Here is a 102698-nt window from a genome sequence, read left to right as displayed (position 1 = left end):
GCCATCGTGCCTGAGCCGCCTCCGCAGCCGTGTGTGACACGGTGTCCGAGTCCATGTCTGACGCCGTGTCCGCGGCCGCATCGGACGCCGTGTCCGAGGCCGTGGCTGACACCGTGTCCGCGGCCGTGTGTGACACGGTGTCCGAGTCAATGTCCTGTCTCCACGTCCGCGGCCGTGTCTGACACCGTGACCGAGTCCTTGTCCACGGCTTCCAGTCGTTATGCCAGACGCTCTGTCCGCTGTGTGTGTCCGTTGCCTCGCCCGCTGACGTGTCCTCCGCGGCGTCTGACGACGCGGCCGTGGCTGTCTGCAGAGCTGCTGCTGGAGGCGGTGCACCGGCGCCGGCAGAGGATCGCCTCCCAGCGCTCGGACCCCAGCCAGGCGGGGCATTCACCGGCGCCGACGGTCGCCGCGCCTGTCGAGCCGAGACGCGACCCTCGGCCGCCGACCAAAGCCAAGCGCGGCCGCGACAAGCTCTCGGCCAAGCCGGAGAAGGCGGCCAAGGGGAGCAAGGGGCGCGCCAAGTCGCGCAGCATGGAGAGCAGCCAGAATGGCGCGGCGGCGAAACGCGACTCGACCGCCTCGTCCATGTCCGTGCCCGTGATCCGCATCAGCAAGGAGGACTCGGTCGAGCTGGCCGACGAGCCGATTCCGCAGGACTCGCTGCGCAGGGCCGAGCCCCAGGAGGCGCCTGCCAAAGCCAGAGCCGGCCAGGTCAGTTGCCGCCGCCGGCGCGGACTTTGGGCCGACGGAGGAGCGCGCTATCAGGCGATCCTTGGGCGGGGATTGAGATAGAAGGGAGAGGGTGGGGTCTTGTCCGCCGAATGCGACTTAGCACGCCATTGATGTCGGATGGTTGACCTACATCTAAGTGTCGGGGAAAAAACGGACGGCGGGTGACGTAGCACGGCAAGTACTTCGGGACTTTTCGTGCTATCGTCAGGTTTTACTTAACGTTTGGTGCTGCGGAGCTTCCAACTCCTGATGATGTGAGGGATGGATGCTTAAAATGGTCTAGGAGATGATGGTCTACATTCTCAGTCTATCGTGGGCCGCCCAGAGCTCTCAGAATTATAATGAAATGAAGTGCAAGAATATAGTGGCGTCCACATTGCGCGTGCCCACCCCACAAGATCATGACGTAATTTTAAGATATGTGATTTTGTTTCGAGTGGCGAATTTCTTCCGTCTTCTGACGAGAAATTCCAGGCATTACGTCTTGTTATTGTTGTGCTGTAAAACATGTGCTGAGGGTGATGTTGACCTTTTCAGGACAAGAAGAGAAGCAGCGACAAATAATAGGTGTATGCATTAGATACATGCACCATTTTCGCCTTGTTTTATACATCACTGCTTCTGGGCTGTGGTATCGGCTTTTTAGCGAGACGTCTTCCATCCGTAGTGCACGAACTTAGCTTTTCTCCCATACCAATATTCACAGGATGGACACCCAAGTCCATACCGTCACATTCTGCGCTAGCCGTAAGAATATACGCTTCATTGTTAGGGTATATGACGTCGATAACACAGGCAGCAAATTTTCACGTTGCGTACAGTTAGAGTTATAGGATGGGTACGTAACAGGTACAAAGCATACCAGGCTGCCAACTGGCATTTGCCCGCTACTTGCATGCACTTTGATACGGCATCGGGTCGCCAGATCGGCCTGTATTTAAACGCATAGTTTGTCTCGTTCTTCAGCAGCATTTGGAAGTAGTTAATTTGGTATCGTCCTGTGAAATCGAGCAAATGCATGCACTTCTGTCACTAAAGGTTCGGGCCGCCTCATCCTTTTCTTCCAACCCAGGTTAACGAACCTCCTCTACTTTTGCTGCGTACATGACGTGTAAAATGTCAGTTGCAGCCTTTTGAAATTTAACCACAAGCAATAAGTCATTCCCGTCCTCAATATCCTAAGGCAAAACTACGGAGCCATACGCACTGTCGACTATCACCGTGTGGGCCAAGTATCAGAACAGACTTAATTCATTGGCTGGGCGTATCCATGAAGGGCTTTCGAACCGAAGGCGCGTCAGATTGACCTTTTTCCATCTCGTGTTGCCGATGCGGCGTGAATAGAAGTGTCTGGGTCCATAGCATCGCTTAGTGCAACCAGGCGCCAACTGTGTCTGGCGGTTTCGTTTCACCCGATTGTGTTTGAAAGATTGAAGGTTGTTGCGCACTTCATTTCTTGAATGGTATGAATATGCATTTCATCAAATATGTTATCCACTTAACCGATGCGTCCTAGCCTGTACATACAGCCATTGAACACCGGTGCAAATAAAGAATGTTTTTGGCACATCCTAAAATCACAGTTATATTTGGTCATTACAGAATGTCATTTCCTGTAACATCCATAACTTGATGCCGGCATACCAGTTCTAATTAGTTTGCCAAGCCTATCGCTGAAAAACGTGCCACGCCACCAAATGAAGTCGCCCGCGGTGGTTTTGTGTCCGTGCAAAAACCCGCCCCGTCCGCCACCGTCGCCTCACGGGCGGCGGAACGCGTTCCAGGGGCGGCAGGCCGACGCCTCTTCGCGGCCAGTGACCCCGGCCAGCCTGCTCGGCCGACCTTGTCTGTCGCACATCGACTCGGAGGGGTCCGACTCGTGTGACTCGTCCCCCATCAGCTCACTGGGCTCACTCGACTACTGATCACGTGACGCCCAGCACGGCCACGCCGGTCGCCGCCGACGCAGTCACGTGGTGCAGGACCGCACACCCAAGGCCGTGCGTTCGCACGATTTTCGACCGCGTCCAGAGCGTTGGTGGGCGATCAGACGCGCTCGCCTCTCGACGGGGCGGAATCGGTGGACTCTGCGCGTCCCTTCTGGCGTGTTTCGGTCGCGGAATCCTTGAGGGACGTCATGCTCTCGCTGTTGTAAGTGTTCAGCTTCAGTTAGTGCAAGCTGCGGTCATCTCTCGCTTCTGGCATGCGTGGTGTTACGTCCTGCGGCGGGAGGATGCGGAAGACACGTTGTGTTTGACCTCCCCGCTGATCTGATGTGGTTCTCATTACGGCGTTTACTGTATTTAGCTAACGGTTATCTCGCCAGCTAGCTGTCACCAGTTGGGCAATACGTAAGCCAAGCACGGCGCCAAACAAACGATCATCCTTGGATGACAAAATTACAGAAGAACGGAAGCAATATGTGAGTTGTTCGTTTTGCCCTTATCATGTCATCAAATTGGATACAACCTCTGCTACAAGTGACAATAAAGCTTGATGTCAGTTGACATGTCGCCTGTGACTCGCACGTTATCACTCGCGCGTAGGGTTGCATCTGAAACGTTTGAGAGTAATGCGCGACGTGCCACAACGCATATTTCGCAGTTCAAACAAAGCCGACTTCGCGTGTTACACGGCTTTGCAAGAATAGCAAGTGACGTGTATTCCGCCAGTGCTGCTGGTGGAAAATTTTCGAAAAGTGGTGGCATGCGACGATGAAAGGCCGTAACATGCACGACAAATTACCGTAACACCGAAGACGCCGGCAAAGGTAAGATTGCCGGTACCTGCGTTTGATATCTCTTGTCATCATCTTTCGATTTTTGAGCGAAACAAATGTGCAGGTTTATCAACGTTTACGACGATGCTGGCCGTGCTATGTTGTGTTAAGCGGAATAGTATACATGTGACTAATGTGCCACCAGTATGATGCATCGTATCCCACATGCATCAGTATGATAATGTCAGCGTATACATCGTCATGGCATCAGCCGCTATCGTGACTTATCAAAGATCGGCTTGGAGTTCTCCGAAGAGCAGATTTTGCCCTTCGGCCGGCTTCCTGACTGACGGACGATGCCATGAAGTCCAGTTGGATCCGTCGCATTTGATGTACGACACTATTTTCCAAATCGGCCACTTAATCTGGCTGACAACGCACTTAGTTTTGAAGATATGTTTAGTAAAACAGGAAAGGAGTAATTTTGAAGGCAAGAAATCCCCTGTCATATGCATGTTTCCGAATATAGGCATTTGGAAAACGTAGCGGATGCATAAGATATGTAGTAGAATATCGTTTTATTGACTTTGGCGCATGGATGTGCTTCATCGCATACATATCGCCACTTTTCGTACGTGTCTCTACCCCGAGCCATGCCGTAATCTTGTTGCTTCCCCTCCCCCTTTAACGTTACAATATTTCACAATGCTTGAGGAGCCCGGCGCCCCTGGCCTGCCATAACATATTGTCTATGACTCATATATGTCGTTGTTGGTTGGCAAGGAGGCGTTTAATTCCCAATTATTCTCTCCGGGAACCATTTTCTGGTTTCTGGTTCCGGAAGCAAAGAGAGCCCAGAAACCAATTCGATTCAAACGTATCATCCAGCAAGAGCCATGATCATGGACTGAAGTGTGCTATGAGTGCTAATGAGAGCCAAAATCCGGTTTGAAACAAAGCTGAGGAATCCAGCAAGAACCAAGCTTGGCATGGCTTGGCATGTGCATGAGAATCCAACAAGAAAAAACCAAGATCCAGCCTAAAGCATGGTCAGAGATCCAGCAACAACCCAGATCCAGCCTGCTATTATGCCATGGAACCAGCAAAAAGCTTGGTCCAGCATGATGTCAAGCGAATCAGCCAGAACCGGGATCCGGGAATTATTGTCAAAAACTAGTGTGTGTTCACACGGTACGCATATATCATGCACTTGGCACAAGTATATATAAAAAACACATCCAGGATAACTTTTTTCCAGCGACATACTTTCAGTTGCACCCGCCCTTCTTTCCTCACTCTCGTTTCACCCTGCATCTTTGATTCGCGCTGTGTACCCGGGGCAGGCCACTTGCATCAGCCACGAATGGGCGTAACTACCTCTGGCGAGAGCTTCGTCTGAGCACCGAACACACACTCCGTCCGAGTCTCGAACACACACTCCGTCCGAGCGGTGAACACACACTCTGTCCGAGCGCCGAACACACACTCCGTCCGAACAGTAAACACACACTCCGTCCGGGCGTCGAACGCACACTCCGTCCGAGCGGTGAACACACACTCCGTCCGAGCGCCGAACACACACTCCGTACGAGCGGTGAACACACACTCCGTCCGGGCGCCGAACACACACTCTGTCCGAGCGCCGAACACACGTTCCGCACGAGCGCCGAGCACACACTCCGTCCGATCGGTGAACACACAATCTGGCCGAGCGGTGAACCCACACGTCGTCCGAGCGGTGAACACACACCCCATCCGAGCGCCGAGCACACACTCCGTCCGATCGGTGAACACACAATCCGGCCGAGCGGTGAACCCACACGTCGTCCGAGCGGTGAACACACACCCCATCCGAGCGCCGAGCACACACTCCGTCCGATCGGTGAACACACAATCCGGCCGAGCGGTGAACCCACACGTCGTCCGAGCGGTGAACACACACCCCATCCGAGCGCCGAACACACACTCCTCCCGGGCGCCGAATACACACTCTGTCCGAGCGCCGAACACACACCCCGTACGAGCGCTGAACACACACGCCGTCCGAGCGGTGAACACACACTCCGTCCGAGCGCCAAACACACTTCCGAGCGCCAAACACACACTTCGTCCGAACACCGAACACACACTCCCAGGTACACACAGTCTCGCATCTGCCTCCAGTCATCCCAAGGCCCTGAAACAGCCATTATTGGCCGAAAGGGCTCTTACACATACAGTTACGCACACATACCAAAACTAAAAGCCTTTAATTGCACATGGCTACATAATGGTATGTGCGAATGAGCCAGTGAATGGGAGGAACCGGGTTCTGACGTTTTGTGAATGAGCCAATGGGAGCACGAAACCAGGGTGTAGTGTTTTTGAGGAATCATTGGGAACTAGGATCCAAGTCCTGGTCGTTTTGAAGTAATCAGCAGGAATCTGGGACCAGGGCCTAGTGTTTGTGAAGGAAACACTGAGCCCACGAAAATACCAGTCATCACGCACACCACCAACACTCCACCATCCAACATGTGCACGGACAATTACTAGGAGTCAGGCTCCTGCGTTTTCAAAACAACCCATTGAGTGCAGGAACCAGGGACAGGAGTTAATGAAAGAACCGGGCTGAACCGGGGTCAAATATCACGTTTGCATGTGCCAACGTTTACAAGTGTGAACCGATCACATATCTGTTGACTGTTGATTTGCATTGAACTATGCTCCCATGTAGATTGAAATCGAGTCAGGTCTGCGCGAATGCATCGAAAGAGGACAAAAGCCGCTTCTTATGTTTAAATTTCCTATATTTCTGACCTGAACAGTAACATCGCAACGCGTAACGGCACGCCGGGGACTACAAACAAGTCCCGCGTCATTGGCAACAGGAACCGGTTGCGGACCGGCGAACCAGGTCAGCGGGTGGTGGGCGCGGTCAGTCGCAGTCCGGCGTCGGCCACCCGGCTGACCGCCAGCACTCCAACACCCGCCACGCGGCAGGGCACACGGCTGCTTGTTACGACACACCAGCGTCCGGGACCGCGCGCTGAAGCTGAAGCGGGGCACTCCGCCCGACCGACCTCCCCAGCCGCGCTGCCGCGACGGCGTCTGCCGGCCAGCAGAGCGTCCCCAGTTCGATCACTCGTCAAAGCTGCGCGCGCGGTGAGATTCGAACCGCGGACGGCGCGCGAGCCTGTCTGGTCGGATCGGCTCGCCCTGGACGCTCAGGGCACCTGCGTCGGCAGAGCGCACGGCCGGGTGGACGGCCAGTGCCGTCGCTGGAGCGCGCAGGTCTCGGGTGAAGCGCGTGCCTTGACGCCGCGCCCGACTGTCATGCGTCTGGCGGCGCTGGTGCTGCGGGCGCTGGTGCTGGAGGTGCTGGCGCTGGCCGCAGCGGGTCCTGCGTCTCGCGGCCGTACCTTCCCAGGCCTGCCGGTGGTGCTGCAGCCGTTTATCGACTTTTACGAGACGCAGCTCGAGCCGGAAGCGCTCATAGAGCTGACAGGCGTGAGTACAGGAGTCACAGCGAGGGAGCGAACGCAGCCGTCGCTGGCTGGTCAGTTGGCTTTCGTTGCATTTCTTTATGCCAAGTTGCCCAGCGAGACGAGCGGGGGGTGAGCGGAGGTATCATGGCTGGGTAAGACCTCCGCCACTTTCGTGAAATGAAGTAACGTGTACCAGAGGTAGAGGCTTGCATTAACAGTTCCATGTTTCAACAAACAATGTAATAGTATAAGTACCAATAAAATGCTGAAACGTCTATTGCTGACAAAGTGTGATCTACGCGGGCCTAATGCAGAAGCTAACTCTCAGAATACAACGCAGCATCAGCATTGAGCGGTATTTGGCAACAGCCTCGTATCAGCGTTTTACATGCCCCCAGCACCGCAAGTGATGTGGTTGCGTTTGCTTTACATTACATCGCACAGCATGCACGAATATTCGACCCTCTGTTTCTTCGCGCAGGCGGCGGGGGACTGGGCCTTCGTCGTGTTCGTCACACTCCTGCTGTTGGCTAATCTGGGATACCTGCCGATTAGCCCGGAGCCTGAAGGTGTGGAAGATGCCGCCTCCCTTGCCGAGCTTGCAGACAGTGAGCGGCGTCGCTGGACCCGCTCCTTGGAAGACCAGGTGAGCCCTGGATCACTACAGAGATATAACAAGCCGGGCGAAATGCGACCCAGTAGCCGTATTTATCAAGGATGGCGGTGCGAAACCCAAAAAAGATGTGTTTCACCGCGCATTTTTGAATGACGCAGTCTTTAGCAACGATTTCGGCTGCAATCATTTTACAGTCATTTAAAACATGGTTGTAAAAATGCATTTTTTTCAATAAATTGCTGTTGGCTGGCTATAAGCAAGATCCTTATTTTATGGGCTGGTGTGATGACAGTCTCTAGCTAGGAAAAGTTTTCCAGGCTTTCTTAAAACAGTCGGTGGCATGTCTGACGCAAACGTGGCAAAACAAACTTATTTGCCCTAGCCGTGCTCCTGTTTATAGGCATGCAGTGCTTACAGATCTTTCATACCTAAATGTGAAATGGAACGCGATATATGATCCTTGTATAAAATGCTCGTTAAATCCGTTCTGATCCACAAAACACCGATGCAAACGATGATGTGCAGCCAAGGTCAAACGCCCTCAACCGATCCATAAAGCTGATTTCCAGGCCTGATAGCCTCCTAAATTTTGGGTGCACTAAATGAATGGACTGAAGAGAAAGTATATGAGGCTTCTTGTTTCATATCATAAGCATGTTTTAGTGGATACACGTGGCCTATACGCCACGTCTACCATAGCCATAGCTATGAAGGTCAATAAAATTGCATCGATACGACCGTTTCCTAAGCAGCGCATTTAGTATTTACTGGGGCTCCAAACAAAAAACATTACAGAAGCTTTATGCAACTTTTCAATGCATTGATCTGCCGTGAGAACGGCTGTAGTAGGCTGTGACGGGGTAAGCCGAGAATTCATCGGTTTTACGTTCATCTACATGCGGTCGCCGGTCCAGAGACGTTCTCTCTGAAACATTCATGCTGCACGCATTATTAATAGCTAACTGAATCGAGAGCCGGGGCCGCATGAACTAACTTACTGCACAGCAACCATCTCTGTATAGGCTTGGTGACTGCCTCTGCCTCAGACTGTGGAGCTGATGGGGTGTCTTCCGCTGCTCCTCTGCACGCTGGAAGGGCCCGAGTCTGCTGAGGGTGACCCCACGCACCCGGCAGATGCGCCACGATGGTCAGTACTCACACAGCGATGGTCAGTACTCACACAGCGATGGTCAGTACTCACGTCACGATGGTCAGTACTCACACAGCGATGGTCAGTACTTACGTCACGATGGTCAGTACTCACACAGCGATGGTCAGTACTCACGCAGCGATGGTCAGTACTCACGTCACGATGGTCAGTACTCACACAGTGATGGTCAGTACTCACACAGCGATGGTCAGTACTCACGCAGCGATGGTCAGTACTCACGCAGCGATGGTCAGTACTCACGTCACGATGGTCAGTACTCACACAGCGATGGTCAGTACTCACACAGCGATGGTCAGTACTCACGCAGCGATGGTCAGTACTCACGTCACGATGGTCAGTACTCACACAGTGATGGTCAGTACTCACGTCACGATGGTCAGTACTCACACAGCGATGGTCAGTACTCACGCAGCGATGGTCAGTACTCACGTCACGATGGTCAGTACTCACACAGTGATGGTCAGTACTCACGCAGCGATGGTCAGTACTCACGTCACGATGGTCAGTACTCACCACAGCGATGGTCAGTACTCACGCCGCGATGGTCAGTACTCACGTCCACGATGGTCAGTACTCACACAGTGATGGTCAGTACTCACGCAGCGATGGTCAGTACTCACGTCACGATGGTCAGTACTCACACAGCGATGGTCAGTACTCACGCAGCGATGGTCAGTACTCACGTCACGATGGTCAGTACTCACACAGTGATGGTCAGTACTCACGCAGCGATGGTCAGTACTCACGTCACGATGGTCAATACTCACACAGCGATGGTCAGTACTCACGTCACGATGGTCAGTACTCACGTCACGATGGTCAGTACTCATGCAACGATGGTCAGTACTCACGTCACGATGGTCAGTACTCACGTCACGATGGTCAGTACTCACGTCACGGTGGTCAGTACTCACGTCACGATGGTCAGTGCTCATGCAACGATGGTCAGTACTCACGTCACGATGGTCAGTTCTCACAAAGCGATGGTCAGTGCTCACGCAGCGATGGCTCCCGTACAAGCCATTGATTCCATTCCCCGTTTTACTAGAGCGGCCTTTCGGTTTCTCTGCGTGGTGCGCCAGCGATCTCAGTGGTCTTGTAGGCATTCAGAGCGATCTCAATTGTATTGTGGGCATTCAGAGCGTAAGTAGCTCCAGCCTTAAGGTAATGTCCGGTTCCCACTAGGAACTTCGCAACGGTGACAACCGAGCCCGTCGCGCCGCGCCAAACCCCGATTATCGGGGGTCAGCTGGCATTTCAGCTGTTCTGGAATTTCGGTCACGTCGTACTGGCTTGGCCAGAGTCTGTACCGCTTTAGCAGGGACTTTAGCTTAGTTGTGTAACCACATCACTCTGCTTGGCAGAAAGCGATCCTTAACGTATCAAAGCAGGCCTGAGAGTCAGCTATATCTGGTCACCTGACAGATGGGTTATAATTTCCGAAACTGATCCCGTTTTTCTATCTGGCATTTCTGATTCGCGCCGATACAAGCCCGGATTGATGTAGTCCGTTAAAGCGCGCATATTTTTATTTTTAACGTTTTCATTTAATTTGGTCCGAGGTAGAAGCTAACGACGTTTAATGCATCTGTTCTTCCCGAGGTCTCAGTTGACCAGAGACCCAGCTTCTCGGTCCACCCACCCGTAGTGGGGCGGGTTCGAGTCGCTACAGGCGCTCATTATTTGGCCTTGACAGGTATGGCCTCTGGTCGGTGGCAGCGGTCGCGCTTTAGGTCAGGTGATGTCAAAAGGCAGAACGGACTGTGCCTGGCATGGCGACATGATAAAATTTTGCCGTGAAATTTTGCCGTTGACCTGGAATTTCATGATCGGAGGGCAGAGGCCAGGGCTCACAACAACAAGTACTGCTTATTGCAAGCTTTTGTCCCAAGAATCCATCGATTCAGGAAGTTCAAGAAGCTTTATCAAAATAGTGTGTGTATTCTAAAAATGGAGAGGCTAAACGTGAAGGAAGCTACGCTGTGTAACTCATGTACAGATTCTCAGTAAGATACCGCGGGTCACGTCCGTGACAACAGCCAGTTTGTTCGATTGTCATGACCAGAGAAATGTTCTAAAAGATGGAAGCAAAACGTCTTTGAACGTAAATATAATGAAAGTGTGATCGGAAGATTAACGTTGAACAATGCGAAAAAGTGGTACCCGGTGGCATACTGAGCTACTTGTTTTCAACGTATTCACACACTTTGATCTCAACAAGCAATTTGATGGCGTCATGTGACTCTTATGAATACGATCTCCCGTGTTTTTTTTTTAGGTCAGCGTGGCAAAGGACAGACAAACTGGCATTCCGAAGCCACCAAAACGTTGTGCACGGACGAAAATGCAGACAAGACAGCTCAAAAATGAACTGTCCGGGAGCGTGGCTGAAACTGCTGCCGCGGACCACGGAGCATCTCGAAGTGGTGTCTCGACTCCTGTCAAGAGGGCGTAGAACCTTTAATAACGCACTGGGTTTCTCTGAGAACGATGTGTAGGGAAAGACCAAATGTCTGAGTGCATGATGTTTGAAATGAATTTGACGTTCGAATGGTCAAGGCAGCAATCGTAGACAAACGCTCACGATTTTCGGTGGCATTACAGATATGTTCTCACGGTTTTGTTCATGGGTAAAGTTGGGCATTTTGACAAGCCATTCACTGTGCGCATGTTTCAATGATGCCAATGTCTGCCATATTTTAAGGTGTACTGAGATAAGTGTCAGATTCATTGTGCTAAGTATTCTCGTAATATAATTCATTCTCGTAAGTGTTATGCTACCCAGCCTTGCACGCGTCTGCTGTGTTATAAAGTGGAAGCATTTTTTTTGCCCCCACGTTCGAAACAATACAGTGTACCCCTATATCGAACCCTTCTGTTTGAAATCTCAAGAGGAGCCCGTCTTTCGGGCTCTAACAAACCAGCAATACAGCTGTAGTGTTTCCCCTTCCAGCTTCACATCTGCCCATGCCCCAGCCAAACGCAGCAGCTTGACAGGCGCAACAAATATCAGCAAAAACACAAGATGACTTGAAAGGCTATCTCGCCCCACCCCGGCTCTCGGTCCCCACATGACTCGCCCCAGCCCGGCCAGCGCACCCCGACCCGCTGGTGGCCTTTGCGCTGGCGGCCGCTCATTGGTTAGCGTGGCCATGATCCCCTTTCAGCACGCTGCGCCGCCGATCATGCCTGCATGCTGCGGCCGCGTGTCGTGGAGCATGGTACAGCCTCCATACGCCCACGGTACTCCGTACAGTCTCGACACTACCACAGCAAATGACTAAACCCCAATAACTTGTAAATCCATTTTTCCGTTTTCGAAGTAAACACATGCGTTGGCTGCGTTTTGCGCGTATGAATACGATCAAGTTCACCCAATACATATGCTCGGGGTTTCAGGGTGTTGTAGGCAGAGTGACTGAGGACCGTCGGGCACAGCCTCGGCACTAGCTGACAGCCGCATTCAACTGTTTCACATGCTTTCCGCCTCTGCCGATGTATTTATTTACTTCTGTCGTAAAAGCATCTCGTGTAGCTGTGGCACCAACAGGGGCGGCAGTCGTAAGTCTCTATAAGCCATCCAAGCGCGTGTCCACCACGACGCCAAGACCTAAAGTTGCAGACGACGTGACAGGAGTGGTTGCTCTCTCCACGGTGCATAAAATAAGCTTTGTCGTCTACTTTTGCGCTCAGTCTGGACTGAAAGCGAAGTCATATCAGTCTGTGCAGTTCAGCTCGCAGCCGTCAGACACCCTGACCGACACAAGACAAACGAGTTGTCTGGGCCGCCAGACACCGCTCCTTTTGCCGCCCGTCACGGTCACTTCGCCACCGGCCAAGGCAAGCTGTCATGGAACTGTCATGTTACGGCATGACGGATGACATGTTAAAAACTTTCGGCACGAATGCCTGCCTGCCTGTTTCCAGATACTTTAATTTGAGGAAGACTTGACCTGGCGAATACTTCACCTGACGGATACTTAACCTGACGGATACCTGACCTGACGGATGCTTAGAACAATATAACCGTAAAGCCACGGGTTTGTCGTATAACGGTTGTGTGCAGGGTAAGTGGGTGCATGCATTGATTTTGATCCGGATATGATGCTGACGTTAGATGACCTTTGCAGAGGTCATAGTCGCTGACGGTGTTAATGGTTCATTACACTTCCATATCGTACGTGGAGAATCACGACACAAGACCAGACAGCGTACCAAATACCAAGAAAGGTTCGGTGAACGGGGGCGTTCGCCCGCTTTTATGCCGTACGGCCCTTTGAGAACAAACGCCGTACGACAGCCACCGGTAGTGTGGTGGGAAGCTGAGGCTTATAGATCAGCTGTAAAAAGGTCTTAAACTGAGGCTGCCCAACTCGCGTTGCGATTTGCCGAGAATGCACACGTTCGGAAAACCCAGGTAGCGTGTCATCGCCGACGGCGCAGCTTAATCAGTGTGAGCTCCCACAGTGGACGAAGGGTGACATCAGGTGCGAGAGATCAGCGCACTGCAACAGTCGCAATGTGTAGTCTGTGTGTGACTGTCATTGATCGGTGCCAAGAAACGCGATCAGACGAGCCGTGACGGCGCAGCACACACAATCCAGCTGAAAGCGCAGAACGGAGCTCGCTTTCAGATATTGCGCAAACGGCACTTGAACGGCGCATCTTCGCGCAAAGACTTGATGAAAGGGAGACCAAATATATCATCAGATTACCATTGAATAGGCCGGTTTGTCCAGCACTGCAGTCTGTATGTGACCAGAACCAGACCTGACACTTCACAAGTTGCCACTGACAATGATGAAGAGGACAGAGCTCGTGTTGAAAACTGTCACGATGGAAAGGACACCCCTTTGAACTGAAGTGAGACCATTGATTGAAAATAACTACCAGACATCTCCACCCTTGAAAAAACATGGAGCCCCTTTGCTCCGGGCTAATTATTTCCTGTTTTCAAACATGTTTCTGTCAGCATGTAGGTAATAAGAGATAGCATTTGAGCAAGGAAGCGGCACCCTTGATGTAAAATGAGGGATAGATGAAGCGTCCGGTACATTGAGCAGAGATTTATGACCAGAACGGTGACCTCTCCTGATGATTATCCTGACTTACACACGGGGTTGGTGGAATGTGGGTCGCTGGGCCGTCGCATGCTTTTTATTTCATCGACAATATGTCCCAACTTAGGTCATAAACTTAATTCAATTTTGCTACCATCATGACGTCCTAAAATAATTAAGACAGTGTGCAATGCCCAGAAACCGTTTCAGGCATCATTTATGGGATGCATGTCTGGATTAATTTCGGTTTTTAGCAGCATGCACTGGAAGATTACCTGACACCAGATGATATTTGATACTTTGTTTGAAAAAGAAAATATTAATCAGCCAGTTTGTCGATACAGCAAGTCGCATACATTCATATTTTATACATATATGCGCATTTTTTTTGTGCCAGGTGTAGCGTTCTGTATCGTATTTTGCACACTTTTGGCGCATATTCTGTATTATTTCGTAAGATTGTGCACATCAGAATGGCCTAGCTTAGATGTGGCCCAACTGGCCGGTCAGCTGGACAAGCAAAGATTCGGCAGGGCGAGGTCAGCCGTTTCGTGTCTGGAACCCCTGGGGGGTAATTCGGGGCTGGCCTGAGACTTTTGCAGATTACATCTATATTACTGTTCGGTCATCGCTTCTTTATAGTTGAACGTCTGATGATGAGGTACTTTTGATATGGCAGTAGCTACTTTGGTCCACAGAAAATGATGTGACAGACAGCTCCTTGTGAGCGTGTTTCACTTTTACACGCGCAAGGGTGGCCGGTTGAACATGATGCGCTCGGGTGGTGACGGTCAGGTTGTCCCCCCCCCCTGGGATATCAAAATCTCAGACAGGTTAAGGCACTAACATCAGATAGTGCATAAAGAAAATAATCTGGGTGAATTTTTTACAGCCTGGATTGTGACCTTCGGGTCAAATAAGGTCAAGCAAGATAAAACCCAAGGACTTTGTCTGAAGGGTCCTCAGACTTCCTCATGCAATCCTCTTAAAACTACATATCGGATCTAAGTGACTGTATTTGACCTCTACCATGTCAAAACGACAGATGCCTTAAGTCCATACAAAGTCAGTAACTGTATTTGATAGTCATCAGGCCAAAGGGACAAGCGAACGTGGAGATCATTTCTGAATTCAACATCCGCATCACTTCTGTAAGCAGCTCATGTCCCAAAGGTAACGGTTGTGACGTAAGTCGGACCAATACACCTACGACACCAGTTCCAGGTTTCAGGTCAGTACAGCTACGCATACCTCCAGGTTTCACCTGTGACTCAAGTTGGCTCACGGCTCGATCATATCACCAAATACAACTATCTCAAATAGTTCCTTCGCAGTAAACGTTTCGTCATTACTTGTAAAGCGCTGGGAATCCCGCACAAAAGCATTTGGTCCGCAATATCTAGAGCAATGCTGATGGCAGACCCTATAGAGTTTATATTTTCTAAATGGGCATGGTGAGAGGAAGGTTTATGCATCATGGTGATACAGACTACAGCATTGTTCGTGGTGCGACGTGAGCAAACCTTCTTGCATGACCGACGTTATAACTTGCGAGCGACCAGGCGGTATTACCTCTCCGTCTTTTGAGCCCAAGGGATGCCTGTGATCCACACCGTTGATTGTAGGGATAAATCGGGCTATCTAGTGTCACTCATGACACATGATGAAGAGTGGAAATTTGCAAGCATCATTTTTTGTGAGATGACCTATTTTCAACATTAGACGGTCGGTTCCAAGGGTTTCCCAGTATCTTTGCGCTACGTCGGTCGGTTCCGTGTCATTCGCCGATAAACAGAGCAGCAAAAAGGGCCACTGTCGGGTGCCAAGCCACTGCGAATTTGTCAGGTACGAAGAGACGGATAAAGTGAAACCCAGAAGCCACTACTGAAACCCACAAAACAAACTGAGTGGCGTTTCTAAAAATAGGCTGATTAGTGATTGTTTATTGATGACACTACAATTATATCATATGTTTATATACGTTGTATGAACGACGCATTACTCGGGTGCCAGACTGTCCAAAATTCCACATTCTAGCTAAGCACCGCTACATAGCACGTGATGCAATCTGGCAAGTCTTTGGTGTGCACGCGGACCAGCAGAACTGCCCTTCCTTACCTGCGCCGCCCGCTGGGGCCTCCCTTAAATCTTTTCTCCTTGAAGAATATCTCTATGGCAACCAGACACAGCAAAAGGCAGCAGCCACCCAAGCCCTAAGGCAACTCAGCCAACTTTTCGTCGCCATGCATAATACAGGCAAAACAGGAAAAATCAGGAGTACCTTTAATACCAGTCAGATGTCATATCATCTATCTACCTATCTATCTATCTATCAGTTATATCGTTTATCATTGATGCAAAATTAAACCGCTGGGCTGGAACTTGTGGCACTGAACCGGTGTCCATGCCAATAAGTTGTGTACCTACAACCGACTGTCTTCTCACTGCCATTTGATTGCATGATGTATTAGACTAAATAATGCATTTTTTATCTAACCCATAGCAAACATCTTTGATTTTTCCATACACCCTTCTGTAGTTGCCTACTCAACTACGAACGAGGGGAAAAATAAAATGTGGTATATCCGGGCAAGTTGCGCAAAAGAAATGCGAAAGCTTGATGTGTACAAGTGCGTCCGTGATGGCGCACAGTCGATGAAACGGCGAATCGAAGAGATGTCTGCAGCCGATCCCGCGTCAACACTCCCGGGTCTGCCCGACAGCAAAAACTCTGACCGGCAGATGAGCATACTGATCGGACGAGGACCGTCATCTGCCCTCTCCCATGTGGCAGCGTCCATCCTCTGCATCGCAATAGGGTGCACGCTAGGTCATATAAGACCCGGTCCCCCCTGGCACCGATTCAGTCGTGCGGGGCAGGTGCAGCTCGCCGTCACCAGGTGACACGGGCGAAATGCACGCAATTCGACTCGCGGTGAGTGTGCTCACTTCTCGGCTGTACGTGCATTATATTGATGCTAGCCGACTGTAGCGCCTCCAACAACGCTAGCAAATAAACGCGTCAATGGATAGCCTATTGTTGGCCGCATCATACCTCACCTGAGCTTCCGGCAGGGGGTTAGATGGCCCGTGTAGCTGGGATTTATTGTTATCTTGGATGTGGCATGCGCGATAGAACTAGCACCACGCGCATTTAAGCTAAACCAACGAGTGTGTTTTTATTTCAGGACGGATGCTCAATAACTCATCTGTATTTCCATCTTTTTATAGTTAAAACTGTACACCCTAATAAGCGTAGCGTCCACACTGAGTCAAAAGATCCGCAAAGTGATGTGCCAAAACGTAGAGCCTTTGTAAAGTATAGTTATTCCCCACAGGTAGGGGTGTAAAATACCCATACCTTTTTGGGTCACGTCCCAACAGTATATAGCCATGTCACATGACTGGCTTGGCAATGCATTGGATTAGACTCACTGTGGATGCCATCTGCGTTGAAATGAAAACTCAACATTTTTATAATACACGCGGATATATTTGAACAGCCTAAGGCAAATTGGGAAAATATCATGCTGTCTTCCATGCATAAGGAGGGCTTGTCTATCTATGCCCATTCTTGCATGAATGTGCGATTAAGCGGATTCAGGATTTTTGAAAAGCATCGCTTCCGGCTGAAGAATGTTCAACTAATTAAACGCAAATACATTATGAACACAGCTTGCTTGTTTCGCAAAGCCGGTTGATGAAAGGAGATGGCTCATAATCCGAAATTGACTACAGGTGTGTTTATTGATGTATCATGGAAGCCTTTATTGCATTCAATACACATTTCAAGGGCAAATAGGCATAGAACAATGCTTGCTTGATATATAAGTCAGTTAAGGATCTAGCTGCAATTCTACTGCGTGCGGTACGCCTAGGGAGCGTTTGCGACAATTGAACGTTTGAACGCCTAATGTCATTCGTACATGATTCATGATCACCAGATCATGAACATGCAATGTGTATAACTGCCCGCATATACGATTTCCGCTAGATATGTATATAAACTTTGCATGCTTCAGTCAACAGCAAGCAAGTAACGTTTTGAAAATCTTCGACCGTCCAAAGCCGGGAGATTAAATTAGTCTCATGTGTAGGGTATGGTTGTTCCCATCAGAGTAAGATATTTTAACCGTAAAGAAGTCGTCATGTACAAACAGTATTCCTCATGCCAAAAAGACCAGGAGTTGTCTTCAGAGACCATTTTACTGCAAGCCGCGTACGCATGCTGTTTGTTATGCGTGTGTTTCGTCATTTCGCTTGTTCTAATGTTTCGTCCATTGCGTCCATGGTATTCGATGAATTTGCTTCATCCATTTTACTAATGATTTCGCTAACTTCGTGTAACGTAAGACAGGTTGATGCATGCTCGTGAAGCTAAACAAGGCCCTTAAAATGTTGTTACTCTTTCTCATCGTGTAACAGCACTCTTCAACGTTAAAAACTGTTCAAAAATATTCATAGTTGTTCAATGTTCATTTATTGTCCAAAAGGTTCATTGCTTACTAGCTAAACAAATGCGCACAGCTGCGATAGAGCACTGGCTTGGGTTGATCAAAGCCCTAACCCATGAATGTGCTGTCGCAGCGCTCCCGCCAGTGACCACGTGATTTGGTGACCACTATACTCATCAAACTGGAGAACTCAAGCTAAAAGAGACTCGGCTGCGCATGCGCGATGCACCTCAGGCATGCGTTGAACTCGGTCCATATTTGTTTACCCGTTGACTATTAACAGCGCCGGCTAGACCGAATTAGTTACAAATAATGCGGGAAAGCGGTACAGAAGAGAGTGTAGGCCTTAGATCGGCATATTTCAAGAAAATATTCAATGTCAATTTCGAAAAATTTATTTGGAGTCAATATACTCGAATAAAAAGAGCAATTCGGCTCTTAGAAGAAAACATGACAAACTAATCCTTTTTTGAGTGCGTGCGTCCGCAAGCATGACATTTCCGATGACTTCTGTTGACTTACTCTGCCGTGTTCTAAAGTTCTTACGGATCCTAGTTCTCTGAAGCTTTTACGGATAAGCATCGGTGCAAACCGAGGAACGTCACGACACTGTCGGGGTTGGAGGATATCAAAGGATGTACACCACTGCATCCTTGTGTCAAACTCAGTGCACCCTGGAAACAGTATCACGATTACAACCGAACCTTGACATCATAATGCGATTAGATGGGGCCTATGACATCATTATAAGCTCAGAGCTCTTACTCAGACAGTTATTGACCTTTAATGCACCGGGAGGTACCAGTAAAACGACGCCATCAAGCAAAGACTGGTTGAATCGTGAAGTCCAATGCTCGTCGTTTCTACCATGTATATGAAACCTTCCTTGATAATGTTGTTTCACGTAGACCTTTTGGTATATTTAGGGTCGGCAATTGTCAGCACAATAATTATGGGCTCATGGTGTCGAAAAATTAGGTGATCAGGGCCTTTCTTGTTCATGCCATGCGCAGGCCATCTCAAACCACTAAACAGCGAGGCAATCACTTGAACCAAAATGTGGCGACTTACCAGCAGCTGATCCCCCAAGCCACGCGCACCCTGGAATAACCTTTTCGTCAGAATTGCGTTGTTATAAATGGTCGAAATAATAAGTGAAATAATAAGCTTTGGTCCGGTACGCTTCCACAAAGAAATCCTCGCTCATCGTTTTCAACTAAATTTTCGAATTATTCCTCCGACCAGTTGCATTTTCAGTCATGTCATTAAGAACACGAAGTTAATGGTAACAGGTACCCTTAGATAAGCAAGCATCCAATCTGGAACGGCTGGTATGGTAAATGGAGCCCAGAGATTTCACACAGTATGCTCAACAATGTTTTCGGCAACCATTGAGAATGCGCCACAAGTTCGATAAGCTAAACGTGATTGCCAATTTCGATTAAGACTACATATCTGCCTCGAATTTGTCAACCAGTCAAAAAAATCAAGATTGCGCTCGCAACATGAGGACGGGGATTTTACTTCATGCCTTTTCAAATCTTGTTACATACTCATATCGATACAACTGTTGATATGAAAGGGAAGGAATAGCCCACGGCATTCTATACCACAAAATATCTTAATTTAAAAGCTTGAAGATTACGGGGAATGATTGCTATCATCCCCAAAGTTCCTTTACTTTCTAGCAACATCTATAGAAGATTCCGCTCAGGGATAACTCGCTGGCGAATAGCCTATTGTCTAATGTTGCTGTCACCTTCCAAACCTCTGTGATTGGGCGGTCCGGTTCCGAGGAGGGATGACGTCACACGTGCGGGTGGCGGCCGGCGTTGCATTGTTTCTGCGGTGGGTCGGTCGTACCCGGCGGCGTGGGCTGAGGGCTGGTCGGCTGGCCTTATTCCTGTGGTGGGTCGGTCGTACCCGGCGGTGTGGACTCAGGACTGGTCGACTGCCCTTGTTTCTGCGGCGGGTCGGTCGTACCCGGTGGTGTAGACTCAGGGCTGGTCGGCTGCCCTTGTTTCTGCGGCGGGCAGAGGGCAGACCGAGAGAGGTGTTCCGAGATAACCTTTGGACAACATGTAGGCATGTCTGTTCATTCTGTTCACATACCATCTGTAACCTCTATGGTAAACTCAGAAACATTTTATCACAGCATAAACATGTCACCTCCCAAATAAAAACTAAGGGCATGAGAAGTTGGACCTCTGTAGTTGAAAATCACCCTGTTATAGGTCTCGCGGACCTTGAAGGCTTTAATTGCACCTTGAGCATATTCTTGCCCGATTAGATGGGCTTGGCCCGTAAAAAACAAGGCTGAAGTGCCAATGTAGCAAATTTCGTATCGTCCCCTTGTCACCATACCGTTCTGCTCTCAGCTGTTGCTTCTCTCATCGTCATGTTTTTGCAAAGCTTGTCTTTTCACCTGACCGTGTGAGAGGCCGTCCGCCAGAAGCGAAGACACCGTCACGGCTCAGCTTACGTGGCGCAGCTCTGCGGAGCGAGTCCGAAGGTCCGGGGTCCGAACGGGCTTCTGGGTAACGCTATCTCGCCGGGCAACTGCATTGGTTTGGGTGGAAGAGCCTTTTCGGATCTCAGGTTTCTTCTGCTTCCGTAAGGCATACTTTAAACATTTGTTACAGTAGAGCCGATCGTTTATATTTCCAATGCATGGACCATTCTGGCAATCAATAAGGGGGTTTCAGGATATATTTTCTATCCAATTAAAGGCGCTACTTAAAGGCTGGAGAGAAGGGGGGTGAAAAAGCTTCAATACACTGAGGAAAAAGTTTGTCAACTTTTTTTGGTTTCAGGTTTGGGACATAACTTCCACGCACACCTGAATCGATTGAGTAAGACTGCATCCGCTTGTTATCATTAAGTACACGCCTCAGCACGATCCGTGGAGTCAAGCCCCCCCCCCCGCACCATCAGACATCCAGTGCTGGTCTCCGTCCCGTGTCCTCCCGCAGCGGTAGCCTGATCACCAGATCGCTCTGCTCCGTCGCAGGTCGTCCTAGTGGCGGCGGCGGTGCGGGTGACCTCGGATGACCCGAGTGACCCGGCGGCCGGGCACCAGGCGTCGCCGCCCTCCGCCCAGCCGGCGGCCGCCCACAAGGCGGACGGCAAGCTGTTCTTCCCGTTCGTGTACTCCAGCACGCTGACCGTGTTCAGCGTGCAGTCCGTGACGAGCACGGTGCCCTTGACCTGCTTCAAGTGTGAGTGACGAACCGTTCACCTGTTTCAAGTGTGAGTGACGAGTCGTTCACCTGTTTCAAGCATGAGGGACGAACCGTTCACCTGTTTCAAGTGAGAGTGGTGAACGTAATGAGGAGACAGCTGGCGCTTGCCCCCTAGGCAGTAGTGTCCCACCATGGGGCAGGCCTGTGGAGCACTTGCCTCAGCAATCTTAAAATGTAGGCCACACTTTTGGTGCTCCATTGAAAGAACTAACCTGACTTGCCCTCCCCCCAAATAGCCAGTCGGCGACGATACCCCCTGCAGTACTGTCTCGTCTACGGGCGCTCCGGCGGCCCGGAAAGAAAGGATCCCTGTACCAGATTGCTGTTTATCTTTGATTAAAAACGTTTTTTAGTTCACGGTAATTATTTCAAATTCAGCGTCTGAGCCATTGCTTGTGCTTGTAGATCTATCCAACAGATTGTGAAACCTGCCGCAGCTTATCAGCTACATGCCATATCTGTGCCTCTACCCGGTGTCACATCCCTACAATAAGAGCAGCGCATATCTGGAGTGAATGATATGGTTTTATGACGTGTTCGTCTTATTGCTTCCGTGAATTCAGCCTTAATACTCTCGTTATCCGTGTGTAATAACTTCGCTACAGCATGACTTGTTGAAGCTATTGGGCTGTCCCGTCTCATTCCGACCTCCCCATGTTCCGACCCATGGTGCTCCTGCCTGCAGTCAACGCATGTCTATCTTTCTCGCCCTCGTGACCCACCTCCCGGCCGTCCCGTGCCTCAGGGAGCCCTCGTGGCCCGCCTGTCCCGTGCCTCGGTGACCCCTTGTGACCCGCCTCCCGGCTGTCCAATGCCCCGGTGACCCCTCGTAGCCCACCTCCCGGCGGTCCCGTGCCTCGGTGACCCCTCGTGACCCGCCTCCCGGCCGTCCCGTGCCCCGGTGACCCCTCGTGACCCGCCTCCCGGCCGGCAGCGCTGACGGGTACAGCCACCGCCTGCACGGGGCGGCGCCGGCGGCGGCGCGGCGCGCGGCTGGCCCGACCCCGCGGCCTGGCCGCGCCCCAGCTCAGCTCGTCCGTGCCGGAGCTGAGGCCCTCCGTCAGCGGCGGCGACACCATCCCAGCCGGCCAACAGTCAGTGCTGCTCAAGTTTGCTGGTGACCAGTGGTGACCAAATACGGCAACAGTGCATACGTTCGTCGCTGTAACCGTGCTGACAGCAGCAATGTTTTTGTTCGCGGGAAGTCGTGATACGGTAAAAATTCACAAGACGTTCGTGACAGATTTCGTGAACATTTGTTGCATAACTCATTGGTCCCGTTGCTATCACCGATGATCAGCGCGCCCCTGGTGCTTCGTTGCAGAGCTTCCCGGCTGGTGCTGACCTCGTGGATCACAGTGGTGTCATCGGTCACCAGCGTTTCGACGGTGACGACGTTCGGCACGACCGTGTCGCTGGACCTGCTCTGTTCCATCGGCGGCACCACCTTCCTGCCCTTCTGCGGCGGCCGATGAGCCGGCTGGCTTGGTCCCACATTCCCAGCCGTTGTGCCGAGCTCTGAGTGGAATGGATTGTCGGCTCAGGCTGCAGGGGTCAAACAGGCCAGGAGAAGGACTGATTGGCAGTCCCGCCGCCTTTCGGGGCGTTATCCGGCGAGATAAAGGGTGACGTTTAAACTCACTCTGGCACAGGGGATGGGTTAGACAATGTGAAGTTGTTACGTGCGTGTCGTTAAGTTTGCCGGCGCATAAAACGTTGCCGAGATATTTTCAAGATTCATGCCAAATAAAGTGAGGCAGAAAGGCATCATGAGTATCTCACAAATGAAGTAAATGGTGTTGATCACTCTTTAGACACTTCTAAATTTCCATCGGTTCCAAAACTTGTTTTCAGAAGCAGGAACGAAGCACCTGAAACAATGAAACCCATTATCCAGATCACACTGATCCAAGGGCAGTCAAAGATGCTCTCGCGTGAATCGCACTAGACGGCGTTCACGTCAACCAGGTACCCGGCAAGCGTCGGCAGTATACTGTCATTGGCCTTCCCAGCTGACGCGGTCCAGCGTCAACCGAATGAACAGCTTCTTCAGTCGACACCTCGACCGGCAGCGCGTCGGGGCAGCGGCATTGACAGGACGGTTTTCACCCATCGCAGAGTTGTGCGGCCGCACAACCGGGGTGAACGAGCCGCTGAGCAGAGCCAGGGGACGGTCCAGCCGCTCAGCAAAGCAGAGGTCTCCGTGGAGCTAAAACGACAGCCGGCCTCCGGGTCAGAGCCGCCGCGATGATGGTCTCCATGCCAACACACCGGTTCAGCCGGGCATGGAAGGGTGGAGACGTGGGGGCGCACCGCACAGCGCCAGTGTGACGATGACCCAAAGACTCCATCTCGGTGTGCGTGAGCTCTCACAGCTCAGTCCCGAGTCCACGTAGAAGTGGAACTTGATGCAGTTGGGATCATTGTTATGATTAATTTGATCTTTAACTACTGACTCAAGCGACACAATAGGCGCGATAAATGAATCGGACTCAGACTCACGAATCAAACAGCAGCAAGAGCTTGCTCCATCTGCAACTCAACGTCACGAATCTATTATGTAGCCCACTAGCTGAGCTCTACATTCTATGCCATCGTTAGACTGCATACATAACGTCGGAAGTTATTGTGCGGAGTGGGTGCGCTAGATAACAACGGACGTGAAAGTTGTACGTTGTCTCCATATTTTGAGATGAAAAACTGAGCTAATACGACCAGACATCTTCGACAACCTGTCCAAACACAGTTCACACAATGCACACGGTACGGCAAGGTGTAGTGTGATGGAGATTTGGCCTGGTTTTCACCAGAGCTTGGCAAGAGGAGCAGGGCGTCACTTTATATACTTTCGGGGGCTTCACCCTTCCTCCCAGCTTAAGTCCCCCAATGTTTCTCTGAGCCTCCTCACAGAACATGAGTAGAGTGAATGCTAGGTCAAAGAAATACAGAAAAAATATTAACCACTGATGCGTTACGTGAAGGGACTCGTTACCATTAGCATCATGTTCAGTTCGTACCAAATAGCCTCCTGTAGCTATCCCAATGTTTGCCATGTTAGCTTCTTCATGTGTCAGGCCAATAACGACATGCTAGACAAGTTTTCCGCATGGTTAGGGCTGGATTGGGATAAGGAAAAATTGACTGCGATATGCGGCAACTTTTAAAAGTGCGGGATATCCCAGATAACATTTAGCCCATGCTTCCCCCAACAGTGACAATAAAATGCGTTGAATAATCGCGACTTTGGTGGTATTTGAACGCTAACTACATGGCAAAGCTCGGTCAGCGACAGTGCCAGTCATCAGTGATTGCACACCCGTCAAATCATGACATAAAAGGTGCTCCAGATGGATCTTCCGTCAGTCCAAAAAGCGGAGCAGCGGACCCTCCTGCAGGTAGTCGATTGCAAGGTAAATTGCATACGGTGATGCGCCCCATCGAAAGCCTGGGGGTAACACTGAGCTTTTGTGGGTTTGTCGGCTTGTCCACGCGGGCGTATCCTTGAGTTTATTCCACAGCATGTCGTCCGGGGCGACAAGTCAGGCGGGTGAGAAGCCACAGCGCGGGGGATTAAGCTGGACTGGCTGAATCGGGGCTGACTGAAGGTCACTGAGGGGACAGGATGAGTTCAAGCGTAGTCTGGCGGTGTATCTTAAACGTGGTTGTTTCACCAAACGGTGCCGAGGAGAAGAACGAACACATTTTGTGGGGCGTGTCCCAGAGTGGAAGGAATGGTGTTGAGGTGCTGTTGATCGACTTTTACGAATAAATCTGACCGTTGCAGTCGCACAGCTGTCCCCGATACATAACCAACACTTTTGGATGACGCCGTTCAACCACTACTTACTGGTATACTGAAGGACAATTATTTTCCACATGAGGAAACCCAACTAATCCCACAGCAATAGCCAAATTCCATAACTTGTTTGCTTATATCAACTTCAAACACGTGTCCCAGCTTGGTCATGCCATTTTGTAAAAAGAGCCACTCTAGAGACCTGTTCCGTTACCAGTCTTTACCTGCTCTGTTCTTCCAGCCACCGGCATGCCTGTTGGGAAGGTCATGCAAGTTCGGTTTTCCTTTAACTAATAAGCGCATTGCGGCAGTTAACTCAAAATTTGTATCATACGTTCTCGACCGTGCGTGTCAGGCCACGCTATTTTGCAAGGAACCGTTTTTTTGGGGTCTCGGGCCAACTTCCATGAACGCTGAGCGATGTCTATTTTCGTCGATAGCAAGGTCCCCAATTACTGAGATGTTTTCCCTTTGATTTATATCCTATTCGTAACTTTTACAACATGCAGCTTCACAACGCCTTAACATTGGATGTCGTTCCTCTAAAGCAAAACAATTGGGACTCCACAAAGCATAGCATTGAAGTGACCGAGATCTGGGGGAGAGATCAGGTTTTGGGGGTGGATTGGGCCAATTTGTATTGCCTCCGCCTCCAACCGAGTTTAGAAGCAGCAACCTTGAGGCGGGGTCATTTGACTTATAACTCGGATACTATTTAACGAATAACATCACTTCAAAAAAGGCTGGCGGTGGGTTTGGCCGGGTCTGACCAGGTTTGGTCCTATTAAAGGCATGGCATGAACACCGTGCAGCAACACCGGTCACGACTGGTGGCTCAATAGTGCCTGGCAAACATCACGTGTTCAAAGACATCGCACAGAACCATTTCCCTAGCGCTGACGCCATTTAGTCGTTAAGCGCTCTATGCAAGGAATAGAATTTTGGGCGGGTCATTACATTCTGATTATTCTGTCGCTTTAGAAACGGGGGCAGGTGAACGCCTAACCGCCCACTTTTCGCAAAAGTTTGGAATCTACCGCATGAGACAGCTGCGGCCTAATAATGGCAAAGTATGCAAACAAATAGTCCATGATATCGATGAAATGGTAATCAAAACAATATTTTTCAGCCGTTTTTTGACATTGGTCACAACTAACAGGGCTAAAAGATTGAGAACTGCACATTCCCATCGTCTCAATTCAGGCCGCATCATATCGCGTTCGATTCAAGTTAGGAAATGATAACACTGATTGTTTTTCGGTAGAATACTGGCCGACTTGTAGGTCCTTCATGTTTCATATCTGTTTGGTGAGTTGAAGCTGATACATCAGTGTGCACCATGCAGTAGCCGAAATCATTGCTTTATCTGCTCTGGCTGCTGCAATTCAACATAAATCAATACAAACGCCCCAGATGAGCGGATCCGCGACAGCGCATGACAGCGCGTGGCCGTCTGCGAACATCGGCTCACGCTTTGCCAGTACCTTCGTCCGTTTTCTCCTCCGTCAGAAGCTCTGTTACTCTCATGTCACTTGAGCTCGTTTGCATGGGTGCAAACTGCATGAGCCAGCGATTGGCACCCTGTTGGCGTCTGGGAGGCGCGACGGCCGGACCGGGCAGGGCTGGGGCCGGCCCAGCCCCTCCGGACCGGCCGCCCACGGGGCCGGATCACACGCCCAACGTTGAAAAATGCATCGTAGTTTAAGATAGACTCCCTCGGCCTGCAGCATTGCGGGCAATAAAATAAACGTAAAGGGTATTTATTTATAACCGATGATTTACAAACTAGCACTGAAAGCTATAGCAATACGCAGCAGTGTATCATAAGGCATCTTTGAAAGGACAGGGGGGGGGGGGAATCTTGGCGCCTAGGCTAAGAGGAGCTAGCCCACAACAGTTACGGTATGGTTTTCATGGTCTGATTTTCTGTGAGATGCCTGCTTCTAACGTTATTATGCACGAAACTATATGACATTTCGCAAATCCACACTTACATAGAGTGTGAAATTGGTTGGTACAGACTCGTTTTCAGGCTCAAGACGTGTGACCCAGAAATGGACGGAATCTCCAGACAGACGTGGACTCGAACTCATGTAAGTAGAACCTATCGCCTTTGACCCCGTTCACTTTCAGTGTGCCCTGTCATCAGTAAACTCTGCCTCTGCCTCGCGTGATGCAGCAGGTGTAATCTGAGCCTGAAGCACCGTGACTGCAGACACCATCACCCGTGAGCTCAGCCTCTCGTTACTGTGGGCCTGGCTTGGACCCGGACTTGGTTTTTGTCGCGCTTTGATCGACGCCTGGCTGCTGATGCCGTAGCCTGACTAGTCACGGTTACCCGCTTCTGTCGGCTATCTGTGGGGCAAATGTCAGCTCTGACTTCAGGGGTGTTAACGCCCTACTCGGCAATGGCCGCTCTCAGGTCCTGGCATTGACGGCACGACGCGAACACCATACAGCAATGCTGGTCACGACTGGTGTCTCAACCCTGCCTGGCAAACGTCACGTGCTCGTAGACATCGCGCGGACGTCACGAAGACGTCCTAGCTTTTTGTGCCATAAAAAGAGTTTTTCATTCAAGGAGAGTCCTGACATTCTTTTGCTGTTACAGAAACGGGGGTGGGAGAATGCATAACCACCCAACTTTCGCGAAAGTTGTGCAATTGCCGCTGGAGATTGCTGCGGTCTAATAATGACGAATGTTAGGAACAAATGGCTGGAAACGGTCCAAAATGTTTTCAATTTTGAGAAGATGAAGTTGCCTAAATATCTCGAAGCACCCCTTCTTCAGGACTTTTCTGACATGTTTATACCACTGGGTAGTATAATGTCCCTGATGGTTAGCATTTCAGAGGGCAGCATTTTCCATGCCACATGTCTCAACATTTGCAACACTATTATGTATTAGCGCATCGACATGTTCAATGAGCTGTTTAGAACGCTTCATTTCGGCCTCAGGGTCAAAACAGCTGGCGCTGCTGAGCTTGGACGCAATCCCTCCGCCCGCCGCCAGCATCTACAACGCCAGATCTGCTAGCCTTTTCGGCATAGTCGAGTTCGGCATAAAACAGCATCGAAGCGGTCCTTATTTGGTGCATGGAGCATGAGCTATCTGTGTGTCCTTGTCAGTCGCTATATCTCCGCTGTATCCGTTTAGTCATGCCTTCATTTATCATGTCATTGCACACGTCCTTATGTAAGCTGGAATGTAGGTAACATGCACGGGGTTCAGTTTATGGACGATATCGAAATGCCTTTAGCAAATGCCATGACCTATCCGAAGCTAACTGAGGGTTGCCTTTCAAACCCAAAATTGAACGCCCTCATGAATTCCGTCACTTTTCTGCTGGTTAATGTATGATACAGATACATTTGCTCATCAGCATGTTTGAACTAGCAACACACCTAGCCGGCTCGTCCTCTCGATGTACGTTACCGAGCAAGACATCCATAAACAGACGTATGATTCGTGGTCCCGTGAGCATGCGACCTCTGACCTCTGGGCTGGACGGAGACAGTCTCGATGCGCCGCTCCTAGCGACACGAACTGCACAGTAGCACGTGTCCGGGCCTCCCGCGAGGTGCAGACACAGGACAAACTGTTTATGTCGCCCAGCTGATGGTAGCGGGCGACCTTCCTCATTCCGCCATGCGCATATTCGTCTCAAAAAAGCGATTGTTTACCCGTGTGACCTGGGCGTCAGGCAGTGGCTGCTGGGGGTGAGGGGCGACTGGTGACACTGAACGGCGGCGGCGGCGGCAGGGACGCAGCGCCACAGGTGAGGTCCTGAACAGCTGTCCATGCAGCTCAACAGCGTTCAGATGTGGGAAGAAGTCGATGAAAGTAAACAGATGCCTTTAGTATTTGCGTTTATGCTGTTCTATATCATGATTATCGAGCTGCTGAAAAGCAATTATTTTTAATACCGTGTCTCGCAGAAATGTAAATGTTTCAAACATCCCCTTTTCGAGGAGTGTGGTTTTACAAACATACCAGATACGAACGTTGTTAGCGTTTGTATTTCATGCGCACAGGTCAGCCTAAAACAATTAAATACTCGTCGGTTCAAGGTTTATGTCATAAGTTAGTGGAAAGAGTGCGCAAAGAAACTTTGCATAAATAAGTCAGGTGCGGATCCAGAGAGGGCACGGGGCCATGCTACTTCCCCTCTGGTCTGAAGAGGCCATAGCCAGCCGAACAGACACAGTTTTTACACCAATTATTTCAACAGTGGACGCCTTTGTGCTTCCATGCGATCAGGAACAGTCGCAAGCAAAAGTGAAGGGCCCATAGGTAAAAAAATAATATTAAATTATTGAGAGGGTGGTGATTGGAAGGATGTATGGCCCATTACGCTGTCCAGAGGCTCCACGCTGTTTCCGAGGGCCCAATATGCCTACATGCAGGGTCAATCCGATCGTTTAGGAGCCTTCTACGTCCCCCTGCTTTCTTTGCATTCGCTCGGAGGACCCTATGCTGTTGCTGGGCCCTTCTTGCGAGCATGCCGGGGTACTCCTGTCAATCAGGGGCCTTCCTGCAAGCATGCCGGGGCAGTCCTGTCAATCAGGGGCCTTCCACTGATTCTTTCGATTCACCCGAAACGCTCTATACGCTATAGCCGGGAGCTCCATATGCTAACCTGCTGGGGTATTCTCGGTTGCTCAGGCGCCCTTCACGTTGGTTTCGGTTCACTTACCAACACACTCACAATACGCCCATGGGTCTCCACATTGGTCTAGCGCCTTTCCAATTCTTTGTCGCTCGCTTAGGGCACTACGCTCTTTTCGGGGGCCTTTCTCTTAGACTGCCGGGCACACTGGATTGTTCGGGAGCCCTGCACATTGGGTTTTGGTATTTAAATGTAGGGCCAGACGCTCCTTCAGGGGTAATCTGATGGCCTGTTTGCGTACACTTGACCTTAAGAGCCCCCCCCCCCCCACACTTGATCTCGGGTACTTTTTATTTGAATGGAGGGCCCAACGCTCTCGTCGAGGGCCCCTTTTGATAAACTGCTCAGGCACACTTGATCGTTCGGGGGCCTTCTAAAATGAGCCTCTTAGGTACTTCCTATTTGGATGGAGGGCTCTGTGCTCTTATCAGGGGCCCTATCTGTTAACTTACTCCGGCCCACTTAATCGCTCGGGGACCCTCTACATTGTGTCGTTGGTATTGATATATATATATATATATATATATATATATATATATATATGTATGTATATACATATATATATATATATATATATATATACATTCATTTCTTTGAATATTTCTCTGTTCCTTCGGGGCCCCATCGATCACGCTGCTTGGGCTACTGGCGGATCCAGAGGTAGGGGGGGGGGCACAGAACCATACCCCCTCGTGCCCCAAGGGAGACACATAGGCTCCTGAACGTGACCGGCTGAAACGTGACGTGACCGGCTGAAAAGATGCAGTTTTTAACAAAACCATACCAAAATTGAACGTCTTTGGGCCTCCAGACGCCGAAGAGCAGTCCCAAGCGGAAGAGAAAAGCCCGTGAGCAGGTAAAGTTAATTCTTCGATGACTGAGCGGGTGGTGATGTGGGAGACATTTTGAGGCTCATCACGCTGTCCACAGGCGTTACGCTGTTGCCGGGGCCCTATCTCCACTTGTCGGGTCAATTCTACCGCTAAGAAGCCTTCCATGTTGTTGTTGGTCTCTCAGCATTTTCTTGTAGGGCTCTTCGCTGCTGTTGTGGCACTATCTGCTAACATGCCTGGGCACTCCTGATCCGTCAACAGCCCTCCACAGATTCTTCCCATTCGCCCGAAAGGCTCTGTGCGCTTTACGCCCCACCGTACTGCACTGCCGCGGCGATCTGTGCCCACCTGCCCGCGCTTCCACCTGTGCCAAGCCTCTGGGACAGCGGCACCCGTCCCCCACAAACCTGCACCTTGCGTCGTCTGGTGAGGATGACGTCATCGGCGGCTGTCGGCGATCAAAGTCCCCCGTTATCGGACGCTCGGCTGATGCCCGGACTCTCACGCTGCCGGTGCCGCGGCGCACCAACGGCCGGGTCTTGTGAGTACATCGGGGTCGCGAGAACGTGCGCAGCTGGGGCAGGCCGCTGTGCAGGCGTGAGCCGGCTGGCGGACAGGATCGGCCACAATGGCGTCCAGGTGAGAGCAGCGATCGTCGGTGCCACCGGAAGAGGCAGCGTCGTGAAGGAGGCGACGCACGGTCGTTAAAGGACGATACACAGCCCCTGCGGCACGTGTGTTGGTAGTGTGGCAGAAACCTAGAAGGGATGCATGAGTGTTTTGTTTCCCTCCGGTAGCAAATGGAGGTCAAACCTGCAGTAATTGTAGAGGTTTGTGAAAGTTGGGTCAATAAACGTCGCCACGTCTTCCGAGAGTCGGCAAGCTTGTGCATATGGAACCACGGAATACAATATCAGAACGGAGATCTCTATCTGTCGCCCTGTAAAGTAGCCCTGTGGGGTTTCCCGTCAGCTGGGCCCCTTCGAGTTCGTGTTCGCAACTGCTCTGTGAGAAGCGGCCTTCTCACTGCAGGACGTGACCCGCTCCTGGAAGGATGTGGCCCGCCCCGTGACACGTGACCCGGTCTCTGTAAGACATGACCCGACCCTTGCAGAACATAACCCGGCCCCTGCAAGACGTGACTCGGTCCGAAAATACGCCACCCGGTCCCTTCAAAACATGACCTAGTTCATGGGACGGTCCCTGTGGGACATGGCACGCCCTTTCAGCAGGCGGCCAGGTCCCTGAAACACTTGCTTTGGCGCCAGCGGAACGCGATTCGGTCCCTTTATCAGTAGCGTCGAATGATCTGGGGCGTGGGGACGTGGCGGGGAAGAGGGTAGGGCGGTCACGTTTAGGAAGGAACTAGATGAAATCCGTATATGATGTGTTCTAGGGAAACGTTAAACCATTTTCCACCGGGTACGAAACAGGGGTGGGGGGGGGGGGAAGGAGGAGGGCTGAGCCATTACGCCCCGAAAGTTTATAATTTGCCGTAGGGGCGTTGACTCGATAGAAATGGTAAAAGACGGCAGTTGCTAGCGGTGTGCCGAGGATCTCACGATGGTTAGGGATGGGGGTGACGAGGCACACCCAAGCAAATCTCTATGAAAACCGAATTAAACGCATTCTGTTTTTAATTTTACGCAATTCGCTGTGAATTTAGCGCAATGTCTTGCAAGTCTTAAATGAAAATCGCCTGTAACCGATCTGCTCATTGTTTGGGGTCTTCTTAGAAATGTTAACTATTAATGTATGACACTCAATTATGTATACATGCCATAGCGTGAAAGGGGTCTCATTTTCCCAGTATTTTTCCCCCTCAACCTTCAACTTATTTCTCAAAACCACGCACTCTGTTGTTTTCACGCTCTGATCGTAGGTTCAAGTGGTTAGCATAGTTCTGTGTCATGAATATGAGGACATATTTCAGCTGTTGGATCTCATTTCAAAATTTCAACGAAGTTTCATGGGTGATGAATGACAGTAGTGCTCACCGTAAACAGCCCGTTTTCCATTTTCTCTCACAACCTCAGATAAAGCATTGACAATTTGGTTACATCATTTCTTCTTGTCAGCCTTCGCTGTGACTACAATTCTGGCGTAGTACAGGCATTCATGCGCTATGGTTGAAATTGGGTTGCGGGCCTCGGGCCCAATCCGTGGGTGCAGAACCCGTGGGAGGGTTTGTGAGTCAGAGGGGGTGCCCGGAAGTGAGCTGTTAGTATTTGGTCGTAGCAAATGTGGCAGCGGTCATCATCGCTCATCCGCACAGCATATTGCATAGATAGATACGCGTAAAGGTTTGTGATTTTCCTTTTCGGAATAGAAGTTGAGTGCCCGATTTAAGTACACCATTTTAATAGTCCATGAAGGAGTATTCATACATGTAGTTCCTATTCAGTAGGGGGCTCTAGTCCCCAACTTGGGCATCAGCCCCCGGTTTGGGAGAAAAGTGGAGAAGGCAGGAGGGAAACAAGTTTCTTTCCTACTCTTGGGGGTAGGTGTGTCGTTTTTCACTGCACAGCCCCCACACACCCAACTCGTTCAATATCCCGCACATCCCACACCCCATCCCATGCACAGTTCATCTAGCTATGCCCCTGGGTTGATGTGACCATGGCTGATGTACTAGTAAGGTTTGGGGGCAGACAGAATGGTGCCAAAAACAGAACAGTAAGCTGCCTCATTCATTGCAGATTTTGTTTACCTCACTCCTCTGAAACCTGGCGTGCCATCAGATTTGGTCATTGTTATCTGACTAGTTTTATATTGTAAACACATGATATCCTTCAGTGGCCAAATTCAATCATTTCTGCCTAAAAAATTATGAGCTGCCCCAGCCTGAAGTTTATGCTCCACCTCTGTCTTAATGGCATGTAGTGAAAGGCTTACATTTAGAGATTTGACCATGCCCATAAGGCACACATATGTGTAAGAGTATGTTGTGCTTTTTCTTTTTAAAAGGAATAATTAAATTTGTTGAAGTAGTGCATGCATGAATCATTAGTATCAATTTTTATAACCTAATGTTTATGTATGAAGAACTTAGATATGTTATTGGATAAACATAGCATGTGTTACTGATGTTTATAAGTAAATAGAGCTTTGGCATCAGGCCAGACATGCAAAGTATGTGATATTGTGTTGTTTTTGTGTTTATGATCCCTTAAAGTGTCATGTTCAGCATGGCAATCTGCTGTTCATTTTAGGTTGGGGTTAACTTTATCAAAGGTGAGATCAAACTTCTGCTACCTCTGCTGGACAAGATGTATTCCCTCCACCCACCCATCTCCTCCCAAAAATATAGCAGGATTCATGCATGCAATTTGGCCAAAGTATGGATGATTTTTTTGATTGAAGGGTGCATTTTTATTGTTCAGAAGATGTTGGCACTACCAGATAAGACATGTTACTAGAGAAATGATTGTGGTTAATGCACCATATGTCACCATAGCACCAGGAAAGTGCATTTATGTGTGTGTGCAGGGGGGAGGATGGTATGACATGCACACATTCCTGATTTCTACTGCTATATATGTATGGATTATTTGTAATGGCTTGAGTAAAGTAAGCAGCTGAGTAATAAGGCATGAAGATTGAATCTGTTTTTTCTACATCTTTTGATTATGGTCTTATAACTGCAATAAGAAGTGCTTTTTGGAGCAAAGCATTCCAAGTTGCAAAATATAAAGGAAGATGGTGTTCACAGCTTTCTAATACCCTTGTAAAATAAGCCTATTAGGCCATCAGTCTGAAGCCTATTAGCCTAAGCCTATAGCCTAATAAGCCTAATAGCCTATAAGCCTGTTAGGCCACCTCTATCTGAATCTGGTGACCTAATGATACATCAACTTTTTGTGGAATGGTGATGGTTTTCTGTGCTATGACACTGTACATGTGTTTATGCAAGATCCAAGCAGGCTGTTTGGGGCAATACTTCCCCACTGTTTTATGTCATTCTTTGTTTGTTTGTGATCACTGATGTAATCTATCACCCCCCATGCTTTTGTATGATATCCTATGTGTTTGATTAGCAGATGCTGATGATTGTTTTATAAATGTGATCATCCTTTTTTGGCTTATTTATCTTTTTCAGCTAATGGTTATGCTTTTTCCAGAGCATATGCTGCAATGGCTTGGACACTGAGCTCCCTGAAGACACTATCATTGCTACAGCTTTGCCTGGCTGTCACATTCTTTTTGTCTGGCTTGTGCATCAACTTGATCCAGCTGATCCTCTATGTGACCATCAATCCATTCAGTGATAGGCTTTTCAAGAAGATCAATTATTATTTGCATTATGTCATCTGCTCTGGTAAGTATGGCAGTACTGGCAGGGTGATGATCTTTATGTTAGGATCAGAATGTTTCATGTCCAGACTGCAGCATTGCTTGATTGGTTATTCAAGTCTTTGCTGCTTATTTGTGACAATGTGTACAGTACAGATTTACAGTATTTTTTAAATAGTTGTATTTATGAATTCATGTGTAAGTTCTAACCATGCCATCTCTCTGAAGCAAAAGAGATTAACATAAAAACACTGCAAACTTACGGCAGTGCTCCTCCCATGCCGTCAGCACGGACGGCGCCCTCCCCCTCCCCTTCCCCAGTTTCTGTGAATCTCCTGTTTTCCAATCCTCTGCCAGTAATGCTAGTTTGAAAGAGGAGATCATCATCCGCGTCCCGTGAACTCCGCTAATCAATTCACCATCTGTGTGATGTGCATTTGTACTCACATGAATGTCTTTCCTGACATGAACGTAACTTCCCAAGCCCGTCAATACGGAAGGGAATGATGCGGACTCAGGAAGAGAGAACTCTAAAGTGGAGGAGGCTGTCAGCCCCGGGGTGACCCAAGTGACCCGTGACCGCAGAGCTGCTCTTCCTGGCCGAGTGGTGGTCGGGTTCAGACTGCCGCTGCCACGTCGACAAGGACGCGATGAAGTACTTCGGCCACGAGCACGCGCTGCTCATCATGAACCACACCTACGAGGTGGACTGGCTCATGGGCTGGATCGTAGCCGACAGGTGCAGCGTTCTGGGCGTGAGTTGGCGGCGGCGCCCGCCGGCGGCGGCTGCCCGCGTGTGCTGTGGCCAGCGCCCTGGGCCGCCGTGTGCGCGCTCCCACGACCGGCTCCTGAGGCTTTCGAACAGTGTGTTTTACTGGGATGAGAGGCTTTCCGCTCTCACGGTGTGCTCTGATGTGATCAAAGGGGGTTTCATAGTTGCATTAACATTAGCGTTGATGTTTTGTGGTGACAGTGGGAATGCTAAATGACCGTACAGTGTGGGATGTCTGGCGCACAGTGCTGATGGTTAGAATCAGTCAGACTTCGAGCGATCTTTGCAGCAAATAAATAGGAAATGGTCAATATGATCATGCTATGGCCATTATAAATAATACGTGGAAATACCAAATGCAGCCAACTCGATGTCAGTATTGATGTTGATTGAGCTGACACGCCCGACCGATGGAACACTAGCCGTAGCCATCGGCCGCGCGAACGCCGACGCTCGCTCGGAGCGGGCCGTCTGCGGTCGACGCGGTCGTAAGCACCACCTATCGTGCGGTGCGGTGTCGTCCAGCCGCGTGACCTCGGGGCGCGGCTGCTGACCGCGCCGCCGGCCTTACCCGTCCGCAGAGCGCCAAGGTGTACGTGAAGGACATGCTCCGATACGTGCCCATCATCGGCTGGTCGTGGGTGTTCTCCAGCATCATCTTCCTGCGCCGCAAGTGGGATGACGACAAGGAGCACATTGATCGGCAGCTGGCCGTGCTGGCCGACTACCCGGACCCCGTCTGGGTGAGCGGCGGGCCCGCTGGCGCAGAGGCGCCCCAGGAGTGGTCCAGGCTGGCGTCCCTGAGCGGGACGGAGTGTGGTCCTGAGGGGATGGGACGCCACGGCTTGACTCTTCAGGCCGTAGGGCTCAAATCTAGCCAGTGTCCGAGCTGCGATGCTGTTTCGAGAGTAGCGTTCCGCCATCAAAGGCTGGGGTTTTCCACCACTGAAGCTTGATTCAGTTATGGAGTAAAACATTTTCAGCATTCTATGTTAGACAGGAGCTTGCTACCTTGAATGTCAGAAGTCCCTCGCCCATACCACTCCTGGCCCGCTCCTTGCAGTGCCGTGATCTCCCTCCCTGCTCCACTGCGACCCCGTCTCGCTCGCCGCTCGCATGTCATCAGCTGACGGGCTCACTGCCTTTGCCACCGCCAGCTGCTCATCTTCTGCGAGGGCACACGCTTCACGCGCGCCAAGCATGAGGCCAGCATGGAGGTGGCCCGCAAGAAGGGCCTGCCCGAGCTGCGCAACCTGCTGCTGCCGCGCACCAAGGGCTTCACCTACTCCGCGTCGCGACTGCGCGGAAAGTTCGCCGCCGTCTACAACCTTACCGTCTGCTTCGACACGTGAGTACACTCTCGCTGCTGCTTTGACCTGTGGAGTATGTCACCGTCGACTTCAATGTGTGGAGTACATCACCGTCGGCTTCGGGTACGCCACTGTTTGCTTCCACATTTGAGTGCGACATCACTGTTGGCTTTCACACCGAGGTGTACCTTCACGGTCATCTTCCACACTTGGGCATAGGCTTACAGTCGGCTTTGGAACAAATTACATCGCCGGTAGCCTTTTCACACGCTGTTATGACATTCTCGCCGTTGGCTTTTCACGTGCTGTTATGACATTCTCGCTGTTGGCTTTTCACGTGCTGGTATGACATTCTCGCTGTCGGCTTTTCATGCGCTGGTAGGACATTCTCGCTGTTGGCTTTTCATGCGCTGGTAGGACATTCTCGCTGTTGGCTTTTCACGCACTGGTATGACATTCTCGCTGTTGGCTTTTCACGTACTGGTATGACATTCTCGCTGTTGGCTTTTCACGTGCTGGTATGACATTCTCGCTGTTGGCTTTTCACGCACTGGTATGACATTCTCGCTGTTGGCTTTTCATGCGCTGGTAGGACATTCTCGCTGTTGGCTTTTCACGCTCTGGTATTACATTCTCGCTGTTGGCTTTTCATGCGCTGGTATGACATTCTCGCTGTTGGCTTTTCACGCGCTGGTATGACATTCTAGCGGCTGGCTTTTCACGCGCTGGTAGGACATTCTCACCATTTCCTTCCACTCGCGTGCACAATCTCAGCCCTTTGTCCTTGCCCTTTGACCCGCGGGTACAACCTCGCGCTCGCCACTGGCCGGGTGACCTTTTGGCCCTTCTCGTGACATGTGGGGTGGTCACAAGGCGTCCCGTCATCTGATTTCGTTGTCTCATGGGTGCAGTTGGGGTGTTCTCAAGTTATACATGCCCTTTGCGCTTGTTGTGATGCCGACTTCTTTGCCTGCACAAGCTCTCCCGCCTCTTGCAGTTGTTACACACTCAGAAAATGCTGCCAGATTTTTTTTGCGGCAGCGGTGACCACCTTCCAAGGGAGATTTGGACTGTCCCCCAGTGGAGCCCCGAAATGGATGGGGGGTTCCGGTGCCGAATGCTGAGCTTACATCGCATGGCAACACGAATAACCAAAAAGACCTGCCCCTGAAGGGGAACGGACCGTCGTTGAGTCCGGCTGCAGCGGTTCTGCCTCTGCCCCACGGATCTGGGTTCTTTACAGCTATGAAAGAGCTCTTTCGTCCCTTTCTCCGTTTGAGCGTCGAAGTGGATGTGACTGTTTCGGCGCTGTGGTACGATGTGATTAACTTCGGGATGGCAGTGTAGAGGTGGGATTTAGCAACGGAGAGGATGCAAAGCGAGCGATGGTTGCTACACGTTTCGTGTGCAGTGTGCGGTACGCAGAGGGCAAGCGAGACGTATCGCTCGCTCTGATAGAGATGCGCACAACAAAACAATCTGCCTAGGGAATCGTCAGCTGTTTTGACCTAAAGGGTGCGAGTGAAGACGAGATTGTAGAAGGGTTGGCCGAGTTTGGGGTTACTGACGCCCGTCGGATTAAGGTGGGACGTGGTGCGGACCTGATTCCTACGACCAATATCGTCCTCACCTTTGAAAGACCTGACCAACCGCAGGACATCAGAGTGGGCTATGTGATTGTAAAAGTGCGCCGTTTTATCCCCAATCCGATCAGATGCTTCGGTTGTCAGCGATTTGGACACACGAGGACCACTTGTCACAATCAGGCTGTTTGTGGCAAGTGTTCGTCATTAGACCATACAACGGACCACTGTACCGCAGACCAGCCGTGGTGTGCGCATTGTGGTAGAGAGCAGCTCGTTCGCTACACGTTCGATACGTCTTATCCAGCTGATGCCAGGAGAAGGGGATAGTCACGCTCAAATTCTGAAAACAAATATATTCCGGGAAGCAAGAGAGTTACGCGAGGAGAGCCGTCCGAAGGTCAGTTATACCTCACAAGACGTCCGGTCCGTCTGTAGTGCCATCGGCTTCCGCCCCGCACTCGACTTTCACTCCGGACACCGCGGCATGGCTTGCGGAATCGCCGTCTCTGTCTGCGGCCGGCTCCGCTGCGGCCGCGGTGGCCCGGTGCCCGCCGTGCTGCCGACCTCCGCGGCACCGTCGGATGCGCCGACGAAGGGGGGGGGGGGGGGGGGTGGATGGTGGTTCGGCGCGGCCGAGCCTCGCGACCTCACCGGCCTCGCGGTCCGGCAGCCAGCTGCCGTCGTTCTCCGCGACGCCTGCTGCGAGCGCTTCTAGACGAGCGCGTGAGACCCTGGAGCGGCACGAGGCGGACAGGCGTGCCTGTGAGGCAAAGCGGGCACGCCTGGCTGAGCAGGAGCCGGCCATAGCTCGTGTCCGTCGCGGTAGTGAGTGGACCCGTCACCCGATCATTTGCGCTGCCAAACCGCGCGTCGGTACTCACCTCTGAACTGGTGGCTATTATTAAAGCGCTGTGTCGCATTGAAGTTGGGGAGAAGTCCTTGCACCTCATTTTATCAGATTCTTTGAGCGCCCTCTTGACGTTGAGAACTTATAACCCATCATGTCCTCTTTTACAGGACATTTTGGACCGTTTCACTGCATTGGAAGGAGTTGGAAAAGGTGACGCTTTGCTGGATTCCTACTCATGCCGGTATCCTTGGATACGAGCTCGATGACTCAGCCGCAAAAGGCGCATCACATGCACCATTTACACGCGGATCGTCTCTTCCAGCTCGAAAATTGCGTCCAGCCAGTTACCATTCTTACAACGCAAGTGGCAGTCCTGTTTGGATAGTTAATCAAACAACAAATTGAAATATGTAAAACCCGATTTGGCCCTATGGTTTTCCAGCTCAATGAGGCGGGGCGAAAGCAAGTTGTGCTCCACAGGTTGCGTGTTGGCCACACGTGCCAGACTCACCACTACTTGCTGTGTGGTGGTGACGGACCTTGATATCCATGCTGCGTTCCGTACCATGTATCACGTGGTTAAATTGTGTCCACAATTCGTCCGGGAGCATACGCGCTACTTTTGGCGAAATGGTACGTCCCGTACGCTAAGGTATATTCCTGGTGATCACCCGCAACTGATTGATGGTGGCCATCTCTTTTCATTCCTTGCAGAAATTGCGTTTTGCTGTATATATTCACCTTGTTGATAAAATAGCTATGGCATGGGCGCCGTATGACCTGCAATGGGCGCACTGTGAAACTCTTGCTAACAACAACAAAGGTTCATGGATTGGCGCGGTCTCGGTCTAGTGACCTGTCATGGAACGGTGCCGAGTCTGGAAAAGAAGGCATTTGTGCTAAATGTAGGCATAGCGTTGACGCTGAACGAATCGCGCAGTGATTTTTCCATGGCAGGGATTGAAGCTGGATGGATTGGATCTGAAGCTGGCGGCTAGAACATTTACGAATGGGATAGCGAATGCGGTGATTTCAGGCGACTGGAAAGCTAATGCTGCCGAGTCGGGCGTTTGAAGCGTTCGTCAGCGGCTCACCGATCGCATCATGGCACAGTTTGTAAGCACGAATGCAAAGACCATCAGCACGGCAGGCTGACGTGTTACGCATGCCACTCATCGCGTATTTCAGGGCCATAGTCAACAGTCGAAACGGCAAAGGCTCACCAGCCAATACGGTCAGCCTGCAAAAATGCGCGGCCCTGCTAGCTGTTCGGCCATGTGGCGTGCAAATCGCCGTGCTACCACCATGAAAGTTCATCAGCGTCGCGCACAGCCGTGATTCGTGTTGTCTAGCCGCCGCGGACAGCCTGGCGGATATTTTGATAAACGAATGACGGAGCCTGCCTGCTCGACAACACGGGACAACGCGCCGTCCCATGTCCTCTCGCAAGCCGCGGCCTATCGCGCATCTCATGGGTTAGCATGTGATAATCCTCCGCATTGCCGCCGGCTTGGCGAGCGCCACGAACCTCGCTCCACCGACACACCAGGTCGCGAGCTGCAGCGGGCGCTGGGAGTCCGCGGTAATTTGCAGGTCGGCTGATGATCCTCCAGCTGGCTGGCGATCTTCAGGCGAGCTCGAGCTCGCAGACTGGGGTGCCACTGCGGCTGACTCTGTCCTGGTGGCCCCTGGCTGTTGCGATCTGTCCAGGCGTGGTCAGCGCTGCTGTGAAGGCTGTCTCTCCCTGGAGCCGATTGGGCGCGACTGCCGCGACTGAATCTGCGGCTGTTGTGTGCTGCTGGTTGCTGGGGGGATCGCTGTGGACTGCGACTGGCACGTGCTGATGACCGAGAGCTGTCTGAGCGTGGTCAGCATCTGTCATCCGCCGGACTGCTGGCCACTGGCTGCGGGCTACCGGCTGTTGTAGGCCGACTGCTGCGGACAGGGCAGCCGCCTGGTTTCCCCCCGAGCTCGACCGGGCCTCGTGGATCGGTCGGCTCGGTTCATAAGGTCGGAGTCGTGTCGGTCGGCTGTACGATGAGTGGCAGTTTGCAGCTGTTGTGAGGCGCGTGTTTGTGTTAAGATAAGTGTCCGGTCTGGTTACCGACTGGCTGTTGGGCCGCAGGGTCAAGCTGTTTGGTGGATAGATTAGCGTTCGTTTATCAACTGACGGCTTAGGAGCTGTTGTCATGGAGGTGTGTGTCCTCAGGTGTGTGTTTGTTGATTCATGGAAGTGATGAATGATGTGGATTGCCTATGCCTTGCACGTACTTGTTACATATGTATGTTTATGCGCGTGGACGCAACAGTGGTGAAATTACAGCTTGACCAATTTATCAGTGGGAATATTGGCGTTAGTAAGCAAGTATGGCTTTGCTGCTAAAGCAGGCTTTACTGTGTGACCCCCGGGGTTCAGAGGTGATTCATCTTTCAAATTTTTGTTGGAGATACCAATATATTAACTTTACCTCTGGTGTGGGACGAGGATGAACGGAAAGTCGTGATGACCGGCGTCTTCTGGGCATTGGCCACGATGTCTTTGCTGACCTTTGTGCTGACTCGAGGGCCTCGCTTGATCTCCCTCTGTGTAGAATAGAGCCGTCGTTCTCAGGGTTCACCAACATGACCACACGGCGCCGATGGCCCCGAAATATGACCAAAGGCTGCCTCACGGCGTTATTTTGAATCCAGTTGAGGAAGCGGGTGTCTTGTATTTGCCCCGGCCAGGCTCGGGCCGGCCTTTTTTCAGTCATGTTCAGGTGTCGTTGACCGAGTACTTCCGTGTGCAGGAAGTGCAGTGTGCAGGTGTGTGCAGGGTGCAGGGTGTGTTGGGTGCCGGTAGTGTAGTGGTTGACGCGCCTGCGTTAACCACTACGCTTCTGGGAAACGAGAGGTACGGGGTTTGATTTCCCGCGTTGCCCGCCCGCCCTTCCCGCCAGGGTGAGAGGCAGGCGACGCCATGTCGCCTCCGCAGCTGGGTGCGTCGTAAAGCCTCAATGACGCACATACTTCCGTGTGCCGTTGTTCGCTGACGGCGGCGCGCCCCTTGCTGCTGCGGTCCGTGTCAGAGTTCGCCGCCTCGTCAGTGCCCTTCGCTGGAGGACGGCCGCGCTGCGTCAGCTGATCGCGCGCCGGGAGACTGCTGCCCAGCTGCAGCGCAGGATCCAGCAACCGAGCGGCTGGCGTCCGAGAGCTCACGATCGGCCTCGCAGATGACAGATGATCGTGTCCGTTTGATCCCGGGGATGGCGCTGGCGGCGGGTCTCCGCCGCGCCGCAGTGTTGATGCTGAGGAAGGCGGCCCGAGCGCCGGGAGTGGCGGCGAGGCTGTAGCGTTTTCGCTGGCGATCTTAGGAGTTTCGTTCGTTCCCACGTGTCCGGCGAGACTGAGCTCTGATCCGGTCGTCAAGACATTGCTGTTACTGCCATTGGGCGTTCTGGGTGTTGTCCACCGTTGTTGCCTGTTCGCCGACGGACAACGGTGGCTCGGGACGGGCGCGGCCTCCCCGAGACGCTGAGAGGCCGGCCTTCGGAGTGGGCTGTTTCGCCGTGCGTCCGGCCCCGGGACCGAGTGAATCGCCGCATGTGTGGCGATTTATTATCTGTATGTGTGTGTGTGTGTGTGTGTGTGTGTGTGTGTGTGTGTGTGTGTGTGTGTGTGTGTGTGTGTGTGTGTGCGTGCGTGCGTGCGTGCGTGCGTGCGTGCGTGCGTGCGTGCGTGCGTGCGTGCGTGCGTGTGTGCGTGCGTGCGTGCGTGCGTGGTCGGCACCCTCGGCTCAGGCCCTGCACGAATGGTTGCACACACAGTGCCTGAAGCCGCGGTAACCGAACAGCTCCGTCGCAAGGTGGTGTGGGATCCACGCTAGCCGCGGCTCGTTTGCGGTGATCGTCTGTCGGGACGATTTCCGAGTTCTTCGATGATGGAGTGGGTTCAAATACGAAGACTATTGGTCGTCTTAGCCTATTGCGGGCGCGATGCAAACAAAATCAGATGTCTTCGTGTACTTGAGTACATTGTCCGTTTGTACCGCAACACGCACAACAAATTAGAACAGGAGTACGGAAAGTGCATTTCACAAATCCATATATCGGACATATTCTGCCCGGGTCCCTGACGACCAGCGGGCGTCCGTTTCAGGGAGAACTACGCCGAGCCGACGCTGACCAACATGGTGCGCGGCAAGAAGATCCTGGGCGACATGTACATCGAGCGGATACCGATGGACGAGGTGCCTGAGGACGAGAGCGAGGCGGCCGAGTTCCTGCACAAGCTGTACCGGCAGAAGGTGCGACCGCGGGCCGGTCCGCCGCCTCGCCCGGGGTGTAGGTGCAGATCGGGGTGGGCACGGGGCGACTCCTCGTAGCGCTGGGTTAGGTGATCAACTGGGGGTCGGATGAGGAAATGTAGAATGACTGGTTGTCTACCTGTGACGAGACATCTAACGTCACTCCCCGCACTACTCGTGCGACAGTCTGACGACATCGCTCCCTGTGCTCCTCACGCGACAGTATGTTGACGTCACTCCGTGCTCCTCACGCGACAGTTTGCTGACGTCACGCCCTGTGCTCCTCACGTGATAGTTTGCTGACGTCGCGCCCTGTGCTCCTCACGCGACAGTCGGATAACGTCACTCCCTGTGCTCCTCCCGCGACAGTTTGCTGACGCTCCTCCCTGTCGCTGCCTTGGGATAGGCTGATGACAGGTATCCCCAAGTTTGCGACCTGCTGCGAGACACGGTTTCCCCACCCGTTTCCTACACTCCCTTCACGACCGTTTGACGTCGCGCTTCTCGCCGCTCCGCAGGACAAGATGCTGACGTCATACCACGAGACGGGCAGCTTCACCCAGCTGTCGGGCGCGCGTGAGCTGACGACGGTGCGCCTGCCGCGGCGCTTCTTCTCGCTACTCAACACGACGGCGTGGGCGGCGCTGGTGCTGACGCCGCTGGTGCGCTCGCTGCTGGCACTCCTGCTGTCCGGCTCCACCGTGCAGGTCGTCTCCGGCCTGCTCGTCGTGGCTCTGTGTGAGTGGCCCGGCGGGGAGAAGGGGCGAGGTGGGGTGAGGTGCGTGCTGGGGGCGACTGGAGGGAGGGGATATGGGTGTGGTAGGCGGCAGGAGGCGGGGGAGAGGACCGCTTCCCACGGCAGGGTCGGTGGAGGTGGAGGGGTGCTGGCTGACGGGTGGCCGGTGTGATGGTGAGAGGGATGATGAGGGGGCGTAGGTGGGCGTCTTTGTCGGGCAGAGTATGACACTGAGCGGAGCGGCTGGACCTGGCGGACGAGGTGGAGGGAGCTCATCACTATCAGAGGTGGGGCTGAGACGACAGAGGGAAGTCCTTAGTGATTTAGTAGAATGATGGGCGGAGCCTTTTTCCGGTGTCTTTGTTCGTGAGCGATGATGCTCCAGACAATTGTGTCGTTTTGATTGATTTGGTAAGATCAGAAAAATGCAATGCGACCGGGATAATGCGAGGGGTACTCAAGAACACGCGATGTTGGTTTGCTGTGTCAGTATGCTTGGTTCAAGTCTGGGCCTGTTTACTCTACTAAGTGGTTCATTTGTTCTGCCCTCCGTTGTGCTGTTTTGTCTCAGGTGTCGTTTTGTCTAAAGCACGTTTGTCTTGTATTTTTGCCGTTCGCGGGTCTCAGACGAGTTCTGAATGCTGGCATTTGTCGCTCACAAAATGTTGTGTTTACTGAAGGCTTGCAAATGCTAGATACTGCTGTCTTGGCCGTTAGCGTACTCCGGGCAGTTCTTTCGCCGTTGATGTGATAAGCTGTTCACCTTGATGCAATTGGTGATTTTGGCACCAATGGTGTTGCATATCGGTCATTATCATATCCATTAGTTTTGGCGTATTTCTCGCCTTGGCGTCCGGCGACTCGGAGCCGCCGCGGCGCGTCGACAGCTGACGCCGTTGTGGCGTACCCTGACGGGTCGCTCCGTTCGCAGTGTTCTTCAGCATGTACAAGATGATCGGTCTCACCAAGATCAGCAGGTCGTCGTCTTACGGGCAGACCAGCCGGAAGCGGGAGTAGGCCGACCGTCCGCGGAGTCTCGCCGCCGTCCGGAGCGCACGCGCCGTGTGTCCGCCCCAGGGGTCCCGCCGGGCCGTACCTGCCTCGGGGGTCCCGCCCAGGGCGTACCTGCCGCGGGGTGTCCCGCCCGGGGTACACTCGCTCGGGCTGTGGTCCCTTGGGGTGCGCCCCGCCCAGGGTACACCCGCTCGGGCTGTGGTCCCTTGGGGTGCGCCCCGCTCAGGGTACACCCGCTCGGGCTGTGGTCTCTTGGGGCGTACCCTGTCGGGGTACACTCGCTCGGGCTGTGGTCTCTTGGGGCGCACCCTGTCGGGGTACACTCGCCCGGGTCGTGGTCTCACGAGGTGCCCCTGTGACGGAGGTACGGTCCGTGGCGCTGAAACATACCAGGTCGACGCCGCCCGGCGACTGTATGCTCAACGCGTAGCGTCCCCGTGTCTTTGGGCCAGTTTGCGGTGGCGGCGCTGGACCGCGATCCGCGCAGCGACAGGGCGGGTGTTCCGCGCGTCGCCAGCCGCAGCAGCGGAGTGGCCGCGCTTGTATCAGGTGTCGAGGTTAGTGTTCGCGCACCCGCACGCACGCGTGCGTGCGTGCGTGCGTGCGTGCGTGCGTGCGTACGTGCGTGCGTGTGTGTGTGTGTGTGTGTGTGGTCCGGGTGCCTGACCCGGCGCTGACCCGGTCAGCATCCGCAGCCGAGAGTAGGGTCGTAGGTCCGCAGTGTGACCTGGGTGAAGTGTTCGCCCGCCTCGGTAGTGGCCGCGGGTCGGGGAGCAATAGATGGGCGTCCCCGTGCGGACCGGCCCGGGTCTAGTCCGCCGTCGCCCCTACTCGGAAGGCGCGAGTCACCCATTATACGCGGTAGTCCACGGGTGTTACTTAACAAGTCAGCGGCGCCGGTCGCGGCAGGCGCGTCAGTTTCTCGTTACTTGCTCAGCAGTCCGCTCACTGCCTCTGTGCGCGGTGGGAGCGGAGCATCGCGCCGCCCAAAATGTGTGTAAATATATGTAGGAACACTGAGGCAGCATTATGTTAGACGGCGATCGAGCAAGGTTTCGAGAGTTTTCGCCGGCTGTGGTGTTAAACCCACAAGCGACAGTAGATGTACTGGCGGAGCGGCGCGCGACCACTGCTGTCTGGAACGACGCCGGGCGGGCATTACACGGCCGGCACCGGGCCCCGCACGAGCTTATTGTTATACTACAAATACATGCGTGATGCCTGTCATCCCCGGCGTGATCCGCGTCTTTTTCTGCCGGTGCGATAGGCACTCGTTACCACGTTTTGTCGTTCGTTCGTGCCTCATTTCCACTTTGTCCCATTCTTGTCGCCTGGTTTAACGCGTCGGCTGGTGTGGTGCCCGTCGCATGGAACGTGACCTGTTGCATCATTGCAGGTGTCGCGAGCGAACAGGTAGTTTCCCAGCTTCGAGACATGAGCACTGCAGCTCATTATAACCACCAATGCAAGGATGCGTTGAAACAAAATATGCTTTGGTTGTACAACTGGCTGAAAGTGGCGGTGATAACACTGAAGGGTTCATCATGAACAAAGGAATTCGGGAAAGGTGCGAAAGGAACAACGGGCGGTAACAAAATCTAGATACACAAATACATTTAACGAATACAGTCACCTGGCAGAATTAGGCGGACCAGTCAGCACGCCGCCATTGTCTTCATGAAAGAATCAACGATGCAATGCAAGTGCACACCGCGGGAACGACACATCCCGGGTTTAAACTGGGGCTCGTTTCCAAAGCTTTGGGAGTTGTGTGTCGTAAGCAGCCACAACAGACACAAACAGGTATGGATGCTGTGCACATTGACTGCATATTGAAGGCGGGCATCACTGCAGTCATTATGCACGAACGTTACCGCAGCCACTGTATTCACTGTACACGAGCGCCACTGCGTTCGCTGTACACGGGCGTCACTGCGGTCACTGTGCGCGAGTATCGCAGTGGCCTTCGCTTCGAGCCGCCGTGCTAATCGCTACTGCCACCGGACCTCGCTGGAATGCACTGTGTGTGCACCTTTCATCATACGTCGGTTTTTCAGCGCCTGTGATCATTAACCCAACGATCTCACGTGCCCTGCGTAGCAAAGCCCTTCCAGGTTCGGTGAAATTGGGACAAGAGATAATTAAGCGCCATGTCGCCGTTTATAGCCACGGGTAGGAAGCGGCTTGCCAAGTCCTCGGCCTTGCCCAAGTAAATGAGCTCACCCAGGATTGGACTGAGTACCTTCAGATGAGATGCGTTGTGCTGCGGTCTAGAAAGACGGCGTGGGCGAACTTTGGTTCCAGTGCACGGCCTCGAGCAGGAATCTTGAGACACTGCCTTTGAAAGCATGCATTTAGTATACAGTTCGCATGAATTTATGCAAGCATGTTTGACATGCTATATATTTTGGACATACGTATACGTTGTGTATGTATGCTTTTGATATGCATACTTTGTGCGCACATACTTTGAGTACGCATACTTTATATGCATTTGCATATACATGCGTGTATGCAGTATACTGTATGCCGTCCAGATCAATGCAAGGGGTTCCCAATCCCGGCCCTTAATTCTGACTTGGCGAAAACGTCGCGTCGCATCGCAGACATCTGGAAAATATCCAGCCCACCGCTGAAGGCACGCTGCATGTTGCTGTCAATTATTTCGTCATATTGCTCACACTTTACAGCAAAACTGCTTTGAGCCCACAGCATAATCGTCGCAGCCACTGTGATGGTCTGTGGTAATATACGTAACAAAAGCGGTAATTCAGCCAGTGTCGTAATATAATATATACATCGTATGTGATCATATGCTGGGCAGGTTTACACGCCGGTACATGTAGCGCGTCGCAGAGAGCGGTTAGCCAGCGCACACACATCTGAGCCCGCAGGGTCGAACATTGGTAACCCCCATCGTTTCTATCGATCAGAAACCATGTGTGAAAACGTTTTCGTTAACAACAATTCGTGATTACTCTCCTAAAAAGCGTTCAGTCCTCCAGATTGTGAAGTGTGTGAGCGGTTAACATCAAAGTTGTGGCAGATTTACTCGAACGTGCGGACAAGATTGCCGGGAGCATTGGGATGATACGGTCCATTCATACGCAGGAGCCCTGGCTGACGCACGACAAAATGCTATCTGACGTTGCTACACGCTTGTTGGTCAAGGTTGGATGATTGCACATCTGACATTCACTACATGGGTATACATTTCTTACAGCAAAGTATTCCAGTGGCCATACAGTCACCCCTTGACAGCCACTGTCCGCTCTGTCCGGCCAGCCCCACATTGCGGTACATAACTCGCCGAGACAAGGTGCTGCTAGGTGCCTTGAAGACACGACTTTGGGCCGAGCACCTCCGCTGACCAGCGCCGCCTTAAGTTCAGCCTTTCTTCACGTCGGATACTAGGCAGCAGCGGTGTCTCCCTTCTCCCCTCCGCCGGCGTGCAGATCGGGGTGACAACGGCGTCTCACCAGATCCGGACCCGGTGGTCCTCCGCCCCCTCATCCTCCTCCGGCTCGGTGACCAGGCTGACCAGGATGGCGATAAGCACAAAGCCGGCAGCCGTGCAGGCGAAGCGCGCCATGGCGTGACCCTGACGGCTGCGTTCGCGCGTCAGCACCTCCATGAAGCAGACGTACATGAGCGTGCCGGACGCCAGCGTCTGCATCACCATCAGCGACACGTCGTGCGCCAGGCCTGTCACTTCCAGCTGCAGTACGCCGATACCGATGCCGATGCCGAGCATGGTGGCGACGGTGAACACAAGCACGCAGGCGACCTGTGCCACCGGCCGCAGCGAAGACGTCAGCATCTCCAGGCCGAGGATGAACACCAGGATGAACTTGTGGCTGCTGACGGCGGCTAGCATGAGGTAGACGTTGGAGGTATTCTCCTCTGCGCCAACGGCAATACCTTCGAGGACTGCGTGGAAGGAGAGCGCCACCAGCAGCAGCATCGTGACCAGCGTGCCGCCATGCGCGCTGGCGATGGCGGCGCCGTGCGAGTGCCCCTCGTCGCCTCCAGTGCCGTGCACGTGGTCCTCACCGGAGCCAGCGTGGCCGTCGTGGCCGTGCTGCACCTCTAGTGCTCCGGCGTCCAGTCCGCCGTCACCGGGATCAGCCAGCTTCGCTGGCGTCGACACCAGCGCCACGTCCGGCTGCACGCGCGCGGCCGCGCGCGGCTGCGCGCCGTGCAGCAGCTTATGCGCCACCTCCTCCAGCAGGTACACCAGGAAGAAGCCGACGCCGATGAGGATGCTGGGCAGCGGCACGTCGTTGGCGACCACGGAATCGTTGCTTTGGATGTCGCTCCAGCTTTCCAGGCTCTCGGGCACCATGTGGCAGAGCAGCGTCGACAGCAGCACGCCGGCGCCGAAGCAGAGGAAGAACGAGAAGATGGGGTGGTCGGGGGAGACCCGAAGCGCCGCCTGGTGGCCGCGCTTGCCACGCCGTAGCACGGCCAGCGCCGTCATCGGCAGGCAGCCGGCCAGCAGCGATCCCAGGCCCAGCACGGCCAGCGCCACCAGCTTGGCCTTCAGCACGTCATCCATGGCGTCAGACTGCGCTGCGCAGGCACGGCGACGACGGGCAACCGCGGCAGGGAGGCTTCGGACGTGGGGAGTCTGTGGTGAACTCTTGGCGGCGGCGGCGGTACGCAAAGGTGCTGTGGGCATGAGCAGGTCGGCACAGACTCTCGGGCGTAGTGGACATGCGAGGATGCTGGGACTGGCGGACGTGGACGACGCCGGCAGAGCTGTAGCCGTGGTGGTCAGAGCTAGTGCCACCTGAGGCTAATGGCAAATACCCTCCGCTATTTGACAAGGGGGCAAACATGTTTTTAGGCTCATCGAAAGGAGGACCCATTCTGCTCCCAGAAATCCGAGATAGCCAAAACGGAACATTCTACCACATCAAAAGAAGGGCGCTTATGAGTGCACACGCGCACGTCGGTTGCGCCGACCTGACCTGGGGGGTCATCGTATTGACAGACGTATCAACAAGAAGGCACTGAAGCCCGTCACGCCTGCATGTCACGCCGGCCAGTCACGCTAGTCGAGCCAGTCGCACCCACCAGTCACGCCGTCCGAGCCAGTCACACCCGCTAGTCACGCCGGTTGTGCCAGTCATCCCTGCCAGCCACGCCGGTCGAGCCGGCGCACAGCACAGATCCCGCGTTTGCCGAGGATTCAACGGACTGGGTACGCACTTCCGTGCGGAGGTGCAATGGCGTACCTCCAGGCCAGAACGCCAGCTGGCGTACAGATGGCGCACTCAACTGGACGCCATAAATCGAAAGCGTCGAGGGCACGCCTCCAAGCGGCACGCGTGGCCACAACACATCCGCTACTTTGCTACAACCGGGACCAAGGATTTCAAGATTTATTACAGCACAATTTGCTGTAATCTCCCTGACACCGCCGGCACCAAAGAATTGTCGTGCAAATGGGCACAACATTTACCTACAGATTGAAAGCAAAATTTGTTCGACTCCTACGCTCCAAAAATATGTTCGACAGGGTAGAATATATTCATAATGCGAATAAAGGCAAGCAAAGCTTAATCCCAATTCAATTTAAAGCGGGGCTGAAAATTGAACTTGAATGCGCATATGATCTGGGCGTAGCTGCGATGAACCTGATTCAGAATCCGGAACATTTATCCGCAATCCAGAATTTTGGTCAGAAGTCTAGCCGTAAATAACTAAAAGTGCAGCTATAGGTTTTGGCAATTTCAATCTCATAACACGACGCTCTAAATCCCCGGCGAGACACTTTTCAAATTATCATGGTTTATTTAATGTGTTTTCCCCCATAATAGCTGGGTGACTCACACTGGGCAGTGTGAAATGAACCATATAAAAACCCGCTATTGTGGTTGGATCATTTTTGAGCTAGGTTTCTTTAAACATTATCTAGTCGGCTTTGGCTCTTCCCAAGCCCATGAACACAAAGTTTTAGGCTTATTCAGCTGGATAACCAGTGGAGGTAACCATCCAATCAAATTCTAGCAAAATCGGCTCGATTTTGGAAGCGGCTTCGATTCCGTTCACGTGAAGCGTATGTGTGCTTGGAAGAACATCAACGCTAGCTGACCGATGGAGGGGGTCACGGTATCTGTCAGAGAAGGTGCATAATTGGCGGAGATGTCGTGGGCTATGTGAGGTTACGCACCCTCTCTGACACACCCGCGACTTCCTCACCAATCAGACCCCCCCCCCCCCCCTGACGGAGCACTTGACTTGTCCACCAACCACACACACTCCCTGACAGACCCCGCTACCTCTCCTTCAATCACACTTCCTCCTTGACAAAGACGCTGAACAAACATCACCGACCTTGCCGGGCGGAGCACGCGACTCGACCGCTCACTCCACCGCTGTCTGCCTGCTCGCCGGCGTGGGTGGCTGCTGGGGTGTAGCCGGCACCGGCGCTGCTCCCTGGTTGGGATGGGTCGCCACTGGGGTGCAGTCGGCACTAGCGCTGCTCCTCCGCACCGGCGGTATGTCATGGACGCGGTAATCCCGACTTATCTATCGCGGCTCACGCGCCCGTCAGCCGGGAGATGCGGAGGCCTCGCTCGGTATCGCTCTCGAGATCGCAGACCTGGACCGTATCGGGTAAGCCGCGCGATGATGGGCCTCCACTAGACACTTCACCCTCGTGCTATCGCGACAGCGCTTGTTGAACAAGGGGGATAGGGGGGGATAGGAGTAGTGGGAGTTAGCCAGCTCACTCAGTATCAGGCGAGCTGCGACGTTAAAAGCTTTCGAGCACTGATAAATCGTCCCCGTTCAAATACGTGGGACGTAAACTTGCCATGTCATGAAAGCCTTTCAGCGCCGCCCTCTTACGCATAAGACCGCGATAGCGTATTGGCACCGGGCCACAGCGCTCTCGCTCGCTGCGCAATAATATTATCCACCCAGCAGGATGCTGTGCCCTTACCGACCTGGCCTTGCAGTTGGCAGCGTTGAAAATGACAGCAGCATGGCAGCGTTTCGCTGACAATGCCAGCAGGAAGCTCCGACGTCCGCTGTCGCCCCGCTGGTCTCGACGCCAGACAAGCGTCTCGCTGGTAAATATCAGCATGTTCTCTTTAACTGAGCAAACGCAAGTGGCGCGCGTTTTTCTACATGGATCCGACACGAGGAAGTGCGTTGTTTACATGCTTCGTGCAATCGGTGCCTCCGTACAGGAGCACCGTGTACACGCGCCGCAGATGGTCCTCTGCCAATGGCGTAAATCGCGAACCTTGACCACGTCCGCCTGCACTCCTGACACGTAAACATCGGGTTCGACTCCATAAGACCCAGACACGCTGGGTGTTTTTATTAGATTCAGGTAAAAAGATGATACACGCACACGCACACCTGAACAACGAATGCAACGACAAGATGGCGGCGCAATGAGAACGGAGACGGGTAGTATTGCACAGCAATTAGAACAACACTGTGAACAATGAATGAACATCTGGCCGAGGCGCGCGCTCGCCCCCCTCCGCCCGGCCCCCGGCCCCGCAGAGCCCGGCGCCCACCCGAACCCGTCTTTGTACTCGTCGCCCACGGCTCGGCCGGCCCCCGCGGCGTCGCTGGGGGCGGCCGCGCCCCTCCGCCACCGACGCCGCCGGAGGCAGCGCCCGCAGGTCCGGCCGGCACACCGCGGCCCCGCGCCCGGCACCAGCGCCACCGCAAGCACACGCAAGACCAAAGGCGAGACCACAGTGGAAAGCCTGTAAAACGGGCGCACCACTGGCGGGCGCCGCGAATAGACGTACAAAACCGGGAGCAGGCCCCCCAGCCATCGGCCGCCTGAAGCGCGTCAGCCGCGACGGCCCCGTAAATGCCCCGCGGCGAGCTTGAAAGAGCGGACCGGCGCGCAGTGGCGGTCACTTCTGAATACAAAATAAGCGATGACTGTCCATAATGTAGCATACTTGCGCACGATCGCATGAGAATAGAATATGTACAGTGAGATGGCCATGAGCCAAACAAAGATAAAATTTGTCCAAATCGATAAACTGACCAGAGATGCGATGTGCAATCATCATCGGACACGCCGGGTCTGGAGCCTTCAAAACTATGGACTTCCAGCAGCAATCAACTCAAAGCATCCCATAATTCCTAAAACAACGATCAAAACAATAGGTCAGACTAGCAAACAACTCAGGCACTGTTAACGAAGCCCTAGACAGAATGCGCGCAACCACACGCCACAACCCAAGCGCTTCACCGAGTTCTTAGAGCTTTTCAAACCCGCAAACATTCATTCGCCCCGTAGCACGTCCGTCGACATTCTGCCAACATACGCATTTGACATAAGACAATGCAACGAATCATTCACCCACACTGAAGCACAAAGCCATCGTAGCGAAATCCCAGGTAGCCATCAACGCTAGACAAGATTTTGTGACGAGCACACTGCCGAGTTCGCACGGAAAATGGCAGCGGAGCAAACGCTTCAATGAACGTTAGAAGGCCACTCAAGCCTAGCGCAGGCTTCGTCAAAGCGCACTTTTGGGAGCCCCATGAAAAACCCAGCTCGCGCCAGGCCAGGATACTCAACACACTCTTTTCCGGCATCATACAGAGGGATGCCTGCGCTGAGCACGACCGTAACAGGCGAGGCGGCCCGGCGTATCTCAGCAACGCGAGGCAAGGAGGTGCGGAACGGAGCTGATCGAAGTGTAGCCCCACAGCCATCGGGACTTGGCCGCGATGTCGCCCGCTCAGCTGCCGGAAGCCACTAGGGTGCTCACTTATCAGCCAGGCGCCGAGAGCGGGGTCATCGTTTTAGAAGTCCCATAATGATGTCACCGACGGTCCCATTGCAAACCCATCCCTTTATCATTTGCACGGATGTGAGCGCCAGTGGGGATCCTCCGGTGGCTGCAGCGCTACCCGCGTGTTACGCGTCCGAAGCACCATCGAACGGCAGCTGTCAGACAATGACTGACCACCCACCATCTTCTACCTACATCCTCGCCAACGACCATACATGACTTTTGGACATTGCTTGAGCCGCTCCCGCGTAATGGGTGTGCCGGCCAGTCCGCGGGCGTTCCGCATTTTAAATGGCATATCAACGAGATCTCGTAGTTATATTGCATGCCCCGCTATTGCAAAGGTGCCTTACTTTATCTTGACAAACTGCCCGGGCGGTCCGATCCACAAAAATATTAGCTATATGCTCCTGGTGACTGGCATGAGCTATGACATAACAACGTGACATTAACAAATTACGGAACAAAACCTCTGAAATTAAAGACACCTCAAATCTATCCCGACAGCAGCTTTGTTTAAGAGTTTGTAAAACTATCTATCAAGGAAGGGCGCAGCATAACAACACGTAGAAGAATCGACAATTTGAGCTAGATTCTTCCCAACATAAGTTAATGCCTACAACCGGCGTCCACGCGTCCCGGGTCTTCCAGGTGAAATAGCAAAGGTCAACTGCTCGAAGTAGCACCCCGAGACGCAGTTCGCCACTGTTCATCCATAGCACCCACCCCGCCTTCAGTTCTAAAAGACCCTCTTTCCCGTCCCATCGGGCCCCCTCTCCTCACCGCCGCCTCGCCCGCCGCTCCCTCCCACCTCCTCCCCCTCACCACAGTCCAGCCGGCCCCAGCGGCCTCACCGGGACCTGCTCATTTCCGCCTCAGCAAGCCTTCCCCGCCCAGGCCTGGCCGGCGCCCACACGGCCGAATCCCGCCCGACGCCCAGGAGCCAGCTGTCCGCCGGCGGCGGCAGCCGCTCAGCCACCGTTCCCCACCCCACACCGGACCGGCACGCGGCCGGCGGCTCGCGCCCACACGGCGGCCGGCGAGCCGGCAGTGTGGACCCATGCGCAGCGGGAGGGAAGCGCCGCACACGACCGAGACACGACCAGCGGGTCGGCTGACAGCACATCCCTTGTACGCCAATGTGCGTGCGTGTACACGTTGAACTGTAGCAAAATATGTTGGCGGCATGCCAAGCGTACGCGGGAGCCTGTGCAGTGGAGACGCCTCGGGACCGCATTGGCTATTGGCGCGGGGTGTGATTAACATGCAGATTACGTCTGGCGCATGTACAGCGCACGCGTAAGAGCGGCGCTGCCGGCGCAGGGCACACGTTGACAACACCAAGCTTGGCCACAGCCAGAAGACCCGCAAGGATGAGCACTGCCGGGTGGGCCGCGACGCCCCGGCGGCCTCAGAGCCACCCCGCGCCGGCGGCGACACCAAGCCCGCGGCCACAACGGGCGGACACTCCGGCCGACGCGCCAGCTTCGGCGCCGGCCGCCAACCACGGCGGGACGGCCGGCGCGCGGGCAGACGAGGGGCCGGCCCACTCCGGCACGGACTCGAACCTCACGACGCGGCGGCCGACCTGGCGTCCCGCCGAAGAATCACACACAGAGACGCGGACACGCGAGCGGCGCCGGCCTCCCGCCACTGGCCTCGCCCCTGCCGAGCGCCCGGCCGGCGGCGGCGGCCGCGGCGGGCAGCCTGCCGGCGGGGCGGCGGCGGCGGGACGGCCTCGACACGCCTGATATGCGGACGCGGAGCTCCGCTCGCAGCATCGCCTACTGGCCCAGCGACTCCATACGGAAGCAGTGCTCGGCGCTGGGGTCGATCACCTCCTCCTCCTGGTTGGTGAGCATGTGCAGCCCGTCCAGGTCCAGCTCCCCCAGCGCCTCTGGTGGCGGACGCGGCGGTCAGCGGCCGCGGTCGGCTGGGTCGGCCGCTGAACGGTCCCACCCCACGCCGGGATGGGACGGCACGGGTCAGGCAACGAGCGCGAAGACGCCTCGCGACGGGCGGTAGCACGCGCCAGGATGTACCGGTGCGATATAGAGCGGGAGGGACTGCGCATATCGTGAGGTAAGACCTGACTGCGTACGGCGAAAGAGGCGCGAGGATCGCTGCTAGCGACGACTAGACCTTTCAGCTGTTCTCAGCTGTCGCTGCACGATAAGACCAGGACCCATTTCATGCTGTGGTGTCAAATGGAAAACCCGAGTAAGCGCGAGCGACGGAGGAAGATCACTTATCATATCACGACCGGTTTGTTGTGGCGACAAAGCAACACGTGAGCACACTTAAGCGGAAACCAGCATGCCAATTAAAGAAGCGCAATGCGACCAACTGACATCAGTCAATAGCACCACAATCTATGTCATTGTTCTAGATTTGTCAGCAATGTAGAGCACCCTTCACAAAAATACCGCGACAAAACATTCCCAAGAAGTGTTCCTTTTGAACGCCACGTTGCACCTGAAACGAGCATACACTGACTGGCGTGGAATCCGCCCTGGTGCTCGGTGGCTGGCAGCCCTGGGATCTCTCCCCAGCACCTCAGTGACACCCCACCCCACTGGGCCAGAGGGTCCCGCGCGGCGCGGCGGCGGGCGCCGCTCGGGCGCGCCACACACCTGCCTCCCTGAAGTCGTCCTCGTGACCCTGCAGCAGGTCGCTGGCGTCGCGCAGGTCGCGTGGCAGCTCCTGCAGCTGAAACGCCGCCGACGACGACGACGAGAAGTCTGCCGGCAGCCGGGCTCAGTGGTAGCGCGCCGGGCGCGGCGGGGAGAGGCTCTCCGTCCGGCACGCGTTACCGGCTGCCTCGATAGGTTCACCCGACGCGCGGGATCGCGACGCTTCACACAACAGTGCCTGTGCGGTGTCAGCACAACTGAGCGGTCCCTGCCTCACAACTACATCACAACCGAGCGATGAGGACAAGCACCACGGAAACAACACGAGGTGCACTTCACGGCTCAGTCCAAACGTGATGTCTGAATGGGGCTTACACCGCATCATTACCCTCAGCAGTGCTCCTCAGTGACCGCCATGCACCCCAAGCCGCCTGGACAGGGTGCGGCCGGCGCCGGCGCCTCACCGGACAGCGTGATCTCCGGTATGCTGTTTGTGGGCGTCTGCGGCGTAGTGCGCTGCGACGGCCCGGCCGAGCCCAGCATCGTCTGCTGCGTGGCCGGCGCGCCGCCCGGACACATGCCCTGCGGCAGGGTGGGGCGGGGAGGCCCGCGTCAGGCGCCGCCCGGACACATGCCCTGCGGCGGGGTGGGGCGGGGAGGCCCGCGTCAGGCGCCGCCCGGACACATGCCCTGCGGCGGGGTCGGGCGGGCAGGCCCGCGTCAGGCGCCGACCGCCGACGCTGTCCTGCGCTGCGTAGACCGCTGACGATTGGGTAATGAGCAGCAGCGATCGCATCACGCGGCGGAACGCAAATCGAGTTACTTATTATGCGAGGCGCCCGCCTCGGCGGCATGGAATTGGAGACTGTGAACGCAGCGGCCGCAGCTGGCACTGGGATAGAAGCGGCCGCCCGTCGACGCCGCGGCCGGCCGGCGACACCGCCGCACTCACCACGCTGAACTGCTCGAACTGCTTCTGCATCTGCTGCGTCTGCGGCGACATGTAGAAGCCGTTGTTGCCGGCCGGCGAGGGCGGCCCGACGGGCGACGGCGGCGCCGATGGGAAGCCGTCCAGCGAGCTCGGGCTCCGGTAGCCAGTCTGGAAGGCGGCCGGCCGTCAGCACCCGCCAGCCACCGGCGACGGCAGCGGCGCCGCCCCAGCCGGCAGCCGAACCGCTCGATCGATGCGCCGCTGGCAAACGCTACTGGCCCGATTCCTCTGAGCTTTGTGGGTGGGTTGGTGCTCGGGTATCTGTCGTGTGTTTGTGCGTGTGTTTGTATGTGTGTGTGTGTTTGTGTGCGTGTTTGTGTGTGGACGGATGACTGCATGAAGTTCGCAGTGGAGCTGGACGCGCACAGCGACACGATATCCGCCGGGAGATGCCTTGCTTCTCGGAATGTGTCATTTCTGATGGAAGCGTGCTTTCATAAGACGTGGTCGGTGGAACGCCAGGGTTTCCAGGTTCTGTGAATGCATTGTCTCCGCTATACCAGTACCGGGAACACGTCTTCATAAGCGGGGTCGGTGGAACAAAGCAGTAAATGCTACAGAGAAGAGCGTGCGCATGCGGGATCTATCAGATTGGGTAGCTAACTACACAAAACAATACAGACAACCAACACATACGTGCAGGTGTTCGCTCCTGCGACGCTGCTACTTACTGGCAGGCACCGCTAAATCAGCTCCTACACGGTATCCACTTCGCTTGGTCGGCACAAGGCAAGTGATGAACAGCTGACGCAACGCGTAACACGGAGTGGGTCAACACGGGCTTGTCCCACGAAACGCGCCTCTGTTCGCTACATCCAGTCTTTCCCAGCGCATCCGCTCGCCTTTTTTGTTGTCACGCTATGATTGTCCCGGACGTTTCCCGTAAATCCCCGGACAAACGCATCCAAACGGCACGGACCCGCGTGACCGCCAGCGGACGGAGCGCTCCACTCCCGGCATCCCGTGCACGGGCGCCAGGCGACGCCACAGCATGCGGTGCCAAGAGCCCGTCACCCAGCAGCAACAAGCCCACCACCAGTCTCGCGGCTCGCCTCCCAGAGCGGGATGCGAGACGATGGCGTAGCCCGGCGCGGCGGACGGCGCGAGTGCACCACCGGCCGCGGCCAGGTGTCGAGACGGCGACGGCAGCAGCTCGCCTCACGGATCGATCGCTCGCCGGCCCCGGCGACGGCCGAATTAGCGGTGACGCCGCCGCCGCCGCCGCCGCCGCCGCCGCCGGTTGGCCAGCGCACCGGACGGCCGGCAGCGCGCCGGGCCGCGCCGCGCCGGCGGCGGCGGGCGGGGCTCAGCGCGGTGCTGGACAGCCGTCCGCAGGCGGGCGCGGCAGGACGCCGCCTGTGCTGGACGAGGAGGTGAGGCACCGAAGCCGCGTGGTGTCTGGCCCCAGGCGGGAGGACGGGATGTCGGAACAGTCCGCTGCTGGGCCCAGGAGAGGCGCGGCACGGCAGACGCTCGACGGGGAGTCTGGACGGACGGCAGCCGCGACACGGCAGCGGACGCGCGCGAGGCAGTGGCCACGGACGAAGCGACCGTCGGTGGCTGGCGCGGCGGCGGGGCACGGACACCGTACCTGGATGAACGGCAGCGGCGACACGCTGCGAGGGCTCAGCTGGGGGCTCCTATAGGCGTTCATCAGATCGGGCCTGGAGTCCTGTCGAGAGGCCGGCCCCACACTCAGACAGCAGCAGCAGCGATAGCGGCGGAGGCGGAGGCGGAGGCGGAGAGGTAACGGCGCCGGGGAGGCAGCGGCGCGTGGCCGCCGGGCCGCGACACGCATGCGGCGTACGCTACGCGGTGCACTATGAGCCCGGCCAGAACAGCGCCAACACAGGGAGCCGGGAGCGACACACCCAACAACCGTGCCTGTCTGGCTAATAGAGGTGACAACTTAGAGCCAGGGATGAAACACGCATGCTAGGCTCAAATAAAATGACAACACCCAGCTAATCAGCTGCACTCATCTTCCAAACGAAACACCGATAGAGTGAGGCGACAACAGCCAACCCTCGTCGACGCCACGATAATCCATTACCACACGGCACACGCAGGTATTGCCCCATATTGAATCATACCCTGCCACCAGGACATGCCTTAGGCCCTCGTCTGCGACCACTCGCACCGCATTTTCGCCAGCGCCGATGACGAGCGAGATCGGCACGTGCGCGCCACCTGCGTCCGGTCCGTCCGTGAAAGGGAGGCCCGCCGCCGGCAGCCGGGCGGACGCCTCGGAACGCTGGCGAGGCGGCCCCCCACAGCTGGCGCCGGGCGCGCGCAGCCGACACCGCACAGAACAGCGCCTGTCACTCCACGCACAGCTGTCCGCCCGCGTCAAAACGACACGCTACCGCCGGTGACGCGCGCCTAGGATCTGGGAGTTCGCTCGGTCGGTAAAGCGCATGACGAGGGTACGTCGGCGGCCAGTGCTTTGCCGCCAGGTTCGTGCGAACGCACGTCCGCACGTTGCACTCACCGGTGACATGGGGGACTGCTGCTGCTGTTGCTGCTGTTGCTGCTGTTGCTGCTGTTGCTGCTGCTGCTGCTGTTGCTGTTGATGCTGCTGCTGTTGGTGTTGCTGCTGTTGATGCTGTTGCTGATGTGGATGTTGTTGCTGCTGCTGATGATGATGCTGTTGTTGCTGTTGATGTTGCTGGTGTGGTTGTTGGTGTTGTTGTTGTGCTTGATTGCCATAATTGACTTGATTGTACTTTCTTGGGACTCCCTGTGTTTGATTCTCGACCGTAACCCCCTGCGAAAGCGATGAAAAGGCTGTAAACATCTCACTCACTTATCTCAAGCCCGCAGGCGCAACAGCAAAAAAGGATGGAACCAAATCGATTAGAGATCAGCTGACGACAGCACAGCCCATGCCAAGAGAACCGGCATTCAGGCTTCAATGTCAAGCGAAAAACTACAGCACGAACACGGAGCAGACACGAGACGAAAACACAGAGCGCGAGACGAGAACAAAGCCCCTATTCACAGCATGATACAAGGATGGAGAACGTCTGCAACTAATATAGACTAGAAGCCATGACGTGACAATGCAGCTGCTACAAACTGTCAAACGCAGCTGAAAAAGCCGCTAAAGCCTGCGCCTTTCTAGACAACATCTGGAAGTTGAGTGAAACTGAAGGACCGAGGATGCAGTACTCCTGCCAATCGGCGCTCCTCGTCAGAGCAGCCCAACCCGGTGCATCCGTGTGCGAGTAGCGCAGGAACATCTTGTCTGTCCACACTTCCCGCATGGAAATACTATTATCGAGTTCACTCGATTACATTGCTGAGAGTGATGCCTTACCTGTTGGATGAACGATCACTAAACGGAAGCGCAAGCTCTTGCTGCCGCAACAGCCAGTGATCCACCAGCTTACGTCACGGATTTGCACACTTCAAAAGCCAAACCAGACAGGGCGAATGCAAAAGCCCACACGTTAATGCTCCCACCTCCGCCTAATCCGCGGCCCAGCATGACTATGACTGGACTGGGTCCACGCCCACCACAGGGTGACCACGTAGCCAGCTTGTCTGTTCCGGTCGGCGTCAGCCGCCTGCGGCCCGCGATCTGTGTCCAAACGGGGCCCCCGTGAACCCCACTGATGAATGAACGGCGGACACCGGACCCACCCACGGCTCCCGATCTGTGTCCAAACGGGCCCCCATGACCCCCACTGATGACTGAGCGGCGGACGCCGGACCCACCCACGGCCCCCGATCTGTGTCCAAACGGGGCCCCGTGACCACCACTGATGACTGAACGGCGGACGCCGGACCCACCCACGGCCCCCGATCTGTGTCCAAACGGGGCCCCGTGACCACCACTGATGACTGAACGGAGGACGCCGGACCCACCCATGGCCCCCGATCTGTGTCCAAACGGGCCCCCGTGACCCCCACTGACGACTGAACGGCGGACGCCGGACCCACCCACGGCCCCCTATCTGTGTTCAAACGGGCCCCCGTGACCCCCACTGATGACTGAGCGGCGGACGCCGGACGCGCGCCGGGCCCACATACCTTACAGGTGTGCAGGTAATTGGCCGACACGCTGGACAGCGGGACAGTTAGGTGGTTCTGCGAATGCACACCAAACACAGATAAGAAGCCGGCGGCGGGCGGTCGGGGCGAGGCACCCACTTGGCGCCACGGCCGCCAAGCACCACACGTCATGCAGACGCCAGTGGAGCCCAGCCCGGCGCCGCGCCACCGGCGCGGAACGGGGGGAGGGAGGAGGGGACACTGGCCGGCTACAGCGGACCATGCGTGGCGACGGCAAGCAGACGGTTCCCAGCGGACGGCGGGGCGGGGCTCATTACGCAGAGGCGTTCGAGATTCTTTTAGCAGCTATTGGGCATCGTGAGCCGGAAAGTGAAGGCCGCCTCCACACCGGGCGTGACTATCAAAGCTGACCCTGTCAGCAGACCTCATCTCAGTGAGCAGCGCCGACAAGACCCCGGCTCTGATTCGATTAAGAGACAAAGTTCGGGAGCGCAGGAGAACTGACACCGAAGCTAACTTGTGCCCACCCGGACAATGATGTCACGGGCGCTCGAACTTCCCCACAGCGGGCCGACACGGACTGCCAGGCTGTCCGCGCGCTCCGCGGGAAGTCCATGGTCCCACGTCAGGGCACGTCGGCGCCGGTTGTCGCGCCACAGAACTGTGTCGAGTGGAAACCCCACTCCAATGGCGTATCTAACTGCGCGTCGCAAAAAAACGCCGGGCGAATCCTCCCGATACACCGCCATGCAGAGAATGAAGGCACACTTAATGCATCGCAACTGAAGCATGCGTTACAGCCGAGCAGAGCACTGCTACCTACACATGTAAAACCATTCACATAACCCGAGGCAAACAGAAACAAAGAAAAAGCACGTAGCTGAGACATTCACACAACGCCACCTCCGAAAATGGCTACCAAAGGGCTTCGTGAGCTGGGTCTGAACATACACGTGAGCGCGGAGGCGGGCACCTCCCGTGGCCTGGGGCCCGTCGTTGTGTGGGGAGGACGAGGGAGGGGAGCCGGGGAGGGGCTGACCTGGCTGCCGGCGTGTGGCGGAATGTGCGGCGGCGGCGGCCGCGGGTGTCGCAGCGGCGCCGGTCCCACCGGCGACGGCGGGCCCGGATAGGACGGCGACATGCCGCCGGGCGACATACCGCCGGGCGACTGCAACGGAGCGGGCCCGGTGACGCGGCGGCGGCGGTGGCGGCCGTCCGGTGGCGCTCCGGCGCCGGGCCCGCGGGAGGCACCACGCGCCGCCAACGGCGCCATGAATATAGAACACCGGGCGGCAGCAGGTCACGCTACAGGCCACCACAACGCGAGGCAACAAACGAGCAAAATCAATACGGTAGCAAGGGCAGCAGCAGCACCTGTTCATTTCTCGACAGCGTGAAAGTTTTATTCAATTTGTGCCACGTGAGCCTCTACCAATTTCATGCAGTAGTCGAGCTCTCGTCCACGGCCGGCGCAAACACCACCCGGGCGCAAACGCTGTCGCGGAGAGGCTGATTCAGTCTCCACCGCCGGCGCCCGACCCGCCGCGATTTTGGCTTCTGTTTTGGCCCCGGCCCCGGCCCCGGCCCCGGCCCCGGCCCCGGCCCCGGCTCCGGTGCTCTCCAGCGACACTCACGCAACAGTAGGGCGGCGTGCCGCTGTCGTCGCCGTCGATGGGCTGCTGCACCGGCGATGGGAAGTTGAGCGAGCTGAGGTCGGGCAGCGAGCCCGAGTTGTTGATGGACGGCGGCGGCGGCCCGTTCCGCTGGTCGGCCCCGTCCGGGTACATGTTGTAGTTGCTGCGCGGTGGGTGCGCGGGGTTAACGGCGAGCAGAGAGCGATACGGGCTGCCAGCGAGGCCCCATCCCGCTGCCAGCTGATTGGGCCAACCCATTGAGAGGGCTGGCTCGGCCAGCTCCGCTGAGCGACAACAGCGTACACCAGAGCTGCGCATCACTAACCCAACCCCGCCCCGGCGCCGGCGGTACTCGGGGAGCCTGCTCCATGGTCTATCAGAGGGTCATCATCGAAGCCCTTTTCGGCCGTCCACGGTATGCATAGTCAGCGTTTCCAGATAGCAAAACTATCACGGCAAAGCGAACGGTGAACAGGCTTCCCCCGCTGCCAAACAGCTGAGCCGTCGTACTACCGCCGGTAAATCGCCACCACGCCTCCGTCCAGCGCGGCTGACAGCAGCCTGCCCCGCGCTAGACCGTGCCACCGCCAGCAGCACTCACTAGATGCCCGGCACGCGCTGCTCGGCGGCCGGGCCGGTGCGCTGTCCGGGCGCCGGGACGCCGAGCGGGCTCAGCTTGGGGTCGAACGGCGACCAGTGGCCGGGCGGCGCGGCCGGGCTGGAGCCGCCGCTGCTGCCCGGATCCGGCACGCCCACGCCGGCCAGCTCTGCCAGAGCACACGCCGTTAGCCGCGCGGACACGGCTTTGAACCAAGCAGACATGAGGCGGGACCGAGCAGACGCGAGCGGACACGAGGGGCAGGACCGACCGGACACGAGGGGCAGGACCGAGCGGACACGAGCAGACACGAGGGGCGAGACCGAGCGGACACGAGGGGCAAGACCAAGCGGACACGAGGGCTGGGGCAGAACGGACTCAGGCCGATGCCGGCAGAGGTGTCGCGTCACTGAGCGCAAGCGGCGTCATTCGAAACGCTCACAGGAGGGGGCGAACAGCCCAGGCACACGGCAAAAAAGTCACTCCGGCTAAGTCTGCTTCCCAGCGGCACACCATGCAGTCATAATCTGCACACCACAGGTCTTTGGGTACGTATCCTGCCCAGTCTGCTATCCACCATGGCAAAGCTCCGGTAATGCCGGATTGGCAGAGTCCCGAGCGTCATCCCCCCCCCCCCCCCCACGGACAAACGTGCCGCGGCCTCCCAGCACACGATCAGATCCAACTCCTCCTAAGCTTCCGCCGATACGAATAATGCGTTGCACAATATGACCAGCCCCCAGTCCGCCGCCCGAGCCCCGACCCGCGCACCCTCGCACGTGACCCTCAGCCTTGGTGATCTGGTGACCTGACCTCTCCGCTGCGGGACGGGCGAGTAGCGCGGCGGTGGCGGCTGGGCGGCGCCGGGAGCGCCGGCCTCGCCAGGCTGCCGGCTCTGGTGTAGCGCCGAGTCCGAGTGCGTGCGCCGCCAGCTGCCGTCCGCCGGCGGCGACAGGTAGTGCGGCGCGTGGGGACTGTGCGCCAGCGACGGACACCGGTCAGCGGCCGCGTGCCAGACGGCCAGGGAATCCGCTCTCGTGTGGTAGGTATGGCGCGAGTTGGAGTGTGGGCACAAGACACGGGAGCATTACGGCCAATTAAGAACAGGGCTTGTCTGACGATATTTGGTGCGCAGTATTCAGTACTGCGTGTGTGGCTAACAGCCTGGAAGCACAGCCACCACAGCCGACAGACATGAACAAGTAGAGAGCTCAATAAAAAGGAGTAAACACGAACCAAATAAACCTAAAATCAGCAAAGGTGACTGGCGGTATGCACAGAACCCCGCGTCAACATCGCGAAAAGGTCGGAACCAAATAGAACAAAACATACTGACCTGACTGACCTATAGGGTGACGTGTCGCGCCGGTGCTCGCACGTGACGCGCGAGCTGCGGTGGGGCCCGATGCCCGAACTGCGCTGGTCCGCCGCGTAAACGTGCGGCCCGCGGTACATGTCCTGGAGAACAGCCGCGACGGCCATCAGCGGGCGGTCCAGCCGCGCGGACACGCGCACCAGGTACAGCGCAGAACACGGCAACAGCTCAAACGACCACCAAACGCACCGACCGCATGGCACGAGCGTCGAAACGGTTCAGATGTGACCACGAGCACGGAAACTTGGTCGGACGGTGCGGCTCTGGCAGAGATGCAGAAAGCTCTAGTCCGGAAACAGCAAACCTCACCTCTATCCGACAATGGGACCTAACCGGCACCAGCACCTGGTTGAGACTCAGCTGAAACCAGTCACATTCTCACATACGCAAAAACAGACGCGCCCGCAATCCGCGCACGTAAATGGAGCGCAAATCACGCGAGCAGCCTACCACGTCCCGTCCAGATTCCCCGCGTCATCCCTCCAGCTGACAGCGCTCGCCAGCGCGCGCGCGCCGGTGTATACGCCAGGGCCCACCTGGTGGACGGCGTGCGGGTGGCCGGGCGGGTAGCCGGCCATCTGGTTGACGTTGGGCAGCGAGCCGCCGCAGCCGCGGTGGAACGGCTGCAGGTGGCTCTGGTGGATGAACACCGGCTGCGAGGGCGACGGCGGCATGACGGGCGAGCCCTGCCGGCCGCACACCACCGCCCGGTGAGCGCACGGGCCGTGCTGACGGCTCGGCGCCGCACCAACGCACCCGCTGGAGGCGCCGGACACGGCGTCGCGGGGGCACGCGGCAGCATGACAGGGGCATGCGGTGCCTCCGGGACTGGCGAACGTGACAGGTGTTTGCCAGAGCCCAGGCGAGGCTACGAGGAGCACACAGGAAAACAGCCGACACGCGCTGTCGGTGTTGGAGGCGCCGCACCCCGGCCAACGCATCGAGTTGCCCCGAAGCACAGGGCTATTACCTGATAAGCACGGGGAGCACTGTCGTGGCTCACCATCAGGGAAAGGGCCATGATCCCGCTCAGAACTTGAGGTGCACTTTGGATGCCTGATCACTATGTGGCAAAGCCAGCAGTGAGGTTTCACAAAATGACTTAGGGTGCTGAACAGTGAAACATGGCAGAACCTGCCCCCAAACTATGCAAACCATTTTTTTCTGGATTTGGCCTAATTTCTTCTTGCACTTTTGAGGAGGTTAAGACCCACATTTTGGATGGATACATATGAAGCTTGACATGAGGTTCACATGTCTGGCATGTCTGTTCAAGTATGACAGATGCTGGTGAAACATTTGAAAAAAGAATACACAGTACTGGGCATGCACTGGCACCAATCATGTCTAGGTCGCTCCTGTGGCAGAGCACAGCAAACATGTGGTGCAAGGGACTGTCAACATGTAGGGCAGTGCTTATTTGATGTCTTTTACCTTGTGTGCTAACACAAAATTTCATCCTGATCAGAGAGCAGTGCAACAACTGAATAAAGCAAGACAATGGGGTTAGAACTGAACAAGAATCAGTGAAACCAAAAAAATCCTAACAATTTTGCATACCAGAAATAACAAATAAGTTATCATCCATGTGATAACTGCATTCAGGTGCTTATGTATTAGATCTGTCCAAACAGTAAATGTCCACATAGGTCAGTCAGACAGCTCCCAATTTGGATGGGGTTGCAAGAAGAGGACACCAAGTGGTAAATTATACCATCTAGCCCATGACAGCCTTGGTCTTGGTTGATTGGTCCAGTCATTTTTGACTGTTTGAAGCACAGACTGCATGCCTTTCAAGGTTGATCACTCAGACCTATCTTTGATGGAGCAAGCATAGCAAGACATAGGAACTTTACAAGCGGCATATACCAGCATGACATGATAAAATGATCCATGGGAGATGCACATTGCATATTTATCACACAAATCCACTACCAACAAGTATTACAGGCTTTAGTTCACAAGTAAGCATGAGCAGAGCCTAAGCTTCCAGTCCTTGGGGATTCTCTGCAGAGGTGAGATTGCATTCACTGTGACTAGATATACAGACAATTCTCACTGACTGCAGTGGTCTGATAAACCATTCAGCTGCATAAGCATCATAGAGGGAGGCTTCTCAGCTTCAAAGGTGATATACATATGTGAAAACTGCAGATATGCTCCACAGAACAAAGCTCCAAAAGATATGCTTCACAAAGTCTGAAGCCAGTGCCAGAGCCAGAGCCAGAGCCAGAGACATATCATTTATATCTTAAACATTGCATATTTTTAAGGCATTGTATCAATTCTAACTAGTTAACTTTGCTTTTAACTTTGCATGTTAACTTTGCACACATTAATCTATCATTATGCAACAAGATGGTGACAGCATAACATCATGCCACATTGTTCTGTAATAGGATCAATTTGATAGGACTAAGAATAGGCTATATCTTAGTATGATGATAAGTTGGGTTTCAGGATTGGGATTATCTTTTGAGTAGCAATTGTGAAATGGTACACAATAGAAAATACTTAGCTTCCCCACTTGCGGTCCAGTGTTCTATGTGCATGGGAATCTAGCACTTTGAATAATCCTCATGTATATATCCCCAGGGCAATTCTTAGACCAGGTTTCTAAATGCTTTGCTCAGCTCTTCCTGTACTTCTTTGATACACAGCAGAAAGCAGCATGGAAAACAGAATACACTTCCACAACCCTAATTTTGTAATGCCCCAAACAGCTTTGAGGTGACACTTAGCACAAAATCTATGAGATAAAGCAGCCAGTAAGGCACCAAAGTGACAATCTCCAAAGTATGGGTTCTTTCACTGTTTATTTTTATTTGAACTCAGTTAATACACAGAAGAATCATGCTGAATTTGGTGATGATGATCCATGTAGTATCCTATCAAATGGAAGGCATGTTAGCCACATAAATATGAGACGCATCATATAAGTTGGGAGCAACCTGGACATGACATGCTGTAATCAGGTAATATGCTACAACAGCTCTGTTGGGTTCCAATGCCACATCAAAATATAGTGTAATGGGAAAATATATCGAAAGACCAAGAAACTCAGGAGGCAATAATAGTGATATGGTATTGACAGAACCTCATCAACTGTGCTACTGCATGAAATAACCACACTACCCCTGAATTGACCATTAGTTTATGGATCAAAAACAGTGACACACTCGTGCTTAACAACGTCAAATACAGAACCATCAAATCATTTCGCCTGAGCAAAAAACAGCCGCATCATACCTTTGGTGTCTTAGTATTGCCAACTTCACGCATTATCTGCTCAAATGCTGCAGTCTCCTCCGCCTGCTTTTGAGCATGTAGAGCTATCTTTTCACTAAATTTACGTGGATTCGCCATCTCAGATTTCACTGAGACACCACTTGAAAAGAAAAACAGCACGATGACTAGACATCGGGGGAGAAGGCTAAAATCGAGGTGTTGTGACTGGAAAACAAAACATCGCCATAAATTCCCAAGAGCAACTCTCAACCTGCGCCAGATTAGCCGAGGTGTGATACCAAACTTACTGAAGCTGACGAGATAGTAGGTAAACAAATACACATACTAGATATGACGGTAGGCTATGGTATAATTATTTTGTGAGGCCACATACGTTTTTTGTTTTGGATATGTCTTGCGGAGAGGAATGCCATGCAGATGACCATGCCAATCAAAATCTTACTGGCTAAGCTATGAGAAGCGACTCGGGAAATTCAAGTATACCTTGAGAGTAAATGCGGCTTTTTGGAACCATTTCCGCCACTTCAAAGCAGCCGCATATCAAACACACGTTGGGTGTATTTCTGCTTTTGGTTCCTTCCCCTTCTTTCGCCCCTGGTTGTGCCATGGCTCGAAATTCGGGAAACGCCTTGCAAAATAACATTTTGCGACACTATAAACTACCGTTATATACTAATTTGGCAGCCATATAAGCCCCTTCGCCTGCCATCTCTTGGCATAATTTGAAAGCTTGAGACGCAGTGCAACAGGGAGGAAGCGATCGTTCGCCTTCGTGGCCTTGGCGGCATCGCTAAGTCAAGGCCAGTTGCAGGTCGGCGTCAAAACAGCCTCATAAACATGCAGGGTATTAGCCAAATGCAAAACACTGAGCAATCCTATCAGCGGAGCGGAGCAGTCTTCAGAGCGTCTGCCGCAATGCTGAAACTTGCAATCGGGGCCGAGAACCAGTAATCAACGGGCTTACGAAACAACGCCCGAGTTGCATATGCTCTGAAAGCTCTATCGCAAGACCACATCTGACAGCAGTTGCGCGCAGAAAATCGAGCAGCCAAACCGGCAGCACACATTACACGAATAAGCGCTACGAATGCACGTTTGGATGCAAGCGCCTCACGGCACGGCACAAGTCCTTTTGCCGTACGTGAAGGGGAGACAGCGGATTGTGGCAAAGAAAATCCCCCTCAAGCAGCCTCGGGAAGACAAACGGAGCCTGCGAGATAACGAGTTGCAGGAAGCGATCAGCAACATTCGATTTGGGCGCCAAACATACACGGCCGGTCATGATAACCGTCTCCGCTTCCGGTCGGGTGTTCCGCGGCTCTCGTGCAGTCGGCCGTCCACATACATGATCGTGCCCCTGGTGGCCACACATAACGCCTTCGACATTCGCAGGCGAACTCCGGCATGTCAAGCCGCGCCCCTGCCCGGCGAGCGGCAAATCAGAAGCGATCGTGAGATGTCTGCACCGGCCTCGCCAGCATTATCAGGAGCATTTGAGTTGTTCTGGGTGCGGGTCCGACGCCATCAGATAGCGCCGTCGGGCACAGGCTGATGTCAGGGCAGTGAAGCCCGAAATGCCCCACTGGTGTTCACTCGTTTGTTCACACCTCCCACTGCGCTGACGCGATATTTGCCAGTCCGCTCGTCCACGGACGGGCCCGATGGCTTCTTCGCAGTGGGGGAGGGGGGGGGGGGGGGGTATGTATCAAGTGTCGCTCCTGGCGCACCAGGCCCGACCTGGTCCGTTCAGCATGGCTTTGGTTCCACTCACGCCATACAACTGACCCCAATGCACGCGGTCGCCTGGTCACGCAACGCCGTCTCCTGTGCATGATACTCGTTCGACACACGCCGTAAACACCACAGCTGCTAAAACAGTGGCGCATTTATTCAGCGGCCTCTCGACCCACGGCATGCGCCAGCCTCTCCTGTCCCGGCAGGCCCAAAATGGCGCGACGGAATGCATTCGTATTGGCACAACGCGGACGGACTCGTTGCGCCGGCTGGCGGCGGTGACATGTAAAACACTTGAGAGCTTGTCTGACAATGGACGGAGTGGTTGCCATGAGCCCTGTCGAGCGGGCGGGGGGCGGCACCGACCGCTCGCCCGACCTGCCACGACCATACACGGGCACACAAACACTGTAAAACGAGCTGATAAAGTACATTTTGAACGATAGGACAATCGCTGGCTCGAACGGAGCCGCCACTATCAAAACTATGGCGCTTCATACAAATTTGTTTTCAATCACAGTCGGCGGCATAATGCTCCGAAATCCGGACCAAATTCCATATGCTAGTGGGAGACACCACTGGCAATACGAATGCCCCTAGATTAGCACCTAACACGACAAAACTGGTCAAAATACCAGACTCGAGACCCTTAACGCGATTCCATCTGACAAAATAATTCTGCCATCTCCCTCGCTCCTTACACCGCTCCCTCCCCGACTCAGCGCCAGCCCAGCCCAGCCCAGCCCGCTGCCCCTCCCTCCCAACTCCCCGCTGGCCGGGGGGTCGGCGCCGCTCAGATCAGGGTCGTCTCGTCCGGGTGCGGGCGGCGCGCCTCGGAGCGGGCGCTGAACAGCTCGCGGATCAAGCTCGTCTTCTCACGCTCCAGGGCCGTGATGCGCTCCGACCGTTGCGCCACCTCCTGGCGGACGGGGGAGGGCGGCGCGTCAGGTCGGCGGGCTGAGGGTGGCGCTGGTGGTGAGAGGTGGGGTCGGTGACGGCAGATGGTGAGAGCGGCGCTGGAAATGGCAGTGCTGCATAGTGGTGAGGACGGCATTGAAAGGTGGTGGGAGAGGCATTGGGTCGTGATGTGGCCAGCATTGGCAGTGTGTGTGTGTGTGGGGGGGGGGGGGGGGGGGGGGGCAGCATGGGAAGGTGGTCAAGCAGGCGTCTGGAGGTGGTAGGCGGCGTCCGAAGGTGGTGGGGCGGCGTCCAAAAGTGGTGGGGGGGGGGGGGCGTCCTGAGGTGATGGGGCAGCGTCTGGAGGTGGTGGAGGGGAGGGGGGGGGGACAGCGTCCTGAGGTGGTAGGGCGGCGTCCGGATGTGATAGGGCGACGTCCTGAGGTGGTAGGGCGGCGTCCGGAGGTGGTGGGGCGACGCTGGCGGGTAACGGGATTACCCAAGGCGATGAGACCGGCGCTGGCGGCGGCGTCGAGAGGTAGAGGCGACATCACCAGGATACGACTGGTGCCAGGACGGACGCCACGTCTCCCCGAGCCACGGGGTGATCAAAAGGGGGACGGGAGACAGCGGAGCCCCAACACTGCCACTCATCCGCTTCACAGCCCAGAACGGACAACCTGTTCCGTCCATTAATTGAGAGAAGCCCTCCAAACGATTTCCCACTCCGCCCAGAGCATCCCGTGCCCTCACCTCCGTCAGCTGCGCGTTCTGCGCCTTCAGTCGGCGCACGGTGCGCTCGGTGGTGGGCGAGGCCGCGCCGCCGCCGCCGCCGCCGCCGCCGCCGCCGCCGCCGCCGCCGCCGCCCGCGCCGGCGCCTCCTCCTCCGCCGCCGCGACCCGGACTCAGCGCCAGGTTCATGTGCAGCGGGAAGCCACGCCGCGACGAGTCCACCAGCGCGTACAGGTGCTGGTTCACCTCGTGGATGCGCGCCGTCTGGAAGCTCAGTCGCTCCTCGTTGGCGTCGGTCGTGTGCTCCTGAGGCGGCGGCAGCGCTGGTCAGAGACGCTGTTCAGGTATCGACAAGACAGGCCGGGCGGACGCGCACCATTTGTCACTGATTGCCGGGCGCGCGACTGACGTCACCGCCGCACGCCGGGAGGAAAAAGGTGCACGGCTCCACCGGAGAGGCCGACCGGGAAGGAGGGCGCGTGCAGCAGACGTGTGTCACACGTGCAGCACCCAGTTGCAAGTTACGCGGCCGCGACACCTGATGGCATGTCTTGTTGCAAGCATGCCACTAAGCAATGCAAAAAATGACTCCACCGCCACGATGAGGAAAACCGCAATAGCCCATGATCAGGCAAGCAAACTGATAAGTTAGGCCCATGTAAGAAGCAGGCAACGGCATCACTCGCATACTGGTCCCGCACTATTCAATGAAAATTCCCAACCATCTAGCTATGACCGGGCTCGAAGTCCCCAATCAATGACTGGGTCGACGCGCGGCGCTGCTTACGCTCTGCGGTGGCGCGCGACCCAGACCCAGGTATTTCATCTTCTCGTTGACGGCGGCCACCTGCTGGAGGTACCAGTCGCGCGCGCGCTCCACCATCTGCAGGCCCTGACTGAGCGTGTCCCGCTCCTGCTCGATCTGCTTCATCCGCTTCATCTGGGAGGCCAGGAGGACCGGCTCAGCGGCGCGGCACGGTATCCGCGTGTGGGGGCAAAGGTAAGAGCGCGGGCGCCAGGACCGGCTCAGCGGCGCGGCACGGCGTCCGCGAGCGGGGGCAGGGGTCAGAGCGCTGCCGCGGTGTCCACGTGCGGGGGCAAGGGTCAGAGCGCGGGCGCCAGGAGGACCGGCTCAGCGACGCGGCACGGCGTCCGCGAGCGGGGGCAGGGGTCAGAGCGCTGCCGCGGTGTCCACGTGCGGGGGCAAGGGTCAGAGCGCGGGCACCAGGACCGGCTCAGCGACGCTGCACGGCGTCCGCGAGCGGGGGCTGGGGTCAGACTAGCGCGGGCGCCGGGTAATGGCCACCTGGGATAGCAAACGATGATGAGAGACGCTCGAGCGGCGTCGCCGTACGGGGACAGCCTGGTCGTACACGACTGGCGGTGCAGTGGTGCGCGACCGCATGCACAGTGAATGTACCATTCAGAATTTGTATTACGATTGACATGGAGTGTAACTTCACTGTGGGTGAAGTTATGCTTTGGTTAATGGTGACTGTTATGCAGTCTGATGATGATGACTGCTGTCGCCACTTATAAACATTATCTTGATGTCCTTGTCCCATCTTCCCTGTCACTGATATTAATATCCAAGTGCACCCACATCACAAATATTAATGGCCTGCATTAAACGTTCCTGGAAGCAAATATTTCCGACCTGGGCTTCATGTAGTGTTGCATGATGGCACATATTTCCAGCTGTACTTACTTAACAAGATAAAGTGTCAAAACTAGTGTCAAATTCCAACCACTAGATCATGGTGATCTAAGTCATGATTTTTCATGATGATCATTCAACCACTAGATCACTGATGATCCCCATCACCATCCGCGCCGACCGGTATCCCACCACCTGTAACGACTAGCCTCCGCAGCCGCGGTCCCGCTCACCATGTTGTAGTCGATGCCGTTCTGCAGGGTGTGCCGGCGAGGCTCACGCTTCCTCTGCGCCGCCTTCCTGGTCGGGTTGGCCGCCACCGTCGCCGCCGTCGGGGGCGGCGCCGGGCCGGCTGCGCCCGCCGTCTCCAGCTCGGCCTCGGAGCTGGAGACGGTGTCCGGCGGCGGCAGCACGTCCTTGCCGTCGCCGCGGCCGCGCTCCACGCGCTCCTTGTGCCAGCGCTGCAGCGCCGTCAGGATCTGCGTGCGGCTGAGCGCGGCGGCCGCCGGCGGCGGCGCATCACGGCTGCGGTCGCGAGGCGGCTTGGGCGGCGGCGGCGGCTGTTCGCCGGCCGCGGCGCTCAGCTGCGGCATGCTCAGAGTTCGCTGCTGCCCGATCACCGAGTGCGGCCGGACGGCGGGCGGAGCAGGCGCGGCGGCTGCCGCCGGCTCCAGGGTGGGCGCCGACGGCGGACGAGGCTGCCGCTGCTGATGCTGCTGATGCTGCTGCTGCTGCTGCCACTGACTTCTGGCCTCAGCACGGCTGCGCAGTAGGCAGATCTTGAGGCCGGCAACGAATCGCTCGAAGGACAGCAGGCCGCTGGCCGGCGTCACCTTCCGCAGGCACTCCAGGACGCCCTTGGGAACGTTGCCGCCCTCCTCCTCCCGCCAGCGCTCTTCAATGTCTGATAAAGTGACAAGACCACATTACACACAATGGGCTATTGGATGGGCACCAATGAAATAATCTTTTGTTGTGATGTGGCAATGCTATCTGTTGAAAGAAATTACAAGGCAAACACAACCAAAATTGCTGAAAAGAAAATCCTTCTTACCCATACCATCATAGGCTGACACCAAGCAAATGTTTCCAGCCACTCACAGTGCTTAACATCAAGAACATTCTAATCAAAACTCTGAAATATTTCTACAACCAAATTGCAGCACTTTTACAAAATTCATGCCTACATCTGCATTTTACAGATCTTTCGAGTGCACACTTATCTCAGTAATTTCTTAGAAACTGCACAAGCTTATTTGCACAGCAGTCAATGCCAAATTTATTATTCAAACTGTTTCTACCTTCAAACCAATGAGGAGCTACTGCCACATGCACAATGCATTACAAGTCTGTGATTACCTGAGTAATGAACATATCCAGTGCACTTGTCATCCATTATGTCAAAGAGGGTCCTCATTGAGTCAATGAACACCTTTGGTAAGGCATCCAGAGGTCTTGAATTTGATTGACCTCCCTCACCACTGCTTACAGACATCATGCTGAGGACAGAATACCAAAATTAGCACACTGATAAAAAAACACCATACACTGTCAGAAACAATATCTGCAATAAAAAGCAACAGACAAGCACATTGGATTTAAAATACCGACAAGCCAAGAGCCAATGACACAAAATCCCAACACAACTGTGCTAGCTATGCCACCTTGCACAAATGTAGGTACCTTTCATGATGTCAAGTCAAAAGTAGCATTTTTCCTGGGCCTACACATGCTCTATCATTGATTTACTGAGGATCAATTAAGTGTGGGCACCAGAAACTCCTCAAGCTGGACCGGGGCTGATAATCACTACAAATACCAATATTTTGGGAAGATGGGGGGGGGGGGGGGGTCAGGCTTGCCCAGCCCCATGCATTTCCACACTCCTGCTGATGAATGTATGTGTACCATACATTATACAAAACACATTGCTCTTAAAAGCATCTTGAAATCACTGAACAGATATATCAACAATGCTTTCAAGAAGCCAGGATGACAAAAGCAGTTTAAACTTGTTAAAGAGATGCTCTTTTAAATTATATATTGTTGGTTGGACAACCATTTACACAAACAAACCATTCATGGTTGGACATGAGCATTCATACATTCTCCAGAAGTAACAATGCAGAACTTTCACTATTCCACATTGTCAGACTTGTTTGGACCTCTTTTTCTGCATCTTTTTTCACTATGTTGTGTTTTTAAAGCTGTGACAAAAATTTATTGACAAAACAAGTATGATACAAATGTCAGAATTTGTTCAGACTCAATGCCTTCCTGTATGTTCAGTGTCAAACTTTGGCTAAAATGTCTCACTTGATAAAGCTACAAGAGACAACAAAATCTTGGATGGCCTTTCATGGCTTGTCCCCATGGAACATTGCACACAGGGAGCAAAATTATTTAATGGAGCATGACAGATTGTAACAGGGAAGGGGAGATGTCAGAGTGCAAGCTTGAACTTAAGCATGGCTGCCAATCATGCTAAAATCATATACAAATTTAAACACAAAAGGAGGTGAAGATTGGTTCCATCTAATGAAAAAAAATGTGTCAATTAGTTTGTCAACATCTTGAACTGAATTAGGGGCCCATTGGACATTAATGTTTAGGGGCATTACACTTAAAGCATCCTAACCAGACCATAGGGGTTTCCTAGGTGCACCAAGTGCATATCAAGGTGGAAAAATGTTTTAAATGTCAAAAAAATGTTCAGTAAATAACAGACGGCACTGAAGTGCACTAAACCACACCTTCATAGCTCTGGCCTACTCAGCTTGCCATGGCATGCATGTTGGAAAAAAAACTGTGATTCTGCCCCCCAAAAAAAATGACAGCCCACAAACTTAACACCCAAAGTCTTTGCCTGGAATAACCAGAAATATGTGCCCCAAACACAACTATACATTATGTTTATATTTCTGCAGAGTATTTGGGGCAATGTTGAAAAGCTGTGAAGAAGGCAATACCCAGCCTTATTCAAGACTTCTCGGGGTTGAAAACTTAATTTGAGAACATGGAATGTTCAACTCACTCCAGGGCAAACACAATGAGTTGCAGGGAAGCCTTCTTTGTTGGATAAGCAAGCACAATCTCTTACAACACGCCAGTTTAAAATTGAGCGTTTTTTAACTCACAACTGTCCTGGTGGAAGACGTTCCTAAAATGCAATGTGTGTTTCCATGGCGGCCGAAAGGGCTTCACTTCATTTTGTTTCGTCTCAGAGCTAAAGTAATCCGACCTATTTACATACAAAATCATGTACTTTAACTCTGCACGCCTTTGTTACATTTAAAAAACCTTCGGGCACGCATCGGTGAAATACGCTACGATACTAGCGAACCTAGCGGTTAGAATCCTAAATATTGTGAATAAACGTTAACGTAACGATTACGTTTGCGTCGTCGTCTTTAGCATTTCTGAACGGAAAGGTAAAGATCAAGCACTTAAATGAAAAAGTCAAATAAAATGCACATAAAAGTCAAAGGACAAAGTCACTATGTTTAATGATGCAATCGCAAACTTGAATGCCCAAATGTCAGAATGGATAAATCGACTGGGATTAAAATGAGATCACAAACGTCGTGGAACGACGGAGGTTCGGCTCAAGTCAGCAGAGATAAAAGTCAACTTTCAAGAACCCACCAACAAAAAAACTAAAGAAACGAAACGCAGAGTGGATTAAGCTCGAATCGGAAAAGTCGACGGTCACAGGAGTCCATAGGGTTAAAAGTGAGATTGACAAACAATTGTAAGGCATTGTACCCGCAGCGGTGCGAGCCTCGCTGCTGCTTAGCAGTCTGCATTGTGCGCAATGCACACAATGCGCGCAATACCAGCTGCTAAGAATGCGCAAAACGAATGCGCAATACGCAAGCGGAAAGGGCCACGGGCGCCGTCCCCGGTGTGTGGCACGAGCTCGGTTGCTCCCAACGCCACGAGGTAGTTGATTCGAAAACGTGTCGCCAGGCGGCGGACACCTGGACTGTCGGCTACGCAGGCACTGGGGCCGACGACGGCCGCTAGGTGGCAGGAACGGCCGTACCAGGCAAGCGCCGCAGCCGGGTTACGCACATGCGTATGGAACCGAGCGCTCCATCCCATGATAAGTAATATGTATACCAAGGAGAGCGGGACACTCACCACTGTGGCCTCCCTGGGGTAGATCCTGGGATCAGGAATAGGCCAAAACAAGGTGGGACTCTGCGGCCTTTCTGGGTGTGTTTTCATCTTCGATTTAGATGATGGCACAGTGCGTCCAACTTGGTTTGTATTATGTGAATTTGTCATCGCTCGCTTTGGGCATCTGACGTCAAACGTGTAACTTTGTTCTGGAGCTTAAAACATCTTAACACCGATTGAAGAAGGTGAACAAGCAGGGGTGTGGCTTCCTATTCGGTTGAGAGGGTTTCAACCCTCCCCCTTCAACTTGGACTTACGCGTCCAACGTTGCGAAGAAATTGGGCAAAAGCCGGGGAGAAATCTATTTGTTGGCACATTGCGGGGGTAGGTTGAGTCATTTTTTCAGCCACCCTCCCCGCACTCATTTTGCGAAACTATGCCCGTGTGGACAAGGTGATTACGGGTGCAATGTTGTGAGCCCATGTTCCCTTCCTGGTGCACTGTGCTGAGGATGCTCTGCGATTAATCCTGAACGAACTGCACCGGGACCGCACACCCAATCCGTGCTGCAGGCAGCCCAAGCGAATGTAAATATGAACCATCGATTCAGCTGCATTGGCATGGCCAGCCAGTGGAAAATGCCGTTTACCGGTGGCGGCTGGCACGGCGCGCTGTCCGACGGCGTGAGATCAGTGTGGACGAACGGCGACGTAAGAATTTCACAGACAAAAAATCGACGTGGATAAAGGTCTATCGAGACTGGAGTCTGCGAGCAGGTCGTCAAGCGGATTTAAGACAGGAGAGTCTTCATGATTTGACATTTGGTATGAGAGCAGATGCTAACGACTGCTCGAGCGTGTGCTCGTGGATTCAATGTGTGACACTACCTTGCACTCCGGGTCCTCTTATTTAGACCCACCCGTGCTCACCTGGCATACGCCCCGGCACGAAGCGCAATCTTTCAGCTTTACAAATGAACCCCGCGCAAGGCGCTTTGAGGCTTCAAGGTGGGCGATCTGCAATGGTTACCCCGCTAGCCTCTATCTATGTCTTTAAAGTTCTCTCTCTCTCTCTCTCTCTCTCCTCTCTCTCTCATCTCTCTCTCTCTCTCTCTCTCTATCTCTCTCGCTCTCTCTCTCTCTCTCTCTCTCTCTCTACTCTCTCTCTCTCTCTCTCTCTCTCTCTCTCTCTCCTTCTCTCTCTCTCTCTCTCTCTCTCGTCTCTCTCTCTCTCTCTCTCTCTCTCTCTCTCTCTCTCTCTCTCTCTCTCTCTCTCTCTCTCTCTCTCTCTCTCCTCTCTCTGTCTCTAGCCATTTTCTGGGAGAGTCGCGCCTAACACCGGTATCCACGGCAGCAGGCGGCGCACAACGGCTGCGAGCGTCTCCTTGTTTCATTAGGGCCAGGGGTGGTTAGTGCACTGTGCTGAGGATGCTCTGCGATTAATTCTGAACGAACTGCACCGGCACCGCACACCCAACATTTGCTTTCGCACTCGACTTGTATCTCCGTTGGCTTTTTGTCCTTTGGTTTTTCTCCAATCCAAATTTTTGCCAGCGATTTTAATCCTTTTTGGCCCTTTGCCCTTCGACTTTACTGCAATGACTGTTATCTCTGTCCACTCTTTTCGCTCGAACTTTCCAATAGACTTTTTGCCTTGACAGCACCGCAGTCTTAATGGCGGCGCCTTCCTCTTGCACATGCAGAAGAGAAGATATCGCGGGGAATCGAACCCGCACGCGTGCCTCTGACTTCCCAGACGCGGCCTGAGCACGACGTTACCGGCCCTCAATCGCCTGTCATATGACATCCTCCATTCCTGGCTGTCGCGCCGATCGGTCATGTTCGGTACCATCCGTCACGCCTACACCCGATGCTCCTTTGCCTTCGATAACAGTCTAGGAGTGATGCGGTCATGTTCACCTCTGCCACCTGAAGGTTCGCAACAAGAGCTGTGCGGAAATGAACAACAGGTGGTAGCTCTGCTGTTAATAGCAGTTTTTGCGTTGATTTTAAGTGGGGCGTTTCCCGCTATCTCAGAAGGCTCACCTGTCAGATTAGATCGACAAAATCAACTTCGCAATGTGGAGAGGTTCTAGTTATGTGATGAGTAAAGAGGGAGGGAGGGGAGACAAATCTTCAAAGTGACTCCATGTATGTTTAGGAATGCGAAAGAAAGTGTCTGTGTTAGTGCTTTGAACGGGGGATAAGTCGCGTATTATGCCTAGCGGCAAGCGGTGTCTGTAAAAGTATGCTGCTACATGCTGGCGCCTTTTGCCAGTCAACATAGCCTCTGAACGTGTTGGACCTCGTGGAGAAAACGGATGTGCTTAGGTAACAGAAGGTTATCGCTTTAACGCCAGCAGCTAGCTAATAAAAAACTCGATCAAATACTTATTTTGCTGAACGTACAGTTACCTGTACAAGCCGAAAGCCCACTCATACGTGTGTAAGATTAGCATGCATGCAGTCCAGTGTCCATCACAGTGGTGTATCCGAAACAGAACTAAATCATTCACAGAGTAGTATTGATGTGCAATATATTCGGTAATTGGGACGAACCGGTACTACTGTGACGCCCAAGCATCGTGTCTGCGTTACGTACGACATCATCACACCACGCGCAGGCTGTGATTCGGAGGTATCACTTTATGTACATTCATGGGGCCCGGACACGAACATTTCAACGTTATGCATGTGGGAGTGCATGGAAAGAATGTTATGAAAAAGTTAAAGACAATGGAGTCACAGTCTGATCATCTTCGAAGAATCGCCTGTGCTGTGCGCGCGCTCGCTGATGATCCTGCGTATTTGGACAGCACGGGAAGACACATCCGTGGTGTCTGCCGTGTCCTAGAGCCCTCAGTAAGCGGCGGCTGCGGTCTAGCGGGCCCAGTAGCGGACCCTGTACGGCCGCGGCGTTGTCTGCTTGGGCCACGGGTCGTCGAGGTGCGGCTGCTGGCAGCAGACGCCGTCTCCCCTGCTGCCGTCCTGCAGCCGGTAGCAGCGCAGCAGTGCCACGGTCGGCTGTAGGGACCGGGCGGCCGGCTCCAGCCGCAGGCCGCCGCGCACGAAGCCCGTGTACGGATTGCACTCGGCCGGCGGCACGCAGAGGAGCGAGGCGGCACACGAGCCGACGACACCGCCCAGCGGCCCGGCGACGCCGCCGCCCGGGTTGTGGTTCACCTCCCGTACAGGGTCGGGGTGCGGAGCCGGCGGCGCGGGTCGGCCGTACGCGCCGGCCGGCGGCTGACGTGGGAGCAGGACCGACCGAGCGCCGGCCACCAGCAGGGCGAGGAGCAGCAGCTACATGTCGTCCGATCCCAGATGCGTCCGCTTCAGTGTGCAGACCCAGCGGGTGTGATGTCTTTTAAGCGGCGGGACACGTGGTGAGCGCACCGTCCCCCGCGGCGGCGTGCCGCTTCCTGAGTCACTGCACGTGTGTGCTCCTCCGGTCTGCGGTCCCCGTACTAAGATGACGCGTCCCCCTCCCCCTCCCGCTCCGTCTCGGAGCCGAGCGTCGCTTGTCACGCGTACCGCCTCTGAAATTGGCAGGTGTGTGTAGTCGTGCCGATGTCGAATGTACCCACCGGGAAATCGCGAAAGAGGAAGCTTATTTGCATTTCCACAGAGGAGCACCGCTAGCTACGTGCGCAGTGCTAGAATCTAATCCCAGCGATGCGGTTTTGACCCCAACTCAAAGCTCACGAGGCCCGTTCCGAATAAAATCGTAGCAACGGTTGCAGGTCAACTTGCGGTCATGTCGCAAGTGCCTTTGCGTTTTCGATTTTCGTGCGTTTTGTCAGATGTGAAAAAACAAATGTTTGCTGCCGCCTGGTTGAAAAAGGAAACGCTGAAAGGCGATATCCATATTAACGACACGCCTTTTTCACGACGCCGAAGTTTTCGGAGTGGAAATAGAATAAGATAGCAATTAGTTGAAAAAACACGTTCATTTAAACGCATCTCGGCTCTTTGTACGTATACTCCTAGCAGCAAAGTACAAGTTTTTTGTTGGGACAGATTTAGTTAGACCGAAAGAGCTTAATTACAGACTTGACTTCGGCGACGTCGATTCCGGTGATAAATGGTGTCAAGCATGGGCGAATGACTGAAGAATAGTTAAAGAAGTTAGTGTGCTACTCAACATTACGACAGGAAGTATTCGAATTAATAGTCGTCAGGTTATTAGTATTGACCTAAGAAATCTACATTTTTGCGTGAACTAAGGAACCCTCCAGTAACAAGGGCCAGAGCAAAGGGAATGTTCCACCGTTAAATATATCGAAGCAAGCATCAGATATCATGAAACGAGCTTACTAATGGCTGTTGATAATGTTTTAAGTGAAAATAATGCTGTAGACAACACAATTTCTTCTTTTTTTTAATATCTTCTTCAATACGTTTGTGCTTCATTGCTTTCCCGTGCCGTGCGCAACACTCATTGAGAGTCAAATGACAGCCGTTGTGTGCCAGATATGAGCGACTCGACATTATCGAGTCGACAGTTATGTTTATTTTGGCATTGATCGCCGCATAACCAATGGAATAGTGAGATTCGATTGACGTTGCTATGACGTCATGGACGCATGGGTAACATGAACAAGTGTGCACAACGTAGTCTGCACATCTTCGCGGGCGTGCAGCTCAGAAACTGGAGTGATGTAGGTAAGAGGAAAAGGCTGCGAACTGCACCAAGTGGTCTTCAAGATTGATTTTTCAGTTCAAAACGCCATACAAATGTGGAAAACCTCCGATAAGGGGCATTCCGGCAATTTAGCAAGAACATTTCAGCGATTTGCGTTCGGCTGCAGACTATTTCGAAAAGTGATCATTGGATAGAACATTAAGTTGGTATTCGGCAAACATCCATCTCGAATAATCACCAACTCGCCAACTTTGCATGTCAGCAAATTGCCATTTAGCTTTCAGCATTTCGTCTTTTTGACACGGCGGCGGAAAACCAGCTCTGATATAGCATTTGAATAAGTGCTTTTGACAAAATGCGTTTAGCAAAACACATTCCGACAACTTGTGTGTAATCCAAGTTTTTGTTAAGACAGGTTTACTCAGATTCAAGGAGATGTGATTCAATTCCAAACGAGACTCTGGTGACGTCGGTTCCGGCTATAAATGGTGAAAACCGTGGACGAATTCACACCCGAGATATGGCTTAGAGTCGCTTCTGTCTTGGATTTTTTCTATAAGGTGAAAACACAAACTAATTAAATTTACGCGAAAGTTACTGAGATTCGGGCTCTTCGATCGCCAGTGTTGATGATGTCCAGGGTAACAGCCATTTTGGAGAAAAAAACGCCATGGCTATATTGGCCACGTGCGAATGTTAAGGCCGAAAATCGCATGTGCAGGCTGCCACCCAGTATTCTTGTGATAGAACGAAGGAAGGGGGAGGATCTTGAAAATCGCTCTAGGAATATTCAGGACTGTCAAACGAATTTTTCGATGTCATTTTAAATACGAAGTCGCCTAGCTAGTCTATAAAACTAGTCTATAAGTAAAAACATATTATTATTTGGCGGTGTTCTTCCGATCAAAATCCCCTCCGAACATTCCTCACCTGGCGGAGCAGGAGAGGAACTCAATGCACTATAAGCTCAGAAATGAAAATACCAAAAAACAAGAATTCCAGGTATTTATTACTTCTCTATGTATTGCATAAACTTTGCGCGGGCACTGGAAGAACGCTGTCGTAGTTCGCAGTTCAACGCTACTTAGCTATGCAAACGCGATTAGACACCTCCTCTCGTTGAACGTGCAACTGTGCATACAAATAGCGAACTCACCAATATTTATGGATTGTCGATTGTTCATAAAAGTAGAAAACCGTCTATACGCCGTGCTTGCACACTGTGTCTACCTCAGCCATATATCTGAAGCAGAAAAATGATCATCCATCAATCAGTACTGCTGCGCAACATCCTGGAGACCTTTCGACAAGCTGGTATTGCTTAAGACGGCCAAGGATCTAAGTCCCGAACGCAGTCGTCACACGGCACGCAGGTTGTGGTTCCAATGTATCAATGAAATACGCTCTGGGGCTCGGACACCAAATAACGTGATATTTTAGCATTGTGCATTGGCAATGCATGGGAAGCACGATATGAAAAAGTCAGATTTATCTTAGTCACATTCCGATCATCTTCCAAGAATCGCCCGTACTGTGCGCACGCTCGCCGATGATCCTGCGTATATGGACAGCACAGAAAGACACAGCAGCGTTGTCTGTCGTGTCCAGGAGCCGTTATTGAGCGGCGGTCGCAGTCTAGCGGGCCGCGTAGCGGACGCCGTAGGGCCGCGGCGTGGTCTGCTTGGGCCACGGGTCGTCGAGGTGCGGCTGCTGGCAGCACACGCCGTCTCCCCTGCTGCCGTCCTGAAGCCGGTAGCAGCGCAGCAGCGCCACGGTCGGCTGCAAGGACCGGGCGGCCGGCTCTAGCCGCAGACCGCCGCGCACGAAGCCCGTGTACGGGTTGCACTCGGCCGGCGGCACGCAGACGAGAGAGGCGGCACACGAGCCCACTACGCCGCCCAGCGGACCGGCGACGCCGCCGCCCGGGTTGTGGTTCACCTCCCGTACAGGGTCGGGGTGCGGCGCCGGCGGCGCGGGGCGGCCGTACGTGCCGGCCGGCGGCTGATGGGAGAGCAGGGCCGACCGAGCGCCGGCTACCAGCAGGGCGAGGAGCAGCAGCTGCATGTCGTCCGACCTCAGATGCGTCCGCTTCAGTGTGCAGACCCGGCGGGCGTGACGTCTTTTAAGCGGCGGAACACGTGGTGAGCGTGCGGTCCCCCGCGGCGGTGTGCCGCTTCCCGAGTCGCGACACGTGTGTGCTCCTCCGGTGTGCGGTCGCCGCGCTAAGATGGCCCTCCCCCACCCCCTCCCGCTCGGCCTCGGAGTTGAGCGTCGCTCGTCACTCGTACCGCCTTTGAAATTGGCACGTGTATGTAGTCGTGGTCATATCGGTCCCGACTGCCGGGAAATCCCCAAGTAGGGAGCTTTTTACATTTCCATAAATGGCAGGCGTTAGTTGCCAGCACTGTGTGTGAATCTGACTCCAGTGGAATCGGTTCTCACTCACCTCACGGGGTTTGTTCCGAGCGGAAGTCCTAGCAGCGGTTGCATGACAACTTGTGGCTATGCTCCCATGTCATGGATGCCATGTCGCCAGATGTGAAAAACCACTGTTTTTTGCCGCCTTGGTGAAAATATAATTGACTAAAAGGAGACATTCATATGAACGACTTTTCCTTTTGACGACATTCATATGAACGACTTTTCCTTTTTACATTTCCATAAATGGCAGGCGTTAGTTGCCAGCACTGTGTGTGAATCTGACTCCAGTGGAATCGGTTCTCACCCACCTCACGGGGTTTGTTCCGAGCGGAAGTCCTAGCAGCGGTTGCATGACAACTTGTGGCTATGCTCCCATGTCATGGATGCTATGTCGCCAGATGTGAAAAACCACTGTTTTTTGCCGCCTTGGTGAAAATATAATTGACTAAAAGGAGACATTCATATGAACGACTTTTCCTTTTGACGACACTCAAATTTCAGAGCTGGAAACGGAGCAATGAGCAATCGAAAACCGAGCGGCTGAGGTTTTCATGAGCCAAATGTCGATATGCCGAAATGAGATGTAGGCGAATTGCGATTAGACAATGGAATATTCTGGATGGTCAGTTAAATGAATTTATCTTTGCCGACATCTGAATTTGACGCACAACAATCGACCAAATATAAGTTCCTCAAACATTCGGTTAGTCAAACTTATGCAGTAGAGATGCACATTGGTTGCCTCAGAATTTCCTGAAGCGATAGTTCCTACTGGCCGTATGGGGCTCTCCATCAATCACATTAAGCGCTTTATAGGAGGAACTATTGAAACATCACTATAAATTGATAAGGACATGGAGTGATCGTGACAAACAGCGTAAAAAGAAAATGGGCGTTTGGAAGTTTATCAAGCATGCAAAGCGTTTTTCATGAAACTGCTGCAAAGGTTTCTACCAGCGGCTGAACTGAAGGGGGTTGTAAGAGACCCCTCACTATCTGGCCCGAATGGAGATAGCAAAACTGCACACAAAAAAACTATCGATAGTCTTGGACCTAACAAACACAATGACATCTGCTTTGACCCCAGCAAGGCACCAATAACACTGCAGTTGGGATGACTATTTTGGCATGCTTGGAAACGATTTTTCTGGTGGAACAGTATGTTTGAAGCAAGTGAACAAGCAAGCTTACATTTCGACGCAGAAGCATTCGACTGAAGAATATTCGGTTAATTCGCATACGACCAAGGAACAGCAAGGAAAATTAACATTCGATTAAATGATATTTGAGAAGTTAGGAAGTGGCTAAAGAACATTTTGGTAGCTAGAGTTTGAACTAAGGTCATTTTCGGCTCATTTGTATTCGACTGAAGTTTACAAAGTTGCATTTTTATTTTTTTAAAAAAACCTTCGGTAACTAGTATTCGATTAAGGAACGTTTCGGAATATCAGCGTGTGATTGAGGAACATTTCAGCAGTTGGTGTTTGACTGGAGACCATTTCAACAGCTTGTCTTTGGTAAGACATTATCATAGTCATGGACGCTCTATGATCATTTGCAGCCGACACGCACCAAAACACCGAACATAGATGAGACAGCAGTAATTGCTTTATTTCTCGGAGAAAAACCTGGAGAATACATATATAGATGAATTGATGTTTCGGCAACATGCCTGTATCGAAACAACGGCAGAAGTTCCGCATTGAGTCATATCTCCTCGGGTCTAACTAAATGTGTTTCAACAAGAAACTTGTGCTACGCTGCTGGGAGTATACGCACGAATAGCCAAAATGCGTTTAGCTGAACGTCTTTTGGCAAATGCAATTATTCGAACACTTTTTCGTTGCTGCTTTTTTCGCCGCCATGTCAGAAAGGCAAAGTGAGAAAAGTGAAACGATGTTAGCCGCAATGTTCTTAGTTCGAACACTAGCTGACGAAGTGTTCTTAAGCCAGTGGCTAATTTACCAAATGTGCTTCCGTCCAAAAACTTCCACTATTTCGTTTAACTGGTACTCGGCAAATATCCATTTCGACTCATCACCATTGCCCTATCTTCACATGCCAGCAAATTGCCATTCCCTCTTCGCACTTCGCCTCTGACACGGCGGCGAAAAAACGGCAACAAAATAACATTCGAATAACTGCATTTGACAAAATGACATTCCGTTGAACACATTTCGGCTATTTGTGCACGTACTCTCAGCAGCATAGTGCAAGTTTTTTTGTGCATACCGATTTATTTAGACCCAGGGAGATATGGCTCAATTCCAGAGTTGACTCCAGTGACGTCAATTCCGGTGACAAATGACATCAACCATGGACGAAACGACTAAAGAATAGCTTACGAAGTCAGTGTGTGACTCAACATTACGGCAGGAAGTATCCGAATAAAAAGTGGTCAGTTAATTAGTATTGGGCAAATAAATCGGCATTTTTGCATGAACTACATGCCCCTTCGGCAATAATTGTTAGATTAAACGGATGTTCTACCCCTAAAGACATTGAAGCAAACATTACATATCATGAAACAAGCTCTTATCAAGCTATTGATAGTCTTTTAAGTAAAGAGACTGCTCTAGACAACACAACTTCTCTATTTTGTTAATATCTTCTTCAATACGCCACTGCTTTGTTGCGCCCCCGTGCTTTGCACAACATTCATCGAGAGCCAATTGACGGCTGTTACAACTGGAAGTCGTGATGATGAGCCCCTCATAAGAACGACTCGACAATAGTATATATTTTGGCTTTATTCGCTGCATGGCCAATGCAATAGTAATATTTTTTTGACGTTAACATGCGTCATGGATGCGTGGATGACATTGAAATACATTTGCACAAAATAGTCTGCACATCTTCGCGGGCGTGTAGCCCAGAAAATAAAAGGATGTGGATAAGAAGGACAGGACTGTGAACTGTGACGAATGATCTTCAAGATCTCTTGTTCAGTTTAAGTTCCTATACAAATGTAAAAGACTTTCATTAAGGGACAATCCGGCAATATAGCTTGCGATTGAAGAACATTTCCGCAATTTGCGTTCGACTACAGATCACTCCGACAAATTACAAAAGATAAAACATTAAATTGGTATTCGGCAAACATCAATCTTGACCCATTGCCAGTGCGCCAACATTGCATGCTAGCAAAGTGCCATTTGACTTTTAGCACTTCAACTTTCTGGCACGGCAGCAAAAAAACAGCAATGAAACAGCATTTGAATAAATGCATTAAGCAAAAATGCATTCAGCAAAATGTCTTTTGGCCATTTCATGCAAGTTTTTTGTTGAGACAGATTTATTCAGATCCAAAGAGATATAGCTCACTTCCAGACCAGACTCTGGCAGCGTCGGTTCTGGCGATAAATAGTGAGAACCGTGGATGAACCCACACCCGAGATTTGGCTTAAGCGGGACTTTTCTATGCGGTGAAAACACAAAACAGTTAAATTTGCCCGAAAGATTCTGGCATTCGGGCCCTACAATCACCTGTGTTGAATGCGCCGATGGTAACAGCCATTTTGGGAAAACGCCATAGATATATTGACGGCGTGCGGATGTGAGGGCACAAAATTGCACGTGCAAGATGTCACGGGGATTTTCGTGATGAGATGAGGGGAGGGGGGTGGAAGGGATCTTGAAAGTGAATTTCAAGCAAACTTTTCGGTATTATTTTAAACACCGTGTCGCGTAGCACGCTAGGAAGTAAGCCCCGTGCGTAAAAACATGTTATTTGGCGGTGTTTTTCCGATAAAGATAATGTTTGAACTTTTCTTGCCTGATGGAGCAGAAAAGAAACCCAATTCATTCTTAGTTCAGAAACCAAATTACCGAACACCAAGAAATCAATGTTTTTATTGCTCCTATGAATTCCATACAATTTCCTTAGACAATGGAAGAACGTTCTCGCAGTTCGCAATTCTACGCTACCTACCTATGCAAACGCGATTAGACACCTCTTTTTGTTGAACGTGCATTTGCGCATATAAGTAGCGAACTCACCAATACTTATGGATTGTCAATTGTGCACGCAAGTAGAAAAGCGGCCATACGCCGTGCTTACACACTGTGTCCACCACAGCCATATATTTGAAACAGAGAAATGATCATGAATCAATCAGGACTGCTGCACAATATCCTGGAGATTTGTAGGCAAGCGGGTGTTGCTTAAGACACCCAAGGAGCTATCTGAGTCCCGAACACGATCGTCACACTGCACGCAGGCTGTGATCCAAAGGCATCACTCATATACGCTCTGGGGCTCGAACACCAAATGACTTGATATTTTAGCACTACACGGATTGAAATGCATGGGAAGAGCAGTGTCCAGAAGATGCCAGTGAGCGGCGGCCGCGGTTTAGCGGACCCCGTAGCGGACGCCGTAGGGCCGCGGCGTGGTCTGCTTGGGCCACGGGTCGTCGAGGTGCGGCTGCTGGCAGCACACGCCGTCTCTCCTGCTGCCGTCCTGAAGTCGGTAGCAGCGCAGCAGCGCCACGGTCGGCTGCAGGGACCGGACGGCCGGCTCCAGCCGCAGGCCGCCGCGCACGAAGCCCGTGTACGGGTTGCACTCTGCCGGCGGCACGCAGACGAGCGAGGCGGCGCACGAGCCGACGACGTCGCCCAGCGGGCCGGCGACGCCGCCGCCCGGGTTATGGTTCACCTTCCGTACAGGGTCGGGGTGCGGAGCCGGCGGTGCGGGTCGGCCGTACGTGCCGGCCGACGGCTGACGGGGGAGCAGGGCCGACCGAGCGCCGGCTACCAGCAGGGCGAGGAGCAGCAGCTGCATGTCGTCCGACCTCAGATGCGTCCGCTTCAGTGTGCAGACCCGGCGGGCGTGACGTCTTTTAAGCGGCGGAGCATGTCGTAAGCATGCGGCCCCCGCTGCGGCATGTCGTCTCCCGAGTCTTGGCACGTGTGTGCTCCTCCGGTCTGCGGTCGCCGCACTAAGATGACCCCCCCCCCCTCCCCCTCCCCCTCCCGCTGTGTCTCGGAGCCGAGCGTCGCTCGTCACGCGCGCCGGCTCTGGAATTGCCAGGTGTGTGTAGTCGTGGCCATATCTGCTGCAACTGCCGGAAAATCTGACATCGAGAGCTTGTGTACATTTCCACAGAAAACAACCGTTAGCTGCATGTGCTGTGTGGGAATCTATTCCAGTGGAGCCGTTTCTGACCCCAACTCAAAGCTCACGGGGTTTGTTCCGAGTGGAAGTCCTGGCAGTGGTTGCGGGACAACTGGTGGCTGTGCCGTTTGATCGAGTACTTTATCGCCAGATGTTAAAAACAACTGTTTGTTGTAGAAAACAGCTGTTCTTATTGAATGAATAGCGTGATCCATATGAATGACTTGTCTCTTTCACGACACTCAAATTTTTAAAATGAAAACAAAGCAAGGTGTAAATTTTATGAGAACTAATTGACTGAAATTTCCTGTAGCCAAATGTCGGCATGCCCAAAGCAGAAGTAGGCAAATTGTCATTGGACACATGGAATAACACCGAGTGGCCAGTTAGCCAAGTGCATCTCTGACTACATCTTATATTGAGGAACAGCAATTGACCAAAAATAAACGCTTCAAGTGGTCAATTAGTCATATTCTTTGAGCAGAGATGTGCATTCTTTGAGAATGCCCAAAATGATAATCCTGGCTGGCTGCAAGTGGCTGTTCATAAATCATGTTAAAGCGTCTAATTGGAGAGGCTATTGCAATTTCAGCAATAATGCTAGGAGCCACGTGTAAGAATAGAAGATCAGCGTTTGGAATTTACAAACATGCGTAACGTTTTTTTATGGAATGACCGTGAGGTTCTCCATGAACGCCTAGACGGACGGGGTGAAAGGGATCTCCTCACTACCCGGTCCGTAACTGAGACGCAAACTTGCAATCAAGAAGCCATCGCAAGTCGTGGACCTAAGAACAACGATGGTTTGTATTTTGGCCTCACCAAGACCACCAGTAGCATCTCAGCTGAGGCGGTTATTTTGGCATGCTTGGAAACGATTTTTTGCGGGTAAAACGACATTTTGGAGCCAAGTGGGTAAGCAGGCCTGCAATTTGACGCATATGCATCTGAGCAAGAATATTTGGCTATTTCGCATGCGACTAAAAAACATTTGGGAACATTGCTATGTGATGCTGCAACATTGTAAGCATAACTGAATCCATTAAAAAACATTTTGGTTGCTACTTTTCGAAAACAAAACTTTTGGCTTATTATAATTCAAAACAAGAGAAGTTCGTCAAATTTGCATGCTACTTGAATGCGCATAAGCCAAGGAAATTCAATCAGAGAGCGTTTCGTCAGCTAGGCATAACTTAAGGAATATTTCAGCACTTAACCTTCGACTTGAGATATTTTGACCCATCATTGTTGCATTGGTGGAAGGGAGTGCTACACCTTTGCATGTGGTTTTGAACTCGGATAGTCATTTTGAAGTTCATTTGGTGCAGTTCACGACCCTGCCCTTGTTAAGAATTAAAACCCTCTGGTTACTGGGCTAGACACTGCGAAATTGTGCAGAATATTTCGTGGAGACTCTTTCAAGTTCATTGAGTCATGCGTGACGCCACTGAAACCTCAGTACTCGTGCGGCGATCAAGGCCAAGACAAATGTAATCGCTCAGTTTTTCTCTCTCTTCTGGAGTACGTGAGCACGATTTTAGGAGCCAACGCAGGCACTTTTCAATGCACTTCAATTGACTCTCAACCAATGAACTGCAAGTGAGGCAGCCCGTCCGCTAGGGTCGCAATTTTCCACGGCCAGTCTGGCAGCCCTGCTACCGTCACACAGATATAAATATACCGCAATCAAACGATGACGTATTGAGTGGAATATTTACTTAGTAGTGAAATTTTGTTGTCTACAGCAGTCTTTTGCACTCAAATGTATGCAAGTCGTTACATGTGAGCGCATTTTGCCATATCTGATGCTTCTTTAAATTTGTTGAGATGTGGAACATTCCCTTTCATACTTTGTTAACTTGGTATTTGGTAAACATGTATCTCGGGTTTACCGCCATTTCGACCACTTTACACGTCAGCAAGACACACATCAGCGAATTACCATTCGACTTTTAGCCTTTCTTCTTTCTGAAACGGAACGAAAAGAAACGTCAACAAAAAAGTGTTCGACTAAATGCTTTTGACGAAAAGACATTCACATTAACGCCTTTCGGCTAGTTTTACATATACTGCCAGCCGCAGAGTAAAGGTGCCCCTGTCGAGACTGGTTTTAGTTCGAAGCCACTAAAGATATGGTTCAATTCCAGACCAGAACCTGGTAATGTCGATTCCAGAGACAAATGGCAACAATCATGAACGAAACCGCGTCATAGACATTAATGAAGTCGGTTTCTTTTAGAAACCATTTTATATGGTCAAAATAAAGAGATATCTCAGTCTGTCTGAAAGCTGCGGAGCTTTTTTTGGACAGGTCAGGTTTGTTGCGTGAAAGCTCGTCACACATACACACCCACACCCACACCCACACCCACACACGCACACGCACACACCCACACCCACACCCACACCTACACCCACACCTACACCCACACCCACACCCACACCCACACCCACACCCACACCCACACCCACACACGCACGCACACACCCACACACCCCACACCCACACACACACACACCCATACCCACACCCACACCCACCCACACCCACACCCACACCCACACCCACACCCACACCCACACCCACACCCACACCCACACCCACACCCACACCCACACCCACACACATACACACACACACACATACACACACACACACACACACACACACGCACACACACACACACACACACACACACACACACACACACACACACACACACACACACACACACACACACACACACACACACACACACACACACACATTCATGCGTCGATCAGCAGTGCCGTTACATAAAGCAACCGACGCTGCACACGCTCGCTGCATACGCTGACACACCGGCGCGTTCACTCAATTGACAGATTTCAAGTTTTGTCGCCGTAGTAACGCTTCAGTGAGATGCTTGGCAACGTTCACGGTTGCGCAACACAGTCGGCGACAGGTCGTCTGATGTGGATGGACCTTATCTATGCTTTAATGTCTCCATTTGTCCACTATGAAAGGTATTCTGCTTCTCGATTTCAGAGGTCTTGTCTATCTAGGTTACGCATAGTTCACATGCAATCTCATGTTATTGCGGTTCGAACTAAAAAATCGTGAGTGGTGAGTACACAGTCATGGTAACAATAATTTGAAGGAAGCCCATTAAACGCATGCAAATGTGAGTGTCGAATTTCCCATCTTGTAATGGGATCGATGAGGGGCTTTGGATGTGACTCTAGAGATTTTTAGCGTTTCTCATCACTCGTCATTCAATAAAGGCATCAAAACCGTGCTTACACACTGTGTCCATCACAGCCATATATTCGAAACCAAAAATGATCATCCATCCATCAGTACTGCTGCGCAATATCCTGGAGATCTGTAGACAAGCGGGTATTGCTTAAGACAGCCAAGGATCTATCTGAGTCCCGAACGCATTCGTCACACCGCGCGCAGGCTGTGGTTCGAAGATATCATTCAAATATGCTCTGGGGCTCCGAACCCAATAAGTTGATCTTTTAGCATTACACAGATGCAAATACATGGAAAGAACAAGATTGAAAAGTCAGATATATTTGAGTCACATTCCAAGCATCTTCCAAGAATCACCCGTGCTGTGCGTACACTCGCTGATGATCCTGCGTATCTGGACAGCATAGAAAGACACAGCAGCGGTGTATGCTGTGTCCACGAGCCGTCAGTGAGCGGCGGCCGCAGTCTAGCGGGCTGCGTAGCGGACCCTATACGGCCGCGGCGTGGTCTGCTTGGGCCACGGGTCGTCGAGGTGCGGCTGCTGGCAGCACACGCCGTCTCCCCTGCTGCCGTCCTGCAGCCGGTAGCAGCGCAGCAGCGCCACGGTCGGCTGCAGGGACCGGGCGGCCGGCTCCAGCAGCAGACCACCGTGCACGAAGCCCGTGTACGGGTTGCACTCGGCCGGCGGCACGCAGAGGAGAGAGGCGGCGCACGAACCGACGACGCCGCCCAGCGGGCCGGCGACGCCGCCGCCCGGGTTGTGGTTCACCTCCCGTACAGGGTCGGGGTGCGGAACAGGCGGCGCGGGTCGGCCGTACGCGCCGGCCGGCGGCTGACGGGGGAGCAGGGCCGACCGAGCGCCGGCCACCAGCAGTGTGAGGAGCAGCAGCTGCATGTCGTCCGACTTCAGATGCGTCTGCTTCAGTGAGCAGACCCGGCGGGCGTGACGTCTTTTAAGCGGCGGAACACGTGATGAGCGTGCGGTCCCCCGCGGCGGTGTGCCGCCTCCCGAGTCGCGACACGTGTGTGCTCCTCCGGTCTGCGGTCCCCATACTAAGATGACGCCCCCCCCCCCCCCGCCCTCTTCCGCTCTGTCTCGGAGCCGGGCGTCGGTCGTCACGCGAGTCAGCTCTGGAAATGCTAGGTGTGTGTAGTTGTGACCATATCTGTTGTGGCTGCTGGGAAGTCCAGAAATCGAGAGCCTATTTGCATTTCCACGGAGGAGCGCCGTTAGCTGCATGCGCTGTACTAGAATCTAATTCTAGTGGTATCGGCTCTGACCCTAACTCAAAGCTCACGGGGTTTGTTCCGACTGGAAGTCCTAGCAGCGGTTGCAGGACAACTTGCGACTATTTCGCAAGTGCGTTTAGGTTTACGTTTTCGTGCGTCTTTGTCAGGCGTGAAAAACATATGTTTGTTACTGTCTGGCTGAAAAAGGAACCGCTGGAAGGCGTCATACATATTAATGACACGTAGTTTTCACGACATTCAAATTTTCTACCTAAAAATGGAGCAAGGTATCAATAAGTTGAATACAAATTAGCAGAAATGTTCCTTGGCCAAATGTTGATATGCCGAAATGAGATTTGGGGGAGTTGCACTTAGATAAGTTAAATATCACCGAATGGTCAGCTAACTGAGTGCATGTTTGCCAACACCTGAGGTTGACGAATGGCAATTGATCAAATCTAAATTCTTGAAATGGTCAATCAGTCACACTCATTTAGTAAAGATGTGCATTTATTGATTGATAATTTCCAGAAGGAATAGTCCTTGGTGACCGTGAGGGGCCTTCCATAAATTATGTTATGGATCTGATGGGAGGGGCAGGGACTATTGAGCCTTTACCATTATAGCTAAGGGGCATGGAGTAACCATGGCGAGCCATATGATAATGGAAGGCGAGCGTTTGGAAATTGACCAAACATGCATAAAGCTTTTTATGGGAGGGCCGTAAGTTTTGCTACCAACTCCTGAACGGACGGGGGTAAAAGGTGCCCCCTCGTCATCTGGCCCCTAATTGAGATGCGAAACTGTAATAAGAAGTTATCGACGGTCGTGGACATAAGAAGCACAGTGGTATGTATTTTAACACCATCAAGTCTACCAGTAACATCTCCGTTGGGATAGTTATGTTGGCATGCTTAGAAACGAATTTTGCGGGTAAAAAAACATTTTGGAGACGAACGAGCAAGCGGTAGGCTTACAGTTCGACGCATATACATTGGACCTAAAAATATTTGGCTAATTCACACGCGATTAAAGCACATTTGGGAACATTCACATTTTATTAAATATATTTTGAAAAAAAATAGTTGTCGATTGAAAAATACTTTGGTCACTGATGCCCGAGAAAAACAACTTTCGGCTGATAAGCATTAGAATAAAAAGCTTTGTCAAAGTTTCATTAGACTAAAAGGCACTTACGCCACAAACATTTCATAAGGAAGCATTTCGTCGATTTGACACTAAGCTAAAGAGCATTTCAGCACATAACATTCGATTTCGGACCATTTCGAACAATTATCATTGCATTTGTGGAAGGGAGTGTTCGACATATGCATGCGTTTTTAAACTCCGATAGCCATTTTAAAGGTCATTTGGTTCAGTTTGCAGCCCTGCCCGTCTTAAGATTTAAAATCCACTGGTTTCTGAGCTAGACGCCGCGAAGTTGAGCAGGCTTTTTCAAGCTCATTCAGGTGTGCGTGAAGCCATAGAAACATCACTGGAGCGCGGCCACTTCATTATTCATGGGATGTTCAAGGCCCAGCCAAATATGATCGTTGAGGAATTCTCTCATGACGTCCGTGAGCACGATTTCAGGAACCAACAGAATTCAATCGGCTCCCAACCACTGGTATGCACCAGAGCTCGCAACATGGTTGGTTGGTTTTACAGGACATAATACAGGAAGATGGGCATTGGTACCAGCCATTTCAGCAATAGAATTTGTACTCCAACAAGTAAGAATAGCGCCATAACCAAGCAAGTGAATGCAAAAGCAGCAAGGTGAGATCACAAGTTAATATGCAAGAAAATCACGAGCAAGGGCAAAAGCACGCGCACACAACGATGCCGCACCCATTCCGCCGTACCTATTGAGCAGACGCTGCAGGTGAGACAGCCCGTCCATGAGGGTGGAAATTTGACACAGCCTGTTTTGCAGCCCGTCTTACGTCGTAAGATATCCATACCACAATCAAACGATGACGCATTTAGCAACATATTTACTCAATAGTGAAATTTGGTTGTCTAAAAAACTCTTCGGCGCTGAAATGTATACAAACAGCTATACGTGAACACGTGAGTGTTTTATCAAATCTGGTGCTTCCTTAAATCTGTTTAAATATGGAGCATTCCCATAATCAACTGGTTTACTTGACATTCGGTGCAACTGCATTTCGGCTGATCAGCACTTGGATAAGAACGCATGTCAGTAAGAGGCACATCAGCAAATTGCTATTCGATTTTCAGCCTTTCTTCTTTCTGGCACGGCAGCATAAGAAACGTCCACGAAATAGTGTTGACTAAATGCCTTCGACAAAAAGACTTTCGCCAGAACGCATTTCGGCTATTTATGCGTCTATCCCCAGCCGCATAGTAGGTGTTTTTGTCGAGTCCAGTTTAGTTCAACACAAAGAGATAGAGCTTAATCCCAGACCTGACTCTGGTGACGTCTATTCCGGTAGCGAATGGTAACAATCGTGGACGAAACCATGCCATAGACATTACTGGAGTCCGTCTCTGTTTTGGAGCAATTTTATATGGCGATAATAAAACAACTCGATGTGCCGGAAGTTGCCGGGGCTTTTTAACAGTTCAGGCTCATTGCATAAAAAACACGTCACCATCCACCCCCCCTACCCCCCCACCCCCCACCCCCCACCCACCCACTCATGCAGCTATCTGTGATGCCGTTACAAAAAATGGTCAACGCTGAATACCGTTGGCTTCATACGATGCATGCGCCGACGCGTTCGTTCAATTAAATAAATTTCAGGCTTTGTTGCTGTAGTTCCACTCCAGTGGGATGCTTTACACAGCACATGATTGTGCAGCCAGTCGTTAACATGGTACATAGCGATCGATGGCTCCTAAACCTATGCATTGCCTGTCGTTCATCCTACAGCTACCGCACCAAAACTTTAACGACAGATCGTCTGAAAACTATGAACTCCATCAGTGCTTTAGTGCCTTCATTTGTCCACCTTGAAAGGCATTCTGTTTTTTACTTAAAACATCTGTGTACATAGGCAACAAAAACTTCACATGTAATCTCAGATTACCGGGGCTCGAGCTTCGTAATCGCAAAGTGGGGGGTAAAGACTCATGGTACAGCCACCTTGAAGCAGGCCCATTGATCGCGCGTGACTGTGAGCGACCAAAATCGCAAGTGGACGCTGGTGCCCAGGATTCTCGTATTGTAATGGGGGAGGGGCTCATGGAAGCGACTCCAGGCATTTATAGCAATTCTTATGCTCGTCATGCAGTAATCGCATCAAAACCTTATCAATACTTACGGACTGCTAATTGAACATTCAGGTAGAAGTGCGTCTATACGCCGTGTTTACACACTGCGTCCACCACAGCCATGTATTGGAGACAAAAATTATGATATGTCGATCAATACTGGCGCGCAATATCCCAAAGATTTTTCGACGAGTGGGTATCGCTTAAGACGGCCAAGAATCTATCTGAGTCCCGAACGCAGTCGTCACACCGCACGCAGCCTGTGATCCAAAGGTACCACTGAAATACGCTCTGGGGCTCGGACACCAATTAACTTGATATTTTAGCACCACACAAATGGAAATGCATGGGAAGAACAATATGAAACATTCAAATACATTTCAGTCACATTCCAATCATCTTCCAAAAATCGCCCGAGTTGTGCAAACGCTTGCTAATAATCCTGCGTATCTGGACAGCACGAGAAGACACAGCAGCAGTGTATGCTGTGTCCAGGAGCCGTCAGTGAGCGGCGGTCGCAGTCTAGCGGGCTGCGTAGCGGACCCCGTATGGCCGCGGCGTGGTCTGCTTGGGCCACGGGTCGTCGAGGTGCGGCTGCTGGCAACACACGCCGTCTCCCCTGCTGCCGTCCTGCAGCCGGTAGCAGCGCAGCAGCGCCACGGTCGGCTGCAGGGACCGGGCGGGCGGCTCCAGCCGCAGACCGCCGTACACAAAGCCCGTGTACGGGTTGCACTCGGCCGGCGGCACGCAGACGAGCGAGGCGGCGCACGAGCCGACGACGTCGCCCAGCGGGCCGGCGACGCCGCCGCCCGGGTTGTGGTTCACCTCCCGTACAGGGTCGGGGTGCTGAGCCGGCGGTGCGGGTCGGCCGTACGTGCCGGCCGGCGGCTGACGGGGGAGCAGGGCCGACCGAGCGCCGGCCACCAGCAGTGTGAGGAGCAGCAGCTGCATGTCGTCCGACCTCAGATGCGTCCGCTTCAGTGAGCAGACCCGGCGGGCGTGACGTCTTTTAAGCGGCGGAGCACGTGGTGAGCGTGCGGTCCCCCGCGGCGGTGTGCCGCCTCCCGAGTCGCGGCACGTGTGTGCTCCTCCGGTCTGCGGTCGCCGCACTAAGATGACCCTCCCCCTCCCCCTCCCGCTCTGTCTCGGAGCCGAGCGTCGCTCGTCACGCGCGCCGCCTCTGAAATTGCCAGGTGTGTGTAGTCGTGGCCATATCTGCTGCGACTGCCGGGAAATCCGAAATCGAGGGCTTATTTGCAATTTCCACAGCGAAGAGCCGTTAGCTGCATGCGCTGTGTGGGGATCTTGCTCAGTAGAGTCGGCTCTGACCCCAACTCAAAGCCCACTGGGTTTGTTCCGAGTGGAGGTCCTGGCAGCGCTTGCGGGCAACTTGCGACTGTGTCGTTTAATCGAGTACTATATCGCCAGATGTGAAAAACAACTGTTTTTACCATTTGACTGAAAATATATTTGACTGAAGAGCGCCATGCATACTAAGGACTTATCTCTTTGAGAGAACTCAAATTTTTGGAACCCACGGACTTTAATTGGCTTTCAACCAATGGAGTGCAAATGAGGCAGCCCGTCCGCTAGGAAAGCAATTTTCCACGGTTACGTCGGCGGCACTTGCACCGTCACACAAATCTCCATGCCTCTATCAGGTGATGACATATTGAATAACATATTTACTCAGTAGTGAAACCTGGTTGTTTAGAGCAGTCTTTTGCCCTTAAATGTATACCGATAATTAGATGTGAGAGCATTTCATTATATGCGATGCCTTAATAAATATGCTCAGATGTGGAGCATTCCGTTTCATAGTTTCCTAAATTGGTATTCGGTGAGTATGCATTTTGCTTCATCGTCATTACGACCACTTTACATATCAGCAACAGACACTTCGGCGAATTGCTATTCGACTTTCGGGCCCTCTCCTTTCCGGCACGGCACCAAATAAAACGTCAACGACATGCTGTTCATCTAAATGATTTGACCAAAAAACATTCGGCCAAACGCATTTCGGCTATTTTTGCGTATACCCCCAGCAGCATATATCAAGTTTACTTGTCGAGACCGATTTAGTTCGACACAAGGAGCTGTGGCCCAATTCCAGACCTGACTCTGGTAACGTGATTCCGGTGACATATGGTAACAACCATGAACGAAACCACGCTCAAGACGTTACGGGATTTGTTTTTGTTTTGGAGTCATTTTTGTAGTCAAAATACAAAGCAATCCGAGTATGCTCAAATGTATTTGCATGAAAGCTCGTACATATACCCTCTCCCTCACACACACACACAAATACTCATGCGGCGATCCGTAATGCCGTTATATAAAGCGGCCCCCGGTCAATTAATATACATAATGCTCTACCGTTCACTCAGTTCAAAAATTTCAGGTCTTGTAGGTGTAGTTACACTTCAGTGCGACGCTTTGCAACGTTCATGATTAGGCAAAACAGTCGGTGACATTGTACATCGCGATCCATGTCTCCGAAACCAAAGCATTGCTTACAGTTCGTTACAGTTACCACATCAGAATTGTAGCGACAGATCGTCTGAAAAGAATGAACTCCATTCTTGCTTTAATGTCTCCGTTTGTCCACCATGAAAGGCATTCCGCTTCTCGATTTCAGATATCTTGTCTATCCAGGTAAACAAATAGTTCACATGTTGTTCAAGTTCCTTGGGTTCGAACTCCACAATCGTCGGTACTGGGTACTCGCCCACGGCAGCAACCATTTTGAAGAAAGCCATTGATCGCATGCAAATGCGAGAGAGAGAGAGAGAGAGAGAGAGAGAGAGAGAGAGAGAGAGAGAGAGAGAGGAGAGAGAGAGAGAGAGAGAGAGAGAGATGAGAAGAGAGAGAGAGAGACGGAGAGAGGATGAGAGAGAGAGAGAGAGGAGAGAGAGCTGAGGAGAGCGAGGAGAGAGAGAGAGAGAGAGAGAGAGATTGAGAGGACGAGAGGAGATGAGGCGAGAAGAGAGAGAGATGCGGAGGAGCGATGAGAGAGAGGGGAGGAGAGAGAGGAGAGAGGAGAGCATGAGATGAGAGAGAGAGAGAGCAGAGAGAGAGAGGGAGAGGGGGGGGGAAGTGCGGGAGACGAGAGAGATGAGAGAGGAGAGGTCCTCGTCTTGAGAGGAGAGTGAGTGAGAGAGAGAGAGAGAGAGAGGGCTTCAACCAGCACTTCTCGATGATACCTAATATGAGAGGAGTTGTCCGGAGTTGAGAATAGCACACCGACTTTTATTTAAAACCACATGACTCTGTCGCATACTTAATTCTTGCCGGTTGCTTTTTAAAATCGTGCATAACCGCAGAAAATGAGCTGTCAGTTCGTCTAACCCCGTCAGCAAATCACGCAACAACTTAATACAAAGTGTGTGGTTGAGGCACCTTTTACATTGCCGCATGGGCGCTTGTCTATGATTTGTTTTATACCTGTCAGAAATTGTGGAACAATGCTTTTCTCTAAAACCCTTCTAAAAATCGGTGTGAGGCTTAGGGGCCTTAGATCTCCCGGTGGCTTGGGCAATGCCTTCTTTGGCACAGGGGGGATTGTAGCTCTCTTCCACACCGATCGCACGCACCCTTTATGCAATGATCGATTAAAAATATGAGTAGGCGGCACTGCCAGCTCTACAGAAAATTCATTTAGTAACCGCACTGGAAGTTGTCTAGGGGGCACAGTCATATTTTTTTCAACTGCGACAACTGAACGGAGACTTGCCACGGCTGTATCTCAAACGGAATGTCATTGGCAGGCAGATTGCAGGGAAGCTCTTCTGTGCGCAGCATTCCATACGTTGTGCAATTTTTTCTGCAAAAAACTGACTTACTAATTTCGGTTTTGATTTGTCGTTATTGGCTTCCGCAAGATCAAGACTCCATGATTTTGGTTTTCAGTTGGTTAAGCTAGCTCCTTGCCTGTACCAACACCCTCTTTGGTCAGAAGCAATTCTTTGGATTCGTCTCCTGTACTATGCCGTTTTTACAGCTGTAATTTGAAAGCCTACTTTGTCTCTAAGTTTTTGTATTTTATCCATTTGATGCCGACTGTGTGTGAATGTCGGTGTCAAAATTCGCAAGAGCAGGCCGGTGTCCCGGATTCTCATAATAGTATGCAGGGAGTGGGTCTTGTAAGTAACTCCAGGGATTTTTAGGACTGTCCAACAACTTTCTGTACGATTTTGAATGCGAGGGTCAAGCAGCACGCCAGGAAGTCAGGTTTGTGCGTAATGATATGATGTTTTTTCCGGTACTTTTGCCGATCAAAACAGCCTCTGAATGTCCGTGGCCTATCGCAGCAGAAAAGCAACTCATTGCATTCGAGTTTAGAAATCAAATTGCAAAAAAACAAAACAAACAAGAGCTCAAAATCTTCGTTGCTCACACAAACTACACGAGATTTTCTTCGGCAATGAAAAAAGGTCGCCGGGTTTGCAACCTAACACCAACTATAAACAAGCGATGCGACACTTCTTTTCGCTGAACGTGTAGCTGTACATACAAGAAGAAAACACGCCCATGTATGGACTGTCAACTTTGCACGCAAGCAGAAAACCGCCTGTACTCCATGGCACACAGTGTCCACCACAGCCGTATATTCGAAAAAAATAATTGATCATCCAACGAATAACGCGGATGCACAAGACCTTCGAGATTTGGGTCGGTCGCGTTTTACTGCGACGTCCAAGCAACGTACCCATGTCACGCGTGCCATCGTCGCACAGGGCATGGGCCGTGATTCAGAAGTATCGCTTGAGCACATT

General features: G+C 52.9%; 6 protein-coding genes across 11 annotated transcripts in view; 2 read left to right on the top strand and 4 right to left on the bottom strand.

Annotated features, from left to right (window-relative positions):
- LOC119100477 (transmembrane channel-like protein 3) overlaps positions 1-3205 on the top strand; it is an 18473-nt gene extending 15268 nt beyond the window's left edge. Inside the window, exons 18-20 of the mRNA XM_037223569.1 lie at positions 330-714; positions 1273-1302; positions 2520-3205. Coding sequence (XP_037079464.1) covers positions 330-714; positions 1273-1299 — 412 coding nt within the window. The 3' untranslated portion in view covers positions 1300-1302; positions 2520-3205. The remainder of the gene's footprint in view (positions 1-329; positions 715-1272; positions 1303-2519) is intronic.
- A 25704-nt stretch (positions 3206-28909) lies between these two features.
- LOC119101332 (1-acyl-sn-glycerol-3-phosphate acyltransferase gamma) lies at positions 28910-46848 on the top strand. Of its 5 annotated transcripts, none has more exons than XM_037224641.1 (8): positions 28910-29039; positions 34885-35081; positions 35642-35811; positions 36410-36571; positions 36986-37176; positions 43712-43859; positions 44378-44597; positions 45527-46848. In XM_037224641.1, exons 2-8 carry the CDS (start codon positions 34898-34900, stop codon positions 45610-45612), a joined length of 1161 nt encoding a protein of 386 aa, XP_037080536.1. In that variant the 5' UTR covers positions 28910-29039; positions 34885-34897; the 3' UTR covers positions 45613-46848. The 5 variants fall into 5 exon arrangements, with proteins under 5 accessions (XP_037080536.1, XP_037080533.1, XP_037080535.1 ...); XM_037224638.1 differs by lacking the exon at positions 28910-29039 and adding an exon at positions 31302-31402; XM_037224640.1 differs by lacking the exon at positions 28910-29039 and adding an exon at positions 32938-32983.
- Positions 46849-48279: 1431 nt separating this feature from the next.
- Positions 48280-52095, bottom strand: LOC119101059 (zinc transporter ZIP1). The gene is made up of 2 exons (XM_037224307.1): positions 51952-52095; positions 48280-50280 (listed from the first exon to the last, which is right to left on the bottom strand). The coding sequence occupies exon 2, from the start codon at positions 50165-50167 to the stop codon at positions 49085-49087; it is 1083 nt and encodes a 360-aa protein (XP_037080202.1). The 5' UTR covers positions 50168-50280; positions 51952-52095; the 3' UTR covers positions 48280-49084.
- Positions 52096-55254: 3159 nt separating this feature from the next.
- LOC119100835 (uncharacterized) lies at positions 55255-60546 on the bottom strand. Of its 2 annotated transcripts, XM_037223993.1 has the most exons (6): positions 60511-60546; positions 59611-59691; positions 57981-58127; positions 57493-57610; positions 57029-57136; positions 55255-56292 (listed from the first exon to the last, which is right to left on the bottom strand). In XM_037223993.1, the coding sequence occupies exons 1-6, from the start codon at positions 60517-60519 to the stop codon at positions 56180-56182; spliced, it is 576 nt and encodes a 191-aa protein (XP_037079888.1). In that variant the 5' UTR covers positions 60520-60546; the 3' UTR covers positions 55255-56179. The 2 variants fall into 2 exon arrangements, with proteins under 2 accessions (XP_037079888.1, XP_037079889.1); XM_037223994.1 differs by lacking the exon at positions 59611-59691 and having other exon boundaries at positions 60511-60537.
- A 1034-nt stretch (positions 60547-61580) lies between these two features.
- On the bottom strand, positions 61581-69136 carry LOC119100476 (CREB-regulated transcription coactivator 1). Its single transcript, XM_037223567.1, has 9 exons — positions 68893-69136; positions 66180-66329; positions 65614-65726; positions 65082-65242; positions 64272-64437; positions 63671-63833; positions 63145-63204; positions 62060-62111; positions 61581-61588 (listed from the first exon to the last, which is right to left on the bottom strand). Exons 1-9 carry the CDS (start codon positions 69007-69009, stop codon positions 61581-61583), a joined length of 990 nt encoding a protein of 329 aa, XP_037079462.1. The 5' UTR covers positions 69010-69136.
- A 2266-nt stretch (positions 69137-71402) lies between these two features.
- On the bottom strand, positions 71403-77203 carry LOC119100475 (suppressor APC domain-containing protein 2). Its single transcript, XM_037223566.1, has 7 exons — positions 77050-77203; positions 75272-75411; positions 74458-74816; positions 74146-74247; positions 73043-73195; positions 72277-72561; positions 71403-71545 (listed from the first exon to the last, which is right to left on the bottom strand). Exons 2-7 carry the CDS (start codon positions 75408-75410, stop codon positions 71420-71422), a joined length of 1164 nt encoding a protein of 387 aa, XP_037079461.1. The 5' UTR covers position 75411; positions 77050-77203; the 3' UTR covers positions 71403-71419.
- Between the last annotated feature and the right edge of the window lie 25495 nt (positions 77204-102698).

Source organism: Pollicipes pollicipes, unplaced genomic scaffold, assembly GCF_011947565.3.
Source record: "Pollicipes pollicipes isolate AB1234 unplaced genomic scaffold, Ppol_2.1 Scaffold_4881;HRSCAF=5763_pilon_pilon_pilon, whole genome shotgun sequence".
NCBI classification, from domain to species: Eukaryota; Metazoa; Arthropoda; class Thecostraca; order Pollicipedomorpha; family Pollicipedidae; genus Pollicipes; species Pollicipes pollicipes.
Note: the sequence above shows the minus strand (reverse complement) of the source record. Positions and strands in the feature narration are given on the sequence as shown.

Bases quoted from the DNA above. Each gene is read 5' to 3' on its own strand.
- LOC119101332 (XM_037224638.1), top strand. The intron at 35,082-35,641 runs GTAAGTATGGCA...CCGTGACCGCAG, and splicing joins GCATTATGTCATCTGCTCTG to AGCTGCTCTTCCTGGCCGAG. The intron at 36,572-36,985 runs GTGAGCGGCGGG...TGCCACCGCCAG, and splicing joins ACTACCCGGACCCCGTCTGG to CTGCTCATCTTCTGCGAGGG.
- LOC119101059 (XM_037224307.1), bottom strand. From the start codon at position 50,167: ATGGATGACGTGCTGAAGGCCAAGCTGGTGGCGCTGGCCGTGCTGGGC.
- LOC119100835 (XM_037223993.1), bottom strand. The intron at 58,128-59,610 runs GTACGGTGTCCG...GCCGCCTTCCAG, and splicing joins CGCCGCTGCCGTTCATCCAG to ACTGGCTACCGGAGCCCGAG. The intron at 57,137-57,492 runs GTGAGGCGCCGG...GGCTGCCGGCAG, and splicing joins ACCGGAGATCACGCTGTCCG to ACTTCTCGTCGTCGTCGTCG.
- LOC119100476 (XM_037223567.1), bottom strand. From the start codon at position 69,009: ATGGCGAATCCACGTAAATTTAGTGAAAAGATAGCTCTACATGCTCAA. The intron at 66,330-68,892 runs GTATGATGCGGC...TGCGGCCGGCAG, and splicing joins GCAATACTAAGACACCAAAG to GGCTCGCCCGTCATGCCGCC. The intron at 63,834-64,271 runs GTGAGTGCTGCT...CCCACCGCGCAG, and splicing joins CAGCGCGTGCCGGGCATCTA to CAACTACAACATGTACCCGG.
- LOC119100475 (XM_037223566.1), bottom strand. From the start codon at position 75,410: ATGATGTCTGTAAGCAGTGGTGAGGGAGGTCAATCAAATTCAAGACCT. The intron at 74,248-74,457 runs AAGCCGCCTCGC...CCGGCGCCGCCC, and splicing joins AACAGCCGCCGCCGCCGCCC to CCGACGGCGGCGACGGTGGC. The intron at 72,562-73,042 runs GTAAGCAGCGCC...CCGCCGCCTCAG, and splicing joins GTCGCGCGCCACCGCAGAGC to GAGCACACGACCGACGCCAA.